Here is a 136,861-nt window from a genome sequence, read left to right on the forward strand (position 1 = left end):
GGGTGGACGAAGCCGAGTACCTTCGGGATCTAAGTATCCGGTGCATGTCTCGTCTTGTACGATAGACCGATAGTGCATATGCAACATGATTCGTCTGGCGTTTTCATTGACGTTAACCAAAGTGAGGGGGTTATCGAGCTGAAAGCAGAGTAACAATTATAAAAAGGTTGAAACAAACCCTATTCTAACTACTTCTTCTGTCAAATCTCGTATTGCTTTTCATTATTCACAATGGCTACCAACGGAACAAAGTCTCACCCTATCAGCCTCAAGGACAACTATGTCCAGATCATCAACGGCGAGAGCGCGCCTACTCAAAAGTCCCACCAGGGCATTAACCCAGCGACTCTTGAGAAGAAGCCCCCAGTCCCTGTCGCCACCCAGGATGATCTGAACCGAGCTGTTGACGCTGCCCGAAAGGCTTACAAGTCTTGGTCAAAGGTTCCCTGGGAGGAACGAAAGCAAAAGCTCTTTGCTTGGGCTGATGCCATTGAAGCTCAGAAGAAGGAATTCGCCGATCTTCTTGTTTCCGAGCAAGGCAAACCTGTAAGACTTTGGTACTGAACAAAAAACAAGGACATTACTAATGACTTAGATTGCTCAAGCTTCTGGTGAGGCTGAGGCTGCGATCGCCTGGGTCAGAGGTCAAGCTAGCATTGATCTCCCCGAAGAGGTCGTCGAGGACAGCGAGAGCCGCAAGATCATCACCAGATACACTCCTCTCGGCGTAGCCGCTGCTATCGTCCCATGGAACTTCCCCCTCATGTTGGCAGCTGCAAAGATTGCACCGGCTCTTGTTACAGGAAACGTAATCATCGTAAAGCCGTCGCCTTTCACGCCCTATTGTGGCCTGAAGCTGGTCGAGCTGGCGCAGCAGTTCTTCCCTCCTGGTGTTGTTCAGTCACTCAGTGGTGATGATAACCTTGGACCTTGGATCACGAGCCATGAGGGTATTGATAAGATCAGCTTTACGGGTTCGACCAATACTGGAAAGCTGGTTATGCAGAGTGCTGCCAAGACACTCAAGCGTGTTACTCTTGAGCTGTGAGAATCACTCTCTGGATGTGGCTATGGTAGCTAATATTTGACAGGGGTGGCAATGATGCTGCTGTTGTGTTCCCTGATGTGGACATTGAGAGCGTGGCTGAAAAGGTAAGCCTAATGAATGGTATGAAACAGTTGCGGCCTTTCTAACGACCGACAGGTTTCTACACTTGCATTCATGAACTCAGGCCAAATCTGCCTGAACGTAAAGCGAATTTATGTCCACGAATCCATTTACGAGAAATTCCGCGACGCGGTAGTCAAGCACGTCAAGAACTACAAGCTCGGTGACGGTTCGTCTGAAGGAACTAGCCACGGTCCCGTTCAGAACGAAATGCAGTACAACAGAGTCAAGACATTCTTCGACGACATTGAGAAGCAAGGCTGGAAGGTTGCTACGGGTGGCAAGTTTGATCCTGCGCCCAAGGATGGTTATTATATCCAGCCTACGGTGATTGACAACCCTCCCGAGAACTCAAGAATTGTGGTTGAGGAGCCTTTTGGTAAGTTCCTGGCGGCACATAGTCTTGGCATAGTCACTAACAAAGATAGGCCCTATCCTCCCTATCCTTTCATGGAAGGATGAAAATGAAGTCATCGAACGTGCTAACGATACCAAGCTTGGTCTTGGAGCCTCCGTCTGGTCTGCAAACATTGAAACAGCTGAGCGGGTGGCCAAGCAACTCGAGGCGGGAACTGTCTGGGTCAACAACCATTTTGATATCACTCCCATGGCCCCCTTCGGTGGTCACAAGCAGTCTGGAATCGGTGCCGAGTGGGGCATCAACGGACTCAAGGGTTTCTGTAATGTGCAGAGTCTCTTCGTGAGCAAGCTTTAGGTAGAAGGTATCTTAATCCAATTTGATAAAGACCCAGAATATCTCGACGTATTTTATCGTTTGGTTTTGTTATTTTGTTGTTGAGACTTTTGGCTGAGGGCTTAATCAGCAGTGAGAACTGAGTTCGATTGTGCTAGCTGTTGCTCAGTACCTTACAGCTTGACCTCCACTATTTGTCCACCAGAGACTGCAAGGTTGTTCTGTCCAGATGTAACTACATACAAGGTGTTTCTGTCTTTGCTAAATACGGCACTACTAGGGCCGGCAAGAAGTCCCTCTACGAGAACAGTTTGTTTCCCCCCCTGAGTGATCTTGACAACCCTATCCTGCCAATAAACAACATACGCGTTTCCATGTCGGTCCATGGAAAAGTCATCCGGGGCATAAGGGGGACCATCCCAAGCTTGGAGAGAACCTCAAAGTTGCCAAGTTTGTTTCCCATGTCATCGATCTTGACCCGGTTAAAGGACTGATGAGCTGTGTTGGTGAAGTACAGGTAGCCGTCGAAAGTATTGATTCCGTTTACACCAATGGGGAAGGGCCCTCCAGGAATTGGAGCAAGTGCTTTGTCCTTGATAGCTACTCCGACGTGTCCAGTAGTCGTATCAATTCTCAAATCTGCCCCCTTTCGGCATCTGCAGCAAGAATGATGTGCTTATGCCGCGGAAGAGCCAAGATACCGTTAACTGGCCCGTACTTGGACTTCTGAACTATGCATGACGGCGGCCTATAAGGTTAAGCTTTAGGTTGCAAACACAGATAATGGTGTTGTTTTGATACATCCCTTAAAAGACGCCTCCGGTAACAGCAAAGACATCTCGGCCAACTTCGGCGATACCTGATAGTGCATTCACTCCCTCAATGTTGAAAATGGGGTTGTATTCAGCAGGTGTAGCGTTCGGAGAAAAAGAACATACCTTTCCTTCTCCGATTGTTGTCAGAAGAAGATCCCCGTTGGAACGAATGGTGGCGTTTTCGATCCAAGTGTTTGAAATTTGGACGAGTTCAAGGGCCTTTGGTTGTGGTGAAGAGTAGTAAAGGGCTCCGGCACCGATGAAAGCTACGAGGCTTGCTGTGGCTGCATAGTGAATGGTGGACTCGATGTTGTACTAAATATGATGACTTGCATGTATAGTGAGCTTGGTGTTCTTAGACCCGAACTATGAGGTTACGATAAGCTACCGACAAGAGAATGTGAGTATTTAAGTGACCCATGGATATCTTGGCCAGCATCTGTTTGTCACCCTCGGAGTTAAGCTTCTTAATTACGCGATCGTATACCAAGTTTTTATGAGGGTGCAGGGAGCTATTGGAGTGATTTATACATGGTCTCGGAGTCATAACTAGTGGTGATTGGCCAGACTCGTCAACTCCATTGCCTAATTTTGTATTCACGGCTTCCTGGTTGGCCAACCACATTCTCCGAAAGGAGAGCTGTTCCTTTGGTGGTCTGCCAAGAATAACAAGGTGGACATAGCTATTCCTTGATCATTAGACGATAGCCGGGGGAAGAAATCAAACTCGTGACCTTATGCCTAAGTGATGAAAAGATTTAGGTAGCTTCCCATAAATTTAGGAAAAGCTTAGGATACCTTTTGTGGGGTCGATTTTACTACCTAAATTGATCTAGTTCTCATGTTCTCTTGCTCTTAAGGAATAAGTTTCATGCTTGGCCGTCTCTTTAGGTTGGCTACTGTTACGTCTCAACGGGGTTGTTACTGCTGACATGAACCCTGGCTGTAAGATGTTTGGCATAACTCATTTCAGCCTAATAGGCAGCCGTTGCATCGCAGGTCGCAAGTACATTAAATACTAGGCACAGTCGCTGAAAGACTTATAGAAATAATCAAAGAATATTATCACGTTGAAAGAGAGACTTTCATCGTTCGAATAGACGACAAAAGATGATTCACCTGCTGTGTAATAGTAACATGCTGCTCTCATTCACTAGAGCAGCCAGTCCAGAAACCTATATTTACCAGGAAATTGATATCTTATTCTTCCCAAAGTCCCAAAACCTGTATCTAGACACTGACTGTCAAACGCATCCCACAGTCTCTTACAAGTGGATCCCTGTTGACAGGACTGAGCTGAAGGCCTAGAACTATCAAGATGCCGTACGTCTTAGCCCTTCGGTTCCGAAAATATTTATAGACAGAGCTAAACAGACTTTAGTGATATGGATCAGAGAACTCGTCTCATTTCTCAACTGCAAAGCACTCTCAACAACCATGCCAACGCGATCAGTCTCCTTCCACCCAATGATAGCATCGTATCAAAGATGCGTGAAATCAGCAACATGTTAGAGGAACGAATTACTTCCCTAAAAAATGAAGTTGAAGAAACCGAGTCCTCTGCATTAGCGGGTGAAGCGTTTACCGAGTCTTCCCAAGCGGCCTTCCCTATTACACAAAGAACACCAGTTCCAGCCAGAAAGAATGGCGCTCTGGCTGAACCTCATAGTAGGAATCATCGAAGTACGCACATCACCCCGGAAGAGATACAGAGATTTCGACGGCGGCGACCGCCCCTTCAAATCGTTACAGCTCAGGCACAGATTTCCGCTTCTCATGCCAGGAGAAATAGACGAAGCAGGAGAAATAGGCAGAGAGGGCGTTTCAGGAGCAATACATTGAAAAGAATGGATCCTACGCCTGTCAACACACCGTTTTTGGGTAAACCGATGAAATGATGGCCATGCAAGCATAAGGGGGGCTGTTGATGAAAGCATTAAGAGGAGCTTAGTCCATGTTGCTTTGGTACGAAGACAGTAATGGAAGGCAAAAATGCGATATTATTCTAGTGTCTTTTTGGAAGTAGGTAAAAAAATTGACTCCTTTTTCTTAACGAAAGCCGTGTTTCAGTCCGCGACTATAGCCAAGCTCTCAGAGAGCGAGAAAATCAGATCGGAGAGCCAGATTAACAGAATCTAAAGGTTCGCTATTATATATCGAAATTGCTCCATTTCTTTGATCACTTAGAAATCAGGCACTAAGCTCTTTTGCCTCCTCTTGCAGGTCGAGAGTAAACGTTCATTTGAATTTGTGAGGCGCATGTAGAGCCCTTGAAAGATTTCTCCGTGTGCTGCGAATGGTCAAGTTAGATATAGACAAGGCGACAAAGCGAGGACTGGCTGCATATGCGACAAGAGACGTCTTTCCCAGGATGTCTCCGAGTTCTTTACAGCAAAGTGAGTAATTTGAGCATATCCCGTCCACTAAATATTGCACCTTATTTACAATAAGCGACACCTCTCTACTCCCAATGTATGTAAGTCTATCAATCGAGTTCTATACGAAAGCATATATCAACTTTTCAACGGAATCCTGGGTCAAACTACGTCTCATATAATCTCATTCCCACTTCGGCTGCTCTAATACACAGAATCATAGTCGCTATACGCATCCCACTTCCTCTCAAGGTCTGGCGGCATCCCACAATACCCAACCGGCTGTTCAACTCCAGGGGCCGGTCCTTCAGGTCGATACATAATATCCTTCAATTTACCGGTGCCGCGCAGCAATTGGATCATTTTAAGGGTTTTAGGATCCTTGTTGTCGGGGTCCAAGAGATGGCTGATGTAGTAACTGAGGGAGTATATGATACCTTCTCGGTCCGTATATAGATACCGCTCATTACGTCGCGCATCGTGGGCTACATCGAGGGCTTCCAGCATAGCTTGCAGAGCATCTGGTCCTTCATCTATGGCGAAGTGTAGTACTGTCTTTCTTCGATTGCGCCAAGACAGATCCGTCTTTCTGGCAAGCAGCTGCATCGTCTTTACCCTCCGCTTCTCAAAAGTACTCTCAGCGTTGGCAACCCTGCACCACGGCCGTGCCTCTGAGCGACAAGCTACCACGAGAGGAATCATCATCCCAAAAGCCTCGTGCTCGAGATCTGCGCTGTACCATTGTAGCAGCCACCGGACAAATTCTGGCAGCGCAAGCAAAGCAGCTGTGTGTAGTGACCCATTGTTTGTATCTTTACCGCCACCTAAAGAAATGAAGGCTTTTAGGTTACCTAGGTAGAGAGCTGCTTCGCTTAAAACCAGGTCGCGGGTCATGGATTTGGTGGGATCTGGTGCTTTAGGCTTCTGACTTAGGTAGGAGAATGAACGCCCCGGAATAACAGATATTCTGATGTCTTTGCCGTGTAATTTGAGGAGATATTCGAGAACGGGGTTGCGTTCGGGGTCGAGCATACAGGCGAAAGCAGCTGATACCTGGGAGCTGGGTGTCGAGTACAATAAATTCGCTGGTCATCGTCAGCCATGGAATCGATCAAAGTAGCTCCGGTAGTACTTACCATCATCTCCCTTGGCGACGAGGGCTAGCAGGGCTCTGTTTGATATCTTCAAGTCCGACATGAGCCCCCAAAGCAAAGGTGTAATCGGCTCACGTTTCCACTGTTTGCATAAAGAAGCCGATTTCATCGCCCCCGGTGACACCCCGTAATGAAGCAGCCTTTCTACTAGAGTGCCTCCCTGAGGGAACTTGGCCATGGCCATGTACAGGAGATTCGAGTCTTTAAGATGAGCTTTGCGTAACTCGGACATGGAAGTCTTCAGCCACGTGATGACCTCCTTTTCTTTGGAGCAGTGCTCAATTAGAGCCAGAGTCACTGCATCAACATTCGCATATTGACACATGATTCTGAGAGCGGCCTCATTGCCCGCTTTGCAGGCTAGTACAAAACACTTGGCGTCGTCTGTATTTGGGCTAGCTCCTCGTTCAAGGAGCAGTCTCATGGTATCTATGTCAGGAGCATTCTTCAATGTGTCGATGAGAGCTAGTGTGAGTTTATCCTCGGTGATTTTGTGTTTCAGAAGACTAGTATATACCCTGTATCTGAACGCTGGCTTCATCGCCGTCGAGGTTCGTACCAGGTCGAACGCTGCAGCAGCGGTATTATCGTCCTTGATAGATTGGATGAGTAGCTCGGTAACCTCTGCCGATTTGAGTTTGAAAGCCATTCTTAGAGGACGGAATTCCTTCAACTTCACATCAGCGCCATGTTTGAGTAACAGCTTTACCAGTCCCACGTCAGGTGTCCCTTCGTTAAGTGATAAGATGAGCGCTCCCGAGGCAGCAGTAATTGAAACTTTTCCGGTGTCTAGAAGGGCTTCGCAAATCCAGCGACGCCTTTCTACCGTCATGGCGGACGACATTGCTTGCGCAAAGCACTCATTTACAGCATTAGTGGGCTTCACTTCGCGAATTAGAAGTGTGAATAACTCTTTACTACTTGAGATGAGAGTCGCTTTGAGGTGAGCCGCCGTGACTTCTACACCGCGTTTCATGAGCATCAGTGGAACTAGCGTGGAGTCTCCATACTGCTCTACCATCGCATGCAGTAGGCTAGAAGTTTCAGCCTTCGTGAGCCCTGGCTTAGCATCTAGTAATAGCTCAAGGACGGATTCTTTCTGATCATCATTCAGCTTGGGCGATCTGAATGCCGCAATGCAAGCGGTAGTGATAGATTCCCCGCTTGGTTGACGTGAAAGCAGCATCTCTAAAATAGTCGTGGACCTTGAAGAGATCGCAGCAATAACGAGGGATTTGGTGCTGACGAGTGGCTTGTGGGCAAGAAGGATCTTGAAGCCCCTGTCATCACCTGACTTCGAAAAAGCCTCTAGTGTTTCGTCGTCTAGCACTTCAGACTGACCAATTTCCGCATTGCCGGCTTTATCGAGGAGGAGTCTCATCATATCAAGCCTCGTTTCTCGAATCTTGGTTTTCTTCGTAGCTGCGAAACCAGTCTTGAGGGAATTGGTAGATGTATTGACGGAGAGCAATGTCTTCAAGAGCGGGAGGTCGCTCTTCTCCACGGCAAACCGTATGATCACGCCTTTCTGAAGGTTTACATCAAGGCCATGTTTCATGAGACATGGAATAATAGCCGCCATGTTTGGATGGCCCTCCAATAAGTTTGGCACCTCTGTAAAGTCTGTCTGTGATCCATTCGATGCTGCTGACTGCAGCATTAGCTCCAATGCCTGTGTGTTGGCAACACTCGCCTCGAGTAGTAACGGAAGAAGTCGCTTGGCGACAGCTTCCTTTACTGGGCAGGCTTTGCAAAGAACCTCGAACCTAGCGTAATCGTTCCATGCAGCAGCGTAAGCATTGCCGTGGTTATAGTTCGCATTTGCACCATGTTTGAGCAATAAACGAATAATATCCAATGCGCGAGGACTCTTGGACCCAGAAGCTACCAGAAGCGTCTTGTCAAGTCCTGTTCCCTTCACGCCATTCTTGAGAAGGAACTGGATGATATCGTGGGTAAGACTCCCGCCGTCTTCTGCGATGCGCGAAAAGGCTTTCGGGAGGGCTTCTGACAGGGACGCCGGGTGAGGATAGGATTTCCAGAGAAGCTCTATTACTGCGAGAGATGATTTGTGAATGGCGAGGTGCATTACATTCAACCTGCCGCCTTTCCCAAGCAGCGGTAGCTGATATTGGAGTAAAATCTTGATGAGCTTCATATCAGGGTCTGGGTATTGAATGATGAGACACAGTTGTTCATGTAGAGCTTCTTTCCGTATGCCTTTATCAGCGAGCATTTTGACAGTCGTGCGTCGAGTTGACGGATCTGCAATCTTCATTGCGTCTGATAGTGCAGGAGAAAGCTCCCCATCACTAATATCTCCTTGGAGTAGAATCCCCAGCATCTCGACATCGGCAGAGCCGGTGACCATTTGGATGGTCTTGTACGTGGTGGTTGCACCCATTTGCTGGAATGCAACAACAGTACGATGATGTCTTTTGGAAATAGCTTCGATGAACTTATCATCCAATGGTTGTCCTCGACAGTGTAAGTCGTTTGAAGCCAACATACCTAGAAAACGAAGCATATCGTCTTCCGAAGTGTCGAACCGGACAAGTGACAGCAGATTTGGGAAGTCGTCTCTTCCTCTCATCGCGGCAAGCATTATCCCGAGAATGGAAAAGTCCATCATAGATACAGCCTCTTCGATAGATGGACGCACTCCGGCTTTGACCAGAAGGTGAATCATAGCGGTCCTTTTGGCCATGACGCTGTAAGACATCTCTTGCCGAAGAGCCGGCACATCTCTCACAAGATTTGCTTCATCGAGAAGGCAGTAGAGCTTGTATCTTGTCTCGTAATCGGGGTTTACCGAGATGCGCTTGCATGCCTGTACAGCAAGATTCTCATGCTCGACTTCGTTGCCGGTTGTACTTAGGAAAGAGGCGACATTGAACTTCTGAACGGAAAACATGGGAGGCATCATGCATGTTCGAGTAGTCAGGTAGGAAAGAAGAACGGCGGCAGCGGCAACATTGTTCGCATCGATGGCTCTGAGGAGATACTCCCCAGTTGCAATATCTGGCCGATTGTGGACGCATTGAAGCAGAGTGCTCGTTTTGCATATACCACGTGGAGCTCCCTCAATATTTGCTTGAAGGGAGTATTGCCAGTCCTCAACATTCATGCCCTTTGGAGCCGAAAGCAAAAGCTTTACAATGTCGACGTCGTCCTTGGCCACAAATGGTTGCACATAGTCTTTGCAGATGGGTAAGATGCACGCGCCAAAGCTCAGAAGAAGCTTCATTGAAGGAATGCTGCGCCTGGCGAGCGCAATTACAAAGGCTTGATTCAACAAATTGGGCCCTGCGTTGTAATGGCACAGTAGATGGATATACGGTATGTTTTCCTGGCCCGTGACGGTACTCAACCAATTAGACAATCCATTATTTGAAGACGTTGAACGCCGAAAAATGCTGGATTGCCTCTTTTGGAGCTTGTTGTCTTTGAAGTGCTCCCACAGCTCATCCAGCGAGTCTATGTGTACAGAAGCAAGCACTGCGTGCGCTACTTGCACATCGGGCAACGGAGCCATACAAAGAAGCTCATTAAGAACCATTCCGACCTCATGTTTTGTAAAAGTCCATTTTTCTTCGTTCAGCTTCAAGCTTCTTCGGCTCGGTACGCGCAAGAGATGTCTCTTTTGTTGGTCTGGTGGACGGTAGCCTGCATCGCTTGTTCGCGCTCTCACCAGCAATGCGCGTGCAGTACTGCGATGTTCAATGGTTGTGGAGGCTTCATAGTCGATCGGAGAAGGAGTTTTGAGCGTCTCGATCGGGGAGGGAACGGAGAGGCCGGCGTAGCGAGAGAGGATATCGAGATTGGGAGACAAGGTTGAGCCGACAGCGAGGCTTGAGAGAAACCCATTTCGGCTATCCATCCTCCAGCTGTTACATATCTATTAATAAAGGCTTAATGAAGAGACGACCTTGTGTGAGTAGTCTAGACACACACAGAAACGAAGGTCATCTCGAAACTGAGAAAATGATTGAGTAGCAAAATTACAATGAGCCCGGCCGCCACAGGCAACACCGATTCTGCCTTCGAGTCTCACTCCAGGGTCCGAATCTTTCAGCTCGCGAAACGAGCCAATCGCTCTGAAAACAAGGCGCCAGGTGCTGCAAAAATAGGCATCGTGTAAATGGCAAACCCCTCTTCAGCCGCAGGCAGACAGCCCGTCTGATTTCCAACTTAGCCGCTGGACTTTGCAGCCACCAGGTGATAATCCGCCTTAGCTGCAGAAATATGTAGGCTACGTGTCAGTCAGTCACAGAGCGTTGGTGAAATAAGGCTCTCGCGGGGGATTGTCTTTTCTTTGCAGCTGTTCATACAAACTTCGCCCTCTAGAAATTGATTCAACCACGAAATACTCGAGTATATTCACCAGATTATTCCGATTCCATTTTTTACCAATGACTAGTATTCCGGGAGTAATCCACTGGCTTGGTGGATTGAAATGTCGTTCTGAATCAGTGCTTGCAAGAAATAAGGCTCCGGCCTACATGGCTTTGGCCCCCATGTCTGGATGCATGGGGCTTGCAGATGGCTTGAAAATATAGGCAGTCATCTCTTTTTTCAGGTTCATTGGTGCCCCCAACTACGGATGCACAGGCTGTGTCCAGACCTCGAGCCGGTGGCCATCTCGTCCATATATGATAATAAACCGATGGCGACTCACTTCAGTCCTGTTACTCCGTTAGATCATTCACTCAGATTTTGCCATCCCCTCTGTGAATGCTGCAACAGTCTCAATCACCATGGACCCACGCGATCCATCTGCCTCGGTCAAGCGATCCGTAAAGTCCAACACCAAAAGCTCCAAAGACAGTATTGCCAGGCTTGCGGATGATCTTCTTCGTCAATCTCTTATTCGCAAGCCTGACATTACTGCACAAGAAGCATCAACATTGAAGGCCAAGACGCCCCATTCCTCAGCAAGCATCACTCGCTCAAGCATATCCAAACCCAAGGGCTCTTCCGCAGCAGATGAGTTGCTCCGTGCCTCTTTGGTTCGTGATGCTTCAGGTTCTGGACCAAGCGTGCCTCCTTCCTATCGAACCCACAACAATGCTCCAACCCCATCGTCAGTAACCAGGGTCAAGGATAGCTCGACTATCTCGGCTGCTTATAGCAAGAGTCGGCTATCAGCACTCAAGTCAGAGGTTGCGCGTGCCAACGCTGCAGCCCCAGCTTACTCCAAGTCTGGCTTGTTCAAAAGCTCCTGCTCGACTGATATACTGTTCCTTCTTGACACGACATACTCTATGAATAGTTACATAGAGACAGCAAAGAATCAGATCCGATCCATCGTCAAAGAGATCTAAGAGGTCTTTTTAAACGAGTCAGATGTGCGCGTCGCGGTGGTTGGATACAAAGACCATGGCGATGAGCCCAACATAGAGTTCCTCGACTTTACTACAGCTGTCACAGAGGTATACAACTTCTTGGCCAGCCTTCAAGCATCAGGTGGTGGGGATATCCCTGAGGATGTTCTGGGCGGTATACAGAAGGCTATCAATGCATCATGGATGCAACACACCAGGTGTCTGATCCACATCGCCGATGCCCCTCCTCATGGACATGCTCTACATGACTATGAGGAGAGTGACGATGACTACTACAGAACAGCCAGTGAACCCCATGGTCTCACTCATGCAAATCTCTTGAGCCGCCTTGTCAAACTCAAGGTCAACTATGCTCTTCTGCGAATCAACTCATCTACCGACCGCATGGCCCTGGAGTTTGGCAAGTCCTACAGCGGTGGCTTTTCGGGAGCGGACGTCAAGCTCCACGAGAAGAATTCTTATAACATTGCGATTGAGGACTCGCTCATCTTGGCCAAGTCACGAGCCAAGAGAACAGCCACGAGTACTGGGCCCCTTTTCGAAGAACTCCAGCTCGGAACTGGATACACAGCCATCAAGCATTTGGTTGTCAGCACTGTCACGTCTTCAGTATCGCGTACAGCAAACCGCTTGACTCTGGCAATGAGGGGCGGGAGCCGTGGTGGCTCGCACATGTCTGGACGCCCAGAGTTAACTGCTATCTTGGAAGATGGCAGTGTTGCCAGAAGTGTAGCCAGCAAAAGCGTTGCTCTTGAGACATCACCACCGCGCTGGAACACCCCTGGCTGGCTAGACAAGAAGCTCACCACGGAGGGCTTTTGTCTGGACCTGAGCGTCCATGGGGCTGATACACTGGATGCAATGTTGGACAACGATGAGAACATCAAGCTTGGGCTTGTCAAGCTCGATATCAACGCGCGTTCCAAGCCATTCGCTGAAGGATCTCTGCGCGTCGCGGCGTATGCTCGCCCAGCTGCAACCACGAGCAAATTCGTTCTCAAGTCATTCAAACATACTGAACACAGGCTCGCCAATCTAATTGAGGACATGCGAATGCAAGCGCTTTGTAAAGCATTTGCGCTGGAGTTCAACGGGCTTATCAAGTCCTCACAGCCTATCGATTTTATAACTACGCTTTGTCTTCAGGACATGTCTCGCGGATCCAAGTCAGACGACAATCTGTCGCTGGAGCCGTTTATCGAAGGCGAATACATCAAGTATAATAGTAACGGGGTTTATGTCTTGGAAGACGACACTAATCCATTCAATGAGATTGCGCAAGCCTTCTCGCATTTTACCTTTGAGCGCTCCTGGGGCCATTTTCTGGTCACGGATCTTCAAGGTGTAGGTAACTCTTTCACCGATCCTGCAATTCAGACTAAGGATCCTGAACGTTTCAAACTCGGTGAAACGAACCTCGGTGAAGAAGGGTTCAAGTTCTTCTTCGCCTTGCATGAATGCAAGGCGACATGTCGTCAGCTGGGGCTTCTGACGAACAAGGAAATGCTGGTATCTGGCAAACTCACGTTCAGAAGCAAATGGCCTGCTATGGACCCAACAGTTTGTTGCTCTAATAAACTGTGCCGCAAGATTATCCGACTTGCAACAGCTAACAAATCATCTGATTATCCTGAGCATAACTGGTGTGATGGGTGTTTCCCGCAGCTCAAGCTTAGTGAGATAAAGGTGGCATGTGGAGGATCGAAACATAATTTCCAAGTTTCCAAGTTCTACCATGAGAGTCAAGGCGAGAAGGCGCCGACTGTGTGTGAAGAGCATAGGGAGAAGGATGCCACTGTTACTAGTGTTGTTGGAGGTGGTTTGTGGGAGACTACGAAGTCGACTGAGAAGAAAGAGATATTAGGCAGATTGTGGTAGAAGTAGACTTCTAGGGTATTTATTCAAGGAGAGTAACGCACTGATCCAATCTATTATCATCGAGGTGATGCCACACAAGGTACCCATTCGCTAAACATGGCCACGGCTGCATCCGCCTCCGCAGCGTAAGCAACCATTACAACTCGCCCCATGGGTCATCTCAGAGCAGCGCGGTGCAGTCTTGGTGATAAACATCTCTCCAGTAGAGTCTCTGTAGCAAGAAAGTCGGCGCTCAGAGTTGAAGGCTTGGACCTTCTCAGGCGCAGCACGCCGGGCAAAGTCAGATCCAACCCATGAGGCTTCACATGCGCGGTATCCTGTCCAATGAATCCAATGTTCCTCTCGTTCACCACCGTTCGGAAGATAAAAAACGCGATAGCCGAGAATACAAAATACGTGACGCTTTCCTATGCCCGTAGCAGACTCTCGACTTCCAGAGAGCCGCCAGAAATTGACGACGGCTGGCTCGTTGATCTTTTGTACGTAGTCCTCTCTGACTATAATGGGTTGCATGTTGGGAAACTTGACTTCGAGGTAGACTGTGTCCGGCTCTTCAACGTAGAAGTTGTGGATTCCTAGATCAGATGCAGGCTGAGTGTTCGGAAAAGGAAGAAGATTATGACCGGGAATCGTTTGACGAGTGACGCTGAAAATCTCTTCATCTTTATTTATAGACATAAGAGACGGCCAATGTGTACCGGATCTCGAGAATGGGTTCCCGATGGAAGAGTTGAAGCGCGGGAAGTAATCGTCTGCTGGATCATCAGTCTCCATCGGTTGAGATGAGGACTCCTTTCGAAGAGATGGTAAGCTCGAGACTCTGGGAAGGTGTTGATCTCGGGGAGACACAACCGATTCGCGACGAGAAAAACCTGATATCCTGGTTAATATCCTTAAAACAGCAGACATTGTGCACATTATTTACCTTGTGAAGCTACAGAGAAGTCCCATTGCGCAAGAGTCGCCCTGATAGCATCGGATGACATCGTGCCAGTGGTGATGGGTATCAAAATTGGGCTGAGGAAATGTCAGAGGCAACAACTCCAATTATGTAGGAATTGTGAGCCAGTGTAGCCCACGGAGCAGAAAGGGCAGTTGAGGGCTTTACGCCGAGAAGTAGGAACCTGACAGCATTAGTAGACAAAGGAGATTCTCCTCGTGAGTCTTCATAATTCGTTAATCATGGCATGCACATGCAACAGACAGCTGCTTGTGGTCCGAGCGTGCAACAGTCTGAACCACATGCTCAGCAATGATGAGAGGAGTGCTTTATTGCCATTGATGCAGAATCCACGGTGAGAATAGCGCTAGAGGTGAAATGCCAAACATTTGTTGACGTATGGGTAGGCTTCTGATGATCACGTAGTGCAAGGTCCCATGCGACAGCACATCAATGCCAGAGTTTGTTTGTTAGACCACCAATAAGGCTAGCCTTATCCGATCTCTTGTGCCCTAGACATCCCCAGGCTTCCCATCCCGGGATCCCTTCTCGGCTTGAACCGCTGCTAGACCACGTCGGCCATTCATTCCCCGGGAAAAGTTGGTAATCTCTTTTTCACAAGACGCGACTTCATCCTTGGCTGCTTCGCACCGACCACGAGCATTTTCAAGACGCTCCCGAGTATCCTTGAGATTCCGTTTCATCTGCCTGGTCTCCCGGTTGCGATGACGAGGGTGTCTCTTGCGCGCGGTCTGCTTTGTTGAGGTAGTTGCCTTGGCGCAGGGAGCTGTGCAGGGGCCAGGATGGTTAGTGTTTTAAATCTGACAGTTCATATCGGTCACTGACTAGTGATGCGGGATGACTTGTTTGACTTAAGCATGATGTTTGGGTGGCTGTACATGCTTGCTTGTTCATTATCGGGAGTACTGGCAGGGTAAAGACGCTTGGACAGAGTATTGTGCCGCTCCGGGCGAGAGAAACATTTACCCATGATCTCTGGGCGGTCTTTTCCTATCCTTCTCGTATACTTTGATGCGAATTCAAGATCTAAAAGGCAGCTGTCTCTTGATGGTTGAGAACGGAGTGTGTGGTTGCCTGGTCGGAAAAGATGCCACACATCTGGGTACGACAGCCAACGCGTTACATACTCGTTGTAACAATGTAGAAAAGATTAAATCGGCAACCTGCTTGCAACATCCCACCATATATGTTGTAGTTGTTTGAAGCATCCCGAAAGCTGTGCCTGTCCGCGGCAAGCTGCATATCCTGGCCCACATCAAGCGGGCATCTGAATATTGCTCCCAACACTGAGAGAAATGTCTTCAGCTGATGGTCTCATGCCATAATTAGTATCTAATTCCTGTAGTTTGGTTCGATGGCTTCTGACAGTCTTGTTACATATTTGTCGTTCATTCAGCAATCAACAACGAAACTTATCATTCGCTCGCGACCTCTTCAGCGCCCGAGATATTGATTGCTCGTGTACATCCGATGATCAGGATCGCCATGGAATCTCCAGCATGATTAGATGCATCATAGACTACTGACTGTGTCATAAGCCATGCCAACGGCGGCGTCTGTCTTCAAGTTTGGCTGTGCCCAATCAACGCCCCCACTCGAGACCTTGTGCAACTCTAAACCGTGTCTGTCCGGCTAGGTACCTTTAAAATCCGTCCGTGCTACAGGCATAAGGAAATCCATGAGAAATTAACCTCAAGAATACAAAGAAGTCCGTGGCGTCTAGTGCTAAGCTTTAATATCCATCCCCCTTTTGTTCAAAATCTCGGCCACATCGGGCAGAAAAACAGACAAAACATAAAACAAAGATCTCTCTACTGTCAGAAACAAAAACCAAGCCAGATGAGTGCCCTATACAGGCCATCGGCAATGTCTACAATACAGGCCGCTCTGGCCCAGCTCCTACCAGCCGAACGACAGGCTTGTGAAGGTAGAGAGTTATTATCGCTCAACGCCGCTATCAGCCGAACGCTTCTCACTATCGACCCGGCGTGTCACCTAACTTGTGAGTTACGCAAGATGCAGATAAACATCCGTCGTCATATTCTTGCCGCTCTTGTTGAAGAGGGAACATCAGATACAGCTCAACGACCGAGTCAACATGAAACGCCTTTTGAGGATAGGTTGCCTCATCCCGACACCATCCTTGAAAGCATCGAGCAGGAACTACACTACGACCTTGATAGACTATTCTGGCCTACAGTTGATGGTACACCTGACGAGAGGCCTGAGCGAAGGAGATGCCCAACTGCAGCAATCATGACCAGGGCAGACGAACCTCCGATGGCAAAGAAGCGACCCGCAGACAACGAATTCAACTCTATCGCCAAGCGCCCCAGAACATGGCTTAGTGCAATCACGAGAGGGCTTTTCACTTGAATTTGGTGTATTTGCAAAGGGTTCAATTCGGCCGGGTTGGTACCAAGACTAGTATTTTCGATGCCTCGTAATTTTGTACATTTTCTCAATTTAGGTACATCATGAGCGGGATATCGAACGGCCAAAGGCAAACCCACCAATGAGTTAGCTGTAGTTTTCACTAGAATTTAATGAGAATATCTACGGAGACAGCGGGTATACTATTCCGTTGGTGGTTTGCTTCCAAGACTTCCACCCCTAGTGAATCACATAATATGAACGGGTTGCAGTGATTTCTGAAATGAATGAGCGTTAGAGCTTGCTGCTTTGATCGAAACTACTCTTCACATCCTTGGTGTAAAACGCCAGTAAGCCGCACAGCCATTCAGCTATGCGCAGTCGCTCCATCAGTAGCTGGCAGCATTTGCATCTCCGCGTCTGCCACTTCTTCTCGATGTCTTTCTCGATAGAAGTTCCTGAAAACATCAACGACCGTAAAGGTCAATGTCACAACACCAACAATCAAGGTGGCCAACTGATCCCTTTTCACTGACCTTGATTCCCAAATCCGGTATCGTAGTACTGCGGTCTCGGTGAACCATCAACATTGATGGCACAACCAGCATACCCGCGAAAAATATACAGCCCCCCAGAACTTTTAGAGCTTCAACCGCGTCTTTGTAGTTCTTCTCAATCATTGACCAAAACAGCATGATGATGCCAGTAAGAAATGTCAGGCCGATGAACGCGGTAAAGAGGTAGATGAAGGTCAACATCACTGGTAGCATCGCCTCGTAGAAAGCGATGAAAAAGCTGGTTCCTATGTCGCCGAGACTGAAGTGAAATACTGTCAGCATCAGTGAGATATAGCCATAAGCTACATTCACCACCCAGCGCGCTGATGGCTTTGGCTTCCAATTCCGTGCATAGTCGGCATCGATCATGAACCCAACGATAAGAATAAGAAGAAACGGTGTTGCAGAATAGCATATAGTCAGCGGCCCGGTGATATCGACGACACGCTGGCCCAATATCACCGTATCGGGCGGAATATGATTCAGGTCGAGCTGCGTGGTATTGAAAGGGCCAAACAGGTCAAGATCAACTGCTGGATTCCGCAGGCAAAAGATAGCGAGTGCGCGCTTTTCCATCCCCAGAATCCTCATTGATTGCACGACCAAGTCCGTCGCGGCAAATACAGGATATGCCAGAGCTCCCAGGAGATCATTTGAAAGGCCTGGCTTCTTAGGTCCGTCCTCATCCGCTAGACAAAAGGCCCAACTAATGAGAACAGAAACTAGAAGCATGTACCAACAATAGATGGTACCAGGGCCATACAAACCTGTCGCGGTGTTGTAGAACTCAGGGTTGTATGGGAAGAGTCGGCCCGTGTCATGACGGATGAGGCCATCTGTGATTTGTAGTTCTGGGTGAGAGTAGTTGCACAAAGAACTCATGATGCGATGGATGAAAGGAAATTTATAGAATTGCGTGAATGTCAAAGATTTGAATGCTTGTTTACGGTATATGCGTACCTTAAACGCCATGAATGCCTTGTTGGGCTGAGCTGAGCTGGGGGGTTGAAAATGCCTTGAAGTTGTTAGCGCCGTGGCTGTTCGGGGCTCATGCAGCTGAGCGACATCGGTGTGTCGAAGTTGTGAGATGTAGGCTTTGACTCAAAGACCGCTAATTAACATTATCATTACTGCATGTCAGCTATAGTATATAAGAGCTCCTCTCATTACCCAACTTCAAAAGCTGTTACCTCAGCGTATTAGTTTGCTCAGCTCAGCTCAGCTCAGCTTAGCCGCCAGTAATATTGCTCAACTGCCACTGATGGTTCGCTTCCATAAACCCTACTATGCCTAGGCTTCTCACTCACGCCTTCATAGTTTCTGGTACTTCCCGCATTGAACTCAACATCACTCCTGTACTCCTCGAGGACAAATTCTGTAGCCTTTCTCCTTCGGCCAACAATTATAGCATTAATCTTCGAGACAAGCGGTTTAAAAGTTGGGATACACGCGCAGACGAGTGCTGAAGTAACCTCGGCCAAAGCCCATAGCTGCGGTCTGACGATATCCCATGTAATAAACGACCACGTTTCTACCCATTTTATCCGTATGATAGCAAGCGCGATTGAACTTTGCCAAAGGTCAACAAAGGTTAAATGTGATTTGAGGTTTACTTACAAGCATCCGAGTCCAAAGACGACTGAAAGAGCGATCTTTTGGGACCGACGTAGGTTGAGCCTCCAAATAACCGGCAGTGGCAAGATAGCTACCACGAGATCGGTCAAGATGTTAATTCCAGCGCAAATATATGCAAGCTCCAGACGATTCGTGATGCACTTCATTCTGAGATTGCGGTTCCAGACGGCCTCGAGAGGGGCGCACTGAAGAAAGAAAATCAGAATTTGACAGATATTCCAGAGTACAACCACCATGATAGCCCCGAGGTATGCGGATCGCCAGCAGGAGAGCGTTACAATCTTGTAGTAAAGGAGAAGAAATGTCATCTTGGCCCAGAATAGTCCTTCTTTGTAGAAGAATGCGGCAATGTATGTGCACTTGTATTGTTAGCTTGACCGTCGAAAGACAAAGATGTAGTCAAACCTTGTAAAACGGTGTGGTTTTGTTCTCTGGCAGGGTTCCAGTAGGATCGTTTAAGCCGAGTGGTACAACTATAAATCTTAACCTTATGACTTCTAAATATGGGCCACGACGTACGTGTTAGTATACAAGATCCCATTCCTACTATACACAACTGAATTTCAAGCTGTTAGCAATGCTCCATTCCAACGGGTCCATTAACCTACCAAAGCCATGACAGCAGCAGCATCATCCTAATATGAAAAGCCAATGATACAGCGACACCAGAACCGAAGGGCAACAAACAACAGCGAGACGCAAAGAGCAAAGCATACAACCAATATTACCATGACAAGGTGGGTATGAGACGACTTGGCAGCTTCTTGCTCGGTGATAGCCATATTAGATGAGGGACCTGAAAGAACCAGTGATTAGGACTGCTGAGAACATGAATTCGATCTATCGAGAGATCTTTAATATATAACCTGTCAGTGAAGTCATTTTTAGTTCAAGAAAGCCACTCCCTCGCTTGGCGTCTTGCTTTCCAAACGCCCTGAATTGGTCAATGGCAACTGGAATGTAGATCACTTATGCGATGGCTAATTCCCGGTCTTGATCAAGATTTATCGCAGATCCAGGAACAAAGCCTCCTCCAATCGGATAATGTAGCTAAATGGGGTATCAATTCGCCGATACTCTCGAAAGCCAAGACTTGTTACATCGGCGTTGTTGAGATATGGCTTGCGCTAGCTTGGGTAGAACGAACCAACATGTTGGAATCACCGTGTGGCATTAACCGCATCGTTAAAGGTAGATCCATTCAATGTCGACCCATGACCGCCAACGTCGCTACTTCATTGAGGCTGTCAAGCGTCGGGTTATCAAGGAAAAGTGACACATGAGGCTCAAGATCTTCATCCCTTACGTCCGAGCACAAACGTTTGCAGTAGGGTCCATGGATCCTGCGATTATTGATACATCTAGAACAAACGATCTTCTATATGTGAAAGCCATGCAGGGTCTTGGCGTGCGGTATTCTAGCTAGATGCGTTCGAGAACTGGCATACAATGTGAGTGATTTGCCCTCATCGGGCGACATTGTGAAATCACAATTCATCACCTTACGCCCACTGACAAAGCACAGCCACCGACACTGGATCCCAGACCGAAGCGGTGGAATAATTGCCCGGCCAGTTAGTCTTATGTTTCAGCTCCTCCAAAATGGTGTCGGTGGCTGATATCAACTACCGTCTTATTGGCTACGCTTTCACAATGCGAGATACGAGCACTGCGCAGTGCGATATTCGAGGCATCCGCAATTACAGGGGACTTCATTGGATGAGAACTGACTTACCATTATGAAGTCAATCCATATATCAACGGCTCTTGCAACGGTCTACATCAAAATTCATAATCATTAGTCTCAGTTCAGCTATCCATAATCATGGCAGCTACCACGAAACAAAGATCTCAAACTTTGTTCAGAGATGATCCATCAGACGACAACAATAAAATCGAACTCTTCTCCCCACTCGAGTCTCAACAACAAACCGAGATCACGGCATTCAACACCATCTCTCAATCCAATGTCGTTCCTCTGAGAAAGTTGAAACAGTGGCCCCGAGCTGTCATATGCCCTGCCTGTCGAGAACTCTCTCTTACCCGAGTTGAGCGCAAAATCTGTGGCGGTACCCAGTGAGCATAAACCCCGAAACAGGATATGTAGATGGAAGCTGACCAAAACTTATCAGTGCCATGGCGGCATTGATGTTTGCATGTACTATCGTTGGGGGGCCTCTTGCGTATATCGGGAAACAGTGGAAGAATACTGAGCATTACTGTTGCAGATGTAATCGCAGACTGGTGACTTGGCACTTCAGTTCTGGAACTGAGATTCATGTTTGGTAAACGCGATTGCTGTGTCAAGAATAGATAATCTACTGAGACCGTAAACAATTGTGTTTTGGCCTTGCAAATAGTTCTGCAGTGGTTGATCTTTTATCCGGAGCTCAAATCCCATAGCCTCTTGAACTCGCTCTCCCTCTTCAGTAGCTCCCTTGGGTTGTCCCACTCTATAACCCTTCCTCCTCCCATCACAGCAACTCGATCAAAATCCACAACGGCACCCAAGCGATGTGCAATAGCGATGACGGTGCATCCCACAAACTCCTCTTGAACCACCTGTCGGATCAGTTGCTCCGACTTGGCGTCGACGTTGCTACTCGCCTCGTCAAGAAAGATCATCTTCTTGTTAGCCAGTATAGCCCTGGCAAGGCAAAGAAGTTGGCATTGACCTTGCGATAATCGCTCGACATCAAGAATGCTGTCCAAGCCTCCAAGCTTCTCTACAGCCTCTTTCATCCTGAGGCGATTGAGCACATCGAGAATTCTCTCTTCAGGCTGCTCGCCGCGAGGGACCAGATTGTCACGAACAGTAGTCTTCTTCATGAAGAACGGATGCTGAGGCACGACTGCCACAGAAGCCCGTACAGTTTGTCGCGGGAGTGTAGTGATGTCAATACCGTCAAACTTAATGCTAGAATTGGGGTCAACCTCCAACATCCGGAGAAGACAGGCCATCAAGGAGCTTTTGCCACTGCCACTACGTCCGACGACGCCGACCTTGAAGCCTGCAGCGATATCCAGACTGACATCGTGCAGTACTGGCTCGCCCGAAGCGGTGTATGCAGCTGTCAGCTTGTCGATTTGCACGTGGCCATGGGAAGGCCAACTCTCGGGTGGAGTAACAACCTCGCCCGGGAGATTCTCACTGTCAGTTGTGGTGCAGAACTCTTTAGTACGGCTAACAGCACCCAGAGAAGTCTCTAACTGCGTATAATTCTTGATGAGTTGCGTGAGATATTGCGAGAAGGATGTCACATTGAGAAGGGCCATTGCCACAAATTTCGGTTCGAAATTGTCTCGAAGCTTAACAATGAGGACCATCAGTATTGTAGCCAGCGCTGCAACTGCAAGGTCAAGGACAACAGCTAGCCAACGCTGAATACTGAAGAGGAGGTAGTATGGACGCTGAGAAGCGTCAAGGAACTGAAAATGTTGTTCCTTGAACTGCGTCACCCAGCCGAAGGATCTCACACTAGACAAACCTTGGAGGGTGTCAAGGAACTGTGTGAATAGAGGTGAGTTTGCTTGTAGCTCAAGGATTCTGATCTGACGAGAAGTTCGAAGGTAAAATCGCTGAAGTACTAGAGCAATTGTTAATGCATGGTCAAAAGGGTGCGAAAAGTGAGACTAACACCAGCAGAAGAAAGCAAGGGGGGGCAGTGTCGCCACAAAGTATCCAGAGAACACACACATAAGTATAACAGACATGATAGTGACGCTGGTGTCAATGGCCAGGTCAATCAATGCAAACGGAAGCTCTGTATCTATAACCGACATATCACGGCTGAAGCGGTTTGTTGTAACGCCAACATCCATCCTCGAGAAGAATGACAACGGAGCATTCATAACTGTCCGGAGTAGCCGGGCATGCAGAACTTCGCTGCTCAAAGGTACCATGATAACAAGGTAATGCACTGCTGCACCCATGATGCCAATTATTGCAAGTCCAGCGAGCATTGCGTAGAGTCCAAGGTAGAAGTTGTTGACGCTTTGTTGAGTGATAACAGAATGACCAGTCCAGAAACTTAGCAATAGCTCAGTCATCTTGTGGGCCGCACCGAACAAGACTGTGAGCGCCACTAACAACAGAACATGCCACTTGGGTACTGTATTGAAATAGTAACCATAAGTAGCAAGTTCCCCCAGTGCTCGATTAGCAGATTCAGTCTCTTCTTCTGGTCCTTGAGGTGCTGAGGTTGATTTGTCGTTGGCTTTCGAGGAGTCGCCGTCTCCCGTGGCAACCCCGTTCTGACGAAGATGTAAACCACTGAAGTAATCAGTGTCGTTCTTGAGTTGCTCAAATGTACCTTGATGCTGAACTGTGCCATGTTCGCTTAGAGCAATGACGTGGTCTGCATATGCCAGCCGATGAACTATGGGATGTTAGTACTGTTTCATTTCGAGCTGGCGACAGCTGAACTCACTAGCGTTGGTCACACAAACAACAGTCGTGCCCAGCTCTCTTAGCAACCCTGCTTCTGAAAAGAGCATCCTGTAAACATGTTCTTCTGTCGAAGCATCTTGTCCCGAAAAGACATCGTCGAGAATAAGCACTCCTGCCTTTGAGTAAATGGCCCTTGCAAGTGCAAGTCTCTGATTCTGGCCACCGCTGAGAGAAACACCGCCGCTGCCCGCTTTCGTGGCGTCCTTGTCAGGCATCTCAACGATGTCCTGCTCGAGCCCACATGCATGGACAACTCTATCGTACCAATCTTTGTGATATGTGGATACCCCCAGGATGTTCTGTCGAATTGTCAAGTTCTGGATCCAGGGCTTCTGGTCAACAAATGCGATTCGTCGGGCGTCAGTGTAGACGAATCCTTGGGAAGGCTGCAACTCGCCCAGCAAGGCCTTCATGAGAGTGCTTTTCCCAGAACCCACGCTCCCAATAACAAAGGTAAAATGAGATTTACGGATAGGGAAGGAAATGTTGCTAAGGACTGGTGCTTCCGCCTTTGGCCATCCAAAGCTGGCGTCCGAAACGATCATGAGAGGTTGGCCAACATCCACTGAAGGCTCGTTGGGTCGATCGAGTAGCTCAATCGAAGTTCTATCCTGAGCAAAAGCATGCGACCCGAAACTTTGGGCTTCTTGTTGGGATGAGCTTTGACGGACATTGAGAGGTAAACGGTGATCCTTGCAACTATCCGACAACAGAAAGCCCTGCATTCGATCAAAGCATGCAAGCGATGCCTTCATTCCAGGGATCGTTCGTATGAGCGTGGACATTGGATTGGACAAAAGATAAATAAGCGAAAGGGAAGTATATGCAGAAGCCGTACTCAAAGGATTGCCTGTCTCTTGAGATATGACGACATAGGTCGCAAACGTAGCGAGCGGAGCTATGGCTTCCATGGTATTTTCTAGCAAATGAAGTTAGCGATATACCTTATTTAAATGACTCGTAGACTTACGGAAGAAAACACGCCAGCACATGAGTTTACGGAACTTCTTGGACAGGTCCAACTCATTGACTCGCAGACTTTGAACCATGTTGTTGAGAACATCCGTCAGGCCAAGCATTTTCACTTCCTGCAATCTTGGTCAGTGAATCAAACCGACCGTCTTTGAACTGAGCTCTTACTTTCATTGAACCTAGCATCGAGGCAGTAACATCAATGCGCGTCTGGATACCACGAACCCACCGCCTCTGGGCGTTTGCGATATACTTGGCTATCATCAAAATGCCAGTGGTCGAGACTAATCGCATGTTAAAAGTGATCTTACTAGTACTAGACAAGTCAAACCTATTGCCACAACCATAGGGGCTAGAAATGCCATGCCCAGTTGTCTGTACAGGAGATATAAAGCCACTGCGCACTCGATAGGCGAAGCCCACATCTCATGTATGCTTGCAAAGTTCATGCAGATATTTTCAGTATCTGCAGACATCAGTGTGACCGCAACTGTAGGATGTTAGTTGTTTACGTTGTCTAAAAGCCCTGTTTTCTTACTTGATTCGTCAAAGGCCGTGATGCTCAAATCGAGGGTCTTGTCGTACACCAGGCTAATCAAGCTACCCCGGACTGCGGTAACAAATCTATGCAATTAGCTTTGGCTTCTCAATCGGCAGGTTTGACCTCACTGATAAGTCATATGCCAGTAGAATGCTTTAGCGATCTTTAGTTTGTCAGTCTGGATACTACACGAGAAATAAGCGAGAAACAAACCGCCAGTCCAATGAAGACGCAGCACCAGGCTCCCGTAAGGCCCCATCCAATAGCTTTGTCTTCATCAAGGTTACTCGCGAACCCAATTGTTCTCTGGATAAGGAATGGCTGTGCGTATGTGAAAGCCATCAAACAAATACGTGATAATACTCCAAGCAGAAAGACTCTTCTCGACGACCAGATGGTGGACCAAAAGAGAGCGTTACTCTTGATTCGATTTGCTGGACTGTTTGTCAGCTCGACATATACCACTGGAATTCATTATGAACTCACCCGTGCGCCATGACTTCTCCACCTGGGCGAATAATCTCTTCCCCAAGAGGCTGTTTTCGATGGCATACCTGTTCCCTCATTAGTTAGGTCATTGAACTGGCAGTTGAACAACCTACAGATCATGCTCTGTCAGAAAATTAGAGAATCCTAATTTCATCAGAGGGTTGATCCACCAGAAGACACTACGGCCCAGTATTCCGCTCGTCGTCTCTGGTGATAGATCACGATACTGTGCTCTTAATATGGACCTCTTTCCCCACGCTTCAGATATGAGAATGAGGGCTTTGGCGGTGGTAGCTGCCGTGAACAGCCTCGCAACTGCGTGCGCTCCATCTAGAAGCCATAGCGTTCTGGCTATAGCGCAATCAAAAAGAGCTGTGAAAAATAGATAGACATTAATGATTGTTGAGGGTCTCACAGAGCGTGTATGCTCGACATAAGACAGTAAGGCCAACAAGAGTCCGTTCACAAACACAAGAGCCGCTGCAGCGATTTGAGATTTAGATGTAGGCAGAGGTCCAACCGTCCAGTATGTCAATATCACGAGTTGTAGTCCAGTATACACAGTGATCAAGCCCTATTATATCGTCAGCATTCTCTGGACTACGGCCTTGGGGCACAAACCAGTTTGATAAGAAAACGAGAATTCTCGACAATCTTTCGTGGTTCTCTCTTCAGCCATAGCAGTCTTTGTGGGACGAGGATCAAGAACAAAGCAGATGGGACAATGGATAGTATAACATTCTCAAACAAGACAGTAAAATCAAATCTTCCCGAGGCCGAGGGGCCGAAGTCAACTTCGGGCAGGACGTTTAGTGAAGAATTACTATTAGCATCCATAGTGCTTGTGGCTGAGTTGTGTCTGCACCTTCTCAACGGGAAATTGGAGATTCATATCATGATCCCATGAATAAGGTAACTGGGTTATCTCATGGTGAGATCCAATGACGAATTTGCCTAAATTAGTTGGTGCTTACGTGGGTGACTACGTTTTCATGCGCTATCCAACTGCGGGGAAAGAGTTTGATTGGTTGGTCAACCAAGCGATAGGACAAACTTGCGCCGTCTTACGGGGCAGAAATAGGGAATGATAGACTGATCGTTTGTGATGCAGTTTAGATAGATATTGGATATAGTCAATATTTGATCAAAGGAAATTCGGTGTGCTCCGCCAATAGGAGATAGATCCTTACTATTTGAATTACTCTGGCCTACGAATTCTTGTACTTCGGTCAATAAGAATCGAGGTCTATTATCTACCAACCTAGGCAAACCAGTAGTCCTACGCTTCATCACTAAGGTTACGCATTAACTCCATTATGTGAAGCATTACTTCTCTAAATAGATGCCAATTGAATTTCGTGTAAGTCAGACCTAACTATGAGCATATTCCGTTCCTTGGTTTTAATTTGGTGGGATAAGAAGCTAACCGTGTCGAGTTTACAAAAGTTCCTCACCGCGTACTTGGTTTCGTCACCACCTTACGAAATCTTCACCAAATCTCGATAAACCCAATGATTCAAACCGATTTGACTCAACAGTGAACGTCAATTTCTTCAAATTCGTAATCTTACAAATTGGTATATCCTTCAACCTCGCTTTCTCTCTAAAAACATATCTGAGCTCCCCAGTCGCTGTTTTCCAATTTCTTTAAGACGTAACAACTTTACTCCTTGACAAGGACAGCTCTGTATCGAACCTTGCCCTCTTTCAAATCGTGCAGAGCCTTCTCAATACCCTCCTCGTTGAGAGGGCAAGTCATAATGGTGGGCTTGATGTTCTTCCTGGCCGCAAAGTCAAGAAGCTTGCGAAGGCTATCGCGAGAGCTGACTAAAGAGCCCTGGACGCGAATACCCTTGAGGGAGAGCGAGGTCAGGGGAACAGGAGTGGACTCCAGAGCGGCAGTGAGAGGGTAGATGACACCATCGGTATCAACAAGAGGAACGAGACTATATTTGTTAGCTACGACGAATCGAGTGCCGGTTCGTTATACATACCTGCTGTAGTCGACATTTGCGCTGCCGCAGAGAAGCAAGTGCTTAACAGGCTTGAAGTCCTTTGGAGCCTCGTCTCCAGATTTGAAGACAATGAATTCAGAGGCACCATAGTCCATGGCTTCCTGTCTCTTGGACTCGGAGGAAGAGAAGACAACGACGTGGGCTCCCTTGGCGGCAGCGAGCTTGATGGCAAGATGGCCCAGGCCACCAATACCCATGACACCGACTCTATCTTGAGAACGGAGACCGTACTTGGTCAAGACTGTGTAAACTGTGGCTCCCGCGCAAAGCAGGGGGGCGGCATCAGCGGAGTCGTATCCATCGGGAATGGGAGCAACAGTCTTTGAGTCCCAGACAGCGCCATAGGAGAAAGAGCCGTTATCAGTGTCGGAGAAACCATAGATCTGACGCTCGCGGCAGTACTGGTCAAGGTCTGTCGCAAGGTCAGTATTGTTATTGCCCAAAACTCTCCGATTTCTTACCTGTACAGCAGTTGTCGCAAGAGCCGCAGATCTGGTGTGTGTATCCGAATCCAACTCTGTCGCCAACCTTGACGTTCTTCACTGAAGACCCAACTTCACGAATAACTCCAACACCCTCATGGCCCAGGACAATTCCGCTAGGCTGGTAGAGCTTATCAGTTCCACAAACGCCAGAGTGTGTTGTCTCAATGAAGACCTCGTGGTTCTGGAGCTCACGCTCGACGGTGTCAGAGACAATCTTTCCCTCCGGGGTTCCTCGGAAGACCTTGTAAGAGACCATTGTTGCGATGGTTTGTATGTAGGGATGTAGAGATGTAGAGATATAGCGATAGAGTTTTGTGTAAAGATGGGGTATATGGTTCTATCCGAAGGGGGCTTCTGGGCTGGGCCTTATATAGAAAACGGTTGGCGATAGCTACGGTTACATAGGGCTATCGGACCGGCCGGGGCAGTCTTCCTCATCGAGTTGGCCGACCACGCGAAGCACGGATTGTGGGTTTGGCTTTGGAATGAGCCTGAAGAAAGAGACCGAAGTGGAGATGTGAAAGCTTCTTTCTGCCTTGATATCGGGTTTAGCGAAGAGTCCGTCCAAGTTTTGCATATTTTGAGATGTTTATTTCCGGCGAGACTAATCTAGCATGTTCTTCGACTTCTGGTGCTTCTCTTCAGTTGCACATTCAACATGTTGACAACGATAATGTTTCTTGACCGACAAGTCGCTTAACATGACCCCTTACTATTAATACCTACTTCGGAAACATCGTTATCTTTATCCGTCCTGACCGTTTGTTTCAGGTCCTCGGATCATTCACGTAACTCGTCCCCAGCTTTGTAATCTCAAAATAAAATTCAACCGTTGAAAATGGATTCTCGGACCGCTCTCGGTGGGTACGGACCCGGTCAAGAGTGGAGCACGGCGGAGCCGCTTGCCTCGGCACGGAAGTATTTTCCACGTGTACTAACAAGATCCATGACGATATTGTTTCTAGAATTCCTGATAGAACCTTTCTCCAAAGAAATCGCCGGACATGATGTCATGCGGTGAGATCCTCAGGGTCTTGAATCCTTTAACTTTCTCGTCAATCTGAGTTGGGATAGATCTGTCTTACTGTCTCGAGACTCGCATTGAATCATCTCGTTTTCAATTTGACTACGTACGCCTAGCCATGAGGCCTGGATCAGTAGTGGGAATTAGTGCCGGATATGCACCACTAGCAGTTAGTCTCCGAAGCTTTGTTCAAGAGTGACAATAAGTTACGATAAACATAGATATCAGGCCATGTCTTGAACCATTCTGGCGTCAGGGGTAACTTGAACGACACGGACATGTTCATCCGACATCTGGGGACTTGGCCTTTCTATCATGAAACTTGTCTAAAGTGTTTGGATTTTTCTCTTCACTTGATGCACGTCGGCGTTTGAACATCCATACCTAGCCTCCTCGTCTTGGCCGTATTCAAATTTGTTGGGTTCTCAGGCGATGGTGCTGATGAGTAAGGGGCGTGATTTAGGAATCAGCTGCAAGGTCTATCAACTCAAAATATCACCCCAAAACCTTGGGCTAGACAGCACGGAGTTGGCAGCCCTCTCAAGGAACGTACACTCTGTTGGCAGCTTATGTCCTCCCATTCACCTGCCCGGAAGTAGGAGAGCAAGTGTCTACAAGATAGTCCGGTGGTATACTCTATCTATCTATCTGTAGATACGAACAAGCGATTACTCCTCCTGTTGACGAGAACTGGCTTCTTTCAACTCATCGCTGAGTTCGGGGATGCTTTTTGGAAGCACGTGTCACTCCTGGAGCTTTGAGTCTGGGACTTAGTCTATCAGTGGCTAACGTGTTCCGCTATCCCTCATAATGAGATGTTCAGTTGATATTGTGTCGCTACTCGCCTGGTGTCTTCATCTGATAACGACGGTGGTACATAACAGAGACCCAAAACCAAAGCCTGTATAGTGTATGATTCAAAGCCAAAGCGTCCGGGAATGGCCTTCTGCCAGAATATTAGCCTCGTTCCGGCTCATTCGAAGATTCCCTGTCCAGCACGAGATAGGATTTTGTAGGCTCTGGAGCACCCCTTTCGAAACTCTTCCGCGGTTTCGAAAGCCCGTTACATCCGAATAGTCGGCGTAAATGGCAGCAAGGTGATCTCGAGAGCCTTTACTTTCCCAGAGGCAGTTTTGTCATAAAACTTCTCTTTTCTTATCGCTTCACGTGTTCCTGGGTTACCTACCGCTAAGCAGTTCACTTAAGCACCTACGGCAACAACAATATTATGGAGTCACCGCTCAGCGAGACTAATGCGAATTGTGAATGGACTCATGGCAGACAGTCTGGATGTACGATGTCAGGCTCAATTGAGCGATCTATTTATTTGCCTAACCTTTCGTCACTTGGAAGCTTCACTGCGTGGTGATTTTGTCCTTGGAAGTGATATTGCGCCGCTCAAAGTAGACGATCAATATTTCGATGCCCCCAATCACGCCACGTACCAAGTCCATAATAGCAGTGACCAGATTGGTCAAGTGGCCAGTTTCCGGGTGTTACAAGTATGGTAACGTATCTCGCTCAAGCGGAGAACTTGAACACCGTTTGACCGTGAACTGATATCCTGTTCGTCTTAGGCAATGATCACACCGCCTTCGTGCATGGTCGTGTTTGTGCTTGGCACATGACACCAAAGACAAGACTTGTAACCGAGTTCTAACAGCAAGCATAGAAAGCAGATCAACAAATGAGTGGGCTCATCACTCCTAGTACATATTGGGATTCTAGGGGTTGTCAGGCTACTCAGTATATTCACAAGTTCTTCATTCCCTACGACATTCATGAGAAAATGGAACGTGAAAGTGATAAGTCGTTGTCATTCATAAGCCATGGACAACTTCACCATTGGCATCTTCCCCCATAAACACTAGAACTAGACCAACATCAAAACTAAAATCGGGTATAGACACATCGCCTTACAACCTCTATGGCGATGTGATTCTAACACATGACAAATCTTTTACCATATTAAAACTCCATCAAACACCGTGATACCCAGATACACAACGATTAACATGTAATAATAGCCAATTTAGTGCTGCTTTAACTCAGCGGCGGAAACGGCAGCGTCGACAGCCTCCTGCAAATCGAGATGGAAGAAAGGTCGGTTGAGACCTTGCACGGCAATGAGACGAGCGCTGGTTGGGTCTCTTGAGACACCCTTCTCGGAGCCAATGCTGTTGATAGAATCGTCGACAGCCTCGATGTCCTGCTTGATGGGGGCGCTCTTGGCCTTCTCATCGAGAGCAGCAGCAGTAGCAGCGCTATCATCACCGCCAAGGTCGGCGATGGAGAAGATAGCCTTCCAATGTCCAGTACCGTCGTGGTTAGTGCGGGGAGTGCGGTAACCGAAGCCAGCAGCAGCCAGAGCACGCTTAGTCCATCGATTCTCGATGTTGGCGAAGTGCCAGTCGACGACCTCAGGAGCAGCGAACTTGTCAAGTTGGTTGCGAACATCAATTAGAGCTTGGATAGAAGTAACGTCGACGTTGTTGACACTAGAGAAATCAAGGACGACGGCCTTGAGGATAGGTCGCTCATCATTATCAACAGCCTTGATGTGGCGGGGTTCTCGATCATTCCAGGGACGGTCACCAAGCTTACCCAGGAGAGCAGGGTTAGTTCGTCGGCACTCCTGGAAGATGGTCTCGGTGAGGTGGTTGAGGTAATGGGAGGCATTGGGGTAGTTGAAGCCCTCGGCAAATCGGTAGATGAAGACACCAGGATAAGGAGTGCGGACGATGACCTTGGGGTTGGCACCGTTGCCGTGATCGAGAGGAAGGAAGCCAGCTCGGAGAGAACTCTCACCCTCATCAACTGATCCAGGACTGGAGGTACCGTCACTGACGTTGGCCTTCATGGTTCGGACACGGACAACACCGAGGAAGCGACCACGTGTCTTGAAGAGACGGAAGACGACGACAGCAGCAGACATGGCGATCGTAGTGTAGATACCGTTCTCGATGGAACTGAAGATGGTGACGAGTACACCAGCGAAGAAGATGATGACCTCAAGGGGCGAGACGCGCCAGAACTGGTAGACAACCTTGGGAGGAGTGATGACATCTCCGACAGCATGGATGATGACACCAGCAAGACCTGCGTTGGGAATGTAGAAGAAGACAGCAGTGAGGGCATAGAGAGCAAGCAAGACGACAATAGCAGTGATGACACCAGCGAAGGGAGTTCGGACACCAGCCTTGGACTTGATGGCAGTTCGGGAGAAAGATCCAGTGGCGGGGTAGGCTCCAAGGAAGGGGCCGAGAAGGTTGCTAACACCAATGGCGACGAGTTCCTGGGAAGGGTCGATAACATAGTTGTTGACACGGCCGAAAGACTTGGAGATGGAAATGTGCTCGATCAGGACAACGATGACCGCGGCGGGAAGCTCAGAGACGAAGGACTTGATGATGGGGGTGTTGATCTCGGGGACAGCAGCGTGGGTGAAACCTGAATGAGTTAGTCAATTACTGGATTAATTGTCGATGGTGACGCGAGATAGCTTACCACTGGGGACGTCGCCAACAATGCTGATGCGGGGCTTAGAGCGGTGATTGATGTTCATGCCAGCGCTGATACCAACGTACAGCAGGATGACAAAGGCAGTTCGCAGTGTCGAAATGAAGAAGTACAGCTTAGCGCGCTGGGGCTGCTTCTTGGCCATGCTGCTGCAGAAAATACGGATGAGGTAGAGCATGGTCAGGGCTGACAGACCAATAGCAGCATCGAGCTTGCTACCACCCAAGTTCTTGAGGGTGTCAATGATCACACGGTAGGTTGCCTGGCGGGTGTTGACACCCTTGATGCCCATGAGCTTAGGGACCTGGCCAGCGATAATGTTGACACCGGAGCCAGTCATGAAAGCGCAGATGGAAGGCAGAGGGATAAACTCAACGAGCCAGCCAAGACGAGCGAGACCAAGGAAAGTGACAATTGAGCCGACGATGACTGCAAGGGCGGAGGCGACAACATGACCAGGAACGTCAGGCAGGGAATCGGCAGCCTTGAGAACGATGTTACCTGTGACCTGGGACATTACAGCGACGGGCTGAAGAGTCAGTTAAGGTTGGTCAACAAGATTAAAGCGTACTTACACCAATGGTGATATCCTTGGATGTGGCAAAGAACCAGTAGATCAAGACCCCCATGAAGGATGAGTACAATCCATATTCGACGGGGAGCTGTGCCAGCTGGGCATAGGCCATGGACTGGGGAACGACGACAGCACCAACTGTGATACCTGCGGGGAGTTGATGTCAGCAAACAGAGTCTCCCCGAGAATGTAACTGCGCCGGGGACTTAACTTACCAGCGACCAAATCACCGATGAACCAGATCAAATTGTACTTGCCAACCCATGACAAGAACGGGAACAGATTGTAAAAGTATTCTCCAACAGCACGAGCGCTGGGTGTAATTTCTCCAAGGAATTCACCAACTGTAGGCTCCTCCTCGATGTAAAGGTCGGCATTGGTGATTGAAGGTGCTTTCTCTTCGGGTTCGATGTGATCGGCGCCGATGAACTTTTCCAATGCCGTTTTGGCGGAGTGCTTGCCGGGTTGAGACATGTTGGAACAACAATAGCAGAGTCAACTGGGAAAAAAGGACAACGCTCAAAAAAAAAAGACGATGGAAGAAGGGAGATGAAATAAAATTCTTGAGTAGGTATGCAAGAACGGGGAGATCAAAAAGGTTGATCAGCAATGGCACAACGTGGGTATTTGAGTCGTCAAGACGTGCCGTGGGTCCCCAAGTCGGATTGTCGCTCGGTCGGTCGGGGGTGTGATGCAGCGCTAGCAAGACTTTCTCCTAGTTAGGACAAGTAGTCAAGGTAGCTATGACGACTGAAAGTCTTGGGTTTTCAGGGTCGAGGGAGAGAAAGGGTGAGCCAGATCGAGTCGATCTGTAGGATATATATGGGGTTAAGACCCGTTGAGGGAATTGAGAAGTGGGAGCGAGGTTGAGAGAGAGATAATCGAGAAGAAAGAGGCGAGGAAGGGCCACATATAAATTTAGACTGGACTGGCTGACCACCAGCGGCGATCCGAGTCCAAGGGCGTGTCGTGTGTATTGTTGCGAGTCAATTGCTAAGCTGTCGTCGCTATCATTCCGTGGACCTGAACCTGTAGCTATCCTGGTCTGGTCGGGCCTGGCCCACGCGGTAGTGTCATTTCCTCAATTCAGCCCTTCTTCAGGCTTCATGCAATCGTGACCACAGCCCAAGTCCAATGCCACGACGTTTCTTTTTTTCGAGCGGGGAGATGAGCGTCTCACTGCGTGATTGAACAGGGATCGACGAACGCCAAAAACTCTGGGCGCTACTGGCAATGCCTGTATCCTTTGTAGCCTGTACATGCGAGCTGGGGTCACATTGGAGGTCTCCTCGGACCCTCGTGCGGTGTGTCATTTTCTTCACACCCCAAGCTCTCTCTTGTCTTGTACCGCGTCAAGCTGCAGAATTGATCGAGGCAGCGTGGGGAGTTTGCGGCAAAAGCTGTGTGTCCGGGGCTCCATTAGAACCATTGCGTGCTGACCAGGATCTGAGCATGCAATTGTCGCTATCCCAATTCAGCTCCGCCAAAACTCCACCAACATTCGTGTCGTGTCCGTGGCAAGTTTACATCTCCTTGAGGCAATTCTCTCAGAGTTCGCATCATGCGAGGCTTCTGATGCTTTGTGAGTAATATCGAGCGAAATGAAAAAAGTCTGTGAATGTTATGCGACCTTACATTACCACGTTCAAAGTTCATGAAAAGAGAAAAATCCCTGTTAGATCTCGCGACGATATGGTCTCCGATTGCGCCATTCAATCTAAAGCCGTTAACGGTTTAGTACCGCTTTCTAAGCGGCAGACGTTATTCCCGTTGCGGAATAGTGGGGTTGAAGCTGTAAAAGCTTTGATCATAAAATGAGATCATCATTGGATTAGAAATGGTCAATGAACTTATCTCATCGAGACACGGAGGAAATCGAGCGTGAAAAATAATGTGCATTACCACATTTATTATTATGTAGTGTACAGAGTACTCCGTCCGGAGTATTGATATCCATTGCTTACAGTGGGTGAGGGCACTGATCAGGATCCTTCAGGGACCTTCGGGGAGTTGGTCAGGTAGCTCAGGTACCCCTGTCTCTGATGTTCCCTCGCCGTTACCGGCTGAGAGCTTTTTGTTCTATGCATGCTTCTTGTATCGGGGAGAACTTTGTTGGCCTCTCAAACTTGTCATGGCTGGATTGTGTCGTTTCAGTGCCCGTTTGTCCTTCAGATAAAGTAAATCATCGCCCTGGGTGAAGACTTTTTCGCTGTTCAATCTCTTCAATGGCCCAATATTCATCATGATGGCCTCATCGGCCCATACCCCAACTCCCCGTAACGCTTCGGCCCCACTCCCCTTTGCTACCGGTGCTAACGTCCCTGGCGTTACGGGACCATGAATAACCTTCATCAGACTGGATATCACATCGCGAATGCCGATATTGCTGCAGAAAAAAGCCCACAATGAAGCAACAAGTCTCTCATCTCCGAGCTTTATCATGAGGGTCCCTAGCCCTCCATGTAGTCCAGAAATGATTCTGGAGACTGGTGAGACTACTCCGTATTGCTCAACCACCACAACACCCATGCTCTGTGGCCGAGGGTTCAAGATGGGTCCATATTTCGGGGAGTCCAGTAGCAAGTGCACATCCATCCTCATTTATCTGTTCATCCATTCGTCAATTTTTCCCATCCCTGGTCCAGCGCCCAACCCTTGGTGTCTTTCGAAGTGAGTGCACCGAGACAACTTTAGTTTCCCAAGCCTGCGGTCGCGCGGTCACACATCAGGTCTAGACTCGAATAAACTACAGCTACTGTGAGTCAAAGAGGCTCTGGACTGACAGCTTGACCGTGACACACGTTGCCGATCTTCCGAGTCGTGTGTGAAGCTACCAGCGCTCGATCAATAGCTTCAACTTGTAAGTCGACACACTGGCATGGTGCAATATGGCAAGTCCGAAATCTTATCTGACGCCATAAGCCCTTCCATATTGCTCATATTAGTGCGTCGCATGTGTCTTTTCTCATTTCGAGGTAACGCGGATCTCCAATCTGGGCGATCATGGCCGCGTATTGGCTTGCTTCCTTCGTCGAAGGTACAACATGGGCCATCGTAGCACTCTCCACGTAATACTCTCGGGCCATCGCTGGGTCGTCGGTCGTTTCCCGCCTTTTTCTTACGAGATCGAAACAGATTTATCCCGCGGTCGCCGGCTGTGTCTGCTGTTTCAGCTCTAAGATGGTTCTTTTCGTCCCCCACTCGCGCAGGCACGCGAGCTGGGAGTAACCTCGTTGACAGCGTCCCCTTTTTCACTGCTGCATGTCTCATTGGATCCAACAAGAACCCATGTTCCGGGCCATCGGGGCTTGCCCGACGGTCCAGCTTGCATTTGGACGAATGGCAAGATCAAGAAGCCAATGTACAGCCAAGGCCTCACCTCCCGCTCGGGATCATAAGCCTTCCGGCTTGGTCCCCCACGAGAGGCGACGCCTCCGGGCACAAAATCCGCCAACCCATCCATATTGTCGCCTTGGCCATCTCGATAGTAATTTGCCTTGGCGAACGTGGTGTTTGAGCTAATGTAGATGGGGTTCGGGGGGTTGCTATTGTGAGGCTGCTGACGTCGGTCCTTCTGTTCCTTCGATGATCGAATTTGCCTATGCGTTGACGAATTTGCGACAGTTTCAGGGTGCTGCACATCTCATCTTGCGATCCAGGTCCCATGGCGAACATTTCCAGATCTTGCGCACCATCAGGTAAGCTTATCCAGCACTGCTTCTGCGTCCTAATCAATCTCGCCGCGGTAGGTGGGATGAACAACCCAGATCTACCCTTGTTGTGCAGTTGGATGGTGATGGTCTAGTGTCGGGGAGTGTGCATTTCGATCCGTCTTAGCTCGGTGTGTTTTTGAGCGAGGTAGGGTAGAATTCACCCTCGTTGTACACGGTACTCGATCCCCTGCCAAGCGACGCCCACGTCTTCCTCTAGCGCAGCCGTTGCTTCTCCCGGGAATGCATCCTCCAACCGGCGCCACCAAATGCACGCGAGCACATCCCGTTGTTCTGGGAGCTTGGCAACGCACTTAATCGGCAATACGGCACACAACCCTGCCAGCGACTGCAAGGTTATCAAGACATAGTAGAGCTTATACGTGGGATTTGCAGTTCCAACTCCAATTAGGACGTAATTCGGTTCGCTCGTGGCTGGTCGTGGGCTTGCGAGATTCGTTCTCTGATTGATTCGTCAAAGTTCCAATTGGGCACGACATTGTGAGCTGAACCTCTACCTGCCACTATTGGCTATCACCCGTGGAATCGGGACAGGTTGATGATCAAAGGTGGCAAGCCAGTAGACATCTCATCTCGATAGTCAATTGCGTCGAAAGCCACGGCGATGGTGAAAGACCGCCAGGCGAGTCTTTTCCATTTGTCGCGACAATGTTATTACATCAATAGATGACAGGTCGATGTGATCGTCAGCGTAAATATCGGTCGGCTACTGGAGGCACCGTAAGGTTACAAGGTATGGGGCAACTGATCAACAATCTGGACAATCTAGATGTTCCCATGTCAGCAGAGTTCATTATGCTTAATTGCGTCGACCCACATACCACGTCCCTAGTGACCTTCGATATTCGTCCATCCCGGTCATCTTGTCGTGCCTCGGAGTCGCGTGGAAGTGGTGTAGGTGCTGCTGTCGTGGGTCGACAGTCTCGTAATGTTGATACGAGGTTGGAGGAGGATTTTTCCCTCGCGCGGCTCAAGTCGCGTCCAAGTTCAGGACCATCATTTGTCCGTGACTTCAATTCGGGGAGTTCACGGGGAGTCGAGACTGCCGAGCCTCTCTCGGGGAGTTGGTGGTGATGGGTGGAGACTAGAGAATTCTTGATCTGGCCAAAGTGACTGGGCAACAGGAATTGAGACAACCGAATGGACAGCGCACCAAGTGTGGCAATTACACTTACGCCATCTAGGCCGTTCTAAAGTTAGAGACTCTTTGACTGATCGACGACATGTTGGTTGCGGGCTGGCTGGTGGCGATCTGGTTGACCATCGAGCCAGAGAGATAATTTGGGTGTCAGTACGGAGTAAGTTAGCCATTGATAGATTGGTCAGGACAGATCACAAGGCCGTTCCTAATCAGGTTACGTTGTCTCCTAAACGACTGGCGAGACTCTTGGTACCAACTTTTACGTCTCTGGGCTTTCTTTCCATCTTGTCTCGTCAAAAATGCTGCATCACCATTTTTCACGACAGTGGAATTTGCAATAACAACTTGAACCCAAACAACGTCGCGTCGATTGTGCATGAAAGCTGCAGAAACTCTGGAAGAGGTCAGACAAGTTATTAAGGATGTTAGAAAGCTATTTAGTTGTGGCATTTTCTTGGTATTGACCATGAGGTTCTGTCTGCCGGAATAAGCTCTCAGCCTCAAGTCTCAACTGTCATTGAGACTAGAGTCTGTAGGGTAGCTCACTTATACTAGCTGTGGGCTGTGAAGATATCGTCGTGTGGCATCAGTGTCCTTTTCCGATTTTACTCACTTTTCTTCTTTAATTTTTTTTTTAAAAAAAATAAGGCAGCTATCTACATGCTCCCTTACATTAACATTGCTGACCGGTATACAATAATAAACCTATCGAGGGATTATGTGAATCCTACGAGAGTTGACGATCAGCTTCAGCCCTATGTTTAGCCGAAGGTAGGTAGAATAAGATGCTCTCATCTGAACAGACTTTCAGTAACTGGGAAGATTATAGCTCTGACAAGTAGCAAGCCGAAGCAAAACATTACCCGGTTGGCTACCTTTCGATTCTCATGAGACACATATCATATGAGTCCAATGGTCTAAGTGACTAACTCATACCTCAAAATACCGACCACCCGAAATCGGAGGTAAAAAGGAAAACACGTCTCGATATTTGAGCTTTTATACTGAACGGAAGTACATGTTCGCGACTCTAAAGACAGGGAAGTGATACCAGTGACTCATTTTCTGGCCAAAAGGCGTCACCATTGCGATCTTTCCGATAACCGACATTTACCCATGTGTGAGAATGATTCATCCACGTATGTCGAACTATTTTTCTCGATGCCATTTCCCAATCTGCCGAGTCTTACACCATCTGAGGGACTTGAAAGTCATCAAAATGGCGGATTTTGTTAAGGTCTACACCGCGGTACCAGAGCAGCTCTTGGCTCTTTTGACTAATCAACTGCCCTACTCGCTACCCCTCCTTCGACGTCTTCAGTTTACCAAGTTTGAAAATGGCCTACGAGAGACAGCAAGAGTCATTCTGGCATCAGAATCTCAAATTGAGGAAGGGGTAGACTTTCCGAAAAGATTCACTGCGGCCTATATCGACGTCGGCGGTGGCCCTGACACGCAAATGTGGATATACTCGACCCTCGAGCATCCTGATGATGCCGACACTAACGACACGGCTATCTATGAACACCAGCTTCAAAAGATAATCGAGAAGAGTGTCGTGATAGCAAAAGATTATGGGCGTCCACTCGTCTATGGCGATGCTGTCTTGGTTGGAACATTGCACGACTCAGTCCGAGATCTACTCTCCAAGACAGGCCGAGTTCAGGCTCGTGAAACGGGGGCATATGACAAATGGCTCTTCAAGTACGAGGATCTACCAAAGGAAGAAATAGCTTTACCCGAGGGCATGCATTGGGGAACGGCAACAGACGATGACTGCCGAGTTGTCATCTCCCGAACCAATATCCCGAGAACAGTGTAAGCCTGATTTTAGCCGGCCGGAATACTGGCTGATACTCTATAGACAAGTCCTTAGACGCATGCCAAGCTTGGTAATCAAGCTTGATGACGGAACGCCTGTCTCCTGGGCTTTTCTGGGTAAGTTCCCTCGAGCCTAAATCATGCGGCTCAACTCTAATTGGACTTAGGGTTCGATGGCTCACTAATCAGCCTCCACTGCGAGGTACGTATCTTATGCCTTTAAGACACGACAAGAAGCTAATCATGCGTTAGGAACCGTTTCGTCGACGTGGTCTTGCCAAGACGCTTGCTGCGAAGTTGTTTCGTGAAAAGTCTCTTGACTTTGCTGATGACGGCTGGTGTTCTGCTGATGTGGCGCCAGACAATGATGGAAGTCGAGGAATGTGCAAGAGATTGAATGGAAACCCGACTTGGAGGGTTTCATGGTAAGTATTAGTGATATTTGTTATAGGATTTGTGAGCTGACAATCTCAGGGTGTTGCTGTTTGTCGGAGAGAAGCCGCCCAGTGAAACCAATGGTGCCAAGAACGCGTAAAATGCTCTGAGGATTCTTGACTGCGCAAAAGATTTCTCTGGACGAATGCTAGGTGCATGTGTCACAGGCTTAGTGCCCAGGAACTACACTTTGGTTGAAAACAGGCTCGAATAGACGGTGCAAAGAGACGATTGAGACAGAGTGCAGACAGAGAGAAGATAGAAAGAGGCCAGAAGCCCAATAAATTTTCGCATTCTGGCTGAATTAGTCATTCTGCCACCCTATGATGCATGCTACTGAATCGCCATTAACCTTGGACTGCACTCAGTCGTCTATGAGACGCATCGGTGATTGTAGGATGTACACAGGGTTCACTCGAGGAACTTTTCTGTAACAACGGATTATAGCGAAGACCCGCAATGGCATACAATATCAAGTGTTGATCTCGGATATTCAAGACGATCGATCCGTTATCTTGGTTGAGTTCATTCAGGCTAAACATGTTCCAGGGCAGTTGTCAGCCTCAACCGCTGCATTACTTTAAATTCAATCAATGTGCAACCATATTGTATCATGTATAAATGTTTTTGGGTCAGATCTACCGTGGTTGACGTATGCAGTTGTATTTGGGTGTTTGACTTTTGAGAATAGCCTGATATCGGGTATTATCTTTGAAACGCGAAACGTGGGCCACATGGTTCTAGCTTATGCCAAGTTTCAGGTTAAGGGTGCTGCCGTTTGCCGATGATGGTTACAAAATACGACTGTTGCCTCGTTTCAACTGAAATTAATTGTGGAACGTGAGGTTGAAAGAGTGGATTTGAGCCGGAATAGTTGCCGTGGATTTATTGCTAGAGACGATATTCTCCCTGATGTTGATTGACGATATCAAGAGCAGCGACTTCGCTATGCCAAGATTCAATACATCTTATCTTATATGCCATCTATATGTTCATTGCTCGGTAAAAATACCATTTGTAGACCTGAAACTTGGAACATGACGAGGCTGAGCGGAAAGCATGAATATTCGCTTGGCATCTAGATCTGATCGGCCCACCATCAGCTCAACGCATTAAAATCAGCATCTCCCGGAAACACCAAAACAATCATCCAATGGACGGAAAAATTGAGCCTCGTTCCTCGTTCATTAAACGTCAAATCATTATCCGATCGGCAAAACGGGCCGGCCCCACAAGTTGTTTCAGACCAAGCAACACCACATGTTTATTCGAAACAATAGTACGAAGTGATATAACAAGGGTCTTTTTTTCTATATCTATACCAACAACTTCGCAACAATGGTAGAGAGAATCATCCTCCAACTCAACACTCGTTTTCTATTCTAAGACACTCTTTTTTCTCTTCAGATCATTCATCATGGTTCACTTCACTTCCGTCTTCGCTGGGCTGTCGCTCGTAGCTGGTTCTCTTGCCGCGCCCTCCAAAGAAGGTCTCTTCTCCAAGATTACCAAGCGGGCTGGTACTCCCAACAGTTCCGGTACCAACAACGGATTCTACTACTCCTGGGTATGTACAGCCAACATTATTCTCGGACCATGACTGACTCTATACAGTGGAGTGATGGCGGTGCCGATGCTACTTACACCAACGGTGAGGGAGGTTCTTACTCCATGGAGTGGAAGGACGGTGGTAACGTCGTCGGTGGTAAGGGTTGGTCTCCTGGAAAGGCTCGGTAAGTCTGCTATAACCTTGTACATGGCTCTTGCTAATACCTGGTAGAACCATCTCCTATGAGGGAGAGTACAAGCCCAATGGCAACAGCTACCTCTCCGTCTACGGCTGGACCCGAAACCCTCTTGTCGAGTACTACATCGTCGAGTCCTTCGGTACTTACAACCCCTCCAGCGGTGCTACCAAGAAGGGTACAGTTGAGGCTGATGGCAGCACCTACGACATCTTCGAGACTACTCGCACCAACGCCCCTTCAATCGACGGTACTCAGACCTTCCAGCAGTACTGGTCTGTTCGCCAGCAGCATCGCTCTACTGGTAGCGTTGACACTGGTCTTCACTTCGATGCCTGGGAGAAGGCTGGTATGAAGCTCGGTACCCACGACTACCAGATCCTCGCTACTGAGGGTTACTTCAGCAGCGGATCTTCTCACATGACCGTTTCTGAGGGTGCTTCTTCCGGTGGATCTACTGGCGGTGACGCTTCCCAAGGCGGTGATGCTTCCCAGGGCGGTGACGCTTCCCAAGGAGGCGATGCCTCTCAGGGCGCAAACGGTCAGCAAGGTGGCAACGGAAACTCTTTCCAGCAGCCTGGCAGTGAGAACCAACCCCAGCAACAAGAGATTGACACTGGCGCTAACGAGCCCTGCCAATAAGTCTAAGCACAAACCTTCCGAGCAGAGCCTGGTGCCGTTGTAAGTGCTCTCCGTGTCACAGCCCAGCTGACTCATGGATACTAACCTCAGCAGTGCGCTTCCATTTACGGACAATGTGGTGGCCGGAGCTGGACAGAAGCTACCCGATGTCATCGGAGTTGCAAAGGGTGCCAGTGGTACCTCCAGAGCTTCAACGACAGGATCGCCGGTGATTTGGAGTTAGAGTTGGAGAGACTATATTCTTTCATACCCATTAATCCTCGCTCTTTAGTTGGGAAATAGTGGCTTGTATATACTTGTTGTGTAAAACTTGTTGACAATCTATCACTGAAACTCGTAGAGTTAAGGATTCAAGTGCTCTTATTCTTTCTTAGTTGTTACATATCGATTATCTCGTGGTATAAAATTTACCTTTGTTGTGAGTTGAATCTCTGATTCGCGGTGAGGCGAGTCTCAAAGTTGATGGACGCCACATAGAGCTTAGGAGACCTGTAGGATTTAATGACGTTCACCCTTCAAAGTTCAGTGGAAATTTGAGTATTACAGTTTGCAGTGAACAAACCTTACACTGCAGTGCCCGAGTAAGAGATAAATGGCAACCTGACCCGCCATGCTTTGGTGTAAGTATTCCAAGGCTGACATGAAAAGCACGCGTGGACTCCTGTGAAATTTCTATTTATTCTCTTCCGACTCCAATTTCAATTCATTTTATTTCATAGATATTTTCTCGAGTAGCCCGAGAAACAACCACCACCATGACCCGCTCAATGCCTATCAGGCAATCGCAACATCAACCAGCCCATCTTCTTCCACTGGAAGAAATCGATGAAAGAATTCAACACGCGAAGACTATCCAGTCTAGGTGTCCGGGAAATAATAGGGACACTTTTGGTGGTGACCACACCTAAGAATTCCTGATTATTTTCCGGACCCGAGGCCAGTCAATGATCCGAGATTGCTGCCGGGCAGAATCAAAAGACTTCTGCCTCCGTGCCGAACATGCCGCCGCAATAATGACCATCCCGCTGTCGCTTTTCGGACCAAACGATTTAATGCCAGAAAGAAGACTCGATTTTGAGATGCAGAGATGTATTGACGCTATCTCACCGTCGTGCAAGTATTGTAAGTCCGCTACTCTGAGCAGTATACACGGTCAGCTAAACCCATCAAAGATCTTCGACATTTATGCAAACGACACCGTGAGACTTTCGTTTCTGGTCAACTTGGCCAGCCGTCTATCCCATGCCCAAGCACTGTATCCCACGGTAGCTCCAGTATGGATATCGATGAGACGATCTCTTTTGAAGTCAAGTCGGAAGCCAGCCTTCAACTACAAATAATTGAGCCGCCAAGCTCGGCAGGAAGCGAGTCCAAGTATACCGACAAACTTCAAGCCGTCGAGTTATCCAGAATCGATAAACACAACATAGACGTCACGGAACAAACCAAATGTTTGGCGCGTGATGGTAATATCTGTGTGGTCACGAGTGCAAAATACCCGAATGCAAACCATATCGCACCATTTACTTGGAATGATACCCAGGAACACATCAACAGAACATTCTGCTTAGGGCCTCATCGAACCTTTTTAGTCGGGAATATTTGCCAATCGCACTCGCTACCTAAATAACCGAGATAAGCCAGGGGAATCTGATAAGGCATGGAATATGATCTCTCTTCACCCCCAAGTTTACAGTTGGTGGTCCAAAGGATACATTGCATTTAAATGCCTTGAAGTGCAATCTCTAGGAAACGGGGAGCCTAATGTGGTTTTGGAGTTCCGGGGGATGCCTCAAACCAAATACTGGTTTGGCCAACAGATTGGTATCTTCAACACCCGCACAGGACATGATCTAAAAGAGTGGTTTGATGAGATCGATCAGTTCCATACATCTGGAGATCCGCCACCAAAGGCCCGCGATGGGATGAGAATTCGGGCCACTATAAGTGATGGAGCACCTCTCTGTTCAGGAAAGCTCATCATTATACGAATGCAAACTGGGGAGGCCTCTCGCTTCAAGGACATGATTGACATGCAATGGGGTTCTATACTAGTTGCAGCCTTAAGCGGTGCTGCCGGAACTTCACAGCTGCTTTCTGATTCGAATTCCGATGACAAAGTGATGCAGTGGATCCAGAACCAGGCAAAATTCGCTGAAGAACATGAGTTAGTCTCTTGAGTGATAGCCTCTTCATTCTAAAGCTGTATCGCATCTAGGGGAAAAAATCACTTGTTAGTGCTCGGTTACACATATCGGATCATCTTCCTACGACAACAACTTAGTGTCGAGGGGATCTACGTTGACATACAGTTATGGCACTCGGATTTTTCGCCAGCACGCGTGGACTTCAACAGTTTTAGAATGATAAAATGAAGCGGAGAAAGGCATTCGACGATTCATTGAATCGCCCAAGGCTTACGTCATAAATGAGCGTTGTTGAACTCATTTCGACTTTTCGAGTGAAGTTTAGAAGGAGCAGCAGAGAGGTATGGATATAACTGAGAAGTCTCAAGCTTGTGTTACATTGCGGAGAGCTTACCTAGAGAAGAGTGCCTCGGCACTGGCAACACCTGTCAGTCCAAAGACCTCCTGATCTTGTTGCTGGTGCTGATTTGGTAGTACCATCACTATCTGACTTTGGATGTTTGCTCTCAATCGCCTCTCCTGGGCCATCCACGATCCGTCTTTCAATGACTTAGCCATTCAATTAGCCAAAGCAGTCCATCCGAAGTTCGGCTTCCAATCTTCAAGTGGACCCAAGGTGGTCTAGAAGATCTCCATAAATATGGACAAGGTCCTCGTTCCCGCTGAAGGGCACCTCGACGCTGTGACTGGATTTGTGGTCTTCAGAATGCTTCTCGAGACAGCAGTACAACAGGGCCGAAAGGACCAACTTCTGAAACAAGGAATCAGTGACTATGAGAAGGTCATGCATCAGAAAGGCTCAATGTACCCTGGTGGTGAACCATTAGATCTTGGCGTGGGCTTAAGGATCTGTCACTTCTACACTCACGAGAAGTGGCCGCAGGCATTTACTCGGCAAGCCATATATCTAGTCGACAACCTCTTTGATGGAAAATCCGCGGATATTGGAGGAAGCATTTCCAAGAGTCTGGCTTTTAAAGAGTCTGAAGCCTGTTTGGTGGCCCAGTGCGTCCAACCTGATGAGCCATTGAAAGAACAGGTCAGTATACTCATCGAGTTTTGGGACGGGCATATCCATCGGCATGATCAAGATGGCTTGAGACCAATTTCACAGATCATTTATGCGGCGGCTATGCTTCCTGAAGGCAAGCTTATCTAGAGTGATATGGGAAAGCTTGTTAACTTAGTCTTGCGTTTCGGAGAGGCTTCATTGCCGGTAACGAGCCATGACAACACAGGTGGCTAGCGCAACAGACTACAGGGCGGGGCACGTTGCTAGATATTTGAGGTTGGTCATACTGCTTCCGGGGCTGTCAGAGGTTATTTGTTATTTGTTGGTAAGGCCTGTTGAGTGGCTTGTCGGGGTGTTTTGATCTCGAACACCTATCGGATGCGATGATCAAGGGACCATTTAGCTCAATCCGCTCACAGTTTAGCATAATTATTTCTTGGGGGTCTTCTTCTTGGAAAGTCCTGTATATTAGGCTTTACCACTATCTACTTATTTGTCTGGTCTCAGGACCAATCCACCTGTGCTTCGTACTCTTCTTCTCACAAATCACCAATCCCTTTCGTCCGTACTGCACAATACCCAGTTCGTCAGTCAATCGCAAACAGTGAAGCGAGACAATACCCTTTTCTTTTTCGGTTTTATTCTTTTCCTCTTTTTTTTTAGTTGCTTGAGCTTTTTTTCGTCCATGTGATCCTCCAAGAGCGACGGTTGACTTTGCAAACGACCCGCACAGTCAAGTCATGACTAGTAGTCTTGCACGGCATCTACTGGTTGTGGTTGTCGTTGCAGGACTCACAGAGGTTCCCCCCGGAGAATGTAACAACATTGTTGCAACCGCAGTGGCAGCTGCACTTGGGGTTGGCCATGTCGACAGGAGTGTTGATGGTGGTCGGGGCCTTGGCATCAACGGGAGCGACCTTGCAAAGGTTGGAGAAAGGCATGATGAAAGATATGGAAGATTGCTGGGTGGAAGGCTTTTGTGTGATGGGTGGGTGTTGGTTGTTAGATTTGATGCTGTGAAGTTGAGATGTTGTGATGGTTGTTGGTTGAGAGATGAGAAGAAGGTTGAGATTGATCGAGGTCAGTCTTCAATTTATAGGCAAATTTGGAGCCTTCAGAGCAGACAACTCTTTCTGTGTTCTGCTACTGTCAGTTTGAATATACCACGGGCTTCCTGAGTGAACATCGGGCGCAGAGGTTGTTCTGGCACTGGGAGTGTTCGCCAGGTGTTCAAGGCGTTACACCTACGTCAACGTTCCAGGACACTCTCTCCGGTTATAGTAATGAACAAAAGAAAGGCCAGACCACGGTCCCATACAAGGACCCTAATTCATGCTCGTTCAAAGAAGAAGCATTGACAAAGGCATCGTAAAAGGCAAGGTCTATTGAACAATATCCCCATCAGCGAAATGACACATCAACAATCCAGCTACCTGTTTCATGGTCTACTCAATAGGCCCACGCCGTTCCTTCTCATTAAACTTAACACTGGCATCACTTTCGACCAATCTCGTTGAGATGAATGAAAGAGACACCCCCGCCAGTTGGCTATTATGCAGTCAACGTCAAAGCCACGCCCGGATGTGCATTGTTGGAAGACTTTGCAACTGAAGAACGACAAAGCTTGATGCTTAAAAGCCTAGAGCACTATTTACTGCGCCCAGATAGGACACTTCAAAGTGACCAGCGCTGAGTTTTCATCGTGAAGGTCGTTGAGAGAAGGTAGTCAGCCATCTCGATAAATTGCTTGACGCAAAGTAGATAGATGGGCTCCTACCGCGGCAGAATAGCACAGATAAACACAAAAAGCTCGAGGCGTATGGAAATAAAATCCAGGATGATTTACATGAATGTCCAAGTGTGTTCAGGTGACAACCTCCACTCCTTCTCTATCCACTCTATTGCAAAACGTAAGGTATGGGGCTTGACAACGTCAGATCTCGGATCGGGGTGCCAAAGATAGTTACTGAACTCAAGGTTCTCTAAAGCTATACTAACATTACCTCAGTCTTCTCATCCCTTATGGCTGAGATCGTAAGTTCCCTTGCCTCCCCTGGCCTTACTACACGGATCAGACTACAGCATGGCACGTTATTCACTCGCATCATCTAATCATCGAGGTGTAGCACACTTACTTCAAACTTGGTACTTCAAAAAGCATATGTATCCAGAGTGAAGATATGCCTAGGCACTCTTGTTCTTCTTTTGTTAGTTACTGATTTCTTCAGTTAATGTAGGATGTTGACGGAAATCCCCCACTGGTCGTCTAAACAAGATCCCCCCCAGTTGTACTGCCTAAAGCCCTGTCTCCTTTCAAACTAGAAACAGCTGTTATACTAATCTTCTATTAGCGTCCATGGATTATATAAATTTGTCTCTCTACTTGTTGGGTTCCTCTGTGCGAAGTGGTATCCAGTGACCTTGCCACTGAGGTCTTGAACACACGACGATGAGATTTACAGGTGAATACCAATGCCGAACACTTAATTCCGATTACTCAATTACCCAAAAGGCAAGAACAAGACGCTCTATGTAGTAAATTAAGTTATCGAAAGTAGAGAGGACGAAGCGGGCGGCTGCCAGTGTCAAGATGCTCGTCCTCCTCTGGCCGATGAACCTGCAACCAATAAGAATTAAGCATCCCTATATACCAGCAAAAGTTATATAAGCTGCAGTAACTAATTGGTCTTTCACAAAGGGATCCAGGGCTGAGAATGGTCTCATAGCGAGCGAGGCGGGTTTCGAAAACTGAGCAATACTCTGGTATGCCCAACCGTGAGGCTCCTCTTCGATTCCTTGTTTGGTTTCCCTCTACGAGACCGGCCTCTCTTTTTGTAATTTTTGCTTTTTGTGCAGTGTATTCCCCATTGGTATGGGAAACATGGTAGCCCGTTCTGGGTGTATCTTTCACCTACCTGAATAGTTTCTAGACCACCTGTAGACTAATATTTTTATTAAAGGTGCCTATTAATACGAGGTCAATCTGCCGGAAGAGGTAGAGTATTACATTGTAGCCTTGCTGCAGTTTGATCTAGAACTTCTGATCAAAGTTCATCGTTAGCTCTCCACTTGTGGTGCTCTTGACCAAGTGCCGGAATAAGAAGGAGATGTCATGGTATTACAGACAATAGAAGTTCACTACATAGAGCTCTGCGTAGCACAAGAAGAGTATTAAATCTGAGTTATTGAAGTTGTAATGAGATCCTCTGCTACAACTCACCTTATTGTTCTGCAGCTGCCTTAGCTATATCGCAGCATGGGTTGTTGACTACATACGCAACCAAGAGACCAACTCTACATTGTAAGAGCTTGTCATAGCTATCCTAAACTTAGAAAATCCTAGCCTAAAGTGGACTATAGGATAGCCTAAAACTTTATCTGATGCTCAGATACGCTCCATTACTACTAAGCTTGTGCAACTATCCATGTAACACAAGTACTGAAATGGTGAATGCAAAAGCAACCGGGCACTCAGCCACGACGCATGATGAACCACTTCCTGAGCTCTGGAACCAGAAGCTATTGAACTTTCATTCAAATGAAACAGTCTATGAGTGTGTCTCACTGACTCTAGGTGTAGACCGTGACCTGTGTTCAACAGCTGCTAAATCTCCCAAATCGCCAACTGTACTCCGTACCTCAGCGATACTTGGGTACAATACAGTCGAATCATGCCTCTCCGTTTTCGTTGTGAGTAACTGTCAGTGTTTCGGGCGCATGCGCATGTGCTGAGGCTTCACGTCCTATTTCTTCAACGTCTCTTTCTGTTGGTTGGTCGTTTTCGGCCACAAGACCCCAATGGCTCGAATGTGTAACACGTAGTCAGCCATGTGCACATCTCTCAATTACGTCGCGACGTCTCAGGGAGACCAAGATATTTAAGCAAATGTATTCTGTAACTAGTAATATTGGTATCCATCAGCAGGCACAGCCTGTAAGAGATGATCCGTCTAGAGAGGGTATTTCATCCAGGTTTGGTATCTAAGGGGGAATTTTAAACATGAACCACATTCGTAAGACTGCCACAAAGAAAATTAACATCCAAAAACAACCGTCATTAAACAGGCAAACCCTTCCATAAACAAAGAAAAGCACAGGCCGTTATTCCGTCGCATCCTCTTGCTTCCAATCTCCTGTAAAGTATGGTATCTTCAAAAGAAACGCAATAAACCTCCTCTTCACTTCGCTAGTATCTCGCTTGGCACCATTGACGTGATTGGTGTGACGATAGTTCGATCTTGTTTAGTCGGTGAAGAACTTGATGACGTTCTGTAGATCGCGCAGGCCGACACCGTGCTTGGGGTAGCAGATGTAGATTTCCTCGCCGAGGGCACCGAACTTGGATCGGAATGATGCCTTGCGACGGAGGCCGAGACTGTCGACGATGGATCGGTAGCTGGCACTGAGGAACTTGGCACGAATACCGCCAACGTGCTCGCCAGGGGTAAGCTTCTCGGAAACACCAGCGCCAAAGGTAACCTTTCCGCTGACGTTTTGAAGAGCAAAGCTCACAAGCACCTCGATGGCGCCGTTAACGGCACCAGGGAAGTCCAGAGCCCACTTGACCTGCCAGCCGTGGCGAGGAGCAAGCTTGGCCAAAACGACCATGGAGATGACCTTGCCATCCTTCTCGGCAGCAAAGTATCGGCGGTGCTCCTGGTCGATCCAGGGGCGGACCTCAGTAAGGTGGACCTGTTTGCCCTTGCGAGTGCCCTTCCATGCTTCGATGGCGGGGTTAGCACGAGAGATGAAGTCTTCGTCGGGCTTAACCTCATGGATCTTGACACCCTCACGTTCAACGCGGCGAGCCTTGGCAGCAAGGCCATCGATCTGGGCGCTGTTATGCTTATCAGCGTCGACACGCTGCTCCTCGGTGCAAGACAAGCTTCGCCAGCGAAGTTCAGAGGCAAGAATCTTCTGGACCTCATAAGAAACCAGCATCCAGAAAGGTGTCAATCGGAGGTCCACAGTAATGTAGTGGATAAAGTCGCGGATGACTTGAGTGTACTGGCTGCGGTCGCAGAGAGGATCACCAGTGATCATAGCAAACTTCTCGCGTTGGACCCATCCAACAGCGGCACCCGTGGAGTGTCGCCAAATCTGGAAACGATCATCGAGCCAGGAGGTGTTGGTAGCATCACCGTAGTTGGCAATGAGTTTCTCGATGGGAGGAGGAGAGTCGGCGTGGTGAGGCTTGGTAGTATCAGCCTCAGGGTGAGGCAAACCAGGTGCCTTAGTAGGAAGAGATTTGGGATCACGGTGAAATAGAGATGCATATCGAACATCACCAAGCTCAAGCATCCAAGCCACGATTCGCTCAAGACCAAGACCAGCACCAGCATGGGGCGGAGCACCTAGCTCAAAGGCAGTAAGGTAATCCTCCATACCATCCTCGGCCATGCCAGCGGCAGCCATGTTGGCGCGCAGCTCATCGACGTTGTGGATACGTTGACCACCGGAGCAAATCTCCTGGCCTCGAATGAAGATATCGAAAGACCGAGTCCACTTGGGATCTTCGGGGTCCTTGGCAGTGTAGAAGGGGCGAGCGTTGGCAGGGAACTTGTCGAGGACGTAGTAGTCTGTACCGTACTTCTCGCGCACAAGCTGGCCAAGTCTCATCTCGTCGGGAGTCGACAGATCCTCCTCCTCGACGTCACGTCCGTCATCACGGAGCATCTGGATACCTTCGCTGAAGGGGATGATGGGGGTTTCCTCTAGCCACTTGAACTCACCACTAGGCCATCTCTTGCGAATGACCTCGAGCTCTCGTGAGGCATAAACGGTCCTGAAGACTTCCTTGAGGAATATGTCGATGAATTGGATGACCTCATGATAGTCGGTGTCAATGGCCATCTCAAGATCGAGGCCAGTGTATTCCGTCAAGTGACGGTGAGTATTGGAGTTCTCGGCACGGAAGACAGGGCCAATCTCGAAAACGCGACCGAAGTCGGCAGAGATAGCCTCTTGCTTGGCGAGCTGAGGACTCTGGGCGAGGAAAGCACGACGACCGAAGTAGTTTACGGCGAAGACAGCAGCACCACTTTCAGTGGCGGCAGGCTGAAGCTTAGGGGTATTGATCTCAACAAAGCCTTGCTCTTCGAGGGTGTTTCGGAAGATGCGGGAGACCATTGAGCGCACACGGAAAAGCGCCTGGTTGGAAGGGTGTCGGAGATCGAGAATTCGGGCGTTCATGCGGTTGCGCAGGGTCTCCGGGGGCTTGTAGTTGCTAAAGGGGAGGTTCTGAGCGGGGTTGACGAGGTGAACAGACCCGACGTCGACCTCAACATTGGAGTGTGTAGCCGATCGAATCGGCTCGGGAGGGCTCTTGAGGATACCAGTGATCTGGACAAGAGATTCGGGGTTGATCTTTCGTACCCATGTGATAAAGTCGGCATTACTGGCATCACGGGCGAGAACACCCTGAACGGAATGTGTCTGGTCGCGGAGGAGGAGGAAGTCGAGAACCTTTGAAATAGGTCGCTGAGTCTCGATACGGGCTCGGAAAGTGACTTCGGTGCCAATGGGCAAAGTATCGAGCTGTGCAATAGTGTTGATTTCGCCAGGGTGAACAGGCCAGTCAGAGCTCATGCTTGTTCGACCGCTGTCGAGAGAAGTGCGGCTGCTGGGAACAACAGCGCCGTTGGTAGTGGTGGTTGTGCCATCCATACTAGATCGAGCAGAATTGCGCAGTTCAACGGCGCTATCGCGCATGGTTTCGCGAATAGTTCTAGAGGGAGACGCGGAACGAGGCGATGAGAAAGCCGAACTCAAAATAGCAGCGGATGGTCTTGTGTCAATGCTAAGCACTGCTGAAGCAGGCCGGCTGGTCTCCGGGCTCGCCATATCGAGCGACGTCGCTGATGATGTCAGACTTTTGGCTTTGGCTTGTGAGAGGACCGAGTCTATTGAGACGGCAGATAGTGGGGGCGATGAGGGGACCTGCACCGGGGCTGGAGTGAAGGAAGTGATTAAACGTGAAGGAGTTTTAGGTGAAGAGATAGAAGGGGAAGAAAAGGTAGAAGTAGTAGGCGAAGGGGGAGTTGAGGAAGAATTTGTGGTGGCCGAGGATCCTTTTAGACGATTCTTTGAAGGTAGTGGCATGCCAAATGCTGATGTGACGGGAGCAAGGATGCCCGTCATAGTTAGGTAGCGTCGCGTAGCGCAGGGCCGCGGACGGAACCAGGGCACGGAGGACAGGGATCAGAGGATCGGGGATTTGGGGGTGATTTGATTCTGATTGTGATGACGGGCCCTTAGCCGGGAATGTCTGCTTCTGTCTCAGAATGAAATGGATGGTTGGTTGGCTGGACTGCTCTCAATTGAGATGGAGGGTGTGGCACGGTGGGTCAGCCACACTTGAAAAATCCTTGATATCCTGACTTGGCTTGCTAGGGACTGTTTCCGCAATACTTGCTTGAGTCGATGACGATCGAGTGGGCTGCTTTTGGTTATTCAGATTCCTTTTTGGCTGTTACTCAGGGCCGAATCTTTGATTTAATCGTGGCTGTGACGAGGGGAGCGTTGAATAGGTAGTGTATCAAGGTACACGTGGCTGAAGTCGATATCAGGGTAGACCGCCGGTAGAGTCCACGCTTGGTTAATATCTAATTTGTGTACTGGTTGGTGTGAATGAGAATAGAGACACTAAATAGGAAATGTCGAGATGTTTATATCAGTTATAGCCAACGACATGAACTCCGCATCCACGGCACTTTCGGCCTCACGGAAACAAGACTTGCTTACAATGCCGTGTGAAGAAAAGTAAAAAACTTCATTGCCAAATTCCTATCGCTTACTCTAGCAACCACCATTTCGGGCTCGGCCCAGTGCATAAACCCGCGGCGTGGAGGTTGAGGATGACAGATGACTCGGCATTGCCATGTAACTCGTTCCGCGCGAGAGGGTACCGAGAAATTTACGGGTAGATCCAATTGCAATTACAGGTCAGTCAGCACCGGTTTTAGCTTCGGGTCTAGCACTAGCACCCTACTGTAGCAGCTAACAGCCCTAGGATATGGGGCCCTTAGGGAGTAAGAAAACACGAGACCTAAGTTTAGGGTGACAGAATAAACTCCACAAAAGGTGTCCTAAACTCATCCTAAATTTATACTAAGTTACCTAAATCCTTTTATCAGTTAGGCTTCAAGGTTCCGAGTTTTATTTCCTCCCCTGGGGGGCATCGCTGATTCAAGCATGGCACGCCATGAATAACGGGCCCGGTAGTGGCATGTGGATGTAAGAGCCTCCAAGGGCGCAAAGCCCGAGTAATTGATTCCGTCATGATTTTTCAATGCATGTCTCTCAGAAATTTCTTTCAGAATGTCTAAAAAACTGGCACAGACTTTTACTGAAGGGTTAATGTGTCAAGTCGATCAATTGCACTCAGCCACGAAGACAGCACCAGTGGACGTCAAACAAGACGCCACAGACACACAAACAAAGCCAAGGCCTTATTGCCGTCAGACGTTCAGGTCCCAAGCTTGGCCTCACCCATAAGCGCCCAAACAAGCAAGGGATGGCTGCCGTTTGCCGTCTGGGCATGCCCCTACGTACCGCCAGAAGTACCAGATACGTCAACGTGTGATACAAATTTAGGACAAGGTGTTGATTCCGTGACATCAGAAGGATCGCTCTAAATTTTCACAGCGCCAGGGCTCGTAGACTCTCCCACCCCCGGATGCGCGGGGCCGCACGGAGCTGGTGATTGGAGGTCGGTGGAGATGCTCCGGAATTGGCTTGATAATGCAGCCAAGACCAATGACATATCCTGAACTCATCGGCGATTGACGACTATCAAACCGTTGATTTTCATGTTTCAGTGCCCTTGTGTCCGTTTTATAACCTGTATTTCTGAATATTATTTCATCCAAGACTCTGTAATGGTTACAACCTACCTACCTGTCGATGGTGAGTAGGGTAAAATCAGGGGCTGATGACCAGGTTTGTTTACGAGAGATTGTCGGTGACTGACTTGACGTCAATCCAGATAAAATGAGAGGCCAAACGGAATTTGTGGCTGATTATGCTGTGCAGTACCTTAGCTAGCCTAATCAAGAGAACATTCTCGTATCTACGGGCTCCTTCGTGGTTAATAATTCTAGACTCTCGTCTCTTCTCTTTTCCTTCTAAAAACAGACCCCGCTTGGGCGTTCCGCTCCCGCATTGACCACTAAATTGACCCAGCTAAGCGGGAGACAATACGTCATAAGCATCGACTCTCCAACCTCACGTCACCTAGCAACTTTGGTTGGTTCTGACCAGGTTTTACAGCTTTGTCTTGTCTTGCCTGTCGTGTGTTGCTTGCTTATCGCTTAATTTACATTCACATAATCAATCTCTCAAAATCACCTCAGTCAACGGGTGATTTGATTACCACTGTTTGATAACCTGCTTTTCCACTTTCGTAGGCGAGACACGTACTACTAATGACGGTCAACAACTTCAAACTGCTTACCCCCCATCAAACCACAAACCTACCTTAAACGCCATCAAACCTCACGCACACACGCACATCAGCAAACTATCATTCTGTTTTCTCCTTCTGATCAGCAATTCTGAGCCAATCCTTGCCCTTACTACTTCTCCTACCGCGCTTACAGAAATACCTCCCGTGCTGTACCATTATCGTACTGTACTGCATACTGAGTCAACCACGTGTTGCACACAAATCTCCCCACCGCTTCTCCGTGACAGCCGGGTCTCGTCTTGGCTTGACTTGGGTTTGGGCTTGGGCTTGGATTGTGCTTCCTCATTTTGCAGCCTCTCTTGTCTCTGCCGTCTTTTCCTGACAACCCTTCTCGACCCTAGCCCGCTGCAATCTGCAGTCTCACCCAAAAGCCATACTCTCATAGGCTGGTGTTGGTGTTTGCTGGCTGGGACCCCTCCCCTCTCCCCTCTTCGCATCTGATATGGAAACTGAATTCACCCCCTCTGAGTCACGGCCAACCACTCCGGAACCTCCGGGCTATGTGAATCCTCTCGAGTCCAGCTCTAGATGGTACCTGATCGCTCGTGCCCAAGCTATTCGTTCTGCTGCCAGTCTGGGCTTCAGTATCGCTAATCGAACGGATCCTCCTGCACCCTCACCAACCAAGGACATCTGGCTCGATGCTACCCTGTCCAAGGCTGATCTTAGCCGCGCCGACCGCGCCAAGACAAAGATCAAGGCCGAAGTATGGATGCCGCCCCGTCCCGCGCTCGGCGCCCGGGCTGCCGTTATAAACTTCCACGGAGGCGGATGGATTCTCGGTCAAGGCACCGACGATGCCCGTTGGGCCGGTGCTATCATGGCTAATCTCGACGCGGTTGTCTTCACTGTCAACTATCGTCTCGCCCCATCTTGTCCCTTCCCAACACCAATCGAGGATTGTGTGGATGCAGTTCTTCAAATCAAGCATCGTGCGGCGGAATTCGGCATAGACCCTGATCGTATCATTCTGTCGGGGTTTTCCGCTGGGGCCACAAATGCCCTGGCAAGTTGGCTCATTCTCAACGACCCAGATCAATGGGGTTACAAGTTCCCTATAGAGCCTCCAAAGATTGCCGGCATCACTCTCTACTATCCGCTTCTGGACTGGACCATCTCGCGTCCGGAAAAGCGGCTTACATGTTCAAAGCCGGAGTTTACCTTACCCAAGGGTCTAACAGATCTTATCGACGCTTCCTTCATCTACCCAATCATTCCTCGTGAGGAACGTTGCGACCCAAGACTATCCCCGGGTTTGATGCCTGATGAGTTGCTAAAGAAGCTTCCTCCTATTCACTTGGTCTTGTGCGAGTATGACATGCTCCTGGCTGAGGGTCTCAAGTTCTCGAATCGCCTCAAGGCTGCTAACAAGAAGTTCACATTGCGTATAGTCGAAGGAGAGAGACACGCATGGGATTGTCCACCACCTATGTCACCAAAAGAGAGTGTTGCCATTGAGTATCAAGAAGCCGTGGAGACAATGGCCAGTTGGTTTGGGCAGAAGTGCGAGACCGACACTGAATCCATGCGATCAATGAGACTGAAAAGGCCGGTTCTCAAGCGACCAAAGTACCTCTCCTTCAAAACCTGGTCCGGGAGGTAGTTGCCCCTAGCAGGGTTCTTGATTCTCGTGGGTTCGATTTTTGTTTGTTCGCTGTACGTGGTCGTTTCCTTTTTCTTTCAACCTAGCGCGGCGCATGATGCGATTAATGAGACCAGACTTGGCAACATATGAGACACAGGGCATTGGTTGGACATGATCGGTTTTGAGCGAAAGAAAATACATTACATACATATTCAAATATAAATAAGAAAGATTTCCCGACATAATGATCCAGGAACGGGTGGCAGTGCAAAAATAAGCATCAGGGTCTTGGTTCTTGTCAAGATCATGATCCAGCCACTACCAAGCATGTAAGCCAACTCAATCCAAGACAAGCATTCCCAGCCCTGTCAAGAGAGACAACCTTCGGCATTTGCTGCTTTCAGTCGTGTCCACCCCAGGTGTAAATCAAGACTAGGAACTAGGTACTTCGAGCAACGGAAAAGATACTTGGCAATAGCATCTGGTTTAAGGGTCCCATCTCCGGAAGCGTCGGAGGCCCCAACATTGGCCGGGTCGTAAACATGTGGCATTTTCACAAGCCCACGCCAATTGGTTCCTACATACTCCGTATACCTACACATACTTAATCACAATTGTCAAAACATGTATCATGGGATTCTCAGCTTAGACTAGTTTCGCCTTACAAGCATTGTGCGGGGATCCTTGGTCAGCTGCTTATTTCTGCGTTTATATGCACGAATAGTGTGGGACATTTTGTGTTGTCGACTGAGCTTGTGACTGAGTCAAAACAGTGAAGTTTTTTCGTCGGGGTTTTGTCAATATACCGAGTTCTTTCGCGTTTCGGAGGGCCCGAGTATCCCGGGGGAAATATATCGGACTCCGGCATCGCGTTAACCCATGACGGAACTGTCAGGCGAGCATTTCACGTTCAAATAGATCACAAAATCACGATATGTTTGGATTTTCAATCAGAATGCCAAGATTGAGATAGTTGTCATCAACTAACTACTCAACTAAGTAGCTAGGATAAGCAGCATCCACCGCTATCTCACTCAGCGCCATCATCATACCCAGTAAGCTTCAAATCCTTAAAGGCCTGTCGCCACACTTTACTAGGACCCCAAGATCGGCTTTTTATGACTTTCCCATACCGTCAAACAGACATGGTGTTCGGCCGTTGGGTGGTGTGCTCGGCTCCGAAGTGCCGATGTGGCTCAGGCGATCAGGGATGTGATCATGCAAAGTGTCAGTCCTTTCGCGATGGTCTGTGGCGGTTCTGAGAATTCGATGTGGCTCGACGATGAAGTACGAAGTTATGTCTGCTTTATGCCAAGTCTTTGTAATGAGGTAAACTGTTGACCATTGAGAGATTATGTCATTGCCATGGAGTTATGATTCAATACTCAAGAGTGACTGGAAAACTCCATGGTCCATTCAAGCCAGTCGAAATCACATGATAACCATCCTGATTAGACTGCATGCTTCACACTCGATGAGTTGGTCCAAATCCGCGCACTCGGTCTAGGGTAAGCATCATCAGCACAACAATAGCAAGATAGCAAATGTATGATCATGCATGTATATTCGTTTTCGTTATTCTGATCTGAGACTTCAGTTATTACTATCGCAATCTGCCAGACATATTCTGTAGGATAGCTTCTCGATTCTGAAAGTATTCTCATCAATCAAGCCGTTTTCTCCAACGCGTCACGTATCGAAACCAGCTCTGCCCAAGCCACAGACTGATACACTAACATTTCTGGTATAAGATGAATTTCTTTACCACTTGGCCTCCTTGCTGTTGATGAATTCCTTGAGGATGGCAACGACCTTCGAGAAAGAAGCAAGATAAGCCTCAAGATCGGTCTGGACCTTCTCAGGGTTGTCACCAAGCTTGGCGTAGAAGTCCTTTCGGTAGGGAACAGCGGACATGGCAGCGCTGAAGATGGGCTTGACCATGAAGCTGTGGTGGGGCTTCAGAGTGTTGCCATATGCGTCGCGGAAGGAGTCGGAGAGCTCGACGGAGGGGTTTTGGACGTTGTGCTCGAGGCCCTGCTTGGTGAAGTCAAGACCACTGGAGTTATTAGCTAATGGGAGGCGTGTTCGGGAAGGATTGTTCATACCGGACGAGCCAGAGGCAGCCCTCGGTGGCAGTGTGCTTGCCAGCCTTGAGCTCGTTGCGGACAAGGTCCTGGACGGTAGCGGACTCGGCTGGAGCAGCGGCGTGGCGAGCACGGAGCTTCTGTAGGTAGCTGTCAGATTCGTTCGATGGGGATAGTATACATCGCGGCTGCTGTCGCGCCATGAGAAAGGGAGTATGATGTGACGAACCTCGACGTTGCCAAGGATATCCTTCTTGACGGGGCCGAAAGCAACACCACCAATGGCATCTGTAGGCGCAGTTAGTCGCTGAATTTTGAGAAGAACTTTGAGACAGTGCCGTACCAAAAATGGTGGTCAGAGACTCAGAAGCCTCAAGAAACTCAACGGTAGAGACAGCATTGCCATTGGCCTCATCGACAGGAACGTCGGCGAAGGTTCGCTTGAGCGACTGGACGATGGTACCACCGGGAGGATAGACAGCAGACATGATGATTGATGATGAAGAAGTGAATGGAGAAGAGGAGGAGAGAGTGTTTGACAGGAGGAGGAGAGTTAAAAATGATGAGGTGTCGTTGAACGTTGAAGCGGTCAAGCTGAGCTGTCCCTTTGCGGGTAGGTTTAGACAGGGAGCAACACAGGAGGGGTCTAGCTCAGGGGACCTAGTGAGGGGCTCAAGACGGTGAAGGAGGGGCAGCCGTACAGTGTATATAGATAAGATAAAGCTGGTGCATACAGCTGAAACAGAAGATATCGACCCAAGCAGCATTCTAAGACACTTGTCAAGACTATAGCGGGCTGAAGATCTTAATGGGGCTCATGCAGAGGCCTCAGAGGGTCATTCATCACCCAAATAGGACGGTATTGATAGGACCTGCATCGAAGGGTCAAGTGGAAATACTCACACTCCGCACTGTGTTTCGGGGCTCGATTTAGTTGTTCCGTCGAGACCGCCCCAAACCCCACAGTCTCCCACGTTGATCAGGGTGGAGGACATAGACGAGAGGCTCAATCTATAGTACGACGTGGTAAGACTCTCAGTCAAGACTGGAAAATAAATGGTTCTATGAAGAGTGATACGTGAAACCGAAATGCGCTACAAGTGTAAAGATCTGCTCTGAAATGAAATGTCGTTAAATCACCAAGCCTGCTAAGCACTATCTTTAGGTACCTTAGGTAGTAGGTATGTGTTGTGTTAGCTGACGACGCTCAAGGTGGGCCCATATCATGATACCTACCTACCTTAGACAAGGCAAGGGTATCATAAACAAAATAACAGTAATTCAAATCACACATATGTTATCATTAGACTATCAACGCCAATACATTATACCATAAATCATCCGATTACGTGTAAATAGACTCAGTCACAGAATTGACCTGCAATCCCCATTCCGCCATCTCAGCATCTTCGAGGAAGCGCAAGGGGAACCAAACCAAATGGCCCTTGATTTGCGACAGCTTCTCTCTGGCGTCTTCGGGAGGCATGAACTGGTCAAAGATATGGCCAGCTTTGACACCGCGTGGAGGAAGATATCGATCATAATCGTCGAAAGTCCTGATATGGTCATCTGGATCGGCGTGGAATAAGTGGCGGAATAGCTCGGTGTTCTTGTCTGCCTGGCTTGTCCACTTCTCCCAGAGTTCGTCGCTGAGAGGATCTTCAACAAACTTGTAGCTCTCGTCTTGGTCGTAGATATCGTTGTTGGGGTTGACGGTCGGAGGCATGGCGTTGATGTCTTGCGAAGCATCATGGGGTTGAGGGGGCAAGAGACCCATGTGCTCACGCCAAAGGTATCGACGGAGGGTTGCTGCGTGATAACCCGCTTCGAAGGGCTTTCCATCCATAGTACTAGGGATGAGGCGCGTGTCCTCCATGACAACACTAAGCTCACTGTCGTGGTCGCCCAGTTGACTTCGATCGTTAAGGTTACTGCTTCCGCAGATGGCAATTCTGTCATCGACCAGCAGCAACTTGCCGTGGATGTAAAGCTCCTCCTGAATCCAGTTCTTGATCTCTGACTCAGGATCCTCCTCAAACCAAGACTCGCCCTTTAGGCCTTCGCCAGTACCAGCCATAGCATGGTGTGCAACAGAGGAAGTTGTGTGAACTTCCTCCTTGGGCATGGCAGCTTCAAACTTCTTTCGTGCCTCCATGGTTTTCTTGATATCCTCATCAAGCTCCTTCTGCTTTTTATCGCCACGCATGTGTTCGTCGCCCTCACTATCCTCGGGGTCAAATGAGCCGTGAATACCTTCGCCCATGATCTCCTCAGCTTCTGCACGCTGCACCTGTTGGTAGCTGATACCGGTCTCCTTCTCAGCTTTGATGATAGCAGGAGTTTTATTAAGACGATCATAAGATCGCAAGTTGAAGAAGAAAATGTACTTCTCCGGGTCTACGCCCTCAGCGCGACATTGTCCGAAGATAGAATGCTCACCCCGACAAATAGACTTGTACTGGTAATCCATAATAGCTCGCGTGCCCGTAGCAGCTTGCTCTCTGAGATCTCCAGCAAATCCAGGAATGGCAGGAATAAGAACGATGACGCGGAATTTGCGGCCCTCTTTTGCAGCCCTTACAACGGCATCGACAATCGCACGGCCAATAGTATTCTTAATCGGAGCCTGTTGGTCGCCTGTTGCAGTGATAAAGAACTGGTTCTCGATGTAAACGTAGTGCTGAGCCTTGGAGATGATCTCAATATACGCGTTCTGAATGGAGTGGTCGGTCAGAATACCGCTACTCCAATCGGCGCTTGATCGGACGAGCTGGCAGTTGACTGTGCCTCTGTTTTCAAGGTTTTTAGTACTTAGAGGAGTGTAAGGATGCTTAACGTATTCTCCAACGGGGTGTTTCGGGCGTTGTACGCCAATAAGGTCCTCATCTTCATTCTCCCTGTTCTCCAACACCAACCAGTCGAATCTCTCGTCTCTCTTATATTTATCACGTTTGACGAAATTCCATCGAAGAATGAAGTTCTCTCCTACATCATACACCGTTGGGCCTATTTTTAAGTTAGAAAGCTTAGAAATTGATTGAATTTTGGTGTTTTGAAGTTTGGTGTTTTGAAGTGAGGCGTCTGATGCCAACCCACCTTGAATACACATCGCGACATCGTGCCACGGCATACGACCGTAGTCTGCTTTGCTTAACTCGTTATCTTGCCAGGAAGACACATTCTGGAAATCCATGACTCTGTTGTTATTGAAGTCTTGTCCTGGCCAAATTTCATCCTGAACGTTGGTGGGATGAATATCCGACAGAGGGTGCTGGTGGTTATCCCATCGTCCGAAGCATAGATCTAGGCCTCCGACGAATGCTATTTCGTAGTCGATGACAATGAACTTCTCGTGATGAGCCCAATACCATGTCATATCGCTGTCGAGTCGTCAGTGGATGACTTGGTGGTTGCATGTGGATGGTCGCCAACTCCCGCGCCCTCTGCAAATGCACTCACCCAAAGTTTTCAAAGACATTGTGATCGGGATGACGACCGACATGGATATTTCCATGACCAGGAGAGCCCTTGGGGCAAAGTCTGTTAAAGTTAGCTTATGATGGGCATCAGTCAATTGCTCAACCCACCTCCTCAGCGCATGCTTGGTATGAGCTGAGTTGCAAGTCAAGGCCTGCTCAACTTCCTTATAGACACAAACATAAATCTGGACACCTTCCTCCGCCTTTCTCTTGAGCAATTTGTCCAGCCTGTATTCTTGCGCGGCGTACGGAGGTCGACGGAGGAAAAGCTCTGGTGACAGCCACCAGTCGGCGATATAGATGGATTCTTTGGCTTGCTCGAGAGCAATGGACACAGCCCAAAAGTAATCTCGGCCATCTACATACCACTTGACGTGGTTGCCAGCGCGCATTGGGAAGTAAGATTTGAAGCGGTTCTGCTCGGCAATGGAAGTTCGCTTGTCATCACAACGCTGCTCATGTTCTTCATCGTGTCTGTGATTTTTGTTGAACTACGCGTATGTAAGTCACTGTTTCTCGTCTGTGTCTGTCTTTGTCTCATATCACGGTGCTGATGTGATGCAATGCAATGCGGCACCACTAATGGAATAGGGCGCGTCATACCAGATTTGCCAATTTACCAATCTTGTGCCTAAAGACTCAAAATCAGTGACGAGTTGTTGCAATTGAGTACGAGTCACAAACTTTTGGTGGACGAGATGAACTTTTGCATCGTGTAAGCCATCGCTTAACTTGAGCTTGTCCAACATGGAACTCATTGAGCCAGAGCTCTCATGCTTCTTGTGATCCGCCATGATGGATGGCGCGAGTCACGGCAAATTCACAGGGGTCGTCGAATGAGAGAGCAAAGCGCTCAGGTCACCTCAGGGTCTCTGCAGGAGATTATCGATCGATCGAGAGGGGAAGAGAATGAGGGGTGGGATGAGGGGAAGCAAGCAAATTGGAGGGGCAGTCGGAAAGACGAGAAGAGATGGAGAGGAAGAGGAAATGGAAGAAGCAGAATTACGAGGGTGACAATGCTTTTGGTAGTTTCTCAATGGTAATAGTAATGGCTTGCTTGTCATGGTCTTGGCTAAACTGGGCACGCGACAAAGCATCTGGCTTGCATGGCCTGGTCAAGCCTTGATCCTGCAGTTGGTGAGACGAGAGATCTTTTTGCAACTGGCGATGTCATCGACCAAGCAGAACCTTCACATTCAAAGACAGGAAAGCAGTGCCAAGCCGGCGAACACGGCGCGCAAATCTCTTGGGGGTTTCTAACAATAGGTCCAGCTCGACTAGGACTGTCACAGGCCGAGGCCAAGATCGTGGCATCCGTCATGACCCGCACATACACGTAATACTACACACAGGGCTGAAAGCAGATGCACCAATTGACCTGTGCCGTTTCACTGTGAAGCTTTTTGGTTTCCGTTCTAATGCCCTTGCCAATTGATCAAGCAGCGACAAGAAAAAGCTTGCTTTGTAACTTTAAAGTTAAGAGGCAGGTCAAGCTTTTTTTTCACTGTGCAGGGCAATTTAGCTGGTCCCGGGAGCTATCAGAGCATATGACGTCAGAAGCTGTAGCTTTCATCCTGACCGTTACGAATTCCGTGATAATCAGCCTTTGTTCCATGTTTCAGGCTAATGTAATCAACCATTTCCCTGACTACTACCCTTCCATGGCTTAAAGGACTCTCTAATTGGTACATCGCGTGGTTTCCCCGTAGTGCATGGACAGCTGCATCTCATATCTGCCAATATTTAAGCTATCCAGGTTTCAGAAGCTTAGCATCGGGTAGTCCGTCCCGAGATGTAGATCGTTTACTTCATGACTAGAACTCAAGACGACTGAGATGCTGCACGAAACGCTCAATCGTCGGCTTTCCGCAATGAACCCTCGCCATTATTCTATATTTACGTCCGGATAGAACAATTTGAGGCACTGTTCCGGTGTATCATTGTGACATACTATATTGTACAAGAAGCACTCGAGAAAATTAACGAAAGATCGAGAGTTAAATCTTTCCGAAAAAAAATCGAAAAAAATCAAGTATAATAATACCCCGGACTCTTCACTCATGACTCTAATCAAAAACATCAGTAGCAAAACGCTCATTCCTACTCCTCTCAAACCAAGCTCGTGCCATTTCTTCAGTAACGTCCTTACCATTTTGCTGAGCCTTCTCGATGGCGAGACGGACACAAACATCCTCAACTGCTTTGCCAATTTCACGGCTTCCGCAGATGAATACCTTAGCTCCCTGATCCCACACCTTGAAGACATCCGCGCGATCATGATAGACACGATCCTGGACATACTTGCATCCCTCAGACTTATCAGTGGCGCGAGAGTACGCACGTCGCACATCTACAGCGCCCATCTTTTCCCAGCGTTCAAACTCCTCAGCGTACAGGTCATCGACCTCTGGGTTTCGACATCCAAAGAATAAAAGAGCTGGTGCGAGAGTTCGACCTGCGGCAAGCATGGCTGCACGTTCTTGGATGAAGCCGCGGAAAGGCGCCAGTCCAGTTCCAGCAGCGACACAGATGATGGGTGTCTTCTCGGCGTCACTAGGGAGGTGAAAGGCTTCGCTGGAGGCGCGGACTGAGACGTGGAGTTTGTCGCCAGCAGTGAGTTGTGACAGGAAGTTTGTGGCGACACCAACATGGCGACCTTGTCCAGAGAGCGAAGGGGCGTCAAGTAGGGAGTATGTGAGGGTGAGTTTTGAGGGGTCTGCAAAGGGTGAGGAAGAGATGGAGCTGTCTCGTTAGTATACATAGGCGGTGAGGAGGAAAGGGAACATACTATTGTCGGACTCTCATGGGAGGGAGCATGGCCAGATAGGAGCTGATAGGGAGAGCAACAGCAGGGAACTTCTCAAGAAGATCCAGAACCGAAACTCTCTTTGGCGAGATCTCAGCTTGATAAGCATCCCCAGCAAGTCTCTCGAGTTCCTGGATGGTGGCCCTGTCTTCAGTCGCCTCAGCCAGAGCAAGGATGTTCTGCAAACGTTAGTTAATCCTGGACGACAGTGATGAGATAACATACCCTCTTTGTAGCAGGTTGTGATAATTCAACATATGCGCTAAACACATCGAAAGCAGAAATGGCGACGTTGGTAGGCAGTGTAGTAGGTCCCTCTGACTGGATCTTCAGGAAAGAATCCCAGGCCAGAGAGAATCGTCGGAAAACCCGCGCCACAGTCGACTTCGGGTTCAGGGGAAGAATAGCAAGATAATCGCCGGCCTTGTAGGTCATGGCTGAGGGAAGCTGAATCTCAATATGCTTCTTCGCGGGACCCGACTTGGTGAGGGTCTTCTCAGCAACCACCAACGCTTCTTCAACATCTTGACGGAGACTCGTCTTTCGTGGTGTCGAAACCTCCACCAACAGACCCTTCTGGCCGCCTGACTCCTCGTCAGAGATCTTGTATTTCTCCTTCAACCCTGGCCAGAGGACAGTATCCTCCCAGGCTTCAAAGTCGCTAAACATGTCACTTGTGGCAGCGTCTGCACGGCCCATAGGAACGAGGCGAGTACCGCCACGCTTCTCAAGGGTAGAGTCAACAAGTTTGGGGATTCTGTGGAATGTTTCAACCCAGTCATGATGACCACACGCAAAAACAGCGTACGACACCTTTTCCATCTCGTTACCATCCAAATCTTCCATCCACTTAATGAAGTGGGCAGCGTTGGAGGGGGGTTGTCCTTCGTACGATGCAGTGACGATGACAACGGGGCGGTCTTCAGGAAGGCTCTGCTTGGCCTGATCGAGAGGACCGACTGTTGTTGCGCTGAAGCCGTGGCTAGGAGCATCCGAGGCGAGTCTGTTGGCGAGAGCCTCGCATGTGCCACTATTTGAACCGTAGAAAATAGCCATAGGCTTGCCACTGCCGGGCTTGACATCTGAATTGGCAGTGGATTTGATATTGTGATTCGAAGAGCTGGCACCTCCGCTTCCTGCCAGAACATGCTCTAGCTCAGTTGGGGTCATGCCATGTCGTAGGGTAGCGTTGATATAGAAGTGTACGGGCTTGATAGTCAGCGTCTGCTGGATCTCCAAAGCGTAGTTGGGATCCGTCATGGTGAAGTTGAAGTTCTGGAAGAGAACGACCATGGCGAGAAGAGACTCTTGCCAAGCAAAAGGACGACCGATACACGCTCGCTTTCCGTTTCCAAAAGGCTTCCAGCAGTTGGGGTACTCCTTGTTGAGTCTCGCAAATTCATCATCGAGCATTCGCTCGGGTATGAACTTGTCAGCGTCACTACCATATACGGCAGGGTCAACGTGGCCCCGAGACAGAAGAGCAGTGACAATTTCACCCTTCTTGACGAGATACTTGCCCCCGAGGAAGGTATCGTCGATGGCCTCGAGACCAAAGGCACTAATAGGAGAGTTGATCCGGAGGGTCTCTCTCAAAACAGCGCTTATGTAGGGAAGCTTTGTGAGATGCTCAACCAAGACGGGACCACGGCCGACAACTTCGTCGACTTCTTTCTGGACCTTGCTGTAGGCTTCGGGGTTCTTGAGAAGCTGATACATGGCGAAGGATAGAGTACCAGAAGTGGTTTCGTGGCCAGCGATAAGGAATGTGATGAGCTGGTTGGTGATGTTCTCGTCGGACAACTTCTCTCCCGTCTGAGGATCAACACCGTTAAGCATAGCAGCGAGAAGATCCTTCCTATCGCTAGGGCTTGCCTTTCGTGCGGCGACAACTTCATCGGCTACTGACTTCATCAATGCAATGTCATTATAGAACTTCTCGTTTGCTGCACGATAAAGAAAGTTGGGCGCAAATGGAGGTCGTCGGTTTCTGTTTCCTGACTCTGTGAGGAAATCGCCCATGGCCTCGATAAATGGGTGCAGTTCCTCCTTGTAATACGAGTTGAAGCGGAAATCCATGGCGCAGAGAGCCAGAGTATCAAGGGCTGATAATCGTTAGTGATGAGCATGCTGAAGATCCAATGTTTTACATACCTAGACGAGTAAAGTTGTCGCTCGCATCAATTGGTGTCCGAGGACCATGTCGAGCAAACTTCATGCACAATTGGGTAGCGATGTCGTGCATTTCTGGGAACATTCCTCTTATGCTCAAAGGGCCAAAAGCCGGTACTAGAATTCTGTGTGCTTTGCCCCAATTGGGCTCATCCTCGAATGCCGTGAAGAGGCCATCGTGAACACCCTCTCGAACTTGCTGTCAAGGGTCAGTGAAGTTCGATTGCTGATACTCCTGTTGCTTACGCTGAGAACCGACTTCAGTGTCTTTTTAAACCGCTTCTCGTCGCAAACTTCGTTGATCAATGAATTGGAAGAGACGAAAATGGGAGCCTTGGCTCCAAGACGTAATCGGAAAATGGGTCCTGAGGGGAATCAGTGGAGGCCAATGAATTAGTTAACGGTAGTGAATTAATTACCGTATGTATCTGCTAGACGGTTCAGATCAGAGAGGGGATTTGAAGTGAATTCTCCCAGGTTTCCAATTAGAGGGTAGCCAGGAGGCTCGGGAATAGGCACAGATTCAGCCATGCTGTATTTGTGCTGTGTCGTGCTGTGTCGTGCTGTGTCGTGCTGTGTCGTGTCGTGTCGGTGAGGAGTAGGTGGAGATGTGTTGAATGGGTCGTGGTTATTCGTTCTTATAAGACAGTTGAGTAAATGTGAACGATGTGATATGAGCCGAAGGAGCTCAGCTGAAGTCCGGATTTAAACTTGGCGTTGCAGTGGTGGAAAGTTTCTTGACCACCTTTTCTTTGGTACAGAATAAGTAGCCGAGCAGAACGAAGGGAACAGGAAATGATTAAATAAGTACTAAGGTAAAGATTAAAAAGGTCGATGGGTACAATACGACACAGACTCCTTTTTCTGCTCGCCTCACAACGTCATAGCAACGCGTCGTATGCAATTGCTGCGGCTTTATTACTAGAGAGGCTCACTCAACCAAGACTAACAGAACAGAACAGACAGAATCTCCCCCGTCCCCCGTCCGTCCGTCTCCGTTTCTTCAAACCCCGGCCCCGGTTGTGCCAAGTGCCGTGAACGTAAGCCAATCGCTGGATACGCATTAGATTAGACTCGCCAAGAACCTGTTCAAGTTAGGTACATAGTCTAGGCGGAATTGCATCTGCATCTGTATCTGCAACTGAACAAGAACGAGCCCTACAGACGGATCTAGCCATGAACCATAAGTCGTACGTTTATTACATGACATTACGTTCTGTTGAACCACCCCAAACACTATAGTATCAGTTCTTAGCTTACCAACTGAAACTATTTATCCCTTTCTTTTCTATGTATCTCTATGTTGTCTGGTGTCAATTCGATCCGATCCTGGGCATTATCTCATGCTTTTTTATGCCTCGGCATCTCTATCAAATTCTCGGCCGTGTCCGATGGCCCACTCTTCCCGCGCCGGATCCGAAACCCGAGGCGGTGAGACGGCTTGATTTAATCATCCGAATTCCCTTATTACGGAGGATTAATGAATAATTCAACAGTATTGGTTTCAGGGGATATGTATGCGAATTTCCAACAGAATACGACGCTCACGGGTCCCCCGATTGGTGTACATCTTGTCCTATAGTGAGCGGACAGTCGGCATGTCGATCATCTCTCCCCACCGTCTTGGCACCTTGAACGGCGTTTATTTACCGCCGAAAAGCCCGTTCCTGCAGCATGTAGGTATTCCTGGCTAGGTAGGCCTGGGCTGTTTTGTTGAGTGTGCTTCTACATAGATGGATGCTGCGCCTTGCATGGTCAGCACTAACGAACGGCTCTCACTCGGCGTTGACGATGATGGCTTCTAGCAAAAGCTCAGGCCATCATCAAGAGCAAAAGGTTAGGTCTCAGAGGGAGTCGAACCCTCGCTGGCGGAATCAGAATCCGCAGTCATAACCGTTAGACCATAAAACCTCACGATATGACGGCTGGGATGTCGCTGGCAGCAGCGGCGGAATTTGCCAACATGGAACGCACAATTCACCAACGTCATGATGTAAGCCCGAAGCTTTTATAGCCACGACCGCCGGTTCTATGCTCCGTACGGAGCAGTCGGAGAATCCTCACTGTTATAAGGCTTCCAGAAGACCCTTCCACCTTCCGTGTGTGGTCGGCGAGGTCGAGGCTTTTGAGTTTTACCCCTGCCTCTGATCTTTGATCTTAGGTCACATCGGCTCACGTCTTTATCTTCCTACCGTAGCTAAACTCTTGTAGCTTGTAAACTTAATTTTTGACATTGGAGAAACCTGACAGTATACTATATTGCACGGTAAGCAGTTGGGACGGTATGTCGAGAGTGTCAGTGACCAGGGAAAGTATATGTTCTCAATAAGTACTTCAGCATTGTAATTTTACCACGTTCCCTCTCGGCCGTTTCGTCTATTCTGGAAACCTAGTTCACCTACCTATACGCTGACCACCCATTCTTTCTTTCTCAAGCCCCTGTAGCCTCGGCATCTTCCATCATACCTTACCTACTAACCATTACACCACAAACTTGTTATAAACGCAACGGTCCGCCAACTTGAAGCGCCATGTCTGGTGCAACTTCCCGGTAACTCTTTTTCGAAAGACGCAAGCCAGGGCAAACTTGTTTCTTGGTGTCAACAGTAAACATGTAAAACTCCCAAGCTACCACACAGCGAGACCTCAAGACCGGGTACTAAGTAGATAGCTTTACTTGACCAGGCACTTCTAGCATCAGTACACTGATGAGCTTGTCTAGAGATGTAGGAGAATGGCAAACAGATAAAATGGAATTCAGGGAGTTGTCCTCCTTACGCCTTGAGCTATGGCTGCCTTGACAAACTTGTATGTTGGTGCAAGGTAAACATTAGTAGGTAAACAGAGGCAGGTGAGAAGCGACTTCTCCCAACTCTGCAAACATCAGAGCCATTTATCTTGTTTTATCATTTGGCTGGTTAATTCTTTCCTTTCAAGAAACTCACAGGCTTCCATGACCGAAATTTGATAAATCTTGCAGAATGCCTCAAACTGTCTTTCTTCTTTCAACCGACATCAGCAGCACCATCAACATCATCAAGGTTATAATCACAACTTTCGTTATCACCATATTGGTTACAGTATTCTACTCTCATTGTAGTGCTCTGTCTTGTATCACAGACCGAGCCATCCACTCACTGTACCCTATTTATTAGCCTTTGAGTTTTCCCTCACTTCCCGGGACCTTGGCAATCGGCGAACTTGCCATGGAGGAAAACGAGTGCCCCTTGTGTGATCTATTCGGGTCTAAAGCGGGATTGATCGGAGATCAGTATTGCGCAGCCGTAAGTTTTATCTCACATACGTGGCTCTTAAGCTTGTTGCAGTTGTTAACTTAAGCAGTGCGGTAGAACATGGAAAAACTCCGCCGTTAATCAGAGATCGGGGCCGGCGCCATCTCCTTCGAATGCTGAAGCCTCAACCTCTTCGCCTTTGAACCCTCGAGCCGCAGAATACCGGCTCCCAGCTTCCTCTCCAAGGGGTATCTCTTTGCCTCAGTCGTCGGAGGATGGCCCAGCCTCTTGCTCAGACACACGACCGCCAGAAGGGAGACATGCATCTTAGAAAATAGAGTCTCCAGGGGAGGGACATGTATCTAGAGATGTAGGGTCTCCAGGGGAGGGACATGCATCTGAAGAGAGAGATGCACCTCAAGAAATGCAGTCCCCCAGAAAGAGACAAGCATCTGAAGACACAGGGTGTCCAAAAGAAAGGCAATCGCCTTCCCCGTCCCCTCACAAGATTACTTCACGTGGAGGCCACAATTCTCCTGAACCAGCACACTCAGTCCGAGGAAGCATTTCATCCCCGGCGGCGGCTCCAACACCCGATGTTGTCGCACCCCCTACTGTGGACCAAGAGACACATTCGGCTGGCTTAGATCAAATCCCACCAGTCTCCCCCAAGATCCAATCTGAAGATCCATCCCACCCTTCAGGCCAGGATCAGGAGAAGAAGCCTGATCAGAAGCCAGCGCTGAGTTATTCAGAGGTTCTTCAATTAAACTAGTCCTCAAAGAAACAAGACTGGATACCTGCGAAATCAAAGAAGCAATCCAAGGACGAGACCTCGAACTGGGAAACGGACCTGGACTTCTCTAAATACGAGAACATTCTTCCTTGGTAGGCGTAAGCTAGATTTACCGACCAGCAAAAGGGAGACCAAAGATTCTACCAAGAGATAGAGAGACTGGGTCAGGAGAAGCGTCCGCAAGAGCGATGTGATATTTCTGGATCCATGCAGCGAGATAGTCAAATACATTGCTTTTTTGTAAGAACTGAACATCTCCTGTCCCGAGTCATTCCCTTGATCATGCATCAAAATTACAAGAAGCTGCCTTGTTTCAATATGTAATTATCAGCGAGGCGTCTATATTTCATAGCATCTTAATAGTCAAAGGTTGATGTAAGTTCGGCTCTTGCAAGGCTTGTCTGGTATCTCAACAACCAACCAATAGACTTGAACACATTAGAATTACCTTACAGGAGCCCGTGTCCATTGGCACGCTCGACAGCCGTTGTCTGGAATGCAATCATTCGATGTCCATTGACACAACCAACATGGGTCGAGCTCACAGTAAGAACACTCGACATCAGTCTTCAATCTTTATGGAGTAACCCTGAAGTCCATTTATGTAATTATCAATGCCGCTGGTAGCTCAATTCCAATCATTCCCGTGTTCCCTACCAACTAAACCTCCATTCTATTCCGTACATCAAAGCGCATACGTCAAGAAATTGGCACTTGGTTGCAGTCACTGCACGTTGTGTATCGAGGTGGCATGATAGCAATACGTTATCTCACCAAGGTCTGCCTCTAAGACCTCTCATTGTCTTCATGCCACCTTGCGAGCGAACGACGAGGAATCAGGACTTCTGATATCGTCCTCAATGCGATTCCCCCAGAGTTTGGTGAGTGACGATTCTACTGTCGCCTTTCCTCTCGTGGCGGTCCGTTACCAGGCCCTCCTCCACCAAATCTATCGCGGAGCCAGCTAATGGGGCCATGGCTGCTCTGCCGGCGTTGTTGATCCGACTCCGCCGCTGACCGACGGCTACTCTGGGAAGGGCTTCTCTGCCGCATACGAGCGCCATGTTCACTCGGGGCAGTCGCTCTAGGACTTGTCGGAGAGTGTGAGCTTCGTCGCTGAAGTCGAGACGTGTCGTAGCTAAACCCTGATGTCTCGCCTCGTTCACGCTCGCGTTCACGTTCTCTTTCTTGTTGCCGGTTCGAGATAGTACGCAATGCTTCATTCAGGCGGCTCTGGCTCTGACTTGGAGGTCGCGAGAACCGCATCGGGCGTGTGTGAGAATGAGGGTTGTCGAATGGTGTCCACTGGTTGGGAGCGAACGTGAATGACGCTCGAGTTCCAGACGGGTTCGGTTGGTCAGAGTTAGAACCTGGCATTGGACCTTGGGATTGGGAGCCGTTGCCGCTATTATTGTTGTTCCCATTGCCGCCATTATTGTTGCCGCTGCGATCGGTCTTTTCGATCGGCGTTCGGCAGATGGGGCACGTGTTGTGCTCCTTTAACCACAAGGTGACACACTCCTCGTGAAACCAATGATTACAGGGTAAAAATGTGGCCATATCCCCCTCCTTCATCTCATCGATGCAAATGGTACACTCTGCCTTTCCCTCCGAACCCAACATTTGTTTGTCGACAGGTTTTCGTTCCAGGTTCTTGAGAGCTTCCTCTGTAGCTGGAGGAGCGGCGTTGGACTGGGGATTGGCTTCCATGAGTCCAGTAATGATCCGATCCAGAGCCTCTTGGGAGTACACTGCATCACCATGCATTGCATTTGCTGGATTAAGAAGATTCAGGATATCTTGCAGGCTTCGAGCCAGACCGGGTGGAGGACCTGCAGCGCCTTCCTCACCGTCATGGTTATGAGCGGGTGGTGGCGGTGCAATGTCGCGTAGCATGTTCTGAAAGAAACTGGTACGCTGGTTAGCTCCAATAGTCATGGAAATGGCCGTGACTCGCAAGCCGCCAGGTCGTTCAGCAAGCTGAAATGGGGGTTGTGCATACTCTTGAAATGTTTCGCCTCCTGGGGCACCAGCAGGACCACGGCTTGTTGCATGGATAGGTCCCGATACGATTGTTACAGAAGTCGTTCCGCCTAGTGGTCCTGACGTGAAAGTCGTCCGGTGAATGCGCGGTCCAAAGTTTGGTTCTTGGGGCAGTTCATGTTCACCTGGGCTCGGTGGGAAAGAACCGTTGTCGCCAGGTGCTCGAGGTCCAAATCCGTTAAGCATATCCCAGAAGCGCTCATAAGTTGGCGCAGTAGCGGGATCATGATGATGTGGGTGGTTCGGACCGGCTCGGACGCTCCGTCGGAACACAAAGCCATGCTGGGCATGCTCATCTATGTCGGCTTCTTCAGGATCTGAATCGTACGGGTGATGCTCGGGTGAGGTGGAGGCAGAGGAGTGGTGTTCAAAGTCGCGGGGATCGTTTGCGGGATCGATCTGAACATAGTGGTAAGCATTCTGGATAGGAAGTGGCAGCGTGGGAAAGCATACAATTTCAGTAATCTCGCCGTGACATTCGGGACAAGTTAGTCCATTCTCGTCTCGATACCATTCCCCAGCGCAGGCGTGGCAATATACTACCTCACGGCCTGCGCTCGCGTCGAGGTGACCATGCCTCTCGGCATGAGAAGACATCTGCTGCGCTTGGCTGCGTTGGTACGCAGTCAAGGCACTCAAACCAAGGCCGACAGCAAGGCCGGCGAGGCGAAAGGCGCGCGAAGCCAGACTGAAAGATAGTTCAAGATGTCGTTGAGGCGAAAGATCGAGGTTGGGTGATGTAGGAGACCAAGTGTGAGAAGGTCTACGTGAGATCAACAGGAGTTGAGATTAGTAACACAGGTTGAGTGGTGAAGGGACGTATGGAGGATTAAGATAGAAGTAAGAAATAAGGAGGAAATGGTCCGGCTCGATCCAGGAACCAGAGCCAAACGAGGTTACCAAGACGATGAGATAGATCTGATCGATACAAGGTGGTATGCCGTCCGTTGGTTGACGTTCAGTCTAGCTCTTAGGCTGGTGGCGAATAGCTTAAGAAGCGACCCGCAAACTGGGCAAAGGATAACAACGGTGATGCAGTGCCAAGCCAATGACGAGCTGAGTTGGGATAGACACTGACAGTCAGTGCCCGTATGATCAAAAGCGGTATGAAGCGAGAAATAATCTAGGAAGGGTAAGGCAAGGTAGGTAGTAGGTAACGATTGTAGGTGAAGGTGAAGGTTTAAGGCAGAGACAGCGCTGAGCAGCCTCTGGAACACAATCGATACCCGCGGAAGAAGATCGGAACAGCTGAAATATGGCCAACAGCCTCAGGTTGCCGCACGTAACAGAGACAACATAAGGATAGGAAAGGGAAGGTAATGGGAAGAATTTCGGCTTGAAATCAATATTCAATCAAGCCACTTGAAAGAATCAAATACTGCCAAACATATCAATATTAAAGAGGGGATGTTGCCTTGGCCAACAACGCAAAACAGCCTTGGAGCCTCAATAAGCATAAGCAGCGGAGCACCCCTCATGTCATGGAGGTAGGTGGTAGGTTGTGCAAGGGTCCTCTCTAAGGTAGGTGCCTATCGTACCTAATGGTAGAAAAATACCTGGACCTAGAGCCGGTAGTGACCTCAGCGGCAGCGGCTTAAAGTGGACTCAGGCAGTTTAATCCTGGTGACCCCAAGTACCCCTGGACCTGATATTTAGTACCTCGTTGGCTGTCTCAAGACTGCCCGAGTGGACTGCCAGTGAGGGTGTTAGCAGACCGGCTATGGTGGGGGATGAGTTGGCGTGTCTCTGAACCTCATCTTGGAGAGAACCGATCGTCAATGATTCACAGCCGGCTTGTATGGTGTTTCTGTTATTTGGTCATGTATAGTATCAGGCAGTCAGTCAGTACCCCAGGCAGACTGGACGGGACTGAACTGCTGGCCCATGTCTGAATGACATTTGATGAGGTAGTATCCGTAGTTCTGCATCATGATTTATCAAGTTAGATACAAGTATACTTGCCGTTACTTCCCTTATTTAGCACCAATGCTCTTGAAAACAAATTTATGACCCAATTTCAACTAGGTGTTTCATTCTCAGCAACATCTTTTGAGACCCTGTCTCAGTCATCATCTTCAACACATTCAGACGAGTTTGATGTCAAGTGGGTTTACTCTTGTGTAGGGTGTGTTACTGGGTCCTTGTCATCGCCCTTGTCTTGGTCGCTCTAATAGGATTGTCACGTCAGTTCGGCTGTAACGGATCACTATCTGCAGTCGTCTGATGCTTTATGTGAAAGCTGTTTCAGTAATGTGGAATTCAGTCCAAGCTCACTTCAAGAGGACGGGGCTCAAATAGAGGCCGACTACGTCGTACGCACATCTTCCCAGCATACCTTAGAGTCTTGTTGTGAAAAGAATAGTCCCAAAGTGTTATGTTGGGCTAATGATTCTCCACGTCTAGTATAACGGGAGGCAAACCGCATGTAGGGAAATCCCAGGTGTGAATCAGTTCATCTCAATTTCGAAGCACTTTTCGTTCTTCATAAAGGCCATCGAGATACCACCAGTATGAGTCTGCTTCTCAGGAACTACAAGGCGATATTGATTCACATACTACGCAGTAAGCATATTTAGCAGTGCTCTAATTTGCTCTCAGTAACGAGCATTGCCACCCAATTGATAACCCTACGGCCGGGGAAGCAGCATGTTGGTAAGCCAAAGAACAAACTAGAGACTTCTTGGGTCGAAATTCAGCTTCTCATCATTTTTGATCCCAGTCGAGATGTTCCAGGGAGCTTCGTGAAATGGAATATAGCAACCCTTATCATCACAACATCATAGACACGAGATATTGATCTTGAATCAGATTGTATTCCTCTTTCGCAGAAATTTGTACACAGTGTCGTTTTATCCAACTCTATTCGCTCTTTGACGCATTTCCCTGGTCCTCTTGATCCCACTGCTTCAACTGTTTCGACCAGCTAAACCCCATTGTTAGCACTTTCGCTCAGAATCTCGCCAATGCGGAATTGGATATCATACTGTCGGCTGGCGTACCACTGCCCTTGCTCAGGTCGGTGCGCCCATTGTTCTCGTCCAGCGCTGAACTTCCACGTAACCGCAACGATTCCGGCCATGACGACACCAGCAATCAGGGTGTTGGCGCGCCAGTTCGCAGGCTGCGCGTACCAACCACCGGCTGGAGACCAGACGTGCTTGGGGTAACTGTCGTAGGATGGGTTAGATACGGTAATCGCTTCGCTTTCGGTGCTTGGTTCGTGAGAGGCAAAACTTACGGGACTTTTCCGCCGCCGCCCTGGTCAATGAGTTAGCATGGACTCACTCCAGTTCGTGGGCTTCACTCACCATTTTGAACAATTGACTAACAGACGAAAAAGAGAAGTGTTGACAGGGCGATGGCGACGTTGAATTGGTTCAAATGGTCGGTTGCCAACATGTGAGGTCCCAGCTTCAAAGGCGGCTGTACGGGAGAAACGAAGAGCGGGCCGCCTGTTGTTCCGGTCAAACCACACACCCCAGCTCACACGACTCTAGCCTTGTAGCGCAGAACTTTTTACCCGTCGACGACCAACAAAACAGGCGACAATCTCCAATTCGCTCCGTCGCCTCATCGACGCCTTTCACAAACCGACGGGACATTCGAGAGAAAATTTACTGGGCTCGATGAAGAGGGTACGGATCGATCGATGGGGTGGCCAATTGCTGCAGGCCCATGCCCGCGGTATCGGTAGCGGCATCTCAAGACAGGCATTTCTACAAACGACTCGACGTCAAGCTTCTACAGCTGCCGCTTCTCAAACCAACGAAGAAACACCTACATTCGCCAATCTCCCATCTCCCTCCCCCGAACGTGCCGCTGAGTCGGCTAAGCTTGCGGCTCTCCACTCCCGGTTATCACTCTCCAACAAGATCCCTCTGGAAACTCTCGCCCGGGCCCTCATCGTTCCCTCAGCCGACAAGAACCCCAGCTTCAACAACGCCAACCTCGCCTTCCTCGGCAGCACATTCATCAACTATCACGTCCTCGAATTCCTCGTCTGTAAATGGCCTCGTCTACCAATGGCTGTCCTCTACGAGGCCCTCCGTGCCTATTCTGGAAAGGAATCTCTGCATCAAGTGGCGCGCAGGTGGGGTGTTGAGGCCGCTGCTGCTCCCGGTGAGGAGGTCGATCCTGGCCTGTTACAATGGGCACCCCGGGATGCGGATATGCAGTCACGCTGGGGCTCTGTCCGTCAAGAATCTGCTTTTACAGACCGATTTAAACCCCGACGAGGAATCAGCAGTCGTGTAGTCTACGACAATGCTTTTGGCGATCCTGTGAACGTCGAGAAGATGAGCAGTGAGGAGGGCTATAAGTATTACCAACACGAGGCGTACTCTTCATTTGTCCAGGCCGTTGTTGGTGCTGTTTACACCCACTGTGGTCAAGACGCCGCTCGCGATTTCGTCAAAGCTCACGTCCTTGCTCGACAAGTCGACGTTTCTACCATGTTCGAATTCAGCCTACCTACACGAGAACTCTCCATGTTGTGCGCTCGTGAAGGATTTGAGGCACCTATTGCTCGTCTAGAGAGTGAGACAGGTCGGCATTCACGAACTCCTGTGTTCATTGTTGGTATTTACAGCGGTTCTGAGAAACTTGGCGAAGGTGGCGGCCCTAGCCTGGACGTTGCCAGATGGAAGGCATCGATGAACGCCCTCAAAGCGTGGTACCTCTACAGCCCCGGCAACAAGGTCCGGGTGCCAAGTGACATGTACGAGCCGGATGCTAAGCGCTGGACAGCCCCTCATATCGATATTGGTGAGGTCATCTAAACCAGAAATGTCGTGGTATTGGATATATTTGTACTCAGAGTGGCGTATCAGGCGTCGGCTCTTCATGTGGATAATGAGCAATTTTCGCCCCGGTTGGGCTGTGTATAAAAATTACATGGGAGCATAGGATCCTAGAGGATCAGGTTGGGAAACGTCACTGTAAGATACAATGTAACACAATGTAACACAATGACAAAACTCAACAGAATCAGAATCAGAATCAGCATCAAATTTTTACATTATACTGCGTCCCTGACGCCTGCACGGGTATACTAGATACATGCTTCTTTAAGTCAAATGATGATTCTGCCAGGAATGTTGAAATCACAGGCTCAACTGAAATGATCGCCTTCGCCCAGACGGATGCCTTCGCCTCTCCTCATACGAGATCGATAACGGTCCTGACGTTGAGCCTTTTCTGCTTCCTCGCGAAGCTTCTTCTTGCGCTGATACACAGCGCGGATGGTATCTCGAATCTGCTGCTTTCCCTCGTCGTAGTTTGCTCGAGCCAATGCAGTGACATTATCAATCTGTTCAGGGGTATAGATGAAGTTCCATGTGCTAAGGTACTCGGTAGTTCCTGGAGAAATACCAGGGACCTTGTCGTTGGAAATGAAAGGCAAATAGACAACAGCAATGCCAGCATCAGGCTCCATAAGCTGCCATGATGTCTCGTCCGAGATTGCTTTTGAGGGAGGTGGTGGCTCAGTACTGCGTTCTGTGTTGGTCCCAACCCAGACAGTGCAGTAGCCCAGATCGCCGGACTCTTGATCCCCAGGTTCGAATTTGGTCTTGTCATTCTCTGCCATAACTTGCTTGCCCTCTTCGTGAGCTTCTTGGCGAAGCTCATCCTGCTCTTTCTTGGCTTCGCGGAGTTTAGCCTCAGCTTCACGAGTGGATTTCGCCTGTGCCTCGTCTAGCTCTTGTACTACCTGGGATGTAGCTTCTCCGGGCTTGGGCCAGCCAATGCCCACGGGCCAACCCCGGACACCGCGTTGACGGGCATAGCCATCGGCAACTGAGAGCCAGTTGTCGGTTTTGATATCTGCAGACGCATCAAAGGCAACAAGTACGTCCACATCTCTGCCCGGTCGCAGGAGTGGGTAGATAGGCAAGTTATTAGACATTCCAGCATCCATAAGCTGAATATACTCGTTGTCATAAATACTGGTCGGCGTGGTTTCCGGCAATTTTCCGTGCATTCCGTAGGCAAAGTTGGGTATTTTGGCAGGATCAATAGGATGCACTTTTACCAAGTCATCATCTCGTGTCGAGATGAGTTCATCAATAGTCCCAAAACCAGTCAGACCCTGGACAAGTGGCTTGATCTCTCGGTAATAATGACTGAGAGTTGCACAGAATGCGCTACCAAAGATGCCCATGAGGAGTGGCAAGCGAAGTTCGGGGAGATGGAAGCCATTCTCAGGAGGAACATCACACCCCTGGTTGAATTTGCGGCCTAAAGCCCAGGTGGGGATTCCGGCGCCGAACTCTTCACAAAAGAATTCGTACGGGGTGATCTCATACCACTGAAACCACGCCTCCTTCTTTGCTTTCTCTTTGGCGATCTCGGCCTCGATGGGGCCTTGTTCAGCAGCCTCTGGCAAGTCAGGAATCTCGTGTCTCACAGCAGTATAGATAGGCATTGGTAACTGCCCGTACTGGACATATTGGCGTTGGTTTGAGAGCTTAAAGTCGCGATCGTTGACTCCAAGGTCTCCTTTCGGCACAAGATACCGAGCTGCCAGTAAGACACCATACACATCAACGAGACCAAAATCTGCCTTGGGATCACCCTTGAGCTTCTCGACCATGCCACTCAGGAGGTATTTATTAGTCGGCATAGAAGCAAGAGATTGGAAGGCCACGGGCGGGTAGGCGATATGGGTTGATGCCCTAGCTTTGAGGTGCTCGAGAAGGTTACGAATGTTTCCCTTGTTGAACGATGTGAGACTCAAAGCTTGAAGCCAGCATGAGCCACTCACGCCCGAGGTGTATGTGACGCAGTCAAACAACCCATCTTCTTCAGTGGCAAGAATTGATCCAGTTCCAGCAATAAGTGCTCTCAGACCTCCACCAGAGCCGCACATTGCAATTGTAGGAACATCATCTGGATGGACATCCTCCTCCTTCAGTCCCAGATATTTAGCCAGCCCTATTCTGGCGACTCGTTTTCGCCGGGACAAAAATTCCTTCTCCTCATCGCAAAGATTGGGTGAAACTCTAACTTTGGCTGAATATCGAATCTCGGGATTAATTAGGGGGTCGTGGGCGTCTTGCCAAATCTCGTCGGCCAGAGACCCTGGGGACATGGAGAGTTCACGTTGAAGTTTCCGAACATAGCCTGGGATAAGTCTGGACCACTCAGGGAGGAGATAACTAACGACCTTGTCGGAGAAGGAGGAGAATTGAACATCGTTGAGCTTACAGAACGTCTCGAAGCGGCGAGCAAAGTTTATCCAGGCCGACTGGTCCGTATCTGATTCTCCATCCTGAGTCTTGTCTTGTTTCTCGTCCTTTGGAGAGTCCTCATGGGATCGCTGCCTCAATTGTTTACCGGAAAGCTGTGCAAAGTCGTCAGAAGGGTAGAGCCACCAGATGAAAAGCCCGCTGGTAATGACTGCTACTGGAAACGTCGATTTTTGCTGTGCTTCTTGCTTGGCATCGTTTTCGGATGGAGATGTCCACAGATGGCGGTGTTGACGATGCGATAATCTTCGTCGGGGGATCCGCTGGTGGGTATTGAGTCTTGTAGTGACTCTATTGAGGCTCTTGAGAGAGCCGCGGTAGTTTCTCATGGTTCTGGGTGCAATTGGGTTTCGTCGAGAATTTTATTGTCATAGTTTGACAGCGCACAGCACATGCTTTCAGTGGCTGCAAGCCCAAACTCAGTGCATTGTCGCAAGACAAATAGAGAAATGGGTAGATCTTTGAAAGAGAGTATAGAATCGAAATGGCAGATTGGACCGCGAGATTAGGTCGACACCTCGGCAGGTATCCGAAGGAGTTGGTGCCTGGATGCTGGGGATTTTATATGACACTACCTTACCACGTTGCGCAACTTGTTGAGAATAGCTCAAGATGGCTGATGTCATTCCCAAGTTCCGTCCTGCAAAAGTGGGATGTGGGGGTCTACGAGTGCAAAACTAGAGGGGTACTTGAGAGCTGAATATGAGTCTCGACCATTCCAAAGTATTTCTCTATCGCTTTCAGAGGTCACACGTACGTCGGGGCAGATGGACGCTCCCGCATCATGCCACGGATCAAGCAAGAGAATCGAAAACTCCCGATCATTATATCAAGATGTTGTAACTTTTGCGGTTCCATTCGGAGGTTTTCTCTCTGTTTGGCATGTGGCATGCATTCACTTTATCTGTGCCACGGATCTTCAGGTCCGTTTTCAACTTGGATGGTCAAAAAGCTTGGTTCCGAGCCAAGGAGACAAGACAAGGCCCAATCAGGTTGCAGCTGACGGTCAACTCGGGCTCTCTCTTTTCAAAGAGCTTAATTATCGCCAAGTTTCATTGTGGTAGAGTGGCTCGATTTTGGGGGAAAGTCGTCGCTACTCGATCTCTTGATCAACCGCTCTGCTCTGATACAGTTACAAAACTTGACAAATCAGATCGAAGAATTGCTGCATACCTAGGCTATGTCTGATTTGGTCGACTGAGAGACATGCTCTTAAATAATACAAGTTCTAAATATATTTGTCGAATTACAATTTTGGTCTCGAGTTGTCATCGTCATGATGCTAGATAAACTCTAACTACCTAGGCTCCTTAGGTTATCTTGATCATGGAAACGGAACACTTGCGAGGGAGCGGCAGGAAAGTGGGGTCATCCGCGGTGGGGGGAAATGAGAGACAGTAACTTCCATTGTGGATAGCGGACTTCCAACGCCAAAAAAGGTGGGCGGTGAAATCGCAAAGCTAAGTCTATGGAGCGAGAGATGGGCCTTTCGATGGTTTTTTTTTCAAGGTGATTTTTTCCTCGCGCGGCAGAATCAATCAATCGCTTTTTTTTTACTCTTCTTCAATTGAATCTGTTTCATACAAACAAAACACATCAATTGTGTAACTCAAGATAATTCTTTCTATCAAGGTAAGCTTCATTGAACAGGCAACAGTTATACCGATGACTCGCTTTTTTTCCAACCCCGCCACCATCTTTCAACGTTTTCGCGACCTTTTCTCACTTCGCTTCTAGCTTCTTTCCTCTTTATCCTATCACTCAACACTCCTTAGCCTGCGAACGTGAAACAGTCGCGATCGCGCATCGTTCCCAATTATCAAATAACGGTCGAAACTCACAATGAGCGAAGCTGAAGCCTCCAAGCCTGTCGAGGCTGTCCAGCCTGAGGCTGACGTTCCTACCACCCAGCCCACAGAAGAGCAGGTTGAAGAGAAGACAGAGCAGAAGGCGGAGGAGTCCACAGCAAAGCCCGAGGAGAAATCTGAAGAGAAGAAGGGGATTTTGAAGACAACAGCCAAGCATGATGATGCAAACCCTCGCAACAACCGCAAATTCGACCCTTCAACCCGTGAGGTCACTGATGACCCTGAGGCCATCCGCAAGCAGGTATGTATAGCTTCACCCATCCCCCCTTGCCGCGCCGTGTACTTACTCCTCTAGGTCGAGTTCTATTTTGGCGACTGGAACTTCCCTCAAGACAAGTTCATGTGGGAGTCATGCGGCGGAAGCGAAAACAAGCCCATGAAGGTCAAGACTATCCACTCCTTCAAGCGTATGCGAACATTCCAGCCCTACAGCGCCGTCATTGCTGCTCTCAAGGACAGCAAGTTTCTTGAGCTCTCCGGTGAGGAGGGCGAGGAGGTCGTCAAACGCAAGACCCCCTACCAGCCCATGAACGCCTCCAAGGCCAAGGTCGAAGCCGCTACCGTTTACGTCAAGGGCTTTGGCGATGAGGCTCCCAACACCCAATTCGACCTTGAGAGCTTCTTCGCTCAGTTTGGCGAGGTCAAGGGTCTTAAGCTCCGACGCACAAACGAGGGTCTCTTCAAGGGCTCCGTGTTCGTCACCTTTGCCGACGAGGATGAGGCGAACAAGTTCCTCAAGATTGACCCTAAGCCTAAGTGGAAGGACCACGATCTCAAAATCATGAGCAAACGAGCTTATTGCGACGAGAAGAACGACCTTATCCGGCAAGGGAAGATTGAGCCTAACCAGAGCAATCCCCGCAAGTTTTATGAGGGACGAGAAACAGGCAAGGGTGGACGTGGACGAGGTGGAAAGGATTCTCGTGGCCGTGGCCAGGACGACTGGAAGCAGCGACGTGAGAACGACCAGAAGAACGGGTTCAAGGATCGACGAGGTGGGCGCGGCGGCCGAGGAGGCCGTGGTCGAGGCCGTGGCCGTGGTGGACGCGATGGTGGACGTGACCGTGATCAGTCCAAGGATGAGGCCAAGCACAGCAGCAACGAGTAAGCCGCCCTAATCATTATACTGAGAGGTATCTGCTAATATCCTACACAGTACCACCCCTCGCATCCAGTCTACCGCCGACGAGTCTGCCGATAACAAGAAGCGAAGCCGCGATGAGGATGCTCCCTCCGGTGAGCCTGCTGCCAAGAAGATCGATGTCAAGGCCGAATAGGTCAAGTTCAAGATGAAATTAGAATCACTCATCTGAATCGAGGAGGAAAATGGAACCAAGAAACGACCAACATCATTTAGGCTGATTCCATATATTGAACAAAAAAGGGGGGGGAAGGGTTCAAAAACTATGAAGTTTTGTGAAAGGGAGATGAGGCGGAAAACGCAACAACTGTATTATGGGATCTTTTTACGGAGCAACCAGGTGCTTTGCTATCCTTTCCTATTGTCTATCACGGGTCTATAGATGGCTAGTGGCATTTGACAAAGATTGTCAAACAAGTAATACTATTCGCAAGTGACTTGATCTCCATTATCGCGATTCCCATTTGTTTTCTCTAAATGGCCCCCTTCCTTCTCAGAACACACCTTATTTTACTTCATGGCGACTCTATACAGAGTAATCCAGCTTTTTATCGCCAAGGACGCCCCAAAACTCTTCGATAAGCTCTTTTTGGCCACTTGGTGCTCCTCGCACAGCAAGATATACACGTGCCTCAAGCTCAGGATCCCAATTGCCCGGGTTTCCATGTACCATGCGCCCACCAGCCTCGTTGAGGATCGCCCATCCAGCACAAACATCCCACGCCCAGCATCCACCCTCCCAGTACAAGTCTACCTGTCCCGCGGCCACAGCAGCAATGTTCAGCGCAGCAGAGCCCATCGACCGCAACGAGTGAACCATTGATCCGCCGTTTTCGGGAGTCGCTGTCAGCTTTCGGAATGCTTCGACCTTGATGTCAAAGTTGGGTCCGTCACGTTGCGCTCCCCATTCGACGGCGACGAGAGAACTGCCGAGGCCCTCGATTGGTCGCGGTGAGCGTGCGAGAGGAAGACGGCGGGGTTCTTTTCCACGACCGTGTGTGAGGAAGGCGCCGCGGCCCTTAATAGCGGTGTAGAGGGTGTCGAGCCAGGGGTTGTAGATGACGCCAATGGTAGGCTGACGATCGATTGCGAGACCGAGAGAGATACAGGCGCTGGGGAACGAGTGCACGAAGTTCGTTGTTCCATCGATCGGATCGACAATGAAAGTTGGTTCAGGGCCAAGTCTCACTCCAGGCTTGTATGTCTCTTCGCCCACGAAGGAGATCGAAGGGAATGATGAGGAGAGGCGGGTTGAGACCATCTTTTCGACGCCCTTGTCTGCTTCAGTAACAATGTCCACGGCTGCAATTGTGTCAGCTACAAAACTTATCATGGACAGAACATGATCGTACAGTTGAGCTTGGTGTCGGTGTCAAGCTCAGCAGGATTGGCAGCCAAGATCATGGCTCCGGCCTCGTAGGCCACTGAGACGAGCTCATCATGAACAGCTTGAAGATCGATATCGTCCATTGTGTATAATGTCTCTCCTGTTGTTGACCGAACAAGATAAGATGATGTTATGATGAAGTGGAGGAACAGATTTATGGAGGGGTTCTCGATGATTTGGTGGGGCAGCTCAAGCTGACGTCTGTGAGGGGCCGAATGCCGGGGCCGGTCAGAACGGACCATCCAGAGCTTCCCAACATTGCAGTGATACTCAATGAACAGGGGCGAAATAGCACGTTGGGTTTGTGCTGTGCCTCAATTGGACAGGATAAGAAACGCCGTGGATTAAGTATCAAGTCACTATCTACAGGAGTGATACAAGACTTCCGTGAACTACCAAATCAATAAAAGAACCCTCGGAGCACATACACAATGTCATGATATATCAGAATTCCACCCAACCAAGTCCAGGCTCTGCATGAACCACAGGCTCCCAAGCCCAGTAGATAAGAAAGAAAGAAGGAAAGGCAAACGTAGAAAATTCGCAAACATTACATAATCGGCGGCTTTTGTCTCGTCTTCTGCAACGTCCTCGACTCATTCAGCTCATGTCTTGTCTTACATGTTCTCCCTAAACACAGACCGTCGCTCTGTCGGACTGCTCTCGGCGCTGCCGCTTCTGTTCTTGGGTTTCGCAACTCCCGTGTCGATAGGTCGAGGGCTCACGCCGCGCAAACTTGAACCAGCATCGTCGTCGAACGGGTTTCGCCCTCCGGGTCCCGATGCAGGGCTTCTGCTTGCTCTACGCCCCCTATCCTCCTCTTCATCGAAACCTCGACCGCCCGGCAATCCCGGCGTCGCCGCGAGGTTCATGTTGTAACCACCGCCGTATCCGGTGTCCCGGCCGCGACCACCAACGTCCTCCTCATAGTATCCATATTGGTCTGCTTCGTTTCCAACGCGCGAGTCCCACGCTTCATCAGGATCCAGTGGACCAAAGCCTCGACGGCCGCGAGCACCACCGGATTGCTCGTAAGCGCCAGCGGCGGATCGGTTGTTACGGTTCTTGAATTTGCGAATCTTGTCGTTGAACCAGCCAGCGATGCCGCTAGGAGCGGGCTGTATTCCATAGCCGCTATCTTCCTTATGCCATGGTAGATACGATGCAAGACTTGGAGGGGGGAGCTACAGAGATGGGGTATTAGCTTGATTGACATGATTGGGACCGAAGGAATTGACATACGCCGAGTCTGCGAGCACGAAGCTGTGTGAATACAACCCATCCAACAGCTCCTGCAACGAGAAGGACAATAATGGCGATCACGATGCCTCCTGCCGTCGACACCATCTTTCTGTGATCCCGCTTCCGACTGTCCAAGGAATTTGCGATGCGATCAGTCGCGTGGTGACGAAAGACGAGATAGTGAGACAGATGCTGGTCGGGCGCAAAACGCAATGATTGGGTTATCTACTTTGGTGTTTGAATAGTAATAATCCGCCGTGGTAAGGAAAGATACAATGAAGGGTTATTTTCGCAAGTGAACTTTGGTGTCCTTTGTTTGACTTTGGCTTGTCGTGTTGGGATGAGGTGGCGGTGGTTCGTCCAAACTCCTATAGTGCAAGTGCAGTATGAAGATCCAATGTCACTGACTGGGTTTCGACTGAGATGTAATGAGCGCTGGAGGACTGGACGGGAAAAGCTTAGGGTGGTCCACTTCTGTCAGCGCCCACGAACTAGGGCTGCTTACAGTGGGCTTGGCGCTGGTACCGGCTCTGGATTTAGTATCAGTGGCCCGCTCTAATGGAGAAAGGCGTTTAAGTCCCTGTAGATTTTCCTAAGGTTCCATGGCATCTAATCCCCTGCTCGAGAAGTCTCAACCCTCCTCAGTTGCAACAGCATCCAATTCTAGGTTGCATTCACACATCCATGTCAATTGGACTTCTTTCCAAGATTAAGCATCGTGAAAATGATTTATTTGTTCTGGCGAGTCGCACTTATAGCTTCCTCCTATCTCATTAAATAGCTACGGATAGCATCTTATTTCTTCACCCCTCGTATTCCTCACCCGAGCAAATCCACTCCCTTGCATCCGAGTCTATTTCAGTTCATTACAACGACTACCAGTCTCTTTGAATAGCAAATAACATGCAATTAACCACTCTGTATATCCAACTCGTCCTGAGGCTCATCCCTTGATACCGCACTTATTCCAATGCCCTCCCTGCCTCGCAAACGACAAGCTCTCCACGAAATCCTCCAGCTTACATCGTCCATACTCATCCCCCCCACAGCTCTCCATTTCCATAACTCTGTCATTTATCACCACCCTCACGTATTCTTCCCCCTCCTCTTCATTTGAAGCGCCGCACTCGAGCTTCTCTACGTACATTCGCGCAGCGAAGGGGACTACCCATGCCGATGAGTAGCCATGTGTTCGGATAGCTGGCACGATATGGTGTTTCGGTAGCTTGCTTGTCGAGTTGTACAGACCCATTGCTGAGAAAATAGACACCATAGTGTTGTCGTGGCTAAAGTCCGCATATAGCGCCCTGTCCAGGGGAAATGTCTCAGGATTGGCGTCCAACGTGCGATTGGTTGTGGTGTGGTCATTAACAGGCTTCCTCGTCAATCGAGAAACAAGCTCGTTGACGTATCCTACGCCCTGTGTCGGTCCCATTGCGTTGCCATTACCATATTCGTAATATTTGCCTAGAGTCATGTAGTAATCGTAGCTTCGCCAATCTTCTGTAGAGAAAAGGTCGCAGAAACGGGATTGTCCTACACCATCAGGAGTGTTGACTGTGTTGAAAGGGCACAGATCCATGAGATAGATCGTCTCCTGTAACGACAATTTGGCTTTGTGCAGATTCCTGTTCAGTCTATCCCGAATAGGAGGCAGGAATTTGTTTCCCCAGGCGGTCTGCGCACTGTTATCACCTATCTCATCGTTGTCCTCGAACGAGCTACATGTTCCATGTGACAGTGTGTTGTTGCTACCGGGCTCCTCGGGAATTACCAGAATGCCATCGGTGTAGTCATCTCCAGACTCTCCTCGAGAGGCATAGAAACCTTGTGTGAAGTTGTGAGACGACATGATAACTCTGTCGGATCCTGATGCCCTGATGAAAGGCTCCGTCTTTTCAGCGAGTCCGATGTATCGCTCATAAAACGCCTTTCCAGAATCAATCATCTGGTCTTGACCAAAATCGGTCAGATCCTCAGATCCGAGGTTGTATTCGTAGTCCTTGAGCCATTCGTAGCCCTTGCCATAATTGGTTACTGATTTCTGGAGGCGAGCAATGGTGGCGCTGTATGCTGTAGTCTTGCCAGCGGTTGGATATCGAGCTCCATGGCGAGACAGGGCAATTCCTATGGTCACCTCGCAATCATCCGGTGTTGACGAATCAATCTCTGATGGGACAGAGAAGAAGGAAGAATATTGTCCCCAGAGCTTGGAAATGTCATTGCAGCTTCCGTCATATTCACATCCCGATGACAGTGTGCTTGCAGATGTTAGTTTGGGGTCAAATGTGAGATGTGGGTGAGGATACTCACTTGTTGTGAACCCAAATAGCAAGAACTGTGATTAATGCAATTGTGCTGATTACCATGACAAGGTAGCTCCATCGTCGAGTCTCTCGACGCTTGTGCTCTGTATGCCAGTTCTCAAGTCGCTCTGCGTCCGCATAGCTCTCTTCGGCTTCTTCATCATTTCCAGATAGTAGCCGCCCTCTCTCAGCATCGGCATCAGATGCTTCTGAGCGATTCACTTCTGAAGGCGCGCTGTCGCGCGGAATTCGAACCATTTCTACTGATTCGGTTATCTTGACAGGGATGTTTGTAGATGTTTCGAGAGCAAATGACTCCCTGTGAGGACGATAAGGTTAAATTAGTAAAGGCTGATGCGAACAAACACGCAAGGTTTGAGGTATTGAGCTGCTGGAGGCTCTTTCTTTGATAGCCTTGTACTTTAGTCGCATTTGCTGGCTGGAAATAGTGTTGATTAAGCTGAGCTGAGTATCCCTGAATGTTGGAGGTTCAAGGACACTTCACTTCACCTCAGGTGAGGGTGGGCCACGTGCATGGTCATGAGGCTGACGAATGAGGCACCATTAGCCACATGCCGATGTCTTCAGCAGTTGTTACAGTGATTGCGCTCAGTCGTTAATCGGTGAAACGATGATATAAAATTCAGAAGAGGAATAAACCCGCACGACAATAAGAGTTCATGCGATGGTTTGGCGTCGGTGCTATTATTAGATCACACCAATACCCTAAAGGTCAATCATGAAGACGACAAATGAAGTGGAAAGTACTATGTATCGAATGGAATATGCCGCTCTAGGCGGACTAAATTGCAACTAGCTGTATCCTGCAGATCTCAAGATAACATCTCTGCTCCCATACCTCCAGCCTCTATCGTTTAAATGGACATAAATTTTAGAGGAAACCTGCCGCCCAGAAACCAGTTCTTTGATCCAAACCTTATTCCCAAATATTTTATCCCATTACCGTAGCATTCCAAATACCCAAAAGGCCTTGCTTGCCACGTAGTCTAGCTACAGGGCAGCAAGCTGTAGTACGGACGGTATCATACAAGTGTATAAGTCATAAAAACGTTGAAGAGAAAACGCGGGGTATAAGCCAGAATATCCAATCATTCCTTTACATTGCAACACCGACACTCCTCCTTTGAGGCCGGATATCATTTCTACCAAACGTTGAAGTGGCGAACCGTGAGATGAGGGGCTCATCCTGTGACACAGCAGCTGTGCTACCCACAGAGCATGTTGTCGGGACAGTACGATTCTGGTCATCCGATTCCCAAGTACTGGCCGTATCGATTGACTCTGTGCTCCGCCGATGTTCTGATGCTCCGCCCAGCGAAACTTGGTAAAATCCTTGGTTGCCCCTGATAGGACGAGGAGCGTTGGTGACCGAGTCGAAACTCATGTTACGGTTGTGCTGTGACCCGGGGAAGAGCCAGCTCGACACCCGGGAAAAAGACTTCTTCTTCCTCAGAGGAGGTCGAAGTACTAAAGGTAGAGGTGGCGGTGGGGGCATATCACCTCGCCTTGGGCGAGAAGGAGGGGTAGAAGGTGACATTTTCTCTCCAGGAGTTCGGGATCTGCGAGGTGGTGTGATGGGAGTTCTCACAGGCGTACGAGGAGACCTGATGGGTGCTGTGTGTGGCCTTTCAATGATATCGGAGTTGAGTCTCTGGGCAAAAGAAGGAGCAGCTGGGGGCAGAGCCGGAATTGACGGCATGGGTTCCAGGTCTGAAGAAGTCAGCGGGAGCGGTTCGTCCCCAGGCCCATAGATCGAGCTCATACCGGGCACGGCCCGGGCGACCGAGTAGGGAGTTGGTGGTCGACTGGGAACATAAAGACTCTGTCTCTCAATGACATCGTCAATTTGCTTCTGGAGCTTTTCAACCTCTAGCATAGCACTCGCGACTCGTTCCTTGACCTTTTCCACATCTGGTGAGCTATACGCACGAGGACGTCCCCGTGACTTGGGGGGGATCAAGGGCGGGATCTCATCTTCTCCATGAGAGGAACTAGGAGCACTCCCTATGGCTTGGCGGCGTGGAAAGTGAAATGACATAGGAGAATCTGAGAAGCTCTTCTCGTGCTCCAATGAAGGTTTCGTTTCTTCGGGTTGGCTATCTGACACATACTCAGAATAGTCTGACGAGAGGGCTGGGTTCGCAGGTCTTGGTTCAAAGTGAGGCATGATAGGAGATACACCATTGTCGGACTGATAGATGCTCAACTCGAGCGGGCGGTAAGGGCGATGAGGTAACTGTTTCGCAGGCCGAAGATTAGAGGCTCTCGATGGCGTAGGTTCAGGATAATCAAGAAATGGATCGGCGGCAGTTGATACATGGCGAAAGTCTGAAGGGGCTGAAATGAGCGGCCGGCGCGAACTTGAAGAGAGTGACCAGAATCTCCTTCTCTTTGACGAGATACTGTCTCTCGTAGACCTATCCGACATTTTACGATGCTCCGGCATTGCAACAGGCTGGGGATGGTGAATTGGTTGGTCGTATATTACTGGATAAGAACGCTTCTCATCGACTTGGCCTATCAGCAACTGGTCGTCGCTCAACCTGCCCACGGGCCACGAAATGTTCAAAGTTGAAGACGAATCCGAGGCCCAAGCATTGGCAGTGTGGGCAGAGGTAGAAGTAGACATAGACTTACTACGACGCGGCCTCCTGTCCTCTGAGGAGACCAGCGGTGCGCAGCAGAGAGATAGCCACGATGGCCAAGAGGCTGCTTCAGAGCCATGGGCACCGTGAGAACCGGCGTGTGTCATGCTGCAAAGCTCTCACGTCATACCGAGAAGGCGTTTAGAATGTTGGGTGAGAAGAGAATGGCGGAGAGAATGACGATCCGTCACTCAACGAAGTGGAAAGAAAAATGGCTGAGAGGCTGAAAGACAGATCAACGTATGGATATAAGGTGGGATATGAGCGTGTATGTACTAATGTATGCATGTATGTATGTATGTACAGTCCACTCCTTCGTGTATGTAAGCCAGCACCAGTACTAGCACATGCAGAAGAGGAATGGGATAGGACAAAAAGTGAATGAAGACGGGAAAGCTGCAGGAAGAGGACCAGGGACCCGGCAGATAAAAGAACAAGAGAAGCAAAGCAGCGGCAAGCAACTTGTAATGCAGCCCAGCCCATCTCGTGGATGACGGCCGGGCCGCGACGTTCCCATGGTAGTATACCCACACCCATAGAGGCAACAAACGACAGTATTGGCACCATGTCCCTGCTGCGAGTCTATAGTGGGATCTGGGTTAGTTTCAGGCCCCGTTACGATCGAAATTTAAAAAATTAAATAAGAAAAAAAAATGGGCGGCAGCCAAGGGAGATGCAAGACGACGTATCGAGTGGTTGACGATTGTCCAAGACGAACCCACGGTGCAGGTGATGGACCGGGGTCGGTTGTCTCGCCGGACCAGTCGGCGCTTAGAAGACGGTCCTGACGGACTCCCGATCATGTTAGCGCTCCACACCAACTCTATCAAAACACCACAGAGACACTTTGACTGGGCCACACGTAGTGCCCGAGATGGTGTCGCTGTTGCCCTTGGTTTAAGTCTAGAGAGTCGAGTCAAGTCGATGTCGTGCATTTGGTTCCACTCTATTCCACTTCCAACTCGCCCTTTGGCTGGTCATGGATCCTTCCATTGACTTCTTGGTCTGCTTGTCCTTGCCACAAAAGACCCCAGACGAGGTCTCGTGCTGCTACCGTATTGGATAGCCGCGTGAGATGACGGGGTTTGAGGCCTTTGCCTGTGTTCGAGGCTGTGTGTCGTAACGCTGCGCATTTCTCACATTCTCTCGTCGAACTGGTGTGAACTTGGGTCTTGGCGAAGGCGCCGTCAAAGCATGAGTTCCATCCATACCCAAGCTGTCATTCGGTCTGGCCTGGCATGTAACTTTGAACAAGAGACATTCTTCGTCAGACGTTGTACAGAGCGCATGTTCAAACACACAAAGGTCATAGCTCTTAGCCCTGCTCTCTACGGTAAACGCACAACAGAAGCTTGCCTCGCTTGCTGGCTCCTAGTGCAAATCCTAGCCTTGTCGATTCTGTTTGCCTTCCTGGAACTGGCATCTGACGTTGCATCCATACATCTTATTTGGAGTTGCACCGCCGGTTTGGGCAATACCCTGGTCCTGCCGGACTGATTGGTAGATGCACCCCGGAACCTGGTCTCTTCATCATCTCTCCTCCATCAAATCGGTATGCTGCACGTTTTGTTACTCTTCCAGTTTGCGACTGACAACCGCGTTTATCTGTGAGCTGTGAAATGCTAGGGCCTCTTGAAACGTGGGAGCTTCAGGAACGCCTGTCAATCTGCCCTCTCATCGAATCCGGATGCTCCTCTGGGCCAGGCTTGTTATTACTTGGCCAAAGAATTGGTCGCTACATCCCAAAACAGCCGTGAAAGATGTTTCATGGCTCCCAGAATAGTGATGAGCACTGTGATGGTCCGTATTCTGGTGTGAGCTGACGCGATACGATTCGCCTGCCTTGAAATCTTGAAATCTTGAGACAAAATGACTAAACGATGATAGCCCCGAAATTTGATATTGATATTTGGCTCAGGTAGACCAGAACGGCTGGAATGCATTTCCTGGCCCTTCAGTGGTCCCTGACGGTAAGCGGCCATACTACGTTGATAGCAATGTCGTATTGCAATTGCCTCTTCGTCTCTCAGCCGGAGAAACAATGCACAGCCCGGCTTTTGTCTCAGTGAGAGTCACCAAAACCACTCAACACCAACAAACAAGGTGGGATGCTAGGATGGCTTCATTTGTGGGGTCAAGAGAAAGTGTGCCAGGAAAGTACGGTAATTATTGTTAGGACACTAGGGCACCTCGACTCAGAGAGATAAAGGGTCAAACCGTGCAGTTGGGTCGGTGTCAAGCCTGATCGACAGCCGGACCGCTCCCTGTTGCTGCTGCAAACATCCATGGTTGTTAGCTTAGTAGGGAGTCGCGTAGTGTTGTTTGCTTTTGGGCCTTGCGAGCGAAATTCCGCTGCGCTTCCTTCCGCTGCCTTGTCTTCAGATGAAAGTGTTTACTGAGGGGTACCCCTGGCTTTGCCATTACTTGATTCTTAAAATAGCGACTCTTAAAGTTGAAGCATGGGTGGCTTCGCAACCTTGGCTTAGCTACCTTAGCTTTAGCAGGGATGCATCCAGAAGCTCGTCAAAGGGTCCCTTAGGTTGTAATCCAGCATGATGAAAAGATTTAGGCAATTCTAGCGTATGCTAGAGGGCCTTTACATTGGCTTTTTTGTCACTAACGATAAAGGCCCTGAGTTTTCTTGCTTGCCCTAGAGGGGTTCTGAAGATACTGGAGACAAAAGCCCGTTCACATGCGATGGTGTCCGCCATCAAGCACAAAGTAGCATATGATGAATGCTCAAGTGGCGGCCTTTATTCATTCTGGCTGGTGGTTTTTTTTAGAGCGTCCCGCACAAGGCGCAATAATCAGTTTGGAGGGCGACCTGTCTCAGTCTTGACTTCGGGAATGGCTGTCGAAAAAGGCGGAGGCCCTCTCATGTATATTTTCCTTGTTTCTTGCGCAGTTGATTCCTTCCACTCTACAGCGGCGGATGCAACGGGGGTGGCGCATTTGACTTCACGATGTGGGAGCGATGCGGTCTCGTCGTTTTGTGAGTGGAGTTGTTTGGTTTGTTTGACTCGTTCTGTGTGGGAGGAGTAGTAGTTGATTAGACGCCGATGGTGATGATTATCTTCCGGCAAGGTTTATTGCAAGGCAATGCTGTTTTATGCAATGTTACCAAGTCATGGCATCACTTGTCCATCACTCCAAGGAAACGTTGAAGGCATTGGAAGAGCGAATGCAAGTTGCTGAGAGTAGCATGCAAAGATCCACGCCACATGCAAACGTCCTTTTGCTCCAGGGAACCATCTGGTATCCCTCGCTAGCCTCGCAATGCCTCTACCGTCCCAACGTACAGACAAGTTCCTGTGTACCATGGTATGTACCTTGAGCTTTTGAACAGCTCAAAGTCCAGTGTCTCAAAATACAACAGCCACAACACAAAGAAACATATTGGAAGGCCAAACAGTGCCACAGATGAGGACGACTATGTGCTGTCAACTGAAATATAGTTGGCCTATGTCAAGATTTGTCAGGTTTCATGTTATTTACCCCAAGACTTGAAGAATCGCAGATGAACTTCAAACGCCGGGTAATAGATCCACCGACCGCACACCATGTCCACTGCTGGTCCCTACCTAATTCCGAATCTGGCAGGCGGGATAGCGGTCACGCGTGGCAAAACGCCAAAAAGTCAAGTAAATTCATGGATTAGAGATCCTGATCGCGACAAGCTCCGAGGTCGTCAAAAATGGGCAAACGAGACTTCAACAGCGGAGATGGCGCTGCTGTTTTTCGCAAGCGCCAGAAAGTCGTACACGAGACACCAACGAGCGAAGAAGTCACCTCAAGCGATCAATTGCGCAATCTGCTGTCCTTCGACCAGGATTTGCGCAACGCCAGGCACGGTCAGTGACGATGTTATTGAAGGCACCAACGAATTAGAACTGATACATACCCCTGTAGGTCTTCAGTCTTTCAAGAATCTTCTCGATCAAATAGTTCACGAAGAGGGCGACCGAAGAGCCAACCTCGACATTCTACATCAATACCTTGAAGCCGCCAAGCCCAGAGATACATCCGAAGATGCAGTCTTTCTCAACGATATCATGGAAATGTGGTCTTTCGCCGTACAGGTTAACAACGATGGTGTCATGTCTTCTGTTGCCGTTGTTCTGGCTTTGCTACTCCAGATCCTCTCAGGCTCACTACAGCTTGTCAAGCATGGCCTCGGTATCTGCCAGACCCTTCTCCAAGAACAGCAATTGAAATCATTGGCAAAGAATCTGTCAGCAGAAAAGAGCAAGGGTTTTATCATCTCACCTACTCTCCGTCTCCTTCGAGAAGCCACATGCCTAGATGGGGGCGCCTATGCGAAGCGAATCTTCCGCGCTCGAAATTTCACATTGACATCGTTTGGGCGAAATCTTGAAATCGGGCATACTGGAGATACGCATGAAGATGTGCGCAAAGCTTCCGTCAGAACAAATGCTGTCCGTTTTTTCTTGAGCCTTCTCAAGTTCCTGGGATCAGATGGGCGTAAAGAACTTGTATCGCAGAAGGAACTTTTGTCACATGTGACTTATATGATCAAAAGCGACCCTGCCTACCTCGTTGTGGATATTCTCGACTCTTTAAAGCTCTATGTCCTCAAAGATGACAAGGTCCCCAGAGAAGTCAAATTCCGATGCTTCAACACCAAGTCGTTGGTGCGCTTCTTAGCTCTATACACATACACCAGCGATGGCGAAGATGTCGATGAGAAGTCAACGGTGAGCTATAAGGCCCACCAACTCCTCATCTACATCTGCACGACGCCTACTGCTGGCATTTTATATCCTTCCACTGGTCTATACCCCAAAGAGTCTGAAGAGGACCCAGCGCCAAGTGAGCGTGCTAAGGCTGGTACACAGGGCGCTCTCTTCGCCGACAGATATAAACAAGACATTCCTGTGTACAACTTTGTCCTTGCCGAATTCGCTCAAAAGTTGCGTCCTTGGTCCAGTTTGAAACATAGCGAGCTTCTGGTAGCGATCTTCACTGCTGCCCCTGAACTTGCTGCAAAATATTTCCTAAGCAACCGATCTTTCACGTTCGAACCAAAGTTATCCATGACATGGATTGGATATGCCGCGTTCCTTTTCAATACTATGCAACTACCTCTCCCTCCTCGCTTCGGAGATCGATCGCGATCTGCTAAGGCACCTCCTCCCACGTCCATCCTCCTCGGCAACATTATTCCACTCCCCATCAATCAAAAAGTTCTGATCCGATGTCTCTCCTCCAAATCCAATCTAACATCATTCTTTGCTACGCGCATTCTGATCGTAGCAATCGAGAAGTTAGCTGAAGCTGTCAAGATGCATGAAGAGGTTCCGAAGGGCAGTGATCCTGTCTGGGCAGAAGCGAGCCGTCGTTTAATCGATGCTTTTTGCCAACGCATTCCGGACATGAAGGAAATCGTTCGGTCTTACAAGGGAATACCAGCTGAGAACATTCTCCATAAGACCATGGCCAGTCGTTTGCTACGCCTTTACTATGAGGTTATTCCCCAAGTTGCTCTTGCTGCCAACTTTGACGTTTCGCCTTTCTTCACAGAAGCTCTCAAGTCGCTCAACAAGGAAAGCGAGCAGCATGATGACGAGCCACTAAGAGTTATGGAGCTCGAGAACTTGGTGTCAATTGCCAGTTATTCCCCTGGTATGCGTTGGTTCTCAAGGATAGACAATCTTATTGATGGAGCAGGATCGTCGCCATACACCGCCCTCCTACGGCTGCTTTGTGATAAGAAGCGAGATCTATCTTTCCAACAGCTGAAGAAGGTTCTAGGCGAGGTCGCAGTTGAGAACCAGATGGTAACGAAAGCGTCCCTGATGAGCCCACTATTCGAGGCCCTCCAGACAACGCTAGCCGACAGCAAGGCAAAGCCAATGGAGAAAGTTTGGTCATATGTTGACAACTGCGTCAACCGATGTGCCTCCTCGCCAATCAAGTATCTCGATTTGTTAGAAACATACGCCCAGGAAGATGGTGTATTATCTGGTAGTGAGACTGCTTTGGTTAACGTGACCCTAGTAGAGCAGTTGTCGTTTGCAATGGGCTCTGCTAGCAGCGATGAAGAAGCTGCGCTTGGCCAATTCTTATCTTGCTACTTCTCTACTTCATACACATTCAAGCCCGGAAAGCAACTCACCAAAGCTCTATACAAACGCATCTCAGGACAGTTTTCTTCAAGCAAGGTCAAGATGAAAAAGCTCAAGGAGGAAAGATCTAATGATACAGATGCTGATGAAGATATGCCTGATGCCGATACTGTTGATGTGAAGGGTTCAAAAGATGGCTCGACCATTGATTCTTCAAAGCTCGAGGCTATGCTTCATGTACCACTCCCTGAAGACGAGGATACCACAGCTTTGACAAAATGGGCCGGTAAAAACGCTGAAGACCTCGTTGAAGACGGCTGGGCAGCAGCCTTGATTCGCCTCCTCTCCTCTCCCCATACCAACATCCGCAAGGAATCCCTCACCAGCATTCTCAAGATGGCTGCCAAGCTCAAGGAATCTTCATACGAAGAAAAGGAACAAGTTTGGCTCCTCTTGTGCGAACTTGCCGAGTCATCGCGTGATCAAGTTGACAAGGGCCCAGTCCCTTCTGCCTTCACTGCCTTCGCCATCCACGCTCTGGATGTCCTGAAGAATCCACTGCATCCACTCTACCCCAAAATCAACAGCTTCCTCACACGCAGCCCTGTTTGGTCTGCTGAAAAGCTCCCCCTCGCCCACGACATTCTTCACGGTGAACCCTCAGAAGATGATAAGTATTACACCGAAATCACATGGCTTCTCACGTACCTCCTTGACAGCTTGCGCACACCCTCCGACCTTGGCATCTTTCATCGCAAGCGATGGTTTGAGAAGATACTCGCTCTCGGTGCTAACCCTTACTTACGTGTCAATCTACGAACTCGTCTGCTACGTCTATTGTACCGCGCGACTTGCATCGAAGGCGGTAGCACCACGTTGACGACTCGCTTCGGTATCCTCAGCTGGCTGGACTCGCAACGGGCTGCATTTGAGGGAGGTGAAGAGGCAGATGTAATGGTTGCACTCATGGCAAGGGTATGGGAGACATGTGACCGAGAAAAGGTCAAGGTCTGGAGTAAGGGTGGCGTCGAAAAGTTACTTGCCAAGCATGATTTCTAAAGATGAATGGATTGGATATATAAGCTAGACAAATTTACACATACAACTGTTAATACCCAGCATAAGAAGACGACAAAGACTTCCACGTATCAAGGAAACAAACATCTCCTATAAGGTACTCGAATGCTCGCGATCTGTGCAGTCGACTTCAAGCATCAATTGAGAAATTCATGGTGAACGTTATCACTGAAACATCATTGTTCAAATTTGTTCGCACATATGTACAGATCCATCCATCTACCAAACAATAACCAGAACGGACACCATAAAGACGACAAAATATATATACCCCTGGACACAAAAGATACTCTCCCTCGCTGACTACCCCACGCATTAATATGGATAAGAGCAGCCTTTTGGTTCTGCCGTTAACAAAAATGTTGAGTTTTTAATTTCCCATCCAAAATTCGCCGTTTTCAAATATGAAGACCTCCAAAACAAATTTAAACATGATTGTCGCAAGGCTGTATGAGCATTATAACGACCGTCTCAATGGATACATGCTGAGTCTAAACAGTCTACAATTGGCCAGAAAGCAGGGCTTCAGTTGCTGAGAAATTGTCAGCATGAGATCGAATGAAATGAATGGGTTATAGAGTATTGACTTACCAGAGTTGATGTAGGCCCTCTTCGCGTCTAGAGGAACATTGAATCGCCTCTCCAGCTCTTGCTTTATGCCCTTCTTGGTGACAGTCATCAAGTCGGCTGTCTTGAGGATGTCGCGAATCTCGGCGAGGAGTGCATCATCACTAGGCATGCCAACCATCTCCTCGGGAGAGAAGAACTGCGAGCCACCAAACTGGCTCGCACGGTTGCCAGGCATCTCAGAATGGGCCAGAGACATGCGAGACATGTTCTGGTGGCCGAAGCCAGCTGTTGAGCCAGGGCGGCTGGGCTGGTAGCCACCACCATACTCAGAGAAGGGTCCCTGAGCCTTGGTGGCATAACTGTAACCAGAGATCTCTGATCGCACATCATCACGAGCAGTCTGGGTCTGTGTCTCCCATAGCTCGGCTTGGTACTCCTCCCACTTCTTGCGAGGGATCGAGCTGGGATCAAACTTGCCCTCGTCTGAAACAACGATCTTCTTACCGGCTTCGCCAGCAATAACTCGAGTGTTACCCCAGTTGAAGTCATCCATGTGCCAGAAGGAGTACAGGGGCAGACCGAAAGAGAAGACAGGAATGGCAGCAATATACATGATCATCCAACCAACCATCTCCCACTTGCGTCGGAGGATGAAGATGACAGCCTGTAGACCGTAGATGGCACCAAGCAACAAGAAAGCTGTAATAGGCACAACTGACGGGTTGGTAGCGACTTGGTAAATCAGGTACACGATATACATGACAATGACAGGTTGGACGATAGTGCTCAGAAGATCGATGAAGACAACAAAACGCATACTGAAACAGCAGAAGCCGCAAAGCTGGGCCAAAGGAATAAGCTCAGCCAAGTTGTGCACAGTAGAGTTGATCCAGCGACGTCGCTGAGACAGGAAGACAGACCAAGAGTCAGGAGCAATAGTCCAGGCTTGTGCGCTGAAGAGGTATTTTGTCTTGTACTTGGAGTGATACTTGAGGAGCAAGGTTGTGAGATATCGATCCTCACCAAGATGGAGCAAGTTCTTCATGTGCAGGGTATCAACACGAATCGTGGAGTAGTCTTCAACGATCTCCTTGCTGACGAACAAAGGCTTGCCGGTCTCCGCAGCGCGAATTCGATACATGGAGAAACAACCAGGCAAACAAGTGACTGAGCCGAACAAACTCTCGAATGCCTTGGACAAGTTGTGCGAAATCCAGTACTCGTAGACCTGAATCATAGTGATGAAAGAGCCCTTAGCGTTGGTGAGAGCGGTTTCACCACAGCAAGCAATCAGGCGAGTATCATCGATGAAGGCTGAAATCATTCGAGTAGCTGAGTCTGGAGCGACGACAGTATCGGCATCGATTTGGAAGAGATATTCGTAGAAGGTCGGATTCACGCCAATAATGTTGCGGATCTGGTGATACATCTCCAGCTCCATGGGACTCATGGCGAGGTTGTAGTGGACGCGGTTGAGGAAACGCATGAGAACCATCTGGGAGTCTCGTTTACCACGGTTACCGGGGCGAGAAACCTCAGAAGGCTTGCCCACCTTGACAATGACCATAAAGGGGACGATGTGGCCTTGGACCTCGTAAAGACCCGAGTAGATCTTACCCATATTATGCTGCTTCATACCCTCACCGAGAGCCTCGAAACTGAGAGGCTCGGGGTCGACGGTTTCGGAGACACCAAGAATATCCAGCACGATGCGAGGCGTAGGCCTGTCGTTACCTTGACCGATAATCATACCGTCACAGACAACGACAAGAAGCTTACGCTTATCATCATATTTCATGCGAGAAAGCGAGTCAATAGCACGTCGCAACGAGTCTTCATCTTCGGTATAAGCGGGAATCATACACATGACGAACTTGTCAAGGTTCTCGGGCACGTTCTTGCCACCGAATTGGAGCGCAGCAAGGAACTTGAAGACCAAGATAGATGCCAGCATGACTGAAATAGCCAAGATGAAGTACGTAGCGAACTGACAACGGACGGAGTTTCGAGTATCTGAGTCACCAATGTAGAAGAGGTTGTTCAGGCAGGTCTCCATGCGTTGTTTCTTGACAGGGCTGAGCTTGATGTTATCCCAGTACTTGGAAACATCCTGACCCTTGGCACTTCGGAACAGCTGGACGACACTGTCCTCCATGAAGTCTGTGGCACCTGGGATGTTGGGAGTAGGCTTGCCGGCCTTGGCCTTGAGACGGAGACCACCCTGGAGGTACTTGGTCATGTCGTAAACCTTTCCGTGAATAGTGACGACGTTCCAAGAACTGTCTCGGGCCAGTTTCTTGACATATTTGGGGCTGTAACCCATGCGGCCCTTGAGGTAGACATGCTTAAAGGTGTACATCTGCTCGAAGTACCAATCAGGTCGGCTGTCGTTGGTGTAATAACGGAAATCATGGTAGACGGAGTTGACATCAATATCTCTGGAAGCAAGAAGCTGTGGCTGACCAGTGATGTTGGTGTTTCGGTTGTCAAGAGTGACCTCAGGAGGAATCTGACCGTCTTTGCCCTGGCACAGAGCAGACACTTGGATGGGGAAAAGAGCGCTGATATCCTTGCCGGCATAGTTCAAGAGAGTATCCTCACTGACAAGGTTGCTACCAGGATAATGGTTGGGAATGAAGGCATTGAGGTCAATAACGAAGCCGCGGATAGCAACGTAGGCGCCCTTGCTGCCCTTGTCGCCGTCGTAGGAAGAGAGTTCGTTGGAGCTGTAAACATACTGCTTGGGACAAATGAGCGTGGGGAATCCGACCATGAAGAAGGCGGCCACGGCACACATCAACCAAATAAGCATGTTAATCGCCACCTTTTCTCTCCAGGCCATACGAACATCCTTTCGAGGCATACGTCCGATCAGTCTGATGGCAAAGTCGGGGATGAACCAAGTGAGGAAGAAGACGAGGGCTACCCAGCGCTTGCGGCTAGGCTTATCTCGGTACTCCTCAACCTCCTCGAGAGACTTCTCGTTGCCTCGCTCAGCCATCTGCTCACGTGTGTCGAGGTTCTTGAACATGTCACCACCACCAAATGCAGAAACACCAGCCTCGGATCGAGTATCGTCGGTGAAGTAACCACCCTTGGCCTTCTCACCGTACATGAGAGGGGTATTGCCACCGGAAACCAAATGCTCCTTGGAGGCGCCGAAAGCCATAGACTCAGCAGGTGTGAGACCATCACCAGCATCGGAAGAAGGCAAGCCACCATAGCGACCAGAAACTGAGACTGCCTCCCCGAGCTGGGCAATCTCCATCCAGCAGCGTTCACTAAGGAAAACACCAGTGGCACCGACTCTGACTTCATTCTGGGGCCACTGCTTCTCCTCAATGACCATCTCAGCACGTTCTCGTTCACTGCCAACCAAAATTGTCTCCGCATCCGTCATACCCAGAAACTCGCCGAAAGGCAAGAATAAACTGAAATCGGCAGATCGAAGACGCTGGCTGATTTCTGCAATACCAAAAGTTTGGACCTGCATACGAACGCACTTACTGTCGAACTGGTTTGCAATTCGTCGATCGTTGGGCTTCAAGCAAAAGACGAAATATGAGTTGGTGCCGGGGTCAGTGACAGCCTTCTGGACGTTGTCCAGCGAGGCAAGGAACTGGCCTGAAGCACCTTGATCGAGAGTCATCTTGGCGTTCTTCTTAGACTCTCCAGCCTGGCTCTGCTGATCTAACTCCTCCATAGCCTCTTGCTGCTGGCGCTTGTAAGCTGTGCTGGGGCGACCAGTTCGGTGCGTCTTTCTAGACATGACACTAGGCGCTCGCATGGGCTTTGAGCTGACGGTAGCCTGCATAACAGTAGTGCGTTCATTGGGGTGAGTCACGGTCTGGAGAGCGTCTTGGCCGAAAAGGCGAGCAACAAACTCACTCTTGGTACCGTTGATCATATTGAGGAGATCACCAGAGATGATCTCGCCGTTCTCCTCGATGAGTCCCTTGACAGGGTAATCCACCTCACCAGCAAAGTGCTTCACGGTGAAGACGGCAGAGGTGTTCTCAGTCATGAAGTTGCTTCCAGGAAGCTTAGCTTGAGCAGAGCCAACCTCGATAGCAGCGTTCTTGCCATCGAAACGTCTTCGGAGAGCCTCAAGGAATTGCATATCTGTTCGGTTTCGTCGAGTTTGATCATCGAGAATGCTGAGAAGACCATTGCCGGGCTTCAAGATGCCTCGAACAGCGTCCGAGTTGTCGAAATAACTGGTCGCAGCAACACTGACCTCCTCGGACTCCAGCATGTCAGCCTTGCGGTCGAAGAAGTTCTGGAGAGTAAGGTTGTAAATGCATTCGGTAGCGGCATTATTGAGAAGTTGGTCGAGCGCAGAGCCAGTGGGAGTTTGCTGACAGAAACCGGGGAAATCGACGATCGAGACAGTGTTGGCAATAGACTCCTCGGGTGCACAAAGTCGCTGGTTGATGGTCTCGAGAATCCAAGCAACGAGAAGGGAGTAGAGTGTTCGGGCAAGCTCTCCAGCGTGGGCACGGGCACCGTTGGGGTCGAGCATAACAGTAACACGTTCTCGGTGAATCATTTTGGTCTTATATCCCAAGGTGGTCTGGAGGTCAGCGGCGCTGACACCAAGGAAAGCAGCGATGATGCTGAGAACATCCTTGTTCTTGACAGCGGTGATGGTTGTACCACCCTCGTGGGAGAAACCACCACTATCGTCGCCAGTTACGCTGGTCTGGCTAGTTGTCTCAAACTCTAGTTGACCAATGTGAAGAATACTGGCGAGAATTTGGCAAATCTCGGCAATTTCAGCGCGAGGAAATTCGAGCTTTCGCAGAGCATTCTTGAAAACTTGGAAACCTTCTGCGTCGTTGATTCCGACCTTGAGCTGAGTGGGATGGCCAAGATACTTCCATCGTTTTTGAGTGGTTCCAGTGACAGAACCACCGTCCAAGCCGAGATGAGACTTTTCGGCCTCGCTTGTTCCGGCAAGAAGATAGTACAGAACGTGGAAGTTGCGCTCTCCTGTAGGAACATCGGCGATACGGCTACGCTCCAGGCGATGATCCAAGAGCTTACCACCAATCAGAACAGGGTTTGTGGTGGCTGAAGTATCGTACTGCAACTCGTAGAAGAGCCCGGACTTGGAAGCAGTGGGTGTTGTAGCAGTCTTGGTAGTTGTGAGACTATCAAAGACGTATGCGGCGAGAGAGAGCTTTGTGGACAGAGGCGTTGACGATTTGTTGAGAAGAGCAGTCAGGAGGTGGGCTCGAATAGTAGACTTTCCAGCGCCAGATTCACCCCTGAATCCGTATATTAGTATTGATAAACTTTGGGTTCAGGTCCCACGCTTTCAGCATCATAGACTTACAAAAAGACAACGGCTTGGTTCTCGGATCTATGTCCCAATCGCAGAAAGGCTCTGTCAGCGATTTCCTCGGCGCCAGCCATGGCGCTACCTTCCTTGCCACCATCGGGACCCTTTGAGGAGTTGGTATAGGTGTTGAGAGAGATGAGGGCGTGAGAAGACAGTCGAGCGGTAGGATGCGAGACATGAAAGCGACTGGCGAGATGAGCAGTGAGATGCGTGTCGGATTGAAGATGTGCAGGCAGCGATGGCAGAGAGGGTTGAGTGTGAGGGCCTCCTGCGCCGCCGAGCTGTGGGAGGCTCATGGCCATGATGGATAAGCAGCCAGCAAGTGGCTCTCGAAGGTTGTAACGACTCGGTAGATCTGGGTTTCGGCAGTAAGGCTGTGGTTGCGAATTGGGTTATTAGGAAGTTGTTATGGTCGTCGTTGGTTTCGATCGTATTATCGTCTAGGTTGGTTGTTCAGCAGTCAAGCAGGCACTCAGCGAAGGTTTAGAATGCTAGTAGACAAAACGAGTGTCGGATAAAAACAATAATAAAGATTTAAAAAAGGGAAGAAGAGCCAGGACCCGGAAACAGAAGCCTTCACCAGAACGATAGGACTTGGACTGGTAGTCGTAACTCTACTTGCCAAGGTAAAGGAAAGGTATGAACACCAACGAAAACAACCTGGGCTCGGCTGGGAAAAGGGATTGTTTTCTTGGGACTGGACTGAAATGGACTGGACTGGACTGGACTGGCCACATGCAAGTCTCCTCTCCTCCTCGTACACGACAGGGAGAGTGCTCTCTACTCTCTACATGGTAAAAGGTGGGATTGTCAGTACGGTAGACTACTGATACCACTAATGCAGCTCGGGCATAGCGCAAGGCCCCCCTTTGGCCTTGAACAATTTCTATGTTTGGATGCTGTCCCACGGCCACGGCATAAAAATGGACGCCATACGAGGTTTTACCCTGCCCATAGCCACACGGCACTGCCGGAAAGCTTCAACATCTCCCCCCCTGGATCTATTTCTGTTCTTTTTTTGCCTCTGTTTTCGCCTCACCTCGTCTGGCTCTTGGCAGTCTTTGGTGAGTCTGAGATATTCAAGTGTCATTAGTAATAAACACGATTTGGGAGATGATGTTAGTCCTGTGAGCCATCTGCTATGATGAGCTCAACCATTGGATCAAACTCATTCAGTCATAAAGCGACATATTAAATATTAGTCCTCCTGAATCATTTGAAGCAATTCGGCACTTCAGCTGAAAGTGTGTGATGAGTGGCATTTCTTCGCATTAAAAACCACTCAGGAGTGCATTCAAGTGCCAATTAAAGTTGGCGTATTTCCTCATACGTACTACTTGTATGTATAGGGGTGTTGACGGTTTCTGAAACTGCGCTTGCGGACAACTAATTGAATTTTACAATCATGATGAGATCGAATGCCACGATTTTAATAAAAGACCCGGCGGTGGTGGCTCGAGGCTCTGTCCAACTCATCTAGCTTATTACACGCCACAAACGGTCAGCCATGACAATTATAACTTGAGACCATGTCTTGTGATAAGCATTCCACCCGTTTCCCGTCTGCCAGCAGAGGGCCAAAGGTTCAGCTGTTTTGTTGATGACTGCAGCATTCATCAGGAGACGGACATATGCACCAACAAATCGTAGCTCATCATGACCGGCGCGAACTCTGTCAATAGTAGACCCCTAAAAAAGAAAACCCTTGCCAACTCTGGCCCAGTAACCAACCAGTTGTTCCTCAAATGGCATCCCCTAATGCTAAGCTAACCCGCACAGACAGGGACGACACAGCGGGTCATACAAAAGGCTTGTTTACTTTGATGCCCCATGCTCCATTTTATGTCCCATACTGTGTGAATACGTACTGGTATGGACCAACTTATGGCTTCTGTCTCTATAGGTAGAGTCCGGTTTTGCGTTGCAAAGCTTGAGACATGTTTCTGCCTCAACTTCGGCTTCCTTGATATTGAAATCCAGATGACCAATTGACTGGTGCTCGGGTCATTGAAGATGTTGGCTGCCTAGGGGAGGAAAGAAAACACAGAACCCCGATCCTGAGTGACAAAAAGACTTATGTAATATAGTCTAAGCTTCGGATAGCTTTTAATGAGTTTATTTTGGCACCCTATATCAAGGTTTGCTGTTTTCTTGCCCCAGTTCCGTCTCATCATGGTGGCAGGTTTTATAAGGCATTTCCGAGACACTTGAAGGGATCGAGACATGAGCAAAAGTCTGGGCAAGACAGCATGTGCCTAAAATATTTTATAAAACGTCATTGCAGGACCCTCTACCTGCCCTACCCTACGCCATCGACAAGCAAGGAAAGAATGCAATTTTAGTGATTATGAAGGCTACATATTGACAATCTCTCTTGAGGTACTCTCAGGGGTGTTCAACAAACTCCAACAGCAAACCTCTCAGGCAAGCGTCAACTGAACCAGGGAATGTTATCGCCTTACTGGGGTCAAGACCGCTCCAGTGATCGATCCTACCACTCGGCCTTCTGGAATGTGTGAACGACGATGCTAGCCCGCAACAATTCCCTGTAACCTTTATTTTAGGGGAGCGGGAGTCCATTGATGCGCGTCATGTGGAGGAGGCACAATCATCGTGACGGAGAGCAGCCTGTCTTTGTTCGTCACGACTACATAAGATCACGAGGCTTTCGGTATTATTTGTTGTTCTCATTTACGCGACATCCATGCCAGAGTTCGTTCAATTTTGCGAAGCGTGAGTGGACGGGAAGCGCGCTCCGTCAGAACATCTGAGACATCCTTACTGGCTGATCTGCGAGATGATATGAGGCGGAGGAAAAGCAAATGGATTAGCCTGTCCCAGCTGCGGATCACTTTTGCTGTCATTGCCAGCAGGGAGCATTACCGTTAGAACTAACGAGAACCACTACGCACCTCCCGTCGAAGCCTACGTTACCGCTGACTACCTTGGCTATTTTATGGATTACGGCATTTACCATACGCGCCATGAGGCGTGTCAGATGTTGGCAAACGTTACAAATTTGTCTTGTGGCACATAACCGCGGATCGAGCTGGAGAGAATAGCCTGGAAAGCAACAGTTACATGTAGATCTGTGATAGTCATAGTCTCCTGAGATTAGGGCCGCAACCAGATAAGATCTTCGGACAATACGATCTCTCGAGCCGGTTGACGTCTGTCTTGATCAGACCATGCTGGTGGTGAGCCTGTCAGAGTGTAACCACAGACGAGGAGAAATTATGGGTTGTGTAACACCCACGTAGGGATGCTATTCATACCGTCACGGATGTAAAAGCACATCATGACACTTCAGGGAGACTGCGGATACTGAGGTTCGCATGCACAAACGAAGGACCACGACACGACACGACACGACACGACACAGCCTCTGTTCCTCTTCCAGATCACCAAGACACACTCAACAAGATGGATCCATTCAGTCATCCTCCATCATACGAAGTTTTTTTTTGCGTGTTGTGCATCGCGAGACAGAGAGGACGGACGCGTAGCCAATGCAGGTGAAAGAATATGTACATTGTCCTAATCCTCGTATTGAGCCGGCCCACACACCTAAACTCCAATCCAGACCCAATCCTTACTAAACACAAGGTTTACTGCCCTGCCCTCGGGTCGGGCCCCTTACCCCGACAGGCGATGGTACGTCCGGCTGTTCCAAGTTTAGATATGGATGCACAGATCCATTTGTAGTGACAGACAGTACAGTATTGGACAGTGCTGGGTGTTGGAAGAATATGATAGAAGCAGTTAAATTGACAGTTGGAAGTTGTTGTTGTTCATCGATGGGCCTCCAGTGGCCAGTATGTTCTGTTGGTGTCCATTTCACCCGCAGCTGAAAAGAACATTGACCTCTCGTCCAGTGAAACCACCCCTTTGAAGTGCATAACGCGCCTGATGCGCCACGTTCTGAATGCTACCAATATCGAGTTGGGACGTTGGACTTGTATCTAAAGCCCTCTATGGTCCTCCGTACACAGTGCATCACATCAGCCGTATCCATTTTCGGAGACGCCCTTTTTTGCTGGGGGGCGCTACTACGGCACTAGAGCGCAGTACTATACCTACATACAGGACAGTGGAGGCCCATCCTCTACTCGCTACTCGGCTACCTTAGGTTGCTGTCTCTAGACTACCTTGGGTACCTCCCCAGCCCAGCCCAGTCCAGCACAAGACCCAGTCGTTTCTTCAACTCTTGGGGATCCTTTCTTTCGAGAGCGTTTTGTGTCTTGTCATTTCCCTTTGCTCTCGCTTTCGCTACAGCTTCAACTGACCGGCCTCACTCGCTTTGGCTGTGTCTCTTTTACATCAATCAATCGTTACTTAACAATTATCAACCTTGACCAAACTCCTTGCATTAGTACTCACAGCCGCCCAGGCCGTGATACTTCATTCGATCAGCCCAAAAGGAGGGTGGCGTTGCCCAGCGACCAAAACCTTCATCTCATCATTCGACAAACTCACTCCAAGCCTTTAAGCCGCATTCAATTGCTTGCAGCGGACCTCTGGTCTATTCATTCGCTCACACTACTAATTGTTACCCGTCTGTCGTTCCTAGGACGTAATACCCTTCAACAGTCAGTCTGCTCAGTTGCACTTAATCTCGGCCGTTGAACCCAGTCCCGTGTACAACATTCACATCGCAACGTGTAATAACCTGTGATTGTCCCCGTCGAGGGCATCACCGTCATTCATCATGGCCAGCCGAATGTCCATGTACTCGATGGCTTCAGAGGCCCTGGGTGGTGGTCCTCAAGCCGCCCAGGTGTCCACCACAACTCTCCTGAACGCCATCCACAACATCTACCTGTCTTCTCAGCCCTATCAACTCGATGCCAGCACCAGTCTAGTTGTCAATACGTGGCTTACCGCTGCTCAGGCTGGAGCTACTGTTGATGCTACTCTCGCTGCTCGAGCTTGGGAACATGCAAGACGCCGTGCTGAGGATGGCTGTGTGATCTTGGGGTAAGTTTCTTTAAAAACGATTATGTTCCGCTATCCTAACATTGTACAGATCACTCCACCAGTCAACTCCTTCATTGCTCGTGCCTTTCCTCAACACTTTCCCCTTCGCCATTCCTGCTTCCATCTACAAGTCTCTGGAAGCTTTACAACCGTTTCTCCGATGCGTCACTCCCTACAATGCTTCCGCTCCACGACAGATCGCTCTCGGCGTTACACTGACCTTGAGTTTGGGAGGAAATGTTACAGGCGCCTCGCTTGCTTTATCCCAAGGTGGCATCGACACCGAGAACGGCTTGCTCAATATCCCCGCCGAGGCTGGCTACCGTGCTTTTGATGTCTTTTATTATCTCCTGACATCAGCATCGACACCGGCCGAGCGAGAATTCTTAGGCCTCAAATCCCCTTCAGCGTATGCCCTATTGGCTCGCTCCGGCACCTATGAGCCACCATCCTACCTGATCACCGCCGACGATGGTGCCGCGGCCGATGACTTCCGTCAAGCTCTGAAGGAGATCGGTATCAAGGGCTCTGCCCACCGCAACTTCATTTCCACACTTGCTGGTCTGCTCAAGCTCGGCAACACTCTCGACTACGATGCCGATTCAGACGATTTCGAGGAGATTTGCGAGGATGTTAGTGGCCTTCTTGGAATGGAACCAGAGGTGCTCATGCAGCAGCTAAGCACTGAGGACCGTCGAACACTCGTTGGTGGTTTGTACGAGGCTCTTGTGGACTGGGTGATTTCGAAGGCCAACAGCGCTATTGCTGCTCAGATGCTTCGCATTCGAGATGGCGACGAGTCCATTGATGGCCGCGGTGTGCGCACTCCCACCTCTAACGAGGACGGTGATACCGTCTCAATCACAGTTGTGGAAGTTCCCGAGCCTTCGATCGGCCGGGCCCTAGCCATGCGTACCATTTTCGATGATACCATTGGAATCAACGCTGAGATGATTGAAGATGGTGTCGAGGTCCACCCCATTGGGTCTTCTGTGGTTCGTGAGATGCAGCAAGCCGTTTCCGATGTCGCGCCTGATCTGGGCATTATGACTGGCCCCCAGGGAAGGGACCGCCAACATGATCTCGAGAAGCGGGAGGTCATTTTGGAGAAGGTTGCTTATGGATCCGAAGATGACAGTTTCGTAAAGAAGCTGTTGTTCCCTGTCGAGGGTGAAGGAATCAGCCTTGGTCGCGCAGGTCGTTTCGATCTGCCTGCCCTTTTGAGTGCCAGCCGTACTTGGTTCCATCTTTCCCTTCATCCTACGGATGACTCGCCTGCCAACTTGGCCACTCTCCCTGCCATCACTTCGGCATGGTCAGCTGGTACAGTCTCCCGCCAGCTTCGCTCATGGAGACTTCCCGAGTGGGCTAACCGCCGCAATCGCAACCTTGATTACACCGCTGACTTCGACGTCGACGAATTCGTTGGTCGATACGGCGCTCTCGGCTGCAAGGATGGCAAAGACGGCATCGAGACCTGGATGCTCGAGAGAGGATGGAGCAATGGCGAAGTCTTCATCGGCAAGGAGCGAATCTGGGTTCGGGAAGGTCCTTGGTGGGAGGCAGAGACCATGCTTGATATCAAGCCCGCTCACAGTCTTCAGAGCATGGGCCAAAATCCTTTCACTTCTGGTTTTGACACAAGTTATTCAGCCAATCCTCCCAATGGCAGCGGTTTTTTCCCTCCTCCTGCCATGGATAACAGCTTGAACGGAAGCAATGATCAGCTGATGCACACTCGAAACTTCAGCCAAGGCAACATGAGCCAGGTTACCTTGAACCAGCATCAGAACCTCAACCCCCAATCAGCACCCTCCATTGCCCCCTCGGCTATGCGCAACGTTCAGACCACCGGTGACTACGGTCTCGGTACCAAGGGTGACACATATAAGGGTCAAGTCTATTACAACGAGGATGGTGAGTTCACCGGAATTTTGGATGGCGAACTTGCCAAGAACAAGAAGATCGAGTCCAAGCCTTTGCCTTTCGGTCGCCGAGCATGGATTGCTTTCGTTTGGGCCCTGACTTTCTGGATTCCTTCACCTCTTCTCAAGTTCATTGGACGTATGCGACGACCCGATGTTCGCATGGCCTGGCGTGAGAAATTCGTTCTCTTCTTCCTGATTATTCTTATTAACGGCATGGTCGTCTTCTGGATTATCGGTTTCGGAAAGCTTTTATGCCCCAATGCAAACAAGGCATGGAATGTCAAGGAGGTTGCTAGCCACGCAGAGGACGAAAAGGCCTTCTGGGTAGCCATCCACGGAAAGGTTTACGACATCACCGATTTCTGGCAACAACAGCACAGTGATACCAGCATCAAGGTCACGAAGTCCAACATGCTGCCTCTTTCTGGTATGGTCATGGATGACTACTTCATGCCTCCCCTGAACAGGGCTTGTAGAGGCCTTGGTATCAAGGAGACGACTCAGCTCACTTTCAACGACACCATCACCAATCCCCTGGCCCAGCATACTTCCGGCTTTTATACCCGTGATCGTACCAGTGCGCTTCATGATCCCGACTGGTACTGGAAGAAGTTCCAGCCCAAGATCAAGGAATACTACCATGGCAATCTCGTTTGGAAGAAGAGCAAGGTCAAGAACGAGGGTGCAAACGAGCAACACATGTGGGCCACCTATGGCAACGAGGTGTATGATCTTACTGATTACTTACATACCCTCGACGTCAACGACAACTTCGATTCGTACAAGTTCCTTAACGAAGATATGGTAGACCTGTGGAAGAACAGCCCTGGAACCAACATTAAGAAGGATCTCGACCTGCTTATCGCCAATGCAAAGAACGAGACTGTCAGTGCCAACCTTAAGAACAGTTGGCAGTGCATTCAAAACATTGCGTATAAGGGTATCCTTGATTTCCGTGATTCGCCACGATGCCAGGTCAACAACTACCTTCTTCTGGCTTTCGCTGTCATCATTTGCATCGTCACCGCTGTCAAGTTCCTTGCAGCCCTTCAGTTCGGATCCAAGCGACGTCCCTCACCGCAGGACAAGTTTGTCATCTGCCAAGTCCCTGTCTACACCGAGGGTGAAGATTCTCTTCGAAAGGCTCTCGATTCATTGACCGCCCTCCAGTACGACAACAAGCGCAAGCTCATCTGTGTCATATGTGATGGTGTCGTCGTTGGTCAAGGTAATGATCGCCCCACCCCCAAGATTGTTCTCGACATTCTTGGCGTTGATCCCAAGGTTGATCCTCCTGCGCTTCCTTTCAAGTCCGTCGGCTCTAGCAGTGAGCAACTCAACTACGGCAAGGTTTACTCTGGTCTCTACGAGTTTGAGGGAAACGTTGTTCCCTACATCGTCGTCGTCAAGGTCGGAAAGGAGTCTGAGCAGTCAAAGGCCAAGCCTGGTAACCGTGGCAAGCGTGATTCTCAGATCCTGCTCATGAGCTTCCTCAACCGTGTCCATCACCGAGCACCCATGTCTCCCCTTGAGCTTGAAATGTTCCATCAGGTCAACAACATCATTGGTGTGGATCCTGAGCTTTATGAGTACCTTCTCATGGTCGATGCCGATACCTGTGTCGAGGAAGACTCGCTCAACCGTCTTGTTGCTGCTTGTGCTCACAACGCCAAGATTGCTGGTATTTGTGGTGAAACTACCCTGGAAAACGATGAAAAGACCTGGTGGACCATGATCCAGGTTTACGAATATTTCATCTCTCATCATCTTGCAAAGGCCTTCGAATCTCTGTTTGGCAGCGTTACTTGCTTGCCTGGATGGTATGTTATTAATCCGCTCTCCCGTTATGTCAATTGCTAACCTCGCTTAGCTTCACCATGTACCGTCTCCGAAGTGTTGACAAGGGCAAGCCTCTCATCATTTCTGATGCTGTTATCAAGGACTACAGTGTTTGTGATGTGGACACCCTCCACAAGAAGAACCTTCTGTCTCTAGGCGAGGATCGCTATCTTACCACCTTGATGACCAAGTACTTCCCTGAGATGTCCTACAAGTTCATTCCCGATGCCCAGTGTAAGACTGCTGCCCCCGAGTCGTGGAGTGTTCTGTTGTCTCAACGTCGACGATGGATCAACTCGACCATCCACAACCTTGTTGAACTCATGCAACTGAAGGAGCTCTGTGGTTTCTGCTGTTTCAGTATGCGCTTTGTTGTGTTTATTGATCTTTGCGGTACCATTATTCTCCCCTCGACCTGTGTCTACATTGGTTACCTTATCTACATTCTGGCCACAGGCTCTGGACCCATTCCGTACATCTCAATTGCTATGATTGCTGCTGTTTATGGTCTCCAGGCTCTTATCTTCATTCTCAAGAGGCAGTGGCAGCACATTGGATGGATGATCATCTACCTCCTTGCTTTCCCTATCTACTCCTTCATCCTTCCCCTCTACTCTTTCTGGAACCAGGATAACTTCTCGTGGGGTAACACCCGTATCGTCATTGGAGAGAAGGGCAACAAGCAGGTCGTCGCCGTTGACGATGAAGGCTTCGACCCTCGCTCTATTCCTCTGCAGCGTTGGGATGACTACGCTCTAGCTAACAACCTGCCTGGACGTCGCGGTGGATACCAGGAGAAGACCGACTATTCCTATGGTGATAACTATGAGCTTGATGAGATGAAGTCTGTGTACTCTGCTGGCCCTCAGGGCTCTGTCTTGACTGGTATGCCTGGCCGCAACACCTACATGCCTCCTCAGTCCCCCGCCTTCAACAACGGTCGCACATCGACCATGGGCTTCCAAGATTCTCCCTTGCAGCATCGACAGTCGATGATGTCTATGGGCACAGGTGTTCATGACATGCGCAGCCAGTCACCATACCAGGACTACCCTGGCCAACATCCCAGCGTGAGCAACCTCCGTGGTCAGGCCAATCTTTCACCCGCCACTGGCGGTGGACATAGCCGATCTGGCACTGCTCTGGGCTTCAGCAGTGGCGCTCGATCTCCCATGCCGGATGCCATGCGATCGCAGTCGTCGTTCGACTTCCAGCATGGCCACGCGGGGCCCAACGACATGGCTATCGTCGAGTCTATTCGCTCAGTTCTGTGCGAGGTTGACCTAGACACCGTGACCAAGAAGCAAGTTCGCGCTCTAGTAGAGCAGCGTCTTCAGACCGAGCTTGTTGGTGAACGCCGAACATTTATGGATCGACAGATCGACCACGAGCTGGAGAACATGTAGTTTGCATCTGAAGGGAAATGAAGGGTTTCTAACTGTTTTTTATACTCTAATCTTGGGTACATACCTTATACTAGGTCTATACAGTGTCGCAGCTATAGTCTTTCCCAATCTTGGATCGAGTTGCTGGCGCAGTCAGAGCATGATGGAAACACGGGTGTTCAAAAATGAGGAAGCGAGAATACCGGCAGGCGTTGGTTATGATTTTTTATTCCTGGGCAGATATAAGATATGGGAGTCGTTCCTTGGAAAGCTTTTACTGGTTGATCTTGAAAAATGGTATTATTTCTTAATGAATGGCTGGCTGGGACCACTAATGGTTCATATCTCATACTTTTAATCCTACCTGCTGTCAAGTCTTTCAACATGTTCGCTTATCTTGCTTACGCTTCACCTTGAAAAATTATATGTCAGTACTTTGACTCTGCCCGGTGAATGTTCTCCTCTCGGCCCAAATTGCTTTCATGCTACATCGTTCACTCGTCTCATCCTACCGGTCGTTCTGGTGTCCTCCTCGTTTTGTAATCATGTTCTTTATCTGTCCGCTTCATCTCATTACTCAACCATGGCTTCGTATGTGACTGAGATATCCAGTACCAAATGCTATATGCCTCGACTACTTCTTACCCAGATCTCCGACGCCCTTTAATCGTAGGTATACATCCGTTCCCCAGCCATATAGACTCTGAACCGCAATGCCACCTCCAAAGTACTCGGCGTACGCCCTGCTCAGAGGTAGACCGTATCCCAGTCCAGCGATGGAACTACCGCCAGTACTGGCAGTGGATATCGCACTGAGACCGTCGCCACCATTGCCATCTCCTGGGAAGTCATCCATGTCGTCGGAGAAGGTGGTGAATGAGTACGACCAGATATTCGGGCTGACCTCTGGTGGAATCCCGCCACCACGATCGCGAATACGAATCGTCACTCCTGGAGCATTATCATCTAGAGGAACTATCGCATCGTTATTGGTGGCGTTCCGGCTGTCCTTTGAGGCAAAATCGCTGTCTTTGGTCGATGGAATTGACCAAGATGCTGTAGAGGGTTCTTCGGTCAAGGCAGGCTCTGGTGCGATCGTGACGATTACAGGTTCGTTAGACTTGTTCTCAATTGTAGCACGGAAAGCATTTTTCAGCAGTTCAGTAACTATGTACTCGAGGTGCATAGGGACAAATGCGAATGTGGTGTCCGGCTCGCCGTGTATATAGAGAAGAGGCCGGACGCCATATCGAAGCTCACATATATCAGCGACGAAGCCAGCACATGACTCTACTATTTGTGCGGGGCGAAGAGCTGTGTCGATGACTCCAATGTACGAGGGGTCATCGGGGCACGGTGTTGGACTAGCATTAGGGTCAAAGTGCGGTTGAGAACTGAAATGAAGTGCAATATGCTGCTCCGCAATGAGGCGCGTACCGATTCGAGCGCGGAGGTGCTGGTCGAGGAACCTTGTAACCTCTTCGGGAGATACATATCGTCGACATTCCAGGAAACCCTTTGCAAGAATGGGGATAGTATCGGTGTGTGTCGCAACGAGCTCGGCCAGTACATTTGTGAAGCGTATCTCGTCTTCGAGATTCGAGATTGGTCGTCCTTCACGGGTCGCGTGCCAGTATGGAAGGAGTATTGATAAAGAATGGAGATAGTTGTTGTATATACGTGAGATGTTCGGGTTCGCAACGACGATGTAAGGAAGGTTGCGAAGCGCTTGGATACGATGAGCGAGGCGCACGGGAAGAAGAGATAAGGCGAAATTTGCGGATGAGAGGAGGGACTTGGAGGATAGAGGTGGCCGACCGTGTCTACAGATTGTCAGATATTGTGAGTAGCTAGAAGAGGAGCTAGACAAACCTCACGAGGTCTGCGAGACACAGAGGATGTTGATGTTGTCGAGCCAGGGTCGCAATCTCATCATCCGACACTTTTGGGGAGTGCAAACCCCGTCTCGTCACCAGCCGGTTCCGTGTGCTTTCATGGCCCCAATGCGGTTGTCTCGGGCCCCTCCATTGAGATGAACATCGATGTGAGGTGTAACAGGACCATGACGGAAGAATAGTAGAGGCAGCAGGCCCTCGCTGCCTTATGAACCTGGTTGAAGAAGCAATCATTGCAGCATTGTGGTGTATTTAGTAATAGTCCTGTTTTCACACTCCTCTTGGAGATAATGTCGTTGGGATGAGAAAGTATGGGACTGATCTGTAGAAGCTGGACAGACCAGTAAATGTCCCCGAGGTGGATGACTCTTCAACGGTCCGGGTGGAGTTGAGAGCTGCCACTTCCAATGAAGGCGCTTGGGACCGGCTTATCGCTTATCACACGGCTCACAATTGCGGGGTGACGGGCATACGTCACCGAGTCGGTCCCCCCGCCAAGCATCATATCGTAGACTGTCAGATAGTCATCCTACTACTACGAGAGGGCTCTATATTGAAATGCTAGACTCGGTGTGTTTCAAGCAACCATGGGTAAGGCATAACCTCTCGGTAGAAGGCAGTTTAATGATTATATTCCCTGACGCCGATGCAGTAGAGCTTGTGATAATCTATGTATGGATATCGATGGCCTCTCCGTACGCATCACTTGTTTCCCATTCGATTACTGGGTCTTCATCTCGCCATCGGGCTCGACTGCCTTGATGTGCTCGTGGTTCTCAAGCGTTTGGATCTTGTCGTCATCGTACTGAACTCTATAATCGTTGTCAGCTATCACCATAGAACTGTACATGTACACGAGGTTAACTTACGCAAAGCCTTTGATGAGGCTGTACTCGTGTGTGATCTTGCCGCCCTGGTCAATGGCGTGCTGCTTGGCACTATCTACGGTCAATTTCATATAAATGAATATTCTTTCGAGCGGGCACGTACGACTTGACTTGATCGTCGGACGCGTCGTCCTTGCAGGTAACCTATGAGATATTGTCAGTCGATGCCGACACAGGATAAATGGCGAAGATGATATGTACGATGTAGGAAGGCATGATGAGCTTGGTTGAGTGATGGAAGTGTTGTTTTTTGAGGATGGTAGTGTATGGATATTCTAAGTTCACATGGCTGCGGATGCTGCCACTTATACTCGCTATAAGTCGGGCGGGTGCGTGACCATGACCCATCCTTTACAACGCAGGGTGCCCTGCTTTACAGCGTTTTGGAAGCAGGCATACGCGGGACTACGTGGTGTAAGTGCGACAGAATCCACTATCGCAGTTTGTTAGATACCAGTGAATCACCCTCCCTTCCAGCTGCCCATTTCGGTATCTCTCTTGGTGGAGAGACTGCTGTATGGCGATTCTCGATTGTTATAGGGTAACTACAGATCTCACTCATCACGGGCATGACGCAATCGAGGGGAGCTTGTGTGACGCCGGCATATGTCTGACAGCCATGACGTGTTTGGGAAGATAAAAGCACAGCACATGATCTTACTGTTGAGATTTCAGTACTGTTTCTTTTAACAAGAGCCTCGAGTAACCTTTGTAGAGTATTAGATGGCCGAACAGTAAAGATATGAAACGTGGCACTGACGAGAATGTCATGCATTGTATAACTTAAATATTTACAAACATTGATAGGGGTTCTTCCAATTCTCTCTATGAGGCGTTTTGGGGCGAAGTACTAATAAATATGAAGGCCGATCGTGAGTTCCTCTAAAACCTTATCTACGCTATAATATAAACAGATTCTTTTAGGTCAACTGGCACTGTTATATATATTAAAGGATATATCTATAATTAATGACTTGATATAAAAGGGAAAGCATTTAGTCTCTGACAGATCTTCTTTAACCTATAAGTATAGAGAAAAACAACTCAGAGAACACTTCTATAAACACAAATATTAGAAACCGCAAAAGCTTTGATCTAAACTGCATGAATGTTTGTCAAAAACAGCAATGACAACATCTCAAGAATTTGAAGGCCAAGTATAGGGTAGGCAGTATTGAAGGATACCCCTCATGATCCTGGCGATCCCCCACCTCTAGCGGAAACCCGCTTGCCAGAAACTCTTCTCCAGCAGGTAACGTCGATGATAGATAATAAGGGAAGCAAAACTGGATCAAAATAAGCCTATGATAAGCTTATCAGTCTGCAGGTTTAGCGAGTTTCTTAGCTTCTTGAGTAAGGTAGGTAGGTAGTCATAAAGGAAGGCAAGTCACGTGGTCAATATACTGTACACTGCTATATGTATACGACTTGTAGGAGCCTCAGGAGAAATATTTATTTATAGGCAAGTCAACTCTTTTGACGCTGGGCGGGGGAGGGGAGCGGATTATTGCCGTGTTACGAGTTGCAATCCGACACAGCGACTTCACCGCGGTCAACAGGGTCGCATTCGTATTCGGGCATAGTGACTAAAAGTGAGATGAAATGAGGCCGGGCGTTCAGCAAGGGTATAAACAACACTCATAGCTTTAACTTATAGTTAAAGTCTGAGTGGTTGACAGCTTTAGACTACCTATATAGTGATTAATGTCATATTCGTAATTAGAAACGAATTTCGCATTAGAAAAGCGTCTTGCTGACGCACCTCCTGCAGGTAGGATTCTGACGAAAATAAGTATATAAGTTCTATATGCCATTCTTTAAGAATAAACCCTCCTCTGCTGATTGTCCCTTAGGCGATAGAATACCATTATGCGCTTTCAAACCATGTATTCGTCAATCTGCGAACGGCATAACATGACACTGGCGTAAACCCGATTATTTCCACGTAAACGAATACGTCGTATCAAGGGCGAACCGGTCGTCAGTGTGGAACTCTGACGATCGAGCTAAGGGTGGACCCTGGAGATAGGTCTTTGTCAGCGACCATTGATTGGTTTTGTCCCTGAACTTGTAAGTTTAGCTGAGCCAATAGGGTAATGATGCATCAGAGTGGGTGGGGAGTGTGAGTAAACCCCAGGGCTGTATAGATGTGACGGTGCTGTTGCTTCTTGTGAACAGTCGTCACAGCTGATACTTAATCTATAGCATATGTGATGGTGGTTATGTATCCAATAATCAATTTACGATTTCCACGCGAATCGATAAGCATTGGCTTTGTACCCTACCCGCATAGTAGATAGACTTACTGGGTAAGGTTCAAGCGAGACTGACGTGAAGATCCTCCACGAGCGTATTAAGAGGCTCTGGAATATGCTGATGACAAACGTGGGAGTTCGGGAGACCAGAAGTCGCAGTGTTCAGCCTCAACCCTATAGCGATGGAGAGCAGCTACAACTGCCACCAAGGATGAGATACACGAACTTCTGAACAGACGGAAGCTCAGACAAAAGTTTCGAGGTATGATTTACTCGATGCCCCTGTCAAAGGTAGTAGCAGACTTGCGATTAACACCTCATACAAGACGAATCGCATGATGGCCATTGTAAATCGGATTCACCCGACGAACTCGCCAATAGCTCTGTATCAAACGAACAAGCAGCTCAATGGCCTAAAGTTCAACCATGTACTCCGTAATAAGTATACAAGGAGGCTGAAGAGGAAACATACGATGAATATCCGCAGTGCTGTCCCGAATATCAGGCTAGGGCCCGCTTAGATCTACGACGGAAGACGCGGAACAAGGCGAAGGCGGTAAACGTTATAAACGCCAGGGCTGTCTATTGCGTACATACGATTACGATCAAGGCTAGTGGAGCTTCAATTCAAAGACAAGCGAACAAGCAAGACATTGCGGTAGTTGGCCTAGTGTTTGTTATGGTTGGTGTAAGTCAGCCAAAGGTCACGAGTCCAAGGTATGTCTATTGCAAGACCAAGTAACATGGCTCTGGTATAGATAGTAGATTGAGATACCTAATGGTTGTACGTAGTAAAAAGTTATGTCAAGTTGTCACTCCGGGTAAATGATGATACCTACACAAATACTACGAAATGCAAAGAAAGTGGTCTGCTGTTCCAGTTCCTGTTCCAGAAAGCAAATGCGACAGGCCAACAGTAGACCCTTTACGGGATCGGCGGGGCTTCGAGGTTCGGAGACTAAACTAAGGTAGGAAGCTTGGTGGTGAAAGTGTTGAGTCGGGCATAGAAATTAGCACCCATTAAAAGGAATTTGATGTCAAGACCCAGTGAAAAAAAAAGGGAAAGGAAATTGTCATGGAAGCATGCAATTTTTCTTTTGCACCTCTTCATCTTGATATGCAGATCTGGAAAGGCCCAATTAATGAATTGTTGGTCTATATGTGTTCATTGAGCTTACATACAGATTTATCCTCCTGGCAACCCAAGGAAACGGTCGCTATTGAAGTCTTCTAAGAATGATTGTGTTAAATTGGGAGGGCGTATCTTTAGACATGTGGCATACAGCCGACCCCCCACCAACAAAGTCAACCACGCTGCACCTCCAACTCGCATCTAATTTGTCTCTCCTCTCACGCCCTGGTCAACAACATCTTTTTGGGGCACAATGCCATAAGGTAACAAAGATTGCAATAGGAACAAAAAGTAGATTATGATAATCAGAAAGCTGTGACTAACATTCCTGCCAGCCATTGGCTTGTTCAATGCAGAGATGGTCTAGCAGTGTATCTTTCACTTTCATCTCTTTAAATCTCCGCCCTTAGCGATTTCGCTCCCGTTAATCGTTCACACCCGGGCTGTTCCTTGCCCTTGTTCTGTTCGTACCTTGACCTTGAGACCCCAGGGCCCTCTTTTTATTTTTTCTGTCTGCCCATTCCCTGTCAGTGACAAGCCAAGCACCGATTTCATTGATTGACTGACATACGCGGAACGGACTCTGGTTGACGGGAGGCGCCTGCACCTTCCACAGCCAACGGCGCAGACGGGAAGACTGGGCAATTACTAACCTTGGGAAGGTACCTACCTCCTGTATCTGGAAAGAAACACAACCTCCACTTCTCCTACTTTACTTCTCCCTCTCCCCTACCTTCCGTCTCTATCCCTTTCCTCCCCTTCATCCTCATCCTGCTCCTCAGTCGCAAGGAGTACCACTGGTTGTGAGAGACTCAACAACCAGACACAATAATCTCGCTTGATTGTGAGCTCCAACTCGACTTGCGGCGCGGTTCATCCCAACGACTGGACTGATTCGATTCCTTACCGTCACATATCACCACCCTCAACAAAATGGAGGCCGTCAACGCTACGTCCAGCGGCTTCTCGTCCGTTCTGGCCGGCACCAAATACGCCAATGTTGCTCTTCCTCCTCAGGTCGAATATGTTATCGAAGCTGTTTCGAATGCCGGCGTCTGGACTTGGGTATTCACTTTCATCGCTCTTTGCGTTGCGTATGATCAGAGTATGTTATTCAGTCACCAGGTAATACAAGGCGCATTACTAAACAGAGCTCTCAAACAGTTGCCTACATCATCAGGAAAGGTCCTATTGAGGGCCCGGCTATGAAACTTCCCTTCATCGGCCCATTCCTCGACTCTATGGATCCTCGATTCGATGGTTATCATGCTAAGTGGAGCAGCGGCCCCCTGAGCTGTGTTTCTATCTTCCACAAGTAAGTACTGAACGAGCGATTCAACATGGCGGAACGGCCATATTGACCTTGAGTTGCTAGGTTCGTCGTTATTGCCTCCACTCGTGACATGGCTCGCAAGGTCTTTAACTCACCCGCCTATGTCAAGCCCACTGTTGTCGACGTTGCTCCTAAGCTTCTTGGACACGACAACTGGGTGTTCCTCGACGGAAAGGCTCACGTTGATTTCCGCAAGGGCCTTAACGGTCTCTTCACCCGCAAGGCCCTGGAGAGCTATCTGCCTGGCCAGGAGGAGGCTTACAACACTTACTTCAAGCATTTCCTCAAGATGACCAAGGATGCCGGCGGCAAGCCTGTCCCTTTCATGCACGAGTTCCGCGAGGTCATGTGCGCTGTCTCTTGCCGCACCTTTGTTGGTCACTACATCTCCGACGAGGCTGTCACGAAGATCGCCGAGGATTACTATCTCATCACTGCTGCTCTCGAGCTTGTCAATCTTCCCGTTATCCTTCCTTATACCAAGTCTTGGTATGGCAAGAAGGCCGCTGATATGGTTCTGGCCGAATTTTCTAAGTGTGCCGCCAAGAGCAAGGTTCGCATGGCCGCTGGTGGTGAAGTTACCTGCATCATGGACGCCTGGGTTTTGTCAATGATCCAGTCTGAGCGCTGGCGTGAGGCCGAGGAGAAGGGCGAGGGACACACCGTCGAGAAGCCCACTCCTCTTCTCCGCATGTTCAACGATTACGAAATCTCTCAGACCATCTTTACCTTCCTCTTCGCTTCTCAGGATGCCACCAGCAGCGCCGCTACTTGGCTCTTCCAGGCTACCGCCCAGCGACCTGATGTCCTCGACCGTGTCCGAGAGGAGAACATCAAGGTCCGCAACGGTGACCCTAACGCGCCTATCACCATGGATCAGCTCGAATCTCTTACCTACACCCGCGCTGTTGTCCGAGAGCTTCTTCGATGGCGCCCTCCTGTCATCATGGTTCCCTACGTCACCAAGAAGGCCTTCCCCCTGACCGAGAACTACACCGTTCCCAAGGGTAAGTTGAGAAACTTCCAATCGCATTTTTGATCGCCGTTATACTGACTCGAATCCTCAATAGGCTCAATGTTGATCCCCACCACTTTCATGGCTCTCCACGATCCTGAAGTCTATGACAACCCTAGCCACTTCGACCCCGAACGATACTACAGCGGCGATGCTGAGGAGAAGGGTTCCAAGAACTACTTAGTTTTTGGTACTGGACCTCACTACTGCCTTGGACAGGTGTACGCTCAGCTGAACCTGGCTCTCATGATCGGAAAGGCTTCAGTCATGCTTGACTGGAAGCACCACGCAACCCCTAAGTCTGAGGAGATCAAGGTCTTTGCTACTATTTTCCCAATGGTACGTACTTGTTACAGGGCAATAAAATGCAATAATGACTGACTTTGAAATAGGACGACTGCCCCCTCACCTTCGAGGAGAGGAAGTGGTAAACGGTACGGAGGAACTTGGTCGACACTAGGTTAAATGCAGACCGTTCGACACGATTCGGGCATCCCTGATGCACAGGGCAGTGCGGTTGCAGCCCAAGTGTGTCTGATGAGGGAGGCCGAAAGAATGATCGAGGAAGATGGCTGTGAATGGCCTAAGCTTCCAATGAAGATAAAACAAGAGATCAACTGTTGGCATATGATAAGCTACAGGAAACTTCTCTGGAGATGAAGCTTGAAGAGCCGGCAAAACAGCCCAATATGGATGGAAAGGACAATCATGATGGATAACAGTTTTAATACCTATTCTCGGTGTATATAATTGGCTGCCCGAGGGCATTTGGGACCGCAAGGTCATAGAGATGATTGCCATGATTGGAAGTGGCATTTGGACAGCGAATAGCAAAAGATTTCCAAAACAGAACAGATGACCGAGTTGGGTGAAGTGACTTGATGTTGGCTATAACTTAGGTCAGCATGAGAGGGATTCATGATGGCCATCCTATATGCGTGTTAAAAGTTAGTTTTGATGTAACAGCCATCACTTTGAGGGTTTGAATAGTAAGGCCGCGTCTTGTTGATTTTTCAGTATCGGTTCCTTGATTTAATTAGTTAGTAGTGATTCCGAAGCGTCTGTTTATTCATTACTTCTGTAACATCATGGCATTCATTTGATCGTGTCTTGCATCACCCTGGCCCCAGCTTCTTAGTCAGTCGCCTTAGCTCGGTATAGTCCACGATTCGCCGTCTTGAACCTCAATTCACATTTCCCATCTCGATATTTTCTAGGGAGTAAACGTCTCTACCTTAATAAAGAATGGCGTCTCGTCGCGCTCTCTTCTCGTCAGCCTTGCGCGCATCCGCTGCCATCCAACCTGCGCGACCAATCTTTATAATTGCAGCACGCTCGATAAGCCCCTCGCTACCGTCCCGAGCTTTTGCGCCCTTTCCATCTACTAAAAGCTATGCTACCAAAGCCCAAACCAAAACAAAATCGATAGACGACAATGCCCCGCCGGACCCCAAACCATGGAGCTTTGAAGATATAAAGAACCATGTTGAGAAATCTGACCCGGGCAATGTAATCCTCATCGGTACGTTCACCTCTACGCATGCTGGGAACTCGGGTTAACAAGCGCAACAGACGTCCGAGAACCAGTCGAGCTTTTCGAGACGGGCAAGATCCCCGGTGCGATCAACATTCCTATCACATCGGCAGCCCAGAGCTTCCATATTTCTGACGAGGATTTTGAGGACATGTACGGCTTCCAGAGACCAGCAAAGAACAAGGAGCTTGTGTTTTATTGCAAAGCAGGAGTGCGTGCGAGGGCGGCTGCGCAACTGGCTCATTATGCTGGCTGGGACAAGATCGGCGACTATGCGGGCAGCTGGCTGGATTGGGAAGCCCAGAAAGGACCAGTTGAGAAGGTTAAGAAACGATATTGAACAGACAGAGCTTGCTGAAAGGCAGACATTCATTGTCAGAATGATTGGTCAAATAAATGCGCCTTCTAACTTTATTGTACAAACAATTCCCAAAGATCTGCTTCCCCAGAGACTCCTTTCGGCTATACCCCAACTGCAATTGAGGCCTAGGAATACACATTCTCTTTACGCGTCATTCAGTTCCTTACTTCTATCTCTTGGTTCTAATCGATTTGCCACCACCACTTAGAACATGCGGCTATCTTTACCCTGGTCCGGTTTGCTGGCCACGGGGCTACCGTGAGCAAAGAAAAGGATCTTGATCGCAAGAGCCAGACCAGCGTGTAGCAGTACCACAACGACAAGCAGGACCTTGCTGACCTGGCGATCTGTGGCGCTAAGCACGGGGTAAAGGTTTCGCAGCAAGAACGCAACCGAGATTCCGAAACCAACACCGACAAAGACCCAGTTGAGTATGGAGATAGGTGACGAGCTGATAAGGGCAACGGGGACCCAGATCAGGTTGGAGTAGCCGTACAGAGCCCAACACTCGAGGAGATTGGCAGATTCGCTGCCGAAGTAACGGAGGGCGAGGAAGAGAGCCATAGGAATGAAGAGAGTATAGCCATAGATGAGGCCAGCGGCGCCTGTTTGTCATGTGAGTGCGTAAATCCCAGCCAATATCACATGAGACATACCACTTAGTAGCTTGAAGTCATAGAGGAATGGCCCCTTGCCGGTATCCGACATATACTGGCTGATAGTGCCGCCCAGGAAAAGGATCAAAATGACCGTCGTGGCGATCCAGAAGGGTCCGTAAAGATCAGGGTTGCCCTCAAGAACGTCGAGGAAGTTGGCCCTGGGAAACAGTGCAGCCCAGCATCGGGACAGAACAGCTGAAGTATCGACATCGAAGAATTGCGCATAAAAGTTCATGCTCCACAGGAAGCGCTTGGATGAGCCGGAGCCGGTCGAGGCCGTTGCAGGTGGAGGAAGACCACCGCCACTGGAGGGAGGTTTGCGGGTGTTGGGGTTTGTATCATTGAAGTTGGACGTATGGAACTCGAGGTCTTCTTGAAGATCGGTATGTCCGAGGTCGCCCTGAGCATCATATCAGTTTAGTCAAAGAGACATTGTGTCAAGATGTTGGGGACCGCAGCTTTGAGCTTGTAAGGATAGCTAGCTAGAGGGGCCATGACATACCTCATCGTCAACATCGACGACGGCGTCGTAGCCGGAACCAGACATGGTGAAGTTGTGTAGATAGCTCTGAAAGGACAAAAAGAACGGCTCGTTTGCAGTTGATGAATGGGTTTGGTGAAAACGAACAGCAGTGACAAAGTCACAAGGGAGAGTAAAGTTGCGGTGCTCCTACTGGTCGCTGTCAGCTTCTAATTGGGACAGTTTGGCAGTTGTCGTAATTCAGGAGCACGCGCACCGTGTCAAGCGCAGAACCGAGGATTAACCGGCGCTTCATGATTGTCGGCTTTAGTCCTATCGAGATTCGAGCTCAGGGAGGATTATCAGTGGGTGTGAAACAACCCTGTAAGCCATCGCAATGGATATTTAGTGAATTGGAGAAGCGCTGCATTTCATGGCAAAGTTAACAGAGGAATGCTCCGTAGGTTGAGAATCAATTTTCAGGAGCCTTGCAAGCTAATAGTTGTATCGCTAACATCATAGCTGACCCCAAGATTGCCCACAGTCGCTCATTTCTATGCACATAACCATTTCGAAGCGTGAATGCTTTTATTTCTTTTGAAGGGGTCTGGCCGGAACACCTCGCGGCACGGCACATCGTCAATATGGGCATCATCTAGAATGTATTGCCTGAGCTGCACATGCTAATGTAAAAACAACCAGCCTCGTATGAACAAAAGAAAAGAAGCTCTCCTCTGTCCTTGCCATCGACCCCCAAATGCCAAATCCCAGACGCCACATCCATGGAGTAATCGTTTATTTGAGCTTCTTCTTGGGTCGGAGCTGGTTGGTGTGTCCACACTTGCGCTTGCGGCAGTTGGTGGCACGGGGAGGGAGACGAGCCTGTTGATGCTTGTTAGAATCCGGTGCGATGCACACGGCAGGGTCGACGTACGTAGCACTTGCGGCAGATCATCTTGTCGCAGTTGAACTTGGAGGCAAGGGCCTTGAGCGAGGGCTCAATGATACCACCACGGAGACGGAGGACGAGGTGAAGGGTGGACTCCTGTACAAGGCGTAAGTTTATGTTCCCAGCATTTCCCAATAATCTTCCTGCGAATGCAATCGCAACCGCATTTCAAATCCCAGCACGCACCTTCTGGATGTTGTAGTCGGAGAGAGTTCGGCCATCCTCGAGCTGCTTACCAGCGAAAATCAGTCGCTGTTGGTCAGGGGGGATGCCCTCCTTGTCCTGGATCTTGGACTTGACATTGTCGATGGTGTCCGAGGACTCGACCTCGAGGGTGATGGTCTTGCCCGTCAGGGTCTTCACGAAACTGGGCGGTTCTGTTAGTACGCAACGGAAAGAGGCTATTTTGGTCGATTTTTCACAATCGGTGGGCTCGAGCTTACATCTGCACTACATGGAGAGTCAGTATTTACGCCTATTGAAGTTATTTGCGGCTTTAGTTAGGGGTATACTCACTCTTTACTGATTTTTGTGACGTGACGATGTGAGGATTGGAAAGCCGGGCTTCGTTCTGCGCGCAATATTGGTGGGGCGAACAAGTTCAAAAAGGAAGGAAAGCCCTAAGGTTGGAACTGATCACGTGCTGGCTCCTGCCCACCAGAAACGTTTCCTGTGAGGCGAAGGGGGGAGTGGATCCAACACCTTACATGTACTTTAGTTACCCATATTATCATGCCCTGATTTACGTAGAAGCTTAAGGGTATTAGATGTAAGTCATATATGGCATCATTCATTATCGGCCATGTTATTGATATAATCATATAACTTCCTCTTCATGCCCTTCTTCTCGGCGTCTCTTCAATTGCCATGAGATCATCTTCTGCTCCAACATGTAGACTGCTTGCACTATTTCATCAAGCGAAAGGCCTGATATGTGACCTTGACGATTGATTAGCTCGAGAGATTATATGAAAAGGGCGTGATAACTTACCAGCAGCTTTGTACAATGCCTGCGCTGTCTCTGTAAGGTCCTCAACCGAACGGAACGTTTCATAACTTGGTTCTGCCAGTGTTTCCCCGTCTTGTTCTGACCCCTCTTCCCCTTTTACTGTAATTGCTTGACCAAGGATCTTCCGCATCTTGTGGTCATTATTTTGTTCAGTGTTTTCTCTTGTAGGAGCCTCTGGAGGAGGAGCCTTCTCTGATGGAAAGAACCTGGTGATTTCCGAATCATCTTTTATTTATTAGTATTGTTTTGATGCGCTGACATAAACTCACTCTTCCTGTCGATGGTGCTCGCAATATGAGCAAAGTACTGGTCAAGCTCTTCTGTCGTCATTGAAGTAACTTGGTCAGCGGTAGCTTGATCGAAGCTGGGCTCCTTCCCAGGTGTTTGAGATGCTTCTGTTAATTCTTGGGCGCCTTTGAGCCATATTATCCAGTCGAACTTGATACTCTGCTCTGTGGTAGCGGCGCGAAGAAAAGGGGCGTGTTGTCCTAACGGAAAGCACAGCTTTGCTGCAACCACAATAGCTGACATGAGCAAGATCTCGGGATAGTCTATATGAAATCGCCGTGACTGCTCCATGGGCAACTGAAAAGAGAAATTCATCACCGATAGTATGCTTCTTGCTGTGATGAGCGTTTCCACTAGAACAGTCAGCCAATACAGGAGGGGTATGCCTCTTGAGAGCACTTGCCTGGTAAAGTGAGTTGCCTGACAAAGTGCACAATGGTTGGTGTATCACTGATAGCTGGGAAAATCATTCCATAGTTGTGATGATATGAGAGTGCGAGATCTAGCACAGCATTGTGCATGTCGATGCCTCTGAGAGACGAGCGCAGGGGTAATTTGAGGGCCCTAGTATAAGCAGATGGCAGTCGATCTTGCATTTCTTCGGGAAGATCGTAGTACTGATATATGTTAGCTGAGATGATAAGCTCTTCAAGGCTGACTTACAGATCGTTTATAAGGCATTCGTCTTGAATTGGCCCAGGCGCAAAGCTCCCCAATCGTGGTAGGTATCCTGAGCAACAAGCATCCAAGATAGCACAAGGCCAGGGTTTCAATCATTCTCGGCACAGGCCAATCTGGGTTGTCCTCTGGATTCCAGCTACGAGCTCTTATGCCCTGCATCTTTGGCGTATCATCTTTTTCTGTGCCTGTAGGCTGCGAACTGAATGTCGCAAGGCCATCGCCCGTTTGTTGTGTTTCCTCCTCAGCCAGGAGAGCCCCAGAGCCTCGAATACGAAGATCCCACAGATCGCGCACGACAGTCTCAAGCTCTTCTCGATGACCTTTGCTCTGAACGAGCCAAAGGAGCTGCCGCCTCAGCACTAGTTGTAGACACTCGAGAAATAGATTCTTGCCTGCTTGCCCTGTGAGGTGGCGTAGCTCTTTTTCCTTGACCTCCTTGTCTTTCTTTGTCTTTTTACCAAGCTGACCAGCATCGACATCATCACCAATGTCGAATTGAATGAATCCCTAATATGATTTTCAGTCCAGAGTCTTCGAGGGTGTAATGTAAGACACACACCTCAACCTGATGTCCGTTGGAGCAGAAGCGCAGACCATTCTCCAAATACCATCTTCGAGCACCACATTCTGGACATCTCTCCCCACGAGGAAACTTGCGAAGATCTCGCCTCTCATCCATAATCCGCACTGATTATGGCATTTCGTATTTGCTTCCGTTGTTGTCTTTGCTACTAGCCTGCAAGCTCCGTTCTTATGGGTTTGCGACGGTCTAAAAAAAAGTGGTTGGAGCTAAAAATACATCTGTAGGTACTTTGCCCATGTGTATGTGTCGGATCCTGTAGTGCACTTTGTAGCGAGCAAAATCATGGTATTGTATGCACAATTATAGCTGTATAGTCATCCAAATCGAATTATCTGTTACTTCAACTCACAGGGTTGCGGTGTCTGGGTCGTGTAACAATAAATGTAGGTTTGTACTATAGGTCCCAACATATGTTCGTCCATACAATACCTTACTGTCTCGTCCTACACAATGCATTCGTATTAAGCAGATGTTACCGCAGTGCCCAAGGACTTGACAGAATTCACGTCACTCAATATCAATAAGTCTTAATCAACTCCAAAGCTCTCCCATTTTTTTCTTCATAAAATTGCCGCTACGTATCGTGACATGATGGCATGTGCAGCGTGTGAGCTAGGAACAAAGGAAAACATTTTGTGAGCCCGAAGCCCGGGTGCTCAGAATTGCCGTATATCATAACTGGCAGGCAATCCTGTCCAGATAGAGTCCTTCTGCGCAATGCCCAATCCATGGCCCATGAGTATTGATGCGCCAAACATTCATCAAAACAAAAATCCCCAGCCCAGATCATCTTTCAATGCGGAGCTCAGAGGCCAAGTGCCATTTAAAAGAGGGTGCGGATCAAAGGTTAGGCGATCTAACCCTGGTTGGGGGCCTCCTTGGCTTCCATAGCGCACTCCTCGCCCATGGAGGTGAGAACGATAACGTCTGAGAGGCATGGTTAGGCAATTCGTCGAATAAAGACTACAAAAGCAACTTACTGGTGTCCTTCTCCTCCTCCTTGAAGAGCTTGGTGATCTTCTGGCCAACCTCGTTGTCGGGAAGAGGAACATCGTCCTTGGTGTCACCGTCATCGGTCATGAGAGAGAGGAAACCGTCGTCGGAGATGTCGAGCTTGAATGCATGTTAGTTGAGCTGGTGGCGGAAATGACCGGGGGTCTGCTCTTCTGAGGAGAGGGGTTGTTCCTCTGTGGAGCGGGGCAAGGGTTCACACACCAGCTGGTACTCGCGACGAGAGACGTTGGGGACGTCCATGTTGTGAGTAGAGGGAGAAAGATCCTCGTACTTCTTGCCAGTGAAGATGTCGGTAGCAACGAGATGGACCTTGGCGTGACCGTGCTTTCCGGTCTTGGAGGTGGACATGTCGACGATCTTGCAAGGGCGGTTCTTGATCACGACGAAACCGTTCTTACGCAGAGCAGAGCACTGCATAGGGTAGGTAAGAGAGGCACCGGCATCGGCCGAATCGAAGGTCATCTCATGCTGTACCAGGTGAAAAGGAGCAATTAGCAAAATTCTTGATAGATAGGAACATAATATGATGGTGATGGCTATTTTGATGGCTTGTGAAGCTCGATTCAATAATTCAAATGGCAGTATTGTATCGTGGGGCATAGGTCATAATGCGGGGTGTCAATCTCCAGGCGAAAAATGGGCGCAAGGGCAGATTTCGTGGGCGCGTGCGCCTGGGACTCGACAGAAGCAGCAGCAGCAGGAGCAAGTAAACTCACCTCAGCATCGTTGGGGGCGGCCATTTTGACGGTATTGACAAGAAGTCGAGTTCTTTGAGGAGAAAGGAGTGAGGTTGAGGAGGAGAGGAGAAAAAAAGCTGAGAGTGGTGCTTAATAGTGGGATGGAGAAGAGAAGAAGGAGGAGAGGGCCAAACTCGGAAAAAAGAGATGGAGGGGGCAAAGAAAAAGGTGCGAGGCCCTCGACAAGTTTTTTTTCTCAAGTCTTTGATTGGTGTAAATGGGCGAAGCAGTGGACACTATTTTCAGGCGGTAGTTTTCACTTTCATAGGTCCTGTGGATGGACGGACGCTGCCGGTGGATATGGTAGACCAGCTATGCCCAGCTGGCACAGGTAGAAATTAATGAGCACATGCGGTTCTAGCTCTCGTGAAGCCTGTAAGCACTCCAAGGCGTTCCAGCCTTTGTACTTCTTTCCAGAGGCCCAGAGGGGGGCCGGTCCATCAAGATGGACCCTCGACATTGCCCCTCGCTCGTGAGCTAGAGGCTAGGTAGGTACTGTACCTACTCGACCCCTCCCTCTCCCAGAGCTGTATTGTACCATACCAGTGGAGGGGTTATTGCTTACAGGGCCTCGAGAGCATCTGTTCCGCTGCAGCAAAAAAAGAAAACTTAATAAAACTGAGCGGGGTGGAGCGGGAAGCCACCAGGAAGTGTTAATTGATGGCAGCTTTAGGTTATCGCCTTGACGATCGGTCATCTCAAGCAAAGCTCGAGTTGGCGGGGTCAATATGACAGAGTAAACACTGCTCTGACCATTCAAATGCCAGAATGTCATTTTTATTCTGGGTCGAATATTCAATCTCAGACTGAAATTCCAACCTCTGCCAACGGAACTCAAAGCGAGGTGGTCTGAAGGTCACGAGAGTATTCTAGGCATTTCAAGAAGCAGTTTGACACGCAGGTTCCCAAGACATCAATGCGTCAAGGTGTCAAAGCCTGCAGGGGGTTGGTTATTGATGCTAAACCTCAGGACTCAATGGCTGAAATGCAACTGCTCACGCGGGGAGCAATCGATCTAATGTTTTTTGTTCCGGGCGCTTGCTTCCAGGTTCCCCTCCCAAACCTGAGTGGCCATTGGTGCCCAAGACCTGCGTGTCTCAGCAAAAAGGTCCTGGTGAAATGCAAGCAACTCTTGCAAGCATGGAGTAAGGCATGGACGGACATCGATCGCACAATGAAAGCAATCACTTTTATTATCGGCAGACCGATGGCTACCTTGTCCCTACAGCGTAGGTACCTATGTATCAGGTACCAAGCGAGCCATACCAAGGTAAGTATCGGACTGCAAGCTGCAGCTTTACCCATTCTTCCACTGTTTGCTCTTCTGTGCATCTCCTGTTGAGGCCGATTTCCGATTTAAGAATGAGGGGACCTGGGAGCCAAATACGTAGGCCCTGGTTCGTTATGCTAACCTTAAGGACGAATCACCAGACTACAATGTTTTTGTAGTCCCCTGGTGCATTTCTTATGCTTCTCCTCAAGGCGATTGTTGTTTCGATGTGGTCAAGTGAGTTCGCATTTAACCCCACCAGGTAGACTATCGGCTAGCCAAGATTCTGTGTCTTTGAGAGAGCCCCACACAGCCACACAAGGCTGGGGTTAAAGTCCCCAGATCGTAATGTCCAATCAGGTTTCACTCGACACCTTCAATTCCATGGCTGTCTAACAGCCTCGCGTTGCAAGCTGGCCAAGCTGACCCTTTCGCGCCCAGCTTAGCTTCACTGATAGCTTGATAATTGTTATCCACCAACGCATTCGACTTCGACAACTTTTATCATGATATTGCCTACGACTCTCGAATCCGCGAATTAATCTTCATATACCGAATCCTGCCTGTCCTACTCTCCCGGCATGTGGCTCGACCGACTGGCGGGAGGCCCGGCCAGCAGTCCTGGACCCTCTACGCCTCAACCCGGTAGCAGAGTATATCCTAAAAGGACTTCGAGCACTCTGAGCCCATATGTCACATCTCAGCGCCCTGGTATATCTCCACGAGGCTCCTCGCTATCACTCGTTTCCAATGATTCCACCTCCTCACTCCTTTCGTCTTCGCGAAGGCCTAATGGCTCCAACTTGAGGCAGGCCTCAACAATAGACACGGGACCTGATTCTTTGGAGGTGCTAGAGACTTTACTAGCAGGCTTTTCGAGTGACCGCGAACAGGCCGATGAGAAAACTGCCATTAATGAGGACGATATCAACTTCGAGGCTGTATTTGGGGGATTGTCATTAAAGGAGCTTGCCACGTCCGAACCTCCTGATACAACCACAGTCAGCAACCGCAAGCCAAAAACGGCAGAAGAGAGTCCGTTTATCGCAACATATACCCCTTTGACCCTACAATTAACACATCACAGGCGAGAATGATAGAACCAAACTCGAAGATCTTCACCAGTCGATAGAAGCATGTGACGATGTACTCAATTCAGTTGAGATCAACCTTGCCAACTTCCGTAATGACCTTGCCATGGTATCCGCAGACATCGAATCTTTGCAAACCCGATCGGCAGCCTTGAATAGGAGATTGGAAAATCGGAAACAAGTTGAGAAGGCACTGGGGCCTCTGGTAGAAGAGCTAAGCTTACCGCCTGAAGTTATCTCCAAGATCTCTGAGGGGCACATCGATGAGATGTGGGCCAAGATGCTCGCCGAACTGGATCGCAGGTCGACCCAATTCAAAAAGAAGTCCGAAACTCAAACTAGTAATGCGGCAAAGGATCTCGAACCGATTCTTGACAAGCTCACTTTCAAGGTATGTGCATTTTGCTACGCTACTGTCGGGATCTCAACTAACCCCCTAGGCAATCGAGCGCATACGAGACTTCATCGTGGCTCAGATCAAAGCACTGCGATCACCGCATATCAATGCCCAGATCATCCAGCAACAAAGTTTCCTTCGATACAAAGATCTTTACACATTCCTACACAAACATCATCCGACTCTCGCACATGAGATCGCCCTCGCATACATGAACACTATGCGATGGTACTACCTTAATCAGTTTTCCCGGTATGAGAAGGCTCTCGGAAAAATCAAGCTTCACATAATGGACAAAAACGACACTCTTGGCCACGAAGATGCGACCCGCAAGGCTACTGTTCTTTCGAGCAACAGGGCACCAGGCCCTCCTCATGATGCATTCAATCTTGGCCGGCGCATTGATCTCCTGAAAACCAACAACCAAACGGCACTCTCCTCATATCTCGCCGAAGAAGACCAAACAACTCACTACCTGGAAGTGCCCTTCCGCAACTTCAACCTGGCACTTATTGACAATGCCACGGCAGAATATACGTTCATGGCCACATTTTTCTCTCCCGCATTGTCCTACAGCCAGATTTCAAAGAACTTCAACTATGTCTTCGAGGCTACCTTCGAACTCGGCAGAACCCTTTCTAGGACTCTGATAGGGGATACATACGATGCGCTCGGCCTTCTCCTTTGTATCCGGTTGAATCAGCATTTTGCTTTTGAGCTCCAGCGCCGAAAGGTACCTGCTGTGGATGGCTACATCAATGCGACGACCATGCTCCTGTGGCCCCGTCTTCAGGTCATAATGGATCGTCACTGCGATTCTGTGCGCCACCTCAGCAATGCTGTGCCCGCCAAACCGAGCCGCGCCGAAGCTGCTAAACTGTCTGCGGCACCTCATGTTGTGACCCAGCGTTTCGGGCAGCTGTTGCACGGCTTATTAGCCCTCAGCACTGATGCTGGTGATGATGAACCTGTTGTGTCCAGCCTGCGCCGCTTGCGCTCCGAAGTGGAGACCTTTCTTACTCGTCATGCTGAGCTCTTCGGTGACAAGCGTAAGAGTGGGCGCTTCTTTTATAACAACTACTCACTTATCCTCACCATTATCAGCGATGCGAACGGCAAGCTTGCTGATGAGCAGCAGGAGCATTTTGAAGAACTGAAGACTCAGTACCAAGAGACGTCCTAGAAAAGTGTCTCATCTGGATATAAAATTGTTGGGACACAGGAAGGGTAATTCAGGGGAAATTATGGCATTCTCATATCTTCCCTTGGGTGTAACTACGTGTATATTCTTTTGCATGGCGTCTCGGTGAAGGTTATCTGTGGGTCTTGTTGCTAAACAGAGCTTTGAACGAACGAAGTGTTATCTATGCCATTCTAGCGTGAGGTAAATCATTCTATCTGCCAACTTTGACAACAAATATGCCTACCTTGAGCAATCTACCTGAGAAGTTATCTTGTGAGTGGGGACTTTGGTGTCTATCGAGAGAAGATTGAGGCAATGCGATGGACGAGTATTGGATTGCGGCGAAGGTAGAAAGCCAGAGCTCCCACGACAAGAGCCATACCAACGGTCTTGACTGGGCGGCGGTAACGCCAGAGGGCCAACTTGATGTGATCCCGCATTTCTTGCCAATGAAGTTCGTTGACCTGCTTCTCGAAAAGCTCTGAGCCCTCTTCCATGGTCTGTTTCGCACAGGTTTCGATATCTCGGGCTGTCTTTAGAGCACTGAAATTAGAGATGTGTCGCCAGTAGCTGAGAGTCTCAGGAGGATGCTGCCCAAAGAGGGTGGCTGATTTTATGATAAGCTCGTCCAGGTCCATTTTTGTTGGGACCTTGCCCAAAATGACATGCAGCATATCGGGCTCGTCTATCTCAAAGATCTCGTTTCGACGGTCAAGAATGATCTGCGCAAACACGTAGACTGTAAATACAGGCTCACGGGCGAGGAAGACGTCGAACAATCTGGCGATGTCTTGATAGGTCTCGATGTTATGGGCATACATGGTCAGGGTTCCTGCTAAAGCATAGAAGGGTTCAACGTCTGCAAGATGCCGTCGGAGCTTGGGATCAGCAGCATGGAGAATGTCCGGCAGAAGACGGAGTTGAGCAGTTGTTGGCCCAAAACTAGGCAACATAAAGTCCCGTATCCTCAGGACGGACAGGCGCGCGAGAACACGAGCTCTCCATGCGGGTGCCAGCACCAGCAGTAGAACCTGGGAAATGTCGTGATAGCCCTGGAAGTAGCACAGATAAGGGTAACGACGTAGGACCTCGGTGATGAGGGATGAGAGTTCTAACTTGCGGAGTCTCAACTCTGCGTCGGATTGGTCTGGTACTGCATTAGCTCTCACGATGTCTTGGACGTGAGGAGGGATTGAGAAATACTGTCTGGGTAGTAGATGAACGAGCGATTGACATCGAGCTGGACCTGATCCTCGTCTTTATGGCGGGGCAATTGCTTCCACGCGTTGGAATCTTCTTGAGCCAATGCAAGATCAGGATCATCTTTTTCGTCAGAGGAAGCATCGAGGCCTAGTAAGATGGGCCCTGTGAGATGGTGTCAGTCAATGAAACAGGGTGTATACACGGACGGTAACAACGAACATGCTTGTCTTCGCAATGCATCCGACAGGAATCCACCATGAGCTTCAGCAAGTGACCGGAGACGGCTAATGTCTCTCCATGTGCATGCTTCGACGATATCTGCAGCTTTAGCATGAGAGAGCATGTCCGGTTCCTGCGATATCTCCATGCTGGTGTTGGCATTGGCATTGGCATTGGCATTGGCATTGCTGCTGGTGCGACTGAAGGACAAGGGCGATTTATTATCGCTATCCTTCAGACTATCCATGACTGGCTCGATAGACAGAAAAAAGGAATTTGAA

At 49.0% G+C, this 136,861-nt stretch overlaps 37 protein-coding genes across 37 annotated transcripts; 16 read left to right on the plus strand and 21 right to left on the minus strand.

Annotated features, from left to right (window-relative positions):
* Positions 1-231: 231 nt before the first annotated feature.
* On the plus strand, positions 232-1,883 carry FTJAE_5057 (aldehyde dehydrogenase (NAD+); the record flags this gene model as incomplete). The annotated part of the gene is made up of 5 exons (XM_037351526.1): positions 232-546; positions 596-1,044; positions 1,092-1,152; positions 1,205-1,547; positions 1,597-1,883. 5 exons carry the CDS (start codon positions 232-234, stop codon positions 1,881-1,883), a joined length of 1,455 nt encoding a protein of 484 aa, XP_037207804.1.
* A 3,373-nt stretch (positions 1,884-5,256) lies between these two features.
* On the minus strand, positions 5,257-10,175 carry FTJAE_5058 (uncharacterized protein; the record flags this gene model as incomplete). Its single annotated transcript, XM_037351527.1, has 3 exons — positions 5,257-6,137; positions 6,189-10,093; positions 10,159-10,175. The coding sequence occupies 3 exons, from the start codon at positions 10,173-10,175 to the stop codon at positions 5,257-5,259; spliced, it is 4,803 nt and encodes a 1,600-aa protein (XP_037207805.1).
* Positions 10,176-10,963: 788 nt separating this feature from the next.
* On the plus strand, positions 10,964-13,429 carry FTJAE_5059 (kinase; the record flags this gene model as incomplete). Its single annotated transcript, XM_037351528.1, has 2 exons — positions 10,964-11,477; positions 11,553-13,429. The coding sequence occupies 2 exons, from the start codon at positions 10,964-10,966 to the stop codon at positions 13,427-13,429; spliced, it is 2,391 nt and encodes a 796-aa protein (XP_037207806.1).
* Positions 13,430-13,519: 90 nt separating this feature from the next.
* FTJAE_5060 (uncharacterized protein) lies at positions 13,520-14,415 on the minus strand (the record flags this gene model as incomplete). The annotated part of the gene is made up of 2 exons (XM_037351530.1): positions 13,520-14,301; positions 14,355-14,415. The coding sequence occupies 2 exons, from the start codon at positions 14,413-14,415 to the stop codon at positions 13,520-13,522; spliced, it is 843 nt and encodes a 280-aa protein (XP_037207807.1).
* Positions 14,416-14,881: 466 nt separating this feature from the next.
* FTJAE_5061 (uncharacterized protein) lies at positions 14,882-15,249 on the minus strand (the record flags this gene model as incomplete). The annotated part of the gene is made up of 2 exons (XM_037351531.1): positions 14,882-15,156; positions 15,216-15,249. 2 exons carry the CDS (start codon positions 15,247-15,249, stop codon positions 14,882-14,884), a joined length of 309 nt encoding a protein of 102 aa, XP_037207808.1.
* Positions 15,250-16,256: 1,007 nt separating this feature from the next.
* Positions 16,257-16,766, plus strand: FTJAE_5062 (uncharacterized protein; the record flags this gene model as incomplete). The annotated part of the gene is made up of 1 exon (XM_037351532.1): positions 16,257-16,766. The coding sequence occupies one exon, from the start codon at positions 16,257-16,259 to the stop codon at positions 16,764-16,766; it is 510 nt and encodes a 169-aa protein (XP_037207809.1).
* Positions 16,767-17,230: 464 nt separating this feature from the next.
* FTJAE_5063 (uncharacterized protein) lies at positions 17,231-18,202 on the minus strand (the record flags this gene model as incomplete). Its single annotated transcript, XM_037351533.1, has 1 exon — positions 17,231-18,202. The coding sequence occupies one exon, from the start codon at positions 18,200-18,202 to the stop codon at positions 17,231-17,233; it is 972 nt and encodes a 323-aa protein (XP_037207810.1).
* Positions 18,203-21,334: 3,132 nt separating this feature from the next.
* On the minus strand, positions 21,335-26,244 carry FTJAE_5064 (multidrug resistance-associated 1; the record flags this gene model as incomplete). The annotated part of the gene is made up of 12 exons (XM_037351534.1): positions 21,335-22,542; positions 22,594-23,334; positions 23,386-24,324; positions 24,376-24,493; positions 24,546-24,661; positions 24,709-24,867; positions 24,916-25,001; positions 25,047-25,081; positions 25,132-25,352; positions 25,405-25,472; positions 25,521-25,981; positions 26,029-26,244. The coding sequence occupies 12 exons, from the start codon at positions 26,242-26,244 to the stop codon at positions 21,335-21,337; spliced, it is 4,368 nt and encodes a 1,455-aa protein (XP_037207811.1).
* Positions 26,245-27,070: 826 nt separating this feature from the next.
* FTJAE_5065 (alcohol dehydrogenase) lies at positions 27,071-28,163 on the minus strand (the record flags this gene model as incomplete). Its single annotated transcript, XM_037351535.1, has 3 exons — positions 27,071-27,353; positions 27,402-27,834; positions 27,884-28,163. 3 exons carry the CDS (start codon positions 28,161-28,163, stop codon positions 27,071-27,073), a joined length of 996 nt encoding a protein of 331 aa, XP_037207812.1.
* A 2,800-nt stretch (positions 28,164-30,963) lies between these two features.
* Positions 30,964-33,498, minus strand: FTJAE_5066 (family sulfate permease; the record flags this gene model as incomplete). The annotated part of the gene is made up of 4 exons (XM_037351536.1): positions 30,964-32,381; positions 32,439-32,979; positions 33,026-33,171; positions 33,240-33,498. 4 exons carry the CDS (start codon positions 33,496-33,498, stop codon positions 30,964-30,966), a joined length of 2,364 nt encoding a protein of 787 aa, XP_037207813.1.
* A 5,617-nt stretch (positions 33,499-39,115) lies between these two features.
* Positions 39,116-40,252, plus strand: FTJAE_5067 (gnat family protein; the record flags this gene model as incomplete). Its single annotated transcript, XM_037351537.1, has 5 exons — positions 39,116-39,714; positions 39,761-39,834; positions 39,885-39,919; positions 39,970-40,142; positions 40,192-40,252. 5 exons carry the CDS (start codon positions 39,116-39,118, stop codon positions 40,250-40,252), a joined length of 942 nt encoding a protein of 313 aa, XP_037207814.1.
* Positions 40,253-41,569: 1,317 nt separating this feature from the next.
* On the plus strand, positions 41,570-42,539 carry FTJAE_5068 (endo-1 4-beta-xylanase; the record flags this gene model as incomplete). Its single annotated transcript, XM_037351538.1, has 3 exons — positions 41,570-41,719; positions 41,767-41,885; positions 41,933-42,539. The coding sequence occupies 3 exons, from the start codon at positions 41,570-41,572 to the stop codon at positions 42,537-42,539; spliced, it is 876 nt and encodes a 291-aa protein (XP_037207815.1).
* Positions 42,540-43,552: 1,013 nt separating this feature from the next.
* Positions 43,553-44,719, plus strand: FTJAE_5069 (uncharacterized protein; the record flags this gene model as incomplete). Its single annotated transcript, XM_037351539.1, has 3 exons — positions 43,553-43,661; positions 43,712-44,005; positions 44,289-44,719. 3 exons carry the CDS (start codon positions 43,553-43,555, stop codon positions 44,717-44,719), a joined length of 834 nt encoding a protein of 277 aa, XP_037207816.1.
* A 607-nt stretch (positions 44,720-45,326) lies between these two features.
* On the plus strand, positions 45,327-45,845 carry FTJAE_5070 (uncharacterized protein; the record flags this gene model as incomplete). The annotated part of the gene is made up of 1 exon (XM_037351541.1): positions 45,327-45,845. The coding sequence occupies one exon, from the start codon at positions 45,327-45,329 to the stop codon at positions 45,843-45,845; it is 519 nt and encodes a 172-aa protein (XP_037207817.1).
* Positions 45,846-49,940: 4,095 nt separating this feature from the next.
* On the minus strand, positions 49,941-52,838 carry FTJAE_5071 (aspartyl-tRNA synthetase; the record flags this gene model as incomplete). The annotated part of the gene is made up of 1 exon (XM_037351542.1): positions 49,941-52,838. The coding sequence occupies one exon, from the start codon at positions 52,836-52,838 to the stop codon at positions 49,941-49,943; it is 2,898 nt and encodes a 965-aa protein (XP_037207818.1).
* Positions 52,839-55,606: 2,768 nt separating this feature from the next.
* FTJAE_5072 (arylacetamide deacetylase) lies at positions 55,607-56,767 on the plus strand (the record flags this gene model as incomplete). Its single annotated transcript, XM_037351543.1, has 1 exon — positions 55,607-56,767. One exon carries the CDS (start codon positions 55,607-55,609, stop codon positions 56,765-56,767), a length of 1,161 nt encoding a protein of 386 aa, XP_037207819.1.
* Positions 56,768-58,510: 1,743 nt separating this feature from the next.
* On the minus strand, positions 58,511-59,321 carry FTJAE_5073 (het-c2; the record flags this gene model as incomplete). Its single annotated transcript, XM_037351544.1, has 4 exons — positions 58,511-58,805; positions 58,855-58,973; positions 59,063-59,121; positions 59,177-59,321. 4 exons carry the CDS (start codon positions 59,319-59,321, stop codon positions 58,511-58,513), a joined length of 618 nt encoding a protein of 205 aa, XP_037207820.1.
* Positions 59,322-64,378: 5,057 nt separating this feature from the next.
* FTJAE_5075 (bifunctional P-450:NADPH-P450 reductase) lies at positions 64,379-67,821 on the minus strand (the record flags this gene model as incomplete). Its single annotated transcript, XM_037351545.1, has 6 exons — positions 64,379-65,054; positions 65,101-65,297; positions 65,344-67,223; positions 67,273-67,489; positions 67,537-67,655; positions 67,710-67,821. The coding sequence occupies 6 exons, from the start codon at positions 67,819-67,821 to the stop codon at positions 64,379-64,381; spliced, it is 3,201 nt and encodes a 1,066-aa protein (XP_037207821.1).
* A 3,126-nt stretch (positions 67,822-70,947) lies between these two features.
* Positions 70,948-71,298, plus strand: FTJAE_5076 (uncharacterized protein; the record flags this gene model as incomplete). Its single annotated transcript, XM_037351546.1, has 1 exon — positions 70,948-71,298. One exon carries the CDS (start codon positions 70,948-70,950, stop codon positions 71,296-71,298), a length of 351 nt encoding a protein of 116 aa, XP_037207822.1.
* A 915-nt stretch (positions 71,299-72,213) lies between these two features.
* On the minus strand, positions 72,214-73,959 carry FTJAE_5077 (RING finger; the record flags this gene model as incomplete). The annotated part of the gene is made up of 1 exon (XM_037351547.1): positions 72,214-73,959. One exon carries the CDS (start codon positions 73,957-73,959, stop codon positions 72,214-72,216), a length of 1,746 nt encoding a protein of 581 aa, XP_037207823.1.
* A 2,326-nt stretch (positions 73,960-76,285) lies between these two features.
* Positions 76,286-76,673, minus strand: FTJAE_5078 (uncharacterized protein; the record flags this gene model as incomplete). The annotated part of the gene is made up of 3 exons (XM_037351548.1): positions 76,286-76,529; positions 76,601-76,620; positions 76,671-76,673. The coding sequence occupies 3 exons, from the start codon at positions 76,671-76,673 to the stop codon at positions 76,286-76,288; spliced, it is 267 nt and encodes an 88-aa protein (XP_037207824.1).
* Positions 76,674-76,988: 315 nt separating this feature from the next.
* On the plus strand, positions 76,989-78,140 carry FTJAE_5079 (ribosomal 3; the record flags this gene model as incomplete). The annotated part of the gene is made up of 1 exon (XM_037351549.1): positions 76,989-78,140. One exon carries the CDS (start codon positions 76,989-76,991, stop codon positions 78,138-78,140), a length of 1,152 nt encoding a protein of 383 aa, XP_037207825.1.
* A 332-nt stretch (positions 78,141-78,472) lies between these two features.
* On the minus strand, positions 78,473-80,938 carry FTJAE_5080 (phospholipase A2 cytosolic; the record flags this gene model as incomplete). The annotated part of the gene is made up of 1 exon (XM_037351551.1): positions 78,473-80,938. One exon carries the CDS (start codon positions 80,936-80,938, stop codon positions 78,473-78,475), a length of 2,466 nt encoding a protein of 821 aa, XP_037207826.1.
* Positions 80,939-82,451: 1,513 nt separating this feature from the next.
* On the plus strand, positions 82,452-83,754 carry FTJAE_5081 (uncharacterized protein; the record flags this gene model as incomplete). The annotated part of the gene is made up of 3 exons (XM_037351552.1): positions 82,452-82,718; positions 82,773-83,581; positions 83,634-83,754. The coding sequence occupies 3 exons, from the start codon at positions 82,452-82,454 to the stop codon at positions 83,752-83,754; spliced, it is 1,197 nt and encodes a 398-aa protein (XP_037207827.1).
* Positions 83,755-84,144: 390 nt separating this feature from the next.
* Positions 84,145-85,088, minus strand: FTJAE_5082 (quinic acid utilization QUTG (inositol-1(or 4)-monophosphatase); the record flags this gene model as incomplete). The annotated part of the gene is made up of 2 exons (XM_037351553.1): positions 84,145-84,920; positions 84,971-85,088. 2 exons carry the CDS (start codon positions 85,086-85,088, stop codon positions 84,145-84,147), a joined length of 894 nt encoding a protein of 297 aa, XP_037207828.1.
* Positions 85,089-85,622: 534 nt separating this feature from the next.
* FTJAE_5083 (3-phytase A) lies at positions 85,623-88,811 on the minus strand (the record flags this gene model as incomplete). The annotated part of the gene is made up of 6 exons (XM_037351554.1): positions 85,623-86,189; positions 86,248-86,374; positions 86,522-86,615; positions 86,656-86,777; positions 87,393-88,508; positions 88,561-88,811. The coding sequence occupies 6 exons, from the start codon at positions 88,809-88,811 to the stop codon at positions 85,623-85,625; spliced, it is 2,277 nt and encodes a 758-aa protein (XP_037207829.1).
* Positions 88,812-89,670: 859 nt separating this feature from the next.
* FTJAE_5084 (uncharacterized protein) lies at positions 89,671-91,326 on the minus strand (the record flags this gene model as incomplete). Its single annotated transcript, XM_037351555.1, has 1 exon — positions 89,671-91,326. One exon carries the CDS (start codon positions 91,324-91,326, stop codon positions 89,671-89,673), a length of 1,656 nt encoding a protein of 551 aa, XP_037207830.1.
* A 3,587-nt stretch (positions 91,327-94,913) lies between these two features.
* Positions 94,914-98,364, plus strand: FTJAE_5085 (URB1 nucleolar; the record flags this gene model as incomplete). The annotated part of the gene is made up of 2 exons (XM_037351556.1): positions 94,914-95,070; positions 95,129-98,364. The coding sequence occupies 2 exons, from the start codon at positions 94,914-94,916 to the stop codon at positions 98,362-98,364; spliced, it is 3,393 nt and encodes a 1,130-aa protein (XP_037207831.1).
* Positions 98,365-98,882: 518 nt separating this feature from the next.
* Positions 98,883-104,598, minus strand: FTJAE_5086 (chitin synthase; the record flags this gene model as incomplete). Its single annotated transcript, XM_037351557.1, has 3 exons — positions 98,883-98,914; positions 98,974-104,222; positions 104,291-104,598. The coding sequence occupies 3 exons, from the start codon at positions 104,596-104,598 to the stop codon at positions 98,883-98,885; spliced, it is 5,589 nt and encodes a 1,862-aa protein (XP_037207832.1).
* Positions 104,599-109,004: 4,406 nt separating this feature from the next.
* Positions 109,005-114,446, plus strand: FTJAE_5087 (chitin synthase; the record flags this gene model as incomplete). The annotated part of the gene is made up of 3 exons (XM_037351558.1): positions 109,005-109,273; positions 109,323-113,021; positions 113,072-114,446. 3 exons carry the CDS (start codon positions 109,005-109,007, stop codon positions 114,444-114,446), a joined length of 5,343 nt encoding a protein of 1,780 aa, XP_037207833.1.
* A 613-nt stretch (positions 114,447-115,059) lies between these two features.
* Positions 115,060-117,423, minus strand: FTJAE_5088 (branched-chain alpha-ketoacid dehydrogenase kinase mitochondrial precursor; the record flags this gene model as incomplete). The annotated part of the gene is made up of 5 exons (XM_037351559.1): positions 115,060-116,248; positions 117,046-117,132; positions 117,190-117,258; positions 117,311-117,351; positions 117,409-117,423. 5 exons carry the CDS (start codon positions 117,421-117,423, stop codon positions 115,060-115,062), a joined length of 1,401 nt encoding a protein of 466 aa, XP_037207834.1.
* Positions 117,424-121,527: 4,104 nt separating this feature from the next.
* FTJAE_5089 (C-22 sterol desaturase) lies at positions 121,528-123,373 on the plus strand (the record flags this gene model as incomplete). The annotated part of the gene is made up of 5 exons (XM_037351560.1): positions 121,528-121,699; positions 121,759-121,909; positions 121,970-122,934; positions 122,998-123,281; positions 123,335-123,373. The coding sequence occupies 5 exons, from the start codon at positions 121,528-121,530 to the stop codon at positions 123,371-123,373; spliced, it is 1,611 nt and encodes a 536-aa protein (XP_037207835.1).
* Positions 123,374-124,187: 814 nt separating this feature from the next.
* FTJAE_5090 (heat shock 67B2) lies at positions 124,188-124,816 on the plus strand (the record flags this gene model as incomplete). Its single annotated transcript, XM_037351562.1, has 2 exons — positions 124,188-124,464; positions 124,515-124,816. The coding sequence occupies 2 exons, from the start codon at positions 124,188-124,190 to the stop codon at positions 124,814-124,816; spliced, it is 579 nt and encodes a 192-aa protein (XP_037207836.1).
* A 225-nt stretch (positions 124,817-125,041) lies between these two features.
* FTJAE_5091 (YIP5-like protein) lies at positions 125,042-126,043 on the minus strand (the record flags this gene model as incomplete). The annotated part of the gene is made up of 3 exons (XM_037351563.1): positions 125,042-125,442; positions 125,494-125,896; positions 125,999-126,043. The coding sequence occupies 3 exons, from the start codon at positions 126,041-126,043 to the stop codon at positions 125,042-125,044; spliced, it is 849 nt and encodes a 282-aa protein (XP_037207837.1).
* Positions 126,044-126,751: 708 nt separating this feature from the next.
* Positions 126,752-131,220, minus strand: FTJAE_5092 (uncharacterized protein; the record flags this gene model as incomplete). The annotated part of the gene is made up of 14 exons (XM_037351564.1): positions 126,752-126,838; positions 126,891-127,001; positions 127,092-127,272; positions 127,349-127,355; positions 127,897-128,139; positions 128,184-128,465; positions 128,521-128,555; positions 128,602-128,819; positions 128,866-129,390; positions 129,443-129,570; positions 130,328-130,393; positions 130,447-130,579; positions 130,682-130,948; positions 131,197-131,220. The coding sequence occupies 14 exons, from the start codon at positions 131,218-131,220 to the stop codon at positions 126,752-126,754; spliced, it is 2,307 nt and encodes a 768-aa protein (XP_037207838.1).
* Positions 131,221-133,068: 1,848 nt separating this feature from the next.
* FTJAE_5093 (SAC2) lies at positions 133,069-135,158 on the plus strand (the record flags this gene model as incomplete). The annotated part of the gene is made up of 3 exons (XM_037351565.1): positions 133,069-133,522; positions 133,575-133,969; positions 134,019-135,158. The coding sequence occupies 3 exons, from the start codon at positions 133,069-133,071 to the stop codon at positions 135,156-135,158; spliced, it is 1,989 nt and encodes a 662-aa protein (XP_037207839.1).
* Positions 135,159-135,451: 293 nt separating this feature from the next.
* FTJAE_5094 (TBC domain protein) lies at positions 135,452-136,827 on the minus strand (the record flags this gene model as incomplete). The annotated part of the gene is made up of 3 exons (XM_037351566.1): positions 135,452-136,305; positions 136,362-136,523; positions 136,581-136,827. The coding sequence occupies 3 exons, from the start codon at positions 136,825-136,827 to the stop codon at positions 135,452-135,454; spliced, it is 1,263 nt and encodes a 420-aa protein (XP_037207840.1).
* Between the last annotated feature and the right edge of the window lie 34 nt (positions 136,828-136,861).

The sequence above is a fragment of the Fusarium tjaetaba genome (assembly GCF_013396195.1).
Source record: "Fusarium tjaetaba strain NRRL 66243 chromosome Unknown NRRL66243_c0000095, whole genome shotgun sequence".
Lineage (NCBI taxonomy): Eukaryota > Fungi > Ascomycota > Sordariomycetes > Hypocreales > Nectriaceae > Fusarium > Fusarium tjaetaba.